This window comes from Barbus barbus, assembly GCF_936440315.1.
Source record: "Barbus barbus genome assembly, chromosome: 22".
NCBI classification, from domain to species: domain Eukaryota; kingdom Metazoa; phylum Chordata; class Actinopteri; order Cypriniformes; family Cyprinidae; genus Barbus; species Barbus barbus.
Window position 1 is genome coordinate 7254462 of NC_136750.1, and position 144179 is coordinate 7398640.

Below are 144179 nucleotides of genomic sequence, written 5' to 3' on the forward strand. Positions count from 1 at the left end.
CATGAACATGATGTTAGCTCAATGGAAAATCATTTTAATGTTCTTGATGTTCATGGTCACTATGTAAAAACAAAATCTTCTGTATTTGCACTAAACAAAATACTTATTCTGCAAATTACTGTTTGGGGTCTGCCTTGCCAGGTGCATGCTCTCAAATGTCCAGAGCAAGCCAATTGTGTCTCCATTTGCAAAGTTAATATTTCTGCAGTAAGGGCTTAGAGCAGATGTCAGATCTCGCCCTTTATATTTCTTTTCAAAGTTATTTCTCTGCTGTCTGTAAGAGCAGAAGAATAATGAATGAATGCAGGGAACATTACTGCAGCGTGCAGCTGCGGCTGATTGATTACGGAAGTGCAGAGCTCTGCGTACAATCACTAATGGCATTATAATGCCGCTTCCAGGAACAATAGAAGAGATGGAAAAATGTGACAATTATGCTGGATGAATGTGAAATATTTTTAGATATGCCGAACATTTGTAAAGCGGAAATTATATTAGCATTTTTTATCTGTTTCGACTTTTTGGTTGTACATTAAGTCTCATTTGTACAGGCCCATCATGTGCTTAATGCAGTTCTGATTTTGCAAATGGTTTAAAGGTCAACAGAAAAGACAAGCAACACACTGATTGCATCTTACTCTTACTTTTTTAAGTTCTGTTTCTGAAGTACAGTTTTCACTGTAAACCATTTTAGTTAAGGCTAGGGAATTATTGTACTCTGGATTTAATAGAAGTGACATTAAAATGGATTGCCTTTAGAACTTTCTCAACGTGAGAGAGAGCATTAAACCCGATTGACGTCAAACAGAACTGACTATAAACATCTAACCCACACTCTAAAAACTGCTGGGTTAAAAACAACCCAATTTGGGTTATTTGGCAACCCAGCGCTGGGTCAAAAAGGGACGAACCCAGCTCTGGGTTATTTTAACCCAGCAAGTTGGGTTATTATGTTTAACCCAGCATGCTGGGTTGCATTTTTATGGTTTAAAATTACTACATTGCTAGGCTAAAATGATCCCAAATTAAACCTACAAATCTTGTTCATTTTAAAATCACACAAAGAATGACTTTCAAAAGGTAAATATTTATTAAAAACAAGGGAAAACAGTCAAAAAGTAACATGCATGTAACAAGAAATGCAGAAAAGTATGGCATTAACAGCTACAGAGTTTATAAATGAAGCATTTAACATTTATTATATATAACTTCTGATCAAATTGGACTTTTTTGGTAAATTTTATATATTACATAAAAATATACAAAAACACTATTATACAATAATTGTACAATTAGTTAATAGTTAAGTCCTTTACAAACTATTCTGGTATAACATTACACAAATAAACCACAACATTAACACTGATATTATAACATTCAACAGATGCATGTGTGTGAAAGAATGTGAGCATGTGTATAAATGACAGAGTGTAAACTCCACTTCTACTAAACAACACATTTAACATTTTGTTTTTACAAATTATACACTTACAGTTTGTTTCATAGTCCATGAATACAGATCATGCATCACTGTCAATTTTCATGATCTCTTTAGCATAATTGATGTAGTCATGAAGAAGCCCCATCAGCACAGCATGTGAAATCTTTTACAACATCCAGGGCAGCGTCCTCCTTTAATACCACTGTTGCATCAGTTTGGGGGAAATGTCATTCTCCTCTTTGACCAGCATTCATCCCAGTCACCGCCTGTTCTCCATCAGTGGCCTAAAAAGAAAAAAACATTTGAAAAAAGAAAACATTTAATTAAACTATCCATTTTCAGATAGAAGTGCATCCACATCAGTAAGGATAGGTAAATAGTCTGTTTTATAATTTAATCTGCTTTGTGTGGATGTTTAATTTCTCTGTCTACCACAGCTCTCTAGAATGCTATAGTGGCAGCACTAGTGTGAAGGCATGAAATATTGTTTAAATAAATATATTGCATTCGGAAAGCTACTTATTTACTGAAACATTAAAACAGACATGACATTCACATACCTCACAATCTTCCATGTATGAGAGCTGCTCTTTAAAGGGTTAGTTCACCAAAAAATTAAAATGGTCATAATTTACTCTCCCCCATGTTGTTCCAGACCCATACAAACTCTGCTAATTTTTGGAACACAAATAAATATATTTAATATTCTCTTAAGCTTTGTCCTCCATTGCAAGTCTGGGAGACCAATATTGTCTTCTGAACAGACTTTCGCTATCATATCATTTAAGGTTTATTTATATATAAATATTGGAATGGATTACTTCAACAATAACTATTTATGAATCTTGAAAATACAGATTATCTAGACTCTCAATGGATTAACAAAAAATTATGAGAAAATTTAAAATATATTCATTTGTGTTGTAAAGACAGACAAAAGTCTTATAGGTTTGGAATGACATGAGGGCAAGTAAATTATTTTTTTTGTGTGAACTATTCCTTTAAGAAAGGAAGACCAAGAATGATGACTCTCCAAATCAGACATCTCCAAAGTTGGTTTGAGTTCTGCAATGAAAAACACAGACATCAATGTTTACATAAAATATGAACACGTAAACACACTGTTGTTGCATCCAAATGTGAAATAAACAGGCAGGAGACAACAGAAACATTTATTTTCTAAAAAATAACTTGCATCAATCTCAAAAGAATGATGCCTCTGGCTTTCAACATCTACAAAAAAACAAACAAACATTATTTTACTCTTAGTTTAAAAAAAACAAACAAAAAAAATGTTGATAACATAGGATTATGAAGTTTGCTTGCCTTATCTTTCCTTCTCTTCTGAAGAAGTTGAGAATATCGCGTCCTCACACGAGCAGGCCTCGGTGTCATTAACTCCTGGCGCGGGCATTAAGACACAAGCTCAACAAGTCTGAAATATTACATGAAAAACATTACTTTTAACAATTAAACCGCGTATTTTTCAATATAAGCTCTTTTCGGACTATTTCCGCCTTCCATGAAACCTCAAAATACTCCCGGACACAAACTATGAATTATGACTTTACATTTTTAATCTTTACTTACCATAACGTCTTTCACTCACTTCTCGCTTCTCGCTTCTTTCAGGCGGAGAAAATGGCGGCTTCTCGCGCTGGTGTCGTCCGACGTTAACGTGACGTGCGTGCTCTCTTTCACGTCCGCGTTCCCAACCCAGCGCCGCTGGGTTATGGTCAAGACCAATTTTCAACCCAAAACTGGGTTAAAACAACCCAACGTCCTACCCAGCGGCCTCAACCCAGCGTTTGGGTTGAAAAAACAACCCAGCGTTTTTTAGAGTGCACACTTTACACCATCCTGATAGATTTAATTTACAAGTTAGTTATTTAGCTGTTCATACAAAGTGGCATTCATTACTAGATTAATCAACCCCTAGAGCAACCTGATGAGTCCTGAACGAGCACACAGTAGTGGTAGTTTATGAATTTGTCCTTGTAGTGTTTTAATGATCCAGATTTTCTAGCCACTACTACATCACACTAAATTCCAGCGATAACTCTTTGCCCACATGTGTTTTCCAAACTGATTATTTTTACCTTTCTTTGTGGAATAGCATTAGCATGTGGAGAGTTGGATCGATCAAAGCAAGAAAGCTAGACAGTCAGGCCAATAGATGGGCAGGAGGAGAGACGCAGAAGGCAGGCAGAGAGACATGCAGTGTGTGTGATTCTGTATGACTGTGGGCAGTCTGCTCAGAGGGTTTATGGGAGTCTCTCTATATTGTCCGTCTCTTGCTTGGTTGGTTGTGTGATTCAGCAACTGTGGGAGAGAGAATAAAGCCTCCAGCACATCAAAGATGTCTCTCTGTCTTGCTCTCTCAGTCCGATCCTGTTATCTCTCTCTCTGGCAGATAAGTCAGATTGCCCTTCAGATTGGGTAATGAATCTACTTTATCAAAGCCCTTTATGGCCACTTGCCTCTTGCTAAATCTACTGCTATAGATAGAAAGATTTGGCTGCCACTACTCCAAACTCCATGCTTCTGTTTACAACATTTGTTAATTTTCCATTCTCATGTCCTTTTCAATCATACTGCACTGTATACTTAACACTAATAAGAGACTACCAGAATTTACCATGGTAATACCATGGTTTTTTCAGTGTTTACAATAGCTACAATTTGTGTGTAACAAGCGGGAATTCAAGGAGATTGCGTTTAACAACAAAGAGCAGAGTGAAACAACGTATCCAAAACAATATTACATTAAGACAAGACAAAGAAACTCTTGAAACTGAAGGCTTATAAAAGACATACAAACTAAGGCGCAAACAATATAATTAATAAACACAGGTGATGAGAATAAACGAAGACTGACTAATGAAAACAGGGACTACCAAATAAGGGCAAAACGGAACTAAACAGACACATACATTTAACATATTTCCCCGTTCCCAGAAGGTGCAGTTCACGCCGCAATAGTTCTACCGGGGAGGTGGGGACGGGTGCCCTGGAGGCCAGTGCAGGGCAGGAACAGGGAGGAGCTAAGGAAGGCCTCAAGGGTGGGTCAGGGAGTCCGGGCAGCCATAGCGGGTCAGGGGATTTGGGAGACCTTAGTGGATCCACCGTGGCCCAAGCCGGTCCTTAGCCAGAAAATAAATTTCTTGGGGAAATCTAATCTACAGAGCTGGCACTTGAGAGCACTCTGTAGAAGCGGGCACTGGAGGCTCGGGCCCTGCAGAAGCGGGCACTGGAGACGCGGGCCCTGGGGGAGCGGGCACCGGAGCAAGGACTGAGTGAGCCGCGGACAGCGGCGGGCTTGTGTTGGCTGCGGATGGTGGCCTTGATTTCCCCCACGGACGGCGGGCATGACTCCAGAGCCGCGGACGGCGTTACTGGGCTGAGGATGATGGTGGAGCTTCGGATTACTTGAGGAAGCGCGAGGGGAACGGAGGAAGCTAGCTCGTTGGTGCAGCAGGTGGAGGGCGCTGGCTTGTGGTGAGCTGGAGCTTCCGCAGGCTTCTGGATGGGAAGAGGATAAGGATCCTCCACATCAACAAAAAAACTGGGAATTAGTTAACTCAAGAACATAATTTATAAAATCCGCTATGGGTCTGCCGCAGTCGTCAGGAGTAAGAAAACAAAACAAACACTCCTCTTTTAGACCCATCCAGAAGGTAGCGTTAATCATAGAATCGCTCCAGCTCACCAGATGTAACACGCTCAGGAATTCTGCCACGTACTGCTCCAACGGCCGTCCCTCTTGCTGGAGGTTGAAAAGGAATTCCTCAGCTCAGTTCATCCTTCTTAGTGGTCCTGTCTTCTGTAATGGTATAATAAACACAGGTGATGAGAATAAACGAAGATTAACTAATTAAAACAGGAACTACCAAATAAGGGCAAAACGGAACTAAACAGACACATACATGTAGCATTGTGTACAATAGCAACTTTTTTACATAAATATAGTTTAAATTTGTTTGTTTGTTATCATATAATGTAAATGCCATGGTGCATGAATATAGCAATTGCTCATTAAATAAAATATTTTGACACTTAAAGTCAATGTGAATTCTCATTTGCTATATTACTTAAATGTAGGACAAAACTTGATATTATCCATCGTGAATTGCTTGGATTGTAACAAGTAGCAGTTAATTGTAAATACCAGAATGAATCCAGAATTAATTTCTGGCTGAGACAGAGGATGTTTAGGCAGTTTAGAAGGTAATTCAGATTCTGTTAAAGAAGTGCAAGCATAAATTCAAAGACTTGCCAAATTACAAAGAGATAGTCAATGGGAATGGGGTTACAGAATATTGACAGTCTTTTTATGAGATGGAGGAATTTGATGGGATGTTTGGGTTTGTGCGGATACTACGAAATTGCAGCGTTTTATAAAAGTTTTATAGACCCTTTGTTGTTTGTGTTGCTGTCCTACTCACCCCACTCCGAGCGGGATTCGAACCGAGGGAGGCGGGCACTCTAAAAAGGAGGCTAAAGGCCATGGCCTCTAGCGTCAGTCGCTAGAGCACCTCTTGAGATCAGGGGAGTGAGGTTTTACCTGCTCAGCATTTACCCGTTGGCTTCTGCTACACTAAACCTCACTCCCATGCGGGTCACGGCACCAATGTTCCGGTCCTACTCTCCCCGCTCCGAGCGTGATTCGAACTGCATTCTCCGGCATGGGAGGTGGGCGCTCTAACAAGGAGGCTAAAGGCCACAGACTCTAACGTCAGTCGCTAGAGCATCTCTTGAGATCAGGGGAGTGAGGTTTTACCTGAGCATTTACCCACTGGCCTCTGCTACATTTGCAACATGCTTTAATTTTGAAAACATTAGCACAGAAAAAGCCTACCCTGCCGTTTAAGCCTTACTTTTGTTGAGCTCTGAACTGCAGGCCTCCCCTGACTGCATGCACAGCTCCCCAAAAGGATGAGCCATCCTGTCACACTCACTCTAGTACTTGAAACGACAAGGGGAGACTGAGTAATTGTCCTCTAACCATCAGAAAGCAGTGGTGAGAGAAAATAGTTTCCTAGTGCAATCAAAATCCTGTGTAGAAGTGCTAAATGAGTTCATTTCTTTATGTATAAACTGATTATGTTGTGGGTCAATTTGGAGGACTCACGTGAAAGTTTGTTTTTAGTACACTTCACCACTTCAACACTACAAAAGAATCTAAGAATCATGTAAAACCCAGTAAACCTTAAAAAAAGATATATTAAAAACATGTATAAAACTAAATTTAAAACAGTATCTTAAATGTTTTCTAACTTCATTACACATTTAAAAAATGTTTAACCTTTTAAATTTTTTTATCATACATAGACCTTTACATACATTAAAAAAAGTTTAATTTCTGCTATTGTAGACTCATTTTATAAATGTAAACTATTTACATTTTAGATAAGCACAAACTGGGTGCTTAATCCAAATATAATTGGCTACATTTTCAAAATCAGATGATTATGTTTGCCCATCTGTGCAAGTGTATCTTTATGTATAAAGATATTGTTGTCCCTCAAAGCCTCAAAAAGCACCTAATGGAGTTTGAACTTCACATCATGTTTCTGCCACAAAAATGTTTTTACCTGTACAGACATTAGCCCCGTTTCCACCGCAGGAACTTTCCCCAGGAACTAGGGACTTTGGGCGGGTACTCGGTGTGTTTCCACCACAGGAACCAGATCGCGAGGTAGTACTTTTTCATAGGTTCGGAACTTTCGGGGGCACTGAGCATGCTGATTGGTTGAGTTGACCCATCATTGTATTTCAACCACCATATTTGCATTTTTTTTTTTGAATATTACTGTTATTCGGTCAAGTATTTCAGGCGAGAATGTAGTTGTTTAAATCTCAAATCTACTGTTTATTTATGTAGCAATTTATAATCAAAAGGGAATTGTATATAAATAATTACAATTAATTATGATTAATAACAATTATTTATATCGGCTGACAGTAATAACTGTAGCAGGAATAAATTGCCATCACCTAATCTGTTCGTCCAGCGAACATTCAGTGTATATTCATATCAACTCTAAGAAAGGATATTTTCTTGGCCACAGAAAATACTTTCCTAAGCATTAATACATCAGAGCATGTAGTAAGGATCAAAAATCGTAAATGGACATTAATTTGCAAGGCTGAATCAGAAACTCATGTAATTTGTGCAAAAGAGTTTTATTGACTAAACACTAACGCAAACTAGTCTAACAAACAAACAAGCAAACATACATACAATCACTCATACATGGGGAAAGGGCAAATGAGAGTTGATGGATGAAACCATCAGGAAAACCAGAGAATGAAGCTATGAAAAGAGTCAGTTAACCACCTGAATAAAACCATCAGCACTGTTTATAATGGGGTCTATAGCTTACACTAAACCTCTGTTTCGTTTAGTTAAATGTACGATACTTGCAATGCCTTTGGTCGTTGATTGAGTGTCCGGATGCAGTCCTGGATGAAAGTTCTGATGGTTGGAAGGTTTGGTGGTGTTGGAGTTATTCAAGATCTTCCGGGTTTGAAGGGTGATGAACTCCAAAAGATGTTATTCTGGCTCGGTGGTAATTGGGAGTTTCTTCCCAGGTAAAAAGAGAAAAAGAGCGAAGAAAGAGATCTGCTGATATACGAGGATCCTTTGTTGGATGGAAAGTCAAGGCTGCAAGGCCTGGCACAAAAACTTAAGGGTCCAGAAGAGTTCTAGCTCACATACTACTCATCTTCTTAGGATCTAACAGGACCACAAATTGCAGTGGGGTCACTGATGTGAGAGCTTTATCTGCTATAGAGGTCACACCTCTGGGGAGTCAAAGAGCCTATGGTGACTTGAACTTTTGGAGGGAAAATTTACGACTCTTTGTCTACATGCATGGTAATTTGTATATAAACTGGATTGGAAATCGATATACAAACTATTAAAGATTCTTAGAACACTTATATGTTGCATAGGTATCGACATATAATATACACTCTCAATTAGATCATCTGAAGACGAATTGATAGAGACCAGACATGATATACATGAGGTAATATTAACTAGTGTTCTATCATAAGCATGCATAAAACTGGATACAATACACAAAAACATATACAAGAACAGTAATAATATACACAATGACCTGAAGATATGTGTGTTCATTCAAAGAAAGGTTTTTCTATGAATTAATTAGAGAAGAGTCAATTTTTATGGCATAATGTCTCTTTCCTAAGGGTTAATGAAGTGAGTTGCTCTGCCTGCATTCCTTTGAGCAATAAAACAAGTGTTATCAGATGGGTTGCCATGGAACCAGAGGCCTGTTCTGCCTTTCTTAGGTGTTAGATGCATTTCGGGGGAAGGGTCCACAGACCCTCATAGTTGACCTTTTGTGTTAGGTGAGGGGGCATAAGAGATTATTTGTTAAATAGAGTAACGTATTATTTTTATATTGTTTTATTTGTAGTGTTTTTGATTATTATTTTTTTATTGTGTAAGTTTTTATCTGTTGTTGTAAAGTGCTTTGAGATCTTCATTTAAAGGCGCTATAGAAAATAAAGTTTATTATTATTATTATTAAATATAACAAATAGTTGTGTGTCTGATTGGTCCAAATGGTACATTTATAATGACAGCGCCTATTTGAAAATGTGCTTCGCCGATTTCGGAGACGTGAGCTCCACGCGATCACAGGGTGCTCAGTGTTTATGTATCCTGACGAGAGTAGCCTCACCTCGGCTAGTCCTTATGACATTTGCCACTGGCTCTGATGTCGCTGTAGGGGTTAAACATAAGATGTTATTTGTTTTGGGTAAATCTAACAGGTAATCTTTGGTCTTTATTCTATTATTCTTTTAATCTATTAATATGTTAAAGTGAAAATAAAAAAGGCAATATTGCTTGATATAATATTTAATTTCATTGTAATGTACGTTCCCTGAACTACATTTCTGTGGCTATTAATATATCTAAATGAAACCGAAAAGAGGCACAGGTGTTTTATATCATATTTCATCTTATTGTAAATACAGTGAGGAAAATTGCAGTAGCCAAGGTGAGCTGACTGATGTTATCAAGTACGCTGCTCTTTGCAGAATTACCAGACTTGCGTAGTCCTGTCCACGAGAGTTCACACTCCCCAGTCGAACTTGCTAAGTCCGAAATTTGCTTACATGGTATTGAGAAACGCACGCAGACCTACGTCACCAGACTATTTGCCTTATCTTCTCGGTACTTTGGACCGTGATGGAAATGCAGACAGCAACAGGTCTGGGGAAATAAAAGTTCCCACAGAACTTGTATTTTTCCAGGAAATTTTTCCAGGTAATTTCGGTGGAAAAGTGGCTATAGTTACTTGAGGTTGTGCATTTTAAGAACCAAAGTCACACACACTGGCATCTAAAATGGGGGCATGCCTATTAATGTGCACGACAGCCCACACCGCGATGACATAATTTATGCCATGTGCACCTTTGGACTGGTGCAGATGCGGCGAGTATAAACCAGGCTTAAGTAGCTTGCAGCATTGCATAACTAGATAATTTACTTCACCACCGTTAAAAAGTAAGTTCTATATGGTATGCATGTGTGAATTATGAATGCAGATGGGCATGTATTACATCGACCATGTTGGAATTGTCAGGTGACCTTAATCGCTTCACTGCCATAACTTCTCTCGTTTTGTCTCATGTTTCCATTGGGTGCACACTTCAGAATCTCGTGTAACCGCTGTAGTCTGCGTTGTGTTTTTTTTAGATGGCATAACCACACGGACATCAGGTGATGGTTCGACTCTTCTTTTACTCTCTGATAAGACAAAAGTATATATATACGGTGTGAATTCGCCCTTTTCCGTTTCTGTAACATGAATGTAAAGTGCAATGGCAATCAGCATGTGCTTCAAGTTCACATCGAACAGAAAAGTGATCAAACCCGGTGGAAATATGAAAATAATCAAATATACAGGTAAAATAATGACACAGATATGATCCAAATGACAAATTTAAGTACAAAAGTTATTCAAAAGAAAAAGATGTAATTAGATTAATTAGAGCTCATTAGGAACCCACCTCTCCCATGCAGAGACAATGCAGAAAGGGAAGAGGAGGTGCAAAGACAGGAAATTAGTTTCAACATTGCAGTCAGAAATTTAAAGGGGCAGGTGCACACACACAGACAGGCATATCAGGTACACATTTGAACATTGTGTAATTCTAAATACACATGAACGTAATACTTTCCGTACCTGTTACACTCGCACGCCTACTGTTTTTTGAATGCAAATTTGTTTTGTTAGTATTTTGAAAACTACTGTTTCATTTATTTCAAACTTTTTTTTTTTTTTTTACATAGTTTGCATCAAAAAACATTCTCTCTGTAACAGGGCGAACGAGACGTGAGACGTGCGGATCCATGTGCAAGCTTTTATTAATAAACATAGTCAAATAACAGGCAGGATTATCAAACAACAGCAAACAGGTATGACACGGGCAAGACACAAGAATATTCCTAGAACAAGCGTGGGTCTTTGATCAGCGAACGATATCCAACAGGGTGAGGCAGAGAGATAATCCAGGTAAACGAGCAGTGGTCCAAGAGAGGTGTAAACAGAGTCTGAACAGCAAGGCAAGGGGATAATCCAGGAAACACGGGCAAGAATCGAAACACTAGAAAACACACAAGGCAAGGCAAGACTAAGACAACAAAGAGGGTTCCATATCGCAGCTAAAACTAGGAGAGTTATAAATGCAGAACAATACTGGAACTAAACAGAAAAACACAGAATGGCTCAGTAAGGCAGGTAACACTAGGGGAGTGCTACACGCAGAACAATACTCAGCAGTCAGGGAGAGAAAGTCCAAGGCTTATAAAGAGTGTGTGATAGTGTGTGATCCTTTTCAGGTGTTAGCGTGATTAGGGGAATCAGCTGTGTGTGTCGTCAGTGCAATGGATGATGGGAAATGCAGTCCAGTGTGATGTGTGGTGTGAGAGTCAATATGATGGTGAGGCGACCTCTTTTGGCCTCTTTCGTGACACTCTCATTCCCTCCATCCTATTTTGCTGTCTTGATGTGAGGAATATTTCACATATGTTTCGTCATATGGAGTCTCTGATCTTTTGTTTGAAAGACAGTTTATATGTCGCTGAACTGAAATGTTAATGTCAGCGAAGGTTAGAGTATTATACAGTATATTGCAGTTCTTACAAAACAAATGACAAAAAAAAAATTCCTTTGTATTTACTCAGCAAAATCAATGTTTTTCTTACAATTGGCACTATGCAAGTGTTAGTTTTGGTTACTTTTTACTTTAGGGGTGAGAACACATTCATTTTTAAATACATTGACATAAATAAATGTTGCTTATTATCCACTACATCATTGATTATTTCAGCTGTATAAACGCAGGCAGCTCAATGCTGAACTATTAATTGTGACCAATGGGGAGTACTCAACCTCATGACTGACACCTGGGGGGAGGCGGGCCATATGGCCTCTGGGCACACGGTTGTGGCACATACCAGCAGAGCCATACAGAGCACAGCACTGGCATTGGCCGATGCCACAGAAGGGTTCTGAGGAGAAGTCTTCACACACATACACAGACATACACACACACACATGCACACACACACACACTGGCATATTTTTTCTGCTAATTAACCTGCTGTATTCTCTCATTAAAGCGTGCGCTCTAATGGAGGGAGGGTTGGGAGGTTTCATGACAACTGCTGTCCCTGCGAGAACAGATTTTTGAAACACTTCCTCATTCTGCACCCTCCCTCGATCCTCCTGTCACATTTCCCCCTACGCTACTCCATTTCTATCTTTCTCACACTCAGAAGTTGTCAAGTAATTAATTTTCTCCATATACCATATTAGCAAAGACCTGCAAATAAGCTTTAATTAAGGTTAAAAGGAAGTGACAGGAAATTATAGATGGTAAAATGTCTTAATCATATTGTGCCTTTTTTCATGAAAATTACAGTATAGTCAATTATCAGTAAAATTTCACAATTCTCAACATCAATTTGGATACCACAGTAAACCAAATATGATATGGAACACATACACATTCTATTTAAGAAGTGAGATTTTAATACAAGTAACGAATTTAATTAAATTAATGGAATGTTGCTTTCAAGTATCAGCAACAACATATCAGTAACAACTTTATCTATGGTTCCATCTTTAACATTTCGAAAATGTTTCTATTGCACAAATAGTTCTTTAGTGGAAAATGTTCTTTAGTTTATTAAGATGTTGTTCACACTGAGTATTTTTAAAGAACGTTTCACTGAAAGATTAGCGAACCCAATATGGTTCTTCTGTGGCTTCGCTGTGAAAACACCTTTTTGGAACCATTCTTTTTTAATGGTGTAAGTGCACGTCTGTTGCTTTAAATGCTCAAGCTCTTTAAATGTTTAAAATAAAAATGAAATAAAATCTGAAAGTCATTCCAAAAATATTGTTTCACTGCGGGATTATCATTATAATTATTATAATTGTGTGGACTTCCCTATTCTCATGGAATTAAGACAATTACTAATTTAAATTATTAAAGATAGTTTTCATTTTTAGTGTGAATAGATCTTAAATTTGTTAGGCTGCATTTATAACTATTAGCCTGTTGGCCAGACAGAGCTCTACTGAGTTGAGTAAGAACTGGTATTTTTCGACACCTCTTCTTCTGAAACAAGTAGTGCATGAAAGCTTGCAGGCCTCACAAAGACTAATTTGTGCTGTGAGAGGTCTGTCTGATTGGTGAGGTATTTCTGTCTTCATGGCCTGCAATATATATGCATGCGGATCTATATGCATGACTGGATTGCTCATTGCGCTCTAAACTGCCGTCAGGCTGTGAAGCTACCGGAAGTGTTTAAGCTGTCATCTAACTATTCCTTACTGGCAGAGAGCATCATTGACTGACAGCCAAAACACTGACCTAAAATCACCCAATTTGAAGCGAACTAGTCATACACGATTAGTTTTTAGGATATGTGTATGTAAATTAATTGTTACTTCAGATGTTGGTGGGTTTGTCAGCCAACTGATACGACACAAAATATATTTCTTTATGCACATAATTATGCAGGAAATATTAAACATGAACATATATATATATATATATAGTATTAGTATCAGAACTATTGCTCTATATTGTATTGAAATGCAAAGCTTACCATGCATCATCTTGGAAACAAAGCTTCATGTCTTTAAGATCGTACCATTTGTAGTCAGCGTGATTTCTCTGAAGTTATGATGTGCCACTTTCAATTTTGTGAAGCTCAATCTTGTTCTGCACATCAGAACTATATTCTTTGTTTTTACTCCTTATGATGAATGATTTAGGGAATTTGGCCTTTATGTTGTTTATATGTATAATGCTGTGTAACAGGAAGTCATGGATGGACAATTTCATTCTCCTAGTCACCCTTGTGTGCTAAAAAATGTATATATGAATGGCAATATACTTCAGTGATGTTTTACTTAAAAGAATTTCTAGGGGTGCCAATAATTTTGGCCAGCATGCACTGGATAAATAATTTCATGTTTTTCATTGAGATTTTCCCCCCAATTTCAGTTTTGCTTCAATTAAATTTTAGAATTTTTGTGAATTTTTTGACTGAAAGATAAAAAAAGATCAACAATGCAGATTTATTTTCACAGCCGCCTTTGCATATATTTACCAAGGGTGCCAATATTAGTGGAGGGCACTGTATTTCAGATACACACTTGATAGAAAGGTTGTCCAATGGCCTTGTTAGTAGCATTGTTTTTAGTAGCAAAAAAACTGAGGTGAATCACTCAGTGAGATCTGTTTTCACGAATGTTCAGAATTTTCCATTGGGTCACACACCCCCATATGTCTAATTCTTCACCAGGGGAGCCAGAGCGGTACAACAACACTTTTATTCATCTTTTTTAGAAGCACTTTCTGGTGGGAATGGCTCTATGTGGTTGTTGCTCATTTTGTTGTTCACCACACTGGGAGTTATGGATGAGGAAGCTCTCTCACAGCATATGCTAACGCCACTTTTCTTTCCATCGCAAGTCAGACACCTCAGAGACACACCAGCTTCGCTTTGCTTGGAGACGGTGCCGCTCTACGAGCTTCCTCTTTGTCTCAATGTTTCATCAAACAGACAAGGTTCTGTCAGCCGAGGTTTCCATATTTCTCACCCTTTCAGATGTTTCCTTGGCTCTGGCAGAGAAGCAGACAGATTGCGGGGAATGATTTGTGTTGAAAATGGATATGGTGAGGAGGAAGAGGAGGAGGGGAGCAGATGGTGACTATGAGGAAGAGTGATTCATGATAACGTGGGCCTGCAGTGGGGTCTTCTCCTGGCACTACCGGTGCCTGCAGCTCCTGCTGTCTCTGGGAACACTGGCAGGGTGGCTGGGGGCATCATCTATCATATATTTTCATCTTCTTTTAATTTTTTACAGTACCTCACACATCCCCGCATTCTCAAAGACTCCAGCCCTCGCCATGATCCATGCCCCCTCATTCATCAGCAGTTTCTCTGGCTGCTCCTGTGGGCTCTGACAGATCTCCATTAGAAGAGTGAGATCTGGCACTGAGCCGAACAGGCCCTACAGGCACTCTCTCTGTTCATGAAGTCCACGATCCCTCTGCACGGGGAGGGGAGGAAGTTTCTCAGTGTGCACTTTTCCCCTTCTCTTCTGCTTTCTTTCAGCCTTGTGTGTTTTTGTGCGCATTTCTTGATGAAGTTTATTTCCACACTGTGGTAACAGAGAGGTTAGCGTCACATCACTCTGATCCCTCCTCATGGCGGGCTCTGTTAAATGCTTAAAGGAATAGTTCACCCAAATATGAAAATTCTACCATGATTTAGTCACCTTCATGTTATTCCAAATGGTGTGTGAAATATTCAATGACTTTCAGAGAGGTCGACTTTTAAATCAGTTTCTGTCAGTAATTTCCAGGGCACAATCTGTTGAGGTTTGTATTACACAACCGTATTGTGTTTTGGCACCTCTAGTAGAGTGAGCTAAACGCCAGCTATCCTAAAACCTTTTTTAACAAAACACTTTTTAGTATATACATATGATAAACTACTATTCTACCACTACCATAGCTCCACGTTTGGGGTCAGTAATATACAGTATATGTATATATATATATATATATATATATATATATATATATATACATATATATATACATATATATATATATATATATATATATATATATATATATATGAAGAGTTTATTTGCAAAAACAGAATTCCGTTTTTGAACATTTTCAAAAATCATGTTTTTTTTATTATGTTATAATGTTTTTATTGTGTTTTATAGTGTTAGTTAGCTGGGGTTTTTTTTAACTTATTTTTTAACCCAGTCAAAATAACCCAACTGCAGTTTGATTGAGATTAATTGGAATGCACAAGGAAAAAACATGATTTCTGAGAATTGTTAAAAACGGAGTTAACTGTTTTTGCAAATGAACTCTTCACATGTGTATATATATATCAAAAGCAAAACAAGGAATAGGGAACCAGAATATGTATGTCAACAGCTGACAATGAAAACAGGGAAACCAGGGCTTAAATAGACAAAGGATAACAAGGAAACAAGAGACCTCTGGAGGGCAACCAATCAGAAAAGAACTCCAAAATGGCACAGAAAACTCAGAACACAAGAATACATAATGTAAAAGTCCAAACATCAGTCAAAACTGGGAACATGGAGCTCTACCCTTTAAAATGTGGTCTCCAGATGCTCCAAAAACAATAAAGAAGACAAAGGCAGACAAAGCGAGGGAGGGGGGGAGGGGGGGGGGGGGGGGTTATTGGAGGGCCAGGCCCATGAGGTGAGAGTAGGCCTGGCGATCGAGATGAAGCTGGCAGATCAGAAGGCCATGGCAGAGTCATGGAGCCGACAATGGAGGGACCTCTGGGTGCACCACACAGTACATTCAGTAAACTTTAGAATAGGGAACACTTATTCACTATTAACTATGGCTTTTCCCTCAATAAATTCCTAATTTGCTGCTTATTAATAGGAAGTAAGTTAGCTGTTAAGTTTATGCAGTGGGTAAGATTAGGGATGTAGAATAAGATCATGTAAAATAAGGCATTAATATGTGCTTAATTACTACTAATAAATGGCTAATATACTAGTAATATGCATGTTAATAAGCAACTAGTTAAGAGACCCTAAAATAAAGTGTTACCGTACATTCTGGACCATCTGTCTGGGGAGCGCAGTGACCACTGAACTTGGGAGCTCTGACTATCAGACCGGAGACCACTGGACTTGTGATCATCAGGCTAGGGAGCACTGAAACCACTGGGCTAGAGAATGTTGAGAGCACAGGTTTTGTGACCTATGGACTTGAGAGTGCTGAGACCATCAGATCTGGGACCACCCGAACAGGGAGAACTCGGAACTTTCTATTCATCAAAGAATTTTTTTTTTTTACACTTATTTCAATAAATAAATTTTAGTACAGCTTTGAAAATCATAATTAAGCCTTCATCTAACAGGCACCTGTAACAGTTTTATGCAGGTTGTTCCACTGAGTTTGCTGGCTGTTTTATTTATTCAGTGTTGAAGGGTGTTAAGACCCTCCACATCTGTGAGGGGTAGTTAATCAAGCCAGCAGAATTAGCGTTAGTGCCTCTATTTCAGCCCCCCACCTCATACACCTGTGCTGCCTACAGCAAGACAGCATCAGCCCAGAGAACAGAGATGCTGGGATAGAAACATAGACTGATTGTATTATACTCATAAAAGGGATTTGTGGGTTATTTTTAAATTATTTATTCATATATTATTTATGTTTTTTTTGTTTGTTTTTTTCAATGAAGGCTGCAAGGCTTAAATATCTGGAATACTGTTGGCAACAGTTGGGGTTGAAGTACAGCATTTGTCCAAACAAAACAACACATTGCATTACATTGCATCAACAAATTGAGAGACCATGCATGCGTCAGTTTTTAGTATCTTGATATTTATTGTGTTGATTTGATATTTAAAGATATGTTTTTAGATGATGACTTAAAGAACCCAAGAGCTTGGTTAGAACAGCAGTCCAAAAATCACACAGATATCTTGTCACAGGCAGGCCCACAAGGAATCTGTGGTTGCAGAAATGTTTGCATATTTTCTCAGAATTAGAACACGTCATTCAAGTTTTCTCACCTCTTGTGCATTTGATTGGTGAAGTCAACATGGGTTGTTGGTTGCAACCCATACTGTATTCTGACACAGTACTCCCACGTGGATAATATTCACTGAGAATAATAATAAAAAAGACAATATATTACTTTATTATGAAAAGTGAGAGTTACATATAGTACCTGATTGGAGGCGGATATAGTGCAAATTTTCCATATTTGGCCCTTGGTTAACATTATCCAATAGCCTGCATGGGTGATGTCAGCAAAATAAATAATAAAAAAATGTAAATCATTTCAGAGAAATGGTTATTGCATGTTAATGTTATGTTATGTTACAGATTCTGAGAACAAGCACTTTTCTTTGGACATAGAACAGGGAGTCAAAACAGATTTCCTGTTTTTATATAGTTTGATTCTGGTTATATCTTAAAATTTTGGGTATGCTTCAGTTAGAAAGATGAAAGAGATCCGCACTTATCGTTATTCAGCCCAAAATTCTTAGTTCATTTATTGCTCAGAGGTCACAAATATATTTGCAAACGAGTGCGGATCCCTTTCATCTTTGTATCATTGTATTTTTTGGACCTACCAAAAAATTTGCCTAGTAGGCAAATTTATGTTATTTGCCTACTGGATTTTTGGATGAGTATTTGGCGCTACAACCTTTTCTATTTGTGTATGTATGCTTCAGTTAAAATGTTATTTGCTAAAGCTGTTATTTGTTATGTATCTGCTAAAGCTGCAAACTGTTTTTGAACTATTGTTAAAAGAATAATCTTTTATTAGTCATTTGTTCAGGGATTCAAGCTACACTGGTCTCGTTTTTGCTTACCTGAAAAGAACATGCTCATGAGTGTAATATGTTCATAGATTGGGCTACACTGGTCATGCAGTATGTTTTTGATTAACTGTTAAAATCATTTGTTCGTGAATCAGACTTCACTGGGTCATGCAAAATTTTTGCGGTTGTGTGTTATCTTTTTGATTCACTAAAATGAAATGGCTCATAAGAGTAATTTGTTTGTGAATCAAGTGTCACGGCTTGTGCTGTATCTTTTTGATTAACTAAAAAGAAACAGCAAACTAAGTTATTTGTTCATTAATCAGACTACACTGATCACATAATACTGTATTTTTTTGTTCACTAAACACAATCAGCTCTTAAAGGGGTCATATGACATTGCTAAAAAGAATATTATTTTGTGTAATGAAATGTGTTTATGCGGTTTAAGGTTCAAAAAACACATTATTTTCCACATACTGTGCATTAATGTTACTCCTCTATGCTCCACCTTTCTGAAACGCGCCAATTTTTACAAAGCTCATCTGAGAAGTGAAGTGTGCTCTGATTGGCCAGCTATCCAGTGCATTGTGATTGGCTGAATACCTCAAGCGTGAGATGGAAATGTTACGCCCCTTACCATATTGTGATGCTGTGTCCTGGCGCGACGACACAAAAACAATAAAACTCATTATAATCGAGGCATTTGTTGCATCCACTGGGGACATAATTACTGATTATAATGAGTTATACTGTCTTTTTACGCGTCGCGTTACTTCATGCCACGTAAGCATAAGCATTACCACGTCTGCATTTGTGATCGGAGAAATGACAAACAACAACCACTGCTCAAAACTCGCGTTTGAATCATCAGTGGCAAATTCTTACTTACAGGCTGTGAGTCAGAAGCGCCAGACTGTCTATGCAAAGTTGGAATTGCCCAACTTTATAGAAACAGCCTTTGTGCATAGCTGGCAGGCTATTCCCAGGTTCAGGAAACAGTCCTCTGTAAAATATGCTGCAAACACTCTAATATTTGGCTTGAACTGTTCTGGGACAGTGTTGTAAATACAACTTAACCACTGATTTCTAGTTGTGTCCTCTTTTGGAAGCCCAAACAAAGTACTTTCACTTTCACAACGAAACACAGCGTCTCCACGACATGGCACCGGCGGCAAAAATAATAGTTCTGCCTTCTTTCTTTGCATATACATTCGGGCGGTGTTTTGCATATCTTCCCACTCCGTGACGTAGACATGTATACCCTTAAGTTTTATAAAGAATATCTCTTTGGTTTTGAGACTTAAGTCTTTGCAACTTCAGGGATCTTTTCTATGCACAAACAGCTTGTAACACTCCAAAGAGAAAGGAAAACTTGAAATCGCATCATATGACCCCTTTAAGATTAATTTGTTCATAATTTGAGCTACAGTGGTCAAAAAGTTTGTTTTTGATTCACTAAAAAATTAGTAATTTGTTTGTGAATCTGACTGGTTGCTGGTTTTGCATGCAGCCTGTGAGATGAACTCAAGACCATTACTTACTATTTATTCTTTATTATATATTTATAAATATTTTATTGCATCACATTAAATACAGAAAACTATGGAAGCCCGTTTCTGCTACTAAAAAACAATTAAAAAGGTAATTGCGACTTTTTTTTCTCAGAATTGCATGATATAAATTCTCAATCACAATTGTATGACAAAGTCGCAATTCTGAGAAATAAAGTCAGAACTGCGAGATATAAACTCTCAGAACATATCAGTCCCCCCCCCCCCCCCCCCCCTTAAAACTGTAAAAAAGTCCGAATTGCGAGAAAAAAAGGCAGAATTGCGAGTTTTTATCTCACAATTATGACTTTATAACTTAAAATTCTGTGAAAAAAAGTCACAATTGTGAGATAAAAAGTCACAAAAGCCTTCTTTTTCTTTCTTTTTTATTCAGTGGTGGAAACGGGCTTCCATAGGAAAACTCACATTAACAACAAATAAAAAAAAATATATATTATTACTGTTTAAAAAAAGACAGGATAAATTTTGATTTCATGTTGACTATAGATAGTTTAGTTAATTTAACCAATTACAGTGCAGTCATATCAGCTCCATTTAACACATTTACACCTTTAGCTATGTTTATATATATTCTGCAGAATTCAACAGATTAGGCTCCAAACGGCTGTGCATTACTTATTACATAAAGCTGTAGTAGTGAGCGAACTCTAACCCCACTCTGATAAACAACATGACAGTCAGCAAGCAGACAAAACCATTAGCTCACTCCCTTCCCTGGCCCGGACACAGGACGCTAATGGCTTATTACTGAAATAAATGTGGTTATTCCCTTTTCTATTAGTGCAGTGCGAGCATACCCCCTCTGACACACTAGATTAATGTATGTGTTAAAGCAGCACAATTAGATAAAGGCTCCGTCCTCCAGCCACCGCTACAGAGGCAGTCAGCTAATATCTGTGCAGTGTAGCGGCATGTTTTCCTCGTTTCCTGTAAAAAAGACATATCTGGTTCCTAAATAGATTTTACCCTGCCGCATGACTCTCCCAGAAAGCAATTACTGCAGGTTTGCGTCGACTGATTATCCATGAGTCACTTTGAGCATTTTACTGTACTATATTTAACCTGACTTTATTTTCCACTGGTCTTTACAAGCCCACAGTTTGGCCGAGGAGGGGGCAGGCAGTATGAATGGGCGCCCAATTACCTATTACTTACCTACTCTTAAAGTGACAGGAAAATTGCAGAGCCTGTCCATATGCTCTATTGTAGAATGAGAGGCCCGATCCAGATGCAGCCACTCAGGCACCCTCAGGATCTGTCAACCAAACACATCAGGCCAGCTCTTCTACGTGAATTTATCCTGTGGCGTTTTATTGAGGAATCATGTTTTGGGATGTAATTTCAACAAAAAGGTACCAACTTCCTTAATAATTAGATTACAGAAATCATGCATTCAAAATTATTTCTAGGACACATCATCCAAGCTGTTTGATTTAATTTGATTTATTCTGGCTGAGATTTGTTAAACAGATACATTCAATGTTTAAATATTTTTATCCATAATGTGCAGAGTCAACTATAAATAAGTGATTTATAGATTAATTCCTGTAAAAAAGACAAATGGAGTAAACACTGTAGCTCGGAACATAATTGTCTTTGTTTTTTTCAGTGTCTATCTGCAATTACATAGCAAAACTGGCTTGACCAGTAGACAAATAGACTTCGAAAAGGGATAACCTGTCTGTGCAGTTTGTAAAAAAACAACAACAAAAAAATGCTTCTGGTTACTTCAGTCATAGGACTCCAGTACACTGTGTGGCAGAATTCATTTACTGGATTAGAGTGTGAAGTGTTGGGTGGTACATAGAAAAGCAGTGGTGTCAACCAAAATTATTTGGTTGTTGTTTACCAAAATCAAGTGAAGCAATTTGAAAATGGTCAACAAGCATTAATGTTAGTCTTAATTTACTGCCACTGTATTGAATTCACACAATATCCTATAAATTATCTCTGTTTGTGCTCTATAGAAGAAAGAAAGTCATACAGATCAGACTGAGTAAATGACAGAATTTAAAGTTCCCTTTCTGTCATTCACTACAAGTTATGCCGTGACGACATTAGGGGTCTTGGGAGCCCGAATCCTCTCTGATTAAGAGAAAACACCAATGAAATTTGGCTAGTGGATTTTGCATGCTGAGCCACTCCCATGTGCATAGGGGTATAAATAGGCGACCGGTGCATTCACCCATCGGAGTTTTGCTTCGGAGCCGAGTGAATGAAGGAAACTTGACATTCACCCGGCAAATTATCTCATTTGCTGGAAGAGGAGGCTGTTCTGGGTGGCATTACGACACGTTCAGCAGCGTCCCTGTTAATTCAGCGATTCCCCTGGGTGTTTTATCTAAAAGAGCAGTTTCTGATCATGGTCGGTTCATGTCTTTTTAAGTCAAGTCAAGTCACCTTTATTTATATAGCGCGTTTAACAAAACAGATTGTGTCAAAGAAGTTTTACAGTATCAAATAGGAAAATAGTGTCAATAATGCACTCAATTTTCATTTAAAGGCATGAATTCAGCGATGTTATCGTCCAGCTCAGTTCAGTTTAAATAGTATCTGTGCAATCAAGTTGACAATATCACTGGAAATGAAGTATCCCCAACTCAGCAAGCCAGAGGCGACAATGGCAAGGATCCAAAACTCCATTGGTGACAGAATGGAGAAAAAACCTTGAGAGAAACCAGGATCAGTTAGGGGGGCAGTTCTTCTATGGCCAGACCAACCAGCAGTTTGTTCAATGCTGCAGATGAGTCCTCTGCACAAGTCAAATTGTGTAGAGGACTCATCTGCTTCACGTGGTCTTGTCCCGATGGCCATGTAGGTGACGAGGTCTTCACTGGGGAACTGTCTCTGGGGCACATCTAGTTGTCCTTGTCTCCGCTGACATTCAGGGCTGTAGAGGTCATCTCTAGGTGCTGATCCACCCTCTGGGCTGGATACGGACTGGATCCGGGTGACTGCAGTGACCATCTGATCTGGATACAGACAGTGACCTCAGAATAAGAAAGAAAAAGACTAATATTAATGTAGATGCCATTCGACTTACAATGTAACAAGTACATCGGGTGTTATGGGAAGTGTTCCCAGTTCGGGTAGACCTAATTAATGCAGCCTAACAATTCTTTAAAGGATTGAAATATTAGAAACGTATTAGTGTGCTATGTGTAAGCCTTTTTAAAGATACCGCTCTGGCCATGTCCTCTTTGGTATGATTGTTACCTGTCTTCTACTGACGGCCACGATCGTTGTCTTCAGTGTCTGGACATCCAGCCCATTGAGGATGCATTTGTGGATGGTTCATGTGCTCACTATGAGCGTATCACCATGACAGTGCTGCGATCGCGCCTCTCTCTCCTCAAAGTGAGTGGAGGGGCACCTTCTGTCACCACCCATCCCGGTTACCCTGCCACGAGCAGAGGACCGCCGGCTGGTGCTTTGGGTGTTCTGAGGGATACAGTGAGAGCTTCTCTGCCAGGTCTGTCCCTGCGGACCTCTCACTCCTCCCGCAGCGACTGTCCCGTGCGGCTTCCTGGTGATTCATCTGAGCAGTCTCGTGGCAGTTTCAGTGTTTCATTCAGCGCACCGTGGGAAGATCAGATGTCGATCACAGCATCGGGGGATGGGCTGTCATCTTCCGAGGATGAAGATTCGGCGGGGCTGTCCCCCTCAGGTGCTGTTGCCACTGCCGAATCGGACCCGGAACTGATGGCCATGCTTTTCAGGGCCGCCGTTAGTATCGGGCTGGAGGTGTGCACACTACCCTAGTCCCGAACTCTCACGGCTAGATGATTGATTCCACAGCGCGGGCCATGGCTCACGACCATGCCTCGGTTCCTTTCTTCCCGGAGGCGCACGAGGGGCTGACAAAGTCATGGACAGCCCCTTTTTCGGCCAGAGGCCACTTGTCTCCCTCCTCCATCCTCACCACCCTCGATGGCAGGGCAGCTAGGGGGTATGTGGACATTCCCCAGGTGGAGAGAGCGGTTGCGGTGCACTTGTGCCTGCAAAAACGCCACCACTTGGAGGAATTGTCCGTGCCTCCCCTCCAAAGCCTGTATGGCAGCTCTCGCTATTAAAGCCTACAGCATTGCGGGTCAAGCTGCTTCTGCCTTGCATGCCATGGTGATCCTGCAAGTCCAGCAACCAAGGCACTCAAAGACATGCATGAGGGTGGCACCAACCTGCGGTTGATGCAGGAGTGGTGTTCGGTGACCGACTTTGCTCTCCGGGTGATGAAGGTAACAGCACAGTCCCTCGGGAAAGCGATGTCCACACTTGTCCACACACAAGGGCGCTATCTATGGCTCAACCTGGCAGAGATGAGGGACGCCAACGGAGAATCCTTGGTTATGTTTTCTTTCTGTTCCGCCACTGGCTCAAGGGCATCTCTGGCCGGTCCCACTGGGGACACAGAGAGTCCTACCGTGATGAGCCAGAATGCGATGCCTTCTGGGCCATCCAGCACGACTTCCCACCACTGCACCACTGCAGGTATGTTGATTGTCCCTTTGGTGCCACTTGCACGGAGTTTGGGAGCGTGGCTACGTGATTCAGTTCGCCAGGCGACACCCCCAGGTTCAGCAACGTCCTCAAGACTTCGGTGGCAGTCTGAGACGCCCCTGTCCTGCGCAAGCAGAGAGATGTTCTAGTGGCGAAGGATGCAATCGAGCCTGTCCCTCCAACCGAGATGGAGTCTGGGTTTTGCAGCCCTTACTTTATTGTACCCAAAAAAGGCGATGGCTTTCAACCAATTCTGGATCTGTGAGTCATGAATTGGGCCCTTCAAAAACTCCTGTTCAAGATGCTAATGCAGAAGCGCATCATCAGGTGCATTACTGCCCCAGGATTAGTTTGCAGCGGTCGACCTGAAGGACGCTTACTTTCATGCCTCAATCCTCCCTCGACACAGGCTGTTCCTTCAGTTTACGTTCGAGGGTCGGGCATGGCAGTACAGGGTCCTCCCCTTTGGGGTGTCCCTGTCCCCGTGGGTCTTTACGAAGGTCGCAGTGGGTGTCCTTGCCCTGTTACAGGAAGTGGGCATCAGGATCCTCAACTATCTCAATGCTAATCATGGCCCAGTCGCGAGAGCATTTTTGCGATCTACCAGTTGGGGCCTCGGGCCAACTGGGAAAAGAGCAAGCTCTCCCCTGTGCAGAGAATCTCTTTTCTCGGTGTGGAGTTAGATTGTCGGAGGAGCAGTCTGATGCCAGGCCCAGCATCGGTGTTAGCTTGCCCGGGTCGCCAGTCAGTCCCTGCACTGGGCTAGGTGTCTATATGGCTTGATTCCCTGTGGGTGATCCCATATGTGTATTCTTCCATGGAAAGATTTCCCTTTCGGTGAACCCGGTAGGTCTGTCTTCCCTTTGACAGACCCATTCTGTCAGTTTTTCCATTCCTGCTCTCCATATATAGTACTACCCCAGGTTGGGTCAGTCCATGTCAGAGTCTCCACATGATACCTCCCTACGGGCAGGATGTGGTCTCCGTAGCTCCCTTCTCCGGAAGGCTCCCATCGCTACCGCCGTGCTGTAACAACAAAGAGAAAGGGCCTGAAGCGCCCTTTAACAGAGGTTGAAATCCCTTCTGTCAGAAAAGACTTCTGTGTTCAGGATAGTGGCATGTCTATCTCCAGCAGCAATGTACTTACCTCTGGTCTCTTCAGGCGCCAAGGTCAGCGTATTTATGCTGGGGCAGTGGAAAGTTTACGACCTTTGCATTCCATTTGTCTGACATGCTGTGGCTTGCCAACATTTGTAGCACTACAAGGTTGTGACATTGTTCAGGTTGTTGAGCTTTCCATAGACCCCTAGTGTTGTCACGACTTAACTCATAGTGAACGACAGAAAGGGAATGTGTCGGTTACGTACATAACGTCTCTGTTCCCTCCATCAGGGAACGAGGGTTATGTCCATATGCCACAACCTCGAACCATCGCTGGTTGCCAGGGACATGTTCTCCGCTCCTCAGCATAAAACCTGATGAGTGGATGCACCTGTCGCCTGCTTATACCCATATGCACGGGGACTGCATCAGCATGCAATATCCACTAGCAAAATTTAATTGCCGTATTCTCTTAATCAGAGAGGATTCGGGCGCCCAAGTAAGACCCCTAATGTCATCACAACATAAAGTCTCCATTCCCTCCATCAGGGAACAAGGCTTATGTAAGTAACTGATATGTTCTGGCTGAGCCCTAGTGAAAAATAAATATACTAAAATGTATTTGAAATACATTTATTTTATGCTAAGGACACTACATATACAGTATATTTACATATTTATGTACCTAATAAAAATACCTGCAATTTTAATTTTGGTATACTAAGTTGCAGGGCCCCCCCCCCCCCCCCCCCAATATTTGAAATTCTTGCACTGATCTGCTGCACTCCACTCTCTTTTTTAAGATAACAAAAAGGTTTAAAAGTTACATTTTCAGCCTGGCCTACACAGCGGGCTAACAGCGCTCATCAATGTCATAAAAACTGAGATGGCCAATCAAATCAAAGTAGGCGAGGTTTACGGTTCACAGGAGCAGAGAGAGCGCAAATCTTCAATTTACCGTTGAAAGAGATCAATGTAAGATGGAAGTTGCAAATCATTTAATTAACTATTTTATTATAGAAATGTTAAATGACCGACAGCTATATCCATTGATGCAAACTACTCAACTTTTCCCCCTCAAAATATGGCTATATTGAGCGAGAGAGAGAGAGAGAGAGATTAAAGTTGCATATGTGATAGTTATCTGAGTCTGTGCGTCTCTCTCTACAAACAATGAAGCTGTGAGTTTTACTTCAAAATCAGCGATTTTGCCCGCTTGTTTGTGAGCAATAGCAATTCAGGATTCAGTATTGCTATTTTATTAATGAAAGTCAGCGTTGACAGCAAGTTTCGGAATGTTTCTGTGCACATAGAGATCAGAGAATGATCTCTGATCTCTATGTGTCAATGAAAGCAGCACATTACAAATTCTAACTTCCGATTGGATGCTCTTCTGTTCCGGTCTCCATAGGAACCCATTCAAATAGTGCCCATCTGTCGGCAGCTTCGTCTCATCTACACACTCATTTAACTTTGAGGAGTGAGGCACTGACAAATGACGATCATTGCAATACTGTAAAGTGATGGCGCTATGAAGCCATGTGCTTTTTAAAAACATTTTAATAGGTTTAACATTATGCATAGCATCCTTCCAGTTAAGAGTCAGAAAAAACGTCTATAGAATGGTGATGATGTGGAATTAAACGGTTTAAATGCCCTCCTGCATATATATATATATGAAAAAATGCATTATGCACAAGTACTCCAAATTCAGTAAAAAAAAAAAGATTTTTATATCAGTAATTCTCGAGCAATATATAAGTAAATATGTTAATATAGACTTGAATTATACTTAGTATGAAATTAATATATTTTAAATATTTAATATATTATATATAATATATTTTTAAACTAGAGAACTACTGTAAGTTTGCAGTTTTTTACATTTTTTATTTTATTTTTTTATACAGCATCCATAAATGCACATGTGACATACAGTATTCACTCCCCAAAATGCATAATTGTTTGACTTTTGAAGGAAAGAAAATATGAAGAGTCTTCTGTTCATGTTTTATTCATTGAACATATGTTATAAAATTAGTTTCATAAAAAAAAAATAAAAAAATACTTTGTACGTCTGTTCCACAGTCTTCCTGTGAAGTGTGGGAGTTTTGATTGAGGAAGAATCAAACTTAGTTCTCCACATGTATTCACACCTCTTTCGGAAAACAGTACCTTACAACACACTGCATACCAATTAGTTCTCTCAACCTCTCTCTGATTCAGCTTTTTTCTAAAAATGAGGGTATGTTTGATTAGCTAGAAGGCAGACAGGGTTATTTGGGCGAAATATTGTTAGAATATTCTGGCTACTCATATTTCTAATTTTTAATTCTCTTTTATTTATTTATTTGTCTGCTAGATCCTGTGATTTATGGGTATATTTAACTTTTATTATAACTGCAGTCTAGGTTTTGCGATTGTGACAAATTAATCAAATTCAATGAAACTTAATGTATGAATGTATGAATGTATATTTATTTTGTCTACCATGACATCCATGACATTTAAAATGTTGGCTTTCCTCATTGTCCATCTATACATCTACTATACCTCAATATTTTTCTTCAGAAAAAAATAAATAAAATAAAATAAAAAATCTGATCCAGGGAAGTTTTGAAAATTTGGTTTATTTGACACAGAATGATCCAAATAGGTTTATTATATTAAAGTAGATGGTATTTGTACAGCTCAAGTGAATGACAAAAAAATTCCAGAACTAAGAGCTTATTAGTAAATATGGCAGATGATATCATTAATATCATAAGATAATATCATTGAAATTTTTGAAGTAATTTTAAAACACAAAATTAGACAAAAATCCCATAGATCCTGGTGGAACTGTGGGGCCTCATTTATAAAGCGTGCATACGCACAGATTAGATCTTAGAGTGTGCGCATGCTTAAATCTACGCCAACACTCTATTTGTAAAAACTTTTTCTGTATGTACGTTCGTTTTATGAATCACCCGTAAGCATATTTGAGAGATGATCATAAGATCAATTTTAGGATGGTTTCTGCGCAACATTTTATAAATGAAGCCCCAGATCAAACACTACCATTGGGTATTTGCAGTTAAGAGGCTGAATCCACAGATACCTTAAGAGGTTAGAGTGCAATACAGAATGCTCAATGGTATTGATCCTGTGTGTGACACATTTGCATATTCAGGTGGACGACATAATGCCCTGTTTGCATGTGCTAGAGGTTAGAGTGACAGCACCACAAGCATTAATCCAGGCCTGTTAGCACTGCCACCCTTAAGGATATCTCTATCAATTTCTCTCCATGTGACCTTGGGGATTTGGTTTCAAGGTCACAGCAGTATTGATCTGGGCTCAGGTCAGCTCAATGGGCAGGCAGAGCTGAGGTTAGCAGAGAGGTCTCTGATGAGGTGGATTAGTCCCTCATGCAGATCGATCAGACGCATGGTGGACACTTGCAGGAGAGACATTGTGTTTAGAACTAAAAATTAGCATAGCACAAGAGACATGTTCTCCTTCCTGTATAGTTTAACAGGGACATTGGATAAGGAATCAAATTATCATCTGTAAAAGCAATTTGTACCATTAAAATATCCTGCAGGTTTCATAGCTTAAAACATCCTCAGTATGAAAACAAACAATATAAATAAATACAAAATAATTGCATAAATACATACGTAAAAACATTATTTAGCCAAGCTCCAAAAATCTGGATATTGCTGGTTTTGTGACATCACACTGCAGGTTAAACTATATTGTTTGTTCATATTTTCACCAAGCAAAAATTAATCTTTGACACTGGCATAACACATTTTATTGACAATTAGACGCCACTACATGTGCATATTTACATAAAAGCATATTTAGCAAGAAAAAATTAAGGTGGGCTTGATTTTATCCATTGAGAATTAATTGGGTTGTGAAAGGTGGGAAGAGAGCCAGGTTTGGAGTGGAGGGATTGAAAAGCAAAAGACATTTGAAAATTCAGCCAAAAAGGAAAGTCAGAAGAGGAGCAAGTTAATACACTTTGATGAAAGATTATTATTTTTTTGTGCACAGTACAAACAGAAATGTATAGTTAGCAGTGGTGGAGGTAACTAATTACAACTACTCACATTACCGTAATTTTTGGGGTGTATTTGTACTTTTATGAGTATATTTTTAAGACTGTAATTTTACTTAAGTACAAATGAAGCTAAGTAATTTACTTTGTTATTTTTAAAATCACAATTTGTTACCGAGTACGCCTGCAATTTGAATTAATATTTCAACTACTGACCGGCATTTCAGTAGCCAATAAAAATATTTCATCTTTACGGACCAATGAAAAGCCTGGTATTTGAACCGAAAAACAAAGTTCCCGCTGCCGCAGATTTACATGAGCTGACCATGATCGTACATTGAAGAAGAAGTTATTGACTGAGGGTTTGGGATGGAGATTCAAGACAGCAACGATGAATCTAAAGAATGCAGAAATGACGAAGAAATGATGCGGAGGATGAGTGTCCATGGCCACACCTGGAGGAGCTGTTCACCTATAGAGGGAGGAAAGGTGACACCTTTCGGCTTACAAGACTTCAGCCTCTAATCTAAAAAAACATATTATGGTAAGAAGACTTAGAACTCTGTTTGTGTGATGTTTTATTTATTTATTAATATGTTTAGGTGTGTCAACTACCCCCTCATCAACGATGTGCATGTCACCTGCTAAATCTTGTGGCAACAAAAAATGCTGCCCTTGCGGAAGGCATGAATGAGACCTACAAAAGGCTTTTCCGTTCAAACTTTGCAAAATGCCAGGGCATTTGAAACAAAACTGGGCGATCTCATTTGGCTAGTGAAGTGGTAGAGGACAAGTGTGAGCTTCAGATCATTCGCCCTGTTGCAACATGGTGGAATTCAACCTGTCTCGCCACTGAAAGGATAATGCGCATCATTGACGAAAAGGGGGAAGATGCCATCAGGATTGTATGTAATGAAATCAAGGTGAAAATGTGAGTAATATTTAATACCACCAATATAACCAAATTCTGATGACAAAAGGCCTCCACACCAAAAGCTCTGGTGAGAAAGTGTCCTAAGTAAAGAACTGTGATGTCAAATGTCTCTTCAGATTTCATTCAGTCTGTCTGAAAGCAGAATAAAGCGCTGCTCTTCAGCCTTTGCTGAAGGGAGAGATATTAAGAGATTTCACTTTCTAAACACTGAGAACAGAAAGCCATTGAGCAGACATCCGGGTGGGATTCTTGTCCATCACAATATTACCACAGAAACCGCAGATCTACCTGTTTGTGTGTAATGTCTTTAAGCATGCATTTATTGCCTGATGTTTGTCTGATAGAGCACCAGCAATATCAAGGTAATGGGTTACAGTTTCCAGGGAACACATACAGTATACTGGGGAAAAAAGACGGGGGAAAACAGTTTTGGGTTGACTTTTACAAATAAGTTACATTAAGCTTAGTTTAATATAAAAACTGCCTCTGCATTTTTGCATTTTACCACTTCATAACAATGTAAAATGGGCATAATTTATTGCATTCAAAATGCTTACCATTATTATATACCATTAGAAATCTCAAACAGGTGTTAGTATAGGCACTACTTTAAACTACCACTACTACTACTACAAAAAAGTAAAGTGATTTAGAGAAAGACAGGAAAAAATAGGAGAGAGATCATTAAAACAGGCAGTACTCGTACTCGATGTGTCTGAGCTGTTGGAACATTCTTGACATTAAAATGTGATGAGAGATAAACCAGCATAACAGAAATATCAGACTTCAACTCACCGCCCTGCAGATGTGTAAATTAATGCCAAAGCCTCAGAGACAAAGTGAGAGTGAGAAAGAGTTATACAAGTTAGTTTCAGTTTGACCCCTGTACATGAGCCTGTGTAACTCTAAAAAGTAAATGAGCAAGTATCAAGTCTGTAAGACAGAATGTAGGTAAAGCTGCAGAATCCTAAAAAAAATCTAGATTTATGAAATATCTGTTGTGGTACTAACTTTCTTTCTGCATATTGTCTGCTTTACACTGTGTTAGTGATAACAGGTTACATATGCCAGTACAGAATAATTTTAGAAAATATTTAATATTATATAACTATAAAAAGTTGTTGAAACATTTCCACATTGTTTGCAAACTGTCTACACACACAAACATGATTTACTGTACAAACTGTATATTATATCCCATAACCGGTCTACCCCTTTCCCTAAACACAACCCTCAAAGAAAACTTTATGCATTTTTACATTTGCCTTGTGCTTGAAGTGGAAAAAAAGAAGTGCCATTACCCCCCCACCCCTATTTATTTATATTAAGTAAATAAGTACTTTTTAATAATTCACAATGTATGTATAGTGCCACAATCAATCAATCAATAATTAAATAAAAGTTTTCAATACAAATTAGCACAGCTCAAGCTGCGATACCAAACAGGACCGCAGGGAGACGCCAAAGACCACTAAATCGCCTGTCTTTAATATACGGATCCATTCAGAATCACTAAATCTCTGGCCACCGCATAATCAGCGTTCATTATAAAACTCTTACTTTTAAGCCAAATACACACTGAAAAGAATAATTTTACTGGCATCTGGACGCAAGTCACTATTCTCTCCGTAATCGCTGATGAAATCGGCCGTGTTTTCTCTGCATTAGCATTGTTTTGAGCTTACTGTTTGAATTCGTTCACTGGATGCTTGGACTTTCCAGGAGTTTATGGTTTAAAATGATGTGATTGCAAAAGCCTGCTTCTTTTCATTTTAAGATATGATTTTCGTTATAAAGTACTGATTCAAATTAGTAATCAATAATTAATTATTATTCTACTACTCCGTGCGCCTCCCCTGACATGCTCTCGCGCACCACACAATAAAGTAGACCGACTCTGCTTGCGTTCATTCACGTGATTGGTCGAGATGAGAGGTGATCCCGCCTGGGTAGTGTGATTTACATAGTTTCTATATAATTTTTAATCATATATGGGATCATATAGCCTAATCACCCAGACCCTGACAATTTTACTATGAGTACCGGCAACATGTCAGAAGTGCCAGTACACACAAAAAAGTGCAGGTACTCTAAAGGCTAAAATATAGAAGTGCCAGTACTGCGTACCGGTGCGTACCGGCCCACTTCAAGCACTGGGTATAACCAAAGCTGGATTTGTTCTAGACACTACAACGTTACACCATGGTGCCTTGGAAGTCTGTCTGAAATCAGTTTCCTTATGAGGCACTTACATATAAAAACTCTATGAAGTCATTGAGTGACTGGGTAACAAGGCACCAAGACAGCTACCTTAGCTTTCAGCCTTTGTATTTGAAAAGATTATTGTGATGGGAATAATTGCTCACAGCTGCACTGACGTCTACATGCTCACATAGAGCTTTAGTGTTCAGAGACTATGTTCATGTAGCAGCAGAGTACAGCTGTTAGTCCTCTTTCCAAAGTTCCAATCACTAAAAGTGTTTACATGCATGCACTTTAAAATTTCCATGTCAGTTGGACTAAAGGGATAATTTGTCTTTAAATCACCACGTAAAAGCATTATTCTTGAGAAATTTAGCATTCTATCGGTTGCACATCAGTGGATCATTTGCTGTGAATGGGTGCCTTTAGAAGGTGAACTCTTACAGTTGATCTGTGCTAATTTATCTCCTGATTCAGACAAGATGAGCTTTTCTCTGAAGAAAGCAATATTATGGATTAGATTAGTCAGATGCAATGGTTTGAAGTTAAAACGTCTTAATACATTTGTTTTTACAAACAGGCAGATTGTAATTGATGGACTTGAGTTGTGTGGATTATATGTAGATTGTTGTGATGTTTTGCTGTTTGGACTCTCATTCGTACGGCACCCATTCACTGCAGAGTATACACTGGTGATCAAGTGGCATAATGCTAAATTTATCCAAATGTTCTGATGAAGAAACAAACTCATCTGCATCTTGGGTGGCCTGAGGGTGAGTACATTTTCAGCACATTTTCATTTTTGGGTGAACTGTGGCTTTAAGTCTATTCCTCACACATATCTGTCTTATATCTTTATCAGACTTGCATAGCTTACAAGTTATATAGACCACTGTTATGATACTTTTAGGACACACGTTTTTTAAAATTTGAGTGTTCCAGTCCCCATGCGCTTGATTGCATGGAAAAGAACATCCAGCACAGTTTTAAAAATTTCTCCTTTTGTGCTCCATAGTAAAAATACAGAAATTACATGTGAATTTGACATAAGTATGACATCATTGTTTTGTGGCACCTATCTGAGACGATGAAAGCGGCAGAAGGGTATAGAAATGACTGAGCAGGACCGACATAGTAGAGTATTCCAGCAGAGAGACACGTCTCTGCTCATTTGGCCAGTGATATACTCAAACAAAGCACAAAACCAATGCCCTTCGTATCAATGGAGGAGATGACAGACAACAGACTTTGGACAGAGAGAAATATCATAGTGTGAATGATAAGAGAGTTTCAGTGAACGCATACACACACACACACACACAGATCACAGGTCACATTTTCTGTCTTTGTGTTAATGTCTCCTCTCTATGTCGGTTAGAGTTGTAGCTGTGAAATTCTTCTGACAGTTCTTCTTATTCAATCAATACTTGATTGTAAATTTAACTGTAGTTTAACTTCATCGTGCCCAAGAAAGGCGGTGGCCTTCGACCAATCCTGGATCTTCGAGTCTTGAATCGGGCCCTGCACAAGCTCCTGTTCAAGATGTTGACGCAGAAGCGCATTATCAAGTACATCCAGTCCCGGGATTGGTTTGCAGCGATCGACCTGAAGGATGCTTACTTTCATGTCTCGATCCTTCTCGACACAGACCGTTCCTACGGTTCGCGTTCGAGAGGTGGGCATGGCAGTACAGGGTCCTCCCCTTCGGGCTCTCCCTGTCCCCCAGTGTCTTCACGAAGGTTGCGGAGGGCGCCCTTGCCCCGTTACCGGAAGTGGGCATCAGGATCCTCAACTATCTCGACGACTGGCTCATCCTGGCCTGGTCGCGAGAACAGTTGTGTGGTCACAGGGACCTGGTGCTCCGGCACCTCAGCCAGTTGGAGCTTCGGGTCAACTGGGAAAAGAGCAAGCTCTCCCCTGTGCAGAGATTCTCATAGCAGTGATATGAAAAGCCATGTTTCTGAATGACAGTACCTAGCGATGCCATATAGACAGAAAAGATAAGTGGTCCAAGAACTGAGCCCCGAGGCACCCCAGTAGTTAGATATTGTGGCTTGGACAGCTCTCCAAGATAGCTTGAAGGACCTATCTAATAGGTAACACTCAAACCACTGGAGTGTGGTTCCTGAGATACCCTTTGCCAATAGGGTTGACAGGAAGATTTGGTGGTTAACCGTGTCAAAACATTGGACAGATCCAGCAAGATAAATATTGAAGATTTGGAATCAGCTCTTGCCAGTCTTAGGGCTTCAACAACTGAGATCAAGGCAATCTCAGTTGAATGTCAACTTCTGAAGCCAGACTGGTTGATGTCGAGGAGGTTGTTCTGTGTGAGAAAGTCAGAGACTTGGTTGAACACAACTCGTTCAAGTGTTTTTGCAATGAAATGAAGAAGGGATACCAGTCTGTTGTTATATTAAAGATATGGGTTCAATGTGGGTTTCTTAAGTAGAGGGGTTATACGAGCCTGTCTAAATGTTGAGGGAAAAACACCAGTCTGAAGGGATGTATTAATGATATGAGTGAGTGCAGATACAACTGCAGGAGAAATGGCTTGAAGGAGATGAGATGGAATAGGATCAAGCCGACAAGTAGTAGGATGATTAGAAAGGATGAGTTTGGAGACTTCTGCCTCAGAGAGTGAAGAGAAGAATGTGAATGAGTATGTTTGCTGGTAAGATGTGCTTGACAGATTGTGGTGTGGAAAACTGCGCACTGATGGTTTTAATTTTATTATTGAAGAACGTGGCGAAGTCGTCAGGTGTTAGAGTTGATGAAGGAGGGGGAGGAGGAGGACAAAGGAGGAAGGAAAATGTTTTAAAGAGCATGCGAGAGTTAGACGAATTGTTAATTTTGTTATGATAGTATGTCCTTTTAGCAGTGGAGACATTAGCAGAGAAGGAAGAGAGGAGTGACTGAAACACATTAAGGTAAATAGGATGTTTTGAATTGCGCTACACCATTTCAGCAGCCCTGAGTTTAGAGCGATGTTCGCAGAGAACATCAGACAGCCAAGGGGCAGAAGGGGTGGTACGGGCTGGGCTGGAAGACAAGGGGCAGACAGTGTCTAAACAAGATGTAAGAATGGAGCAGAAGTATCAGTAGCACTGTTAGCATCAAGAGATGCTAATTGTTCAGAGGGAGGAAGCAAAGATGAAACCATAGCAGATAGTCGGGAGGGTGAGAGTCAACGTAGGTTACATCGAAAGATGACATGTGGAGGGTCATGTGTTGTGTCAGGAACCATGATGAGGTTAAGAGTGAGGCGAAAGTGATCTGAGGTGTGCAGCGGAGTAACCAGCACATGATCAGAGGAGCAGTGTCGTGTGTAAATAAGGTCCAGTTGGTTGCCTGATTTGTGGGTAGCTGTAGTTAACACTCTCTTGAGATCAAAAGAGGCAAGCAGCGTGTGGAAGTCTGCAGCTTGAGGTTTATCTAGGTGGATGTGGATGTATATTACTTAAGTACTCTTTTCAAAAGTGCTTTTTCACAAGGTTATTTATTAAAATATGCTGTAAACACTTTCTGCTATAAGACAGATTACATTTATACATTTGAACACAACTGAACCGTTTACATGTTCTGTACCCATTAATGATGCTTATTCACTATTCAGAACTTGGCAGTACTTCTACTGAGTTGATTTAATTCTAAACACCAGAAGAACAGATGATAAAAGTGAATTGGCAGGAATTATGGAAGTCTGTTTCCACCTCAGACTAAAATAAAAGGTGATTGTGGTTTTAAATCTCCCAAACGTGACATATTTCTCAATGTGACTTTATATAGCTTTATTTCACATAATTGTGCCTTTATATCTTTCAGTTGCAATTTTATTTCTCACAGTGTGGCTTTATTTCTTATTTTAAACTTCAAACTTAAATCTCACAGTTACCTTTTTCACTTTGTACTTTGAGGTGAAAATGGGTTTTCAAAGTTCTTAGCTGCATGTAGCACTTGAAAACCTTAACAACTTGAGTGGCATACTTCACTGCAGATTGTTGTTGTTGTGTGTGTGTGTGTGTGTGTGTGTGAGTGTGTGTGTGTGTGTGTGTGTGAATCTGTTTTATGTAATTTAAGCTTTGCAAAGAGGCTGTTTGAAAGGATGGGGCCATTATAGACTATATTGGACTTGACAGTATAGCTGCTGCTTGTTGTTCACGTTCAGATGTGAAGAGGCACATTAAAGGCACAGCAAAAGAGGAAAAAAATACCAATATTATACATGGAATTCAAGAAAAATATAATTTGGCCTCTTTAACTGTCTTTATGTCATTGGTCTCTCGTTTGCTGGCTAGACACTGCATTTATTCTCTCCACTCTTAGTATGACTCTGTCATAGCTGTAAATTACAGATTTGTATGATGGTCATTATGTTTATTTCAGCTACATTAACAGTGTGTTACATTGCTAACACAGCATGCTAGTATGAGCAGTCATTACCAGCTGAACATATGGCTGCTAATATGATTAATCTTTGCTTGAAATGAAATTTAATTTCTACATATTTCTGAGATTAAAATCGAGAGAAACATATGCATTTATTTAAAAGTGGTGCCATCTGGACATGCCATGCAACCCGCTCCACTTGTTCCTGTTACTATTTTAATATAATATCGACATTTTTAAATGGTCTCAAATTCTTGCAATCTGTTTCTATAATGTCTGGACTTGTTGCAGTATAAAACATTTTTGAGAAAAAAAACAACAAACATGCCTGTTTATAATAAATACATGCTTACCTTAATAAAAAAAGTAAAAAAAAAAGTTATATATTTAAAATACATTTATTTCATACTAAGTATAGTTCAAATCTATTAACATATACATATTGCTCAAGACTTACTGATATTATATATATATATATATATATATATATATATATATAATGTGACGAGTCGGCTGCCTCACCCCTGTCCATCATCACCACCCCGTCCATATTCGCCGCCCTTCACCAGGCTCCCGACAGGAGTGGGTGTGTGAGAGAGGAGGGGCGCTGAAACAGCCAGGGCTAGCGGCGTGTGATGAGGCGCACCTGACGTGAATAGAGCCTCATCACCGCCGCCGTTAAATGCCGAACGCGCCTCTCCTCGAGAGACCGGTCTCTTCCCGTGCATGCACGCTGGTGTCCTCGTGGGTCCAGGAAGGGAGCGTCGAGGAGGACTGCCGCACCCGTTAGGCGTCTGACGGGCTAGGATGCCGAGCCGCCGAGTCCCCCAGAAATGCCGGGATCCCGAAGATGGACGAAGCCGCGCCAGAGACGCCGCCGCCACTCGCTCCCGGCCCCGAGAGGGGAGCGCGTGCGGCCACCGGACTCCACCCCTTCCCTGGACCCTTCCCTCCTGTACACTGCCCTCCTGCACAGCCCCGCAGCACGACGAGGACACCAGATCCCCGTTTATTTTGGACACTTTTCCCCCTTTGGACACTTTAGTTTAATATTTTGTTTAATAAAAATAAAAACTTTGTTTGGATTACTACTTGCACAATGCACATTTCTTAATATTAATAATATTATTCTTAATATACATGGAAATGACATACTGTGAGCCTCAAACACCATTGTTTCATCCTTCTTATGTTAATCTCATGAATAAAAAAGACCACTGAAAAAAAGGCGAATCAGAACATAACACCAACTGTTACGTAACAGTCGGGATCACTAATAGCTACGCCCCCAACATTTGCATATACTGTACATGCCCATGTTCTAGGCCAGCTGCCAGCAGAACCATCAGAAGTTCTGCAGGTATTGTGAAGAAACAAGCGAGGACAACAGCAAAACGGCAGATCATGGAAATAAATGTTATGTTCCAGGCTGTGCTGGGGTTGTGAAGTGCAGGGATGGGTTGGTGTCTGTATTCAGAAAGGCACGGAAAGCAAATAACGCGTTCTAATAAAATAACGCGAGCCACGAAAGGGACATGGTTAGCTCGTTGCTAGCTGTTGCCTGTTACAGTACATACAATTTCACTTACCACATAAACAGAGTAAGGAGAGATGACTGAGGATGATGGTGAATGATTTACAGATCCTGAGCACCACTGACAAGCATCTGATCTTGTAAAATGTGTGGTAAGTACTGCCGCTCCATAGTATAAACAGAGTACATGTGATTTTGAATCTCGAAAGTGAAAGTAAAACGAGATCGTGCAATTTCAATTCTCTGGAGAATTTTTGCCTTTACCTAAGTCACATACCTTCTATGTAGATATCAAAGAACAATTTAAAATTGTTTAATTAGATTTCTACTTTCAATATATTTTATTTCTCACAAACGAGCTTTTTGCTTCACAATATGTTAATTCATGGATTGGAGTCATGAGGATTACTTATGGCCTATTGTGATGTTTGTATCAGCTGTTTGGACTCTCATTCTGACGGCACCCATTCACTGCAGAATATCCATTGGTGAGTATGTTATGTAATGCTAAATTTCTCTAAATCTGTCCCAATGAAGAAACAAACTTATCTACCTCTATCTTGAATGGCCATTTATGTAATGTCTGAGCACAAAACGCATAACTCAAGGTGTCTGATTGTGTTTTACAGTGAGAAGATAACTGCTAATCCCTGCTGCGGGGGGTGGGTGGTCTCCTTCAGGTCCATTTCCCTTGGCTGTTCTTTAATACCTCTTTGCTGTTCATCAAAAACATTCAGGAATCCACAACCTGCTTGGAGTTACCAATCTTAAAATACAGTACACCAGGGTACAGACCCAAAGTCCCTCACAACGAGCTAAAAACATCCCTCCATCCTGTAAAATCAATTTTCAGGTGTTGCATCGTCATGGTAACTTCTCTTAGTGACATTTGCCTCTCACTTTCTCTATTTTCTAATCCCCTAAACTCATTGAAAATACTTATATTCTTTACATATTGAATGCTGAATGCCTAATGAAACACTCTTTGTAAATGTGAAAAATATTAGGACTATTATATTTAAACAAATTATGATATAAGTAAAATTATATTTTAATCTACTTTAGCCAGTGAAACACTCTGGATTGTCAGTCGGTTACAAAGCAAATAATAATTAAAAAAAAAAGTTGAAAGATAGTTAATGAAATCTAAAATTCATCCACCAAACCTCTGACCATCTTCACAAAAATACAAGCTCAATTTCTGTATTTCGCACAGTTTGCATTTAAAAATCATACTTGCAAATCACAAAAACATGCAAAACAAAACATGTCCCAAACAGGGTGCTCATTTACATATTAGACCACATCCATAGCTTGAGCGTGAAGGAAGGCGGTCAGAGACTTCAGCTCATTATCTAAGCCACTTCATTACCCATGAAAATCCAAATATTTAGATATGGGAACAGGTAAGTCACATCTGAACCACCTTAATTATTGTAATGTAATACTACTATTGATATGGTGACAACAAAACCGACAATAGATAGTTTACATTAATGCAAACCGTGGAAACACTGAGACAACACTTATTTGCATTGGGCTTTGGATTGCATTCTGAATATTGACAGCAAATTGACTGAATTTGTGATTCACTGGTTTTTGATTAGATTCAAAACCACTTTATGTTATTTTTAAAGGATGTCTGAAGGAATAAAGAACTATGCTACGAATATGTCCACAAACACTATAGTATTGATTATGATCAATATGTATAATTTATTCTATGCTGCTACATTTGCTCTGAGTCTGCAGATTTAGTTTTATTTAATGGTTTTTGTGTCAGAGATTCGCACAGGCTCCAGCAGAACACAATCATTTCATTTTTACAGACGATTTCAGATTTACTGTTTGAAAAACCGGGGGTCGTTATTGGTCACTGTGCTATTATGAATGTCCCTTGGTTGTTTTCATCAAGAACAATGCGATGTTCCACTGGGCCTGCAACTTATTAATGAACCACATGCAATTTATATGTGATATTATACGTGGTGACAGATCTCTTTTATTTGTATTGTATTCATTCTCTATTTTTAGTGAACAGAGCCTATTTTCTGTGGCGTATTGTATTATGCTAGATGTGCAACTGCAGTGTTTCGAAGAAGGAAATAAGATTTTTTGTCTGGCCATTACAGTATATTTGCAACCTCATTTGTTTTTGAATATCATCATTGTAACAATGTTGAACAGCAACTGATGAGCTGGAAGGAATTGTAATAATTTAAGCAAAAAAACATAGGCCTTCACTAGATCTGAGGAAGGATTTTGTGTCACATTTTAAAATAGATTTAATATTTGCTTTCTGAATAGATGATCTTTTGGGTTTTGTCCTTAATGTGCATGCACTCTTAAAAAAAAAATATCCAAAAGAGATTGAGTTTCCTAAAGAACTTCTTAGTAAACATTTCTTAAACCTTTTTTTTTTTCTTAGCCTGAAACATTTTAATATTCCAAAGAACCCTTGGTCACACTTTATTTTAAAGTCCAAGTCTTGCAATTAACAAACCATTAACTATGACCTTTGCCTCAATAACTCCAAATTTGCTGCTTATTAATAGTTAGTAAGGTCATATGTGCTTTATAGGTACTAATACACAGCCAATATGGTAATAATATACATGCTAATAAGCAACTAGTTAATAGTGAGAATTGGTCCCTATACTAAAGTGTTACTGAACCTTTTTTATCTACTATAAAGAAGAGTTTATGTTAGTATCACGATGTGTTAGACATACAGTGTGTGACTGTAATGAACAGTTGGCTATCTGTGTGATTTTGTTGTGTTATCAGATTTCAGACTTCTCTGTGGGATCGATTCTGAGCCACGTAGTTTAGGAGCGCCGTGAACGGGACACGTAGAAGATGCTATCAGCGTAAAGAGGATCTCTGACAGGGTCTTTAATCAAGGTGCAGGGAAAAAAAACTACAAAAAAAACAGTCAACCATGATTCCCTCATATACAGACCCTTGACCCTTGCATTACATTGCTGTCTTGCTGTACATGCCAAATGCAACTGCATCTGTTTTATTGGCTAAATTGGATTCTCTGAGGGTAATGAAGACAAAAGTGGTTGTCATCGGCTTGAACTGCTAACTAATCAATATTCTATGTGTGTGCTTGGGGCGGTGGTAAATTAAATTAGTTTTTGTTGTTGTTGCTTTTAGACATTGAAGTAGTTGATTAATTTCATAAATGAGTAAGAATGTGGGTATATGGACACTATTAAATAGCAGGAGTTAATAGAAGAAACCAATGTGTCTTGTTAGAGAGAAACAGCTCTAATATAAATAGAAGGGCTAGTGGAGTCAGCCGTAGCATGCAGTTGTGCAGTGTCCTATCTAATATGTCCATGCTGGCAGGGTCTGCGACCCATCTGTTTTAATGAAAAGCACACACGTATGGACACACACACACACACACACACACACACACACACACACACACACATACACACACTTTTGTAAACGCCAAAGGTCAGATGAGTTTCTAGTGTGAAATATTTGCTCTCCACTGTGAGAAAATAGGGCTAATATTTGTCTGTCAGTTTTCACCTGTCAACTCTGAGTGTGAACACAGCCGTAGCCCTGAATAAATATTTGCTGTTAATTGAAAACATGACCATAGATGTAAAAACTGGATGTAATAAATCCCATTTATTACACTTAAATAATAAATATTTGTAAAAAAACAAAAAAAACAAAACCAATATATATATATATATATATATATATATATATATAATTTTTTATTAATTTTTTTAATATATATAATTTTCTTTTAATATATATTTTTTCATAACAATTTGTGTCATAAAACTGCAGTGACACAAATTGTTATGAAAAAAAAAAAAAAAAAAAAATATATATATATATATATATATATATATATAATCTTTTTTTTTTTTTTTTTCATAACAATTATATATATATATATAATGGCTGGTGCATATTAACAAAAAACTAATTATGCATTTGTTTATTTATTTGGGGGGAAAAAAGTCATCAAGAATCAGTGAATCTATGGTCCTTTTTGCTTTATGCATTTTATGTTCTATGCAGAATCAATAAGTAGGATAGATCACCCGGATGGATGGATACCCATAAAGGAAAAAGTAAATGTCTTTGTTGATTATATTCACATATAAACACATTTTCATATCATCAGTTGTTCACTGATAAGTTTGCAAAAAAAAAAAAAAAGAGAGAGAAAACTAACACTTAACGAAACATAAGTATATCACTTTAGGAAATGTATAGCTTGATAGTTGTCTAAATATGTACTGCTTCTACTGCCTGAAGAGTCACTAGAATGGTTCAAGGAAAAAGTAAAATGATTGATATAGCATGTGCAGAAGACTTTTTCTGAAAATACTGTTAAATGGTGGCTTAAAGGCAGTACAGAGTTACTATTAAGAGTTCCACAGGTACAAATGGTAGCAAACGCTGAACTGGAAGGGCCATTATCGGTTCATGAATTGTACTCGGGAGTACAAGGCATGGCTAATGGTCTTGCCCCAGGAATTGATGGGATCCCTATGGACTTTTATGAATCATTTTGAAGTGCAATAGGGGCAAACCTGCTGGCAGTACCCAATGAAAGCCTTGCTGATGGGCAGCTACCATTGAACTGCAGGATGGCTGTTTTTACAGTACTGCCAAAAAGGGAGCTGCAGACCTGTTGCTGTGCTCTGTGTTAATGTCCTCTCCAAAGCTAAAAAGAGGCACATCTTGGCTCCAAGAATATGATGCTTGTGTACCCCAGACAAAGGCTACAATATGTAGGTCGGTGCAAGACAGAATTTCTATTCCTTTAGTGTGCCTTCACATTACAGAACTTCATCAAGACCACGTCAGCATGCAGATGAGTTAACGTTAAAGAACAAGATGACAGTAACAAAGTAAATGAAGATTTTCATCAGTGAGAGTAAATCGGGGTGAAGAAAAGCTTTGGGTTACTGATAAATGCATTTAAAATTAAGGTTGTTTAAATTGGGAAAGCAGTGTGGGTACATTTAAGTAATAATTTTACTGGTAAAACTAACTGAGAAGGAATATTAGAGATGGATGGCAGGGTTGTATAGTGACTTGTTTGTCTTTCTGAGAAAGACCATTATAAACAGCTTGGTTGCTTCAGCCCTGTGGTGCCTATTGGCAGTACTAGAACCTCCTGTGGATATTTCAAGGAAAGTAAAAACAGTGATTGTTGATTTTGGAGGTGATCAGCCATATTGGGTAGCACTATACTAGGTTATAGGGTAACATCTGAATTTAGGTTTTACATTTTCTCTATTCTAATTCTATTCTTAAGAAAAAAAAAAAAACACTAGCTTTTCTAATCTTTTTTTATTCTATGGTAACACTTTAGAATAGGGAACACTTATTCACTATTAACTACGACTTTTGCCACAAAAATTCCTAATTTGCTACTTAATAATAGTTAGTAAGATAGTTGTTAAGTTTAGGTATTGGGTAGCATTAGGGATGTAGAATAAGGTCATGTAGACTTGTTATAGCACTTGCATATCATTGCTCTTTTTTTTATTTTGATTGCTTCCATTGACCTCATTTGTAAGTCGCTTTGCCTAAAAGTGTATGCTAAAATTAATTATTATTATCACACTGACCGCTCTTCCAGATTAGTTTTCCGCTTGTTGGATTATTGTCATGCAGATGTTTGGTGTCCGTCGGGGTAAGCACATTATCCAGGGGGAATTAGATTGATGAATAGAATTTTCTCATTCAAATTAGAGCAGACAAACAGGCATGAGCTGTGTGTCTGCTCTGATAACATGCAGGATTTGAGCCAGAGATGAGCAGCCTCACCTGAGCTCACAGACAGGAAACATGGCTAATCTTTCTATTAGCTCATCTCAACACTATAGCCAAAGGTTCATTTAGCCCATTACATTCAGACTAACTGCAAACACATGGGCTGTCTTGTCTTTGGTCCAGCACACAGTCTGAATTGGGAGAAAAACCCTGCTGAACAGATCAGGTTAGACCACTTTGATCTTCCAGTCTGGTTTATGTTGGTTAGTGCTGGTTTAGTGCATTTCTAGCTAATTTATCATTAGCAACACTGACCAGTAAATGCATCAGGTTAAAATGGGGGAAGTCGTGGCCTAATGGTCAGAGAGTTGGACTTGTAATCCAAAGGTTGCGGGTTCGAGTCTCGGGCCGGCAGGGATTGTAGGTGGGGGGAGTGAATGTCCAGCGCTCTCTCCACCCTCAATACCACGACTGAGGTGCCCTTGAGCAAGGCACCGAACCCCCAACTGCTCCCCGGGCGCCGCAGCATAAATGGCTGCCCACTGCTCCGGGTGTGTGTTCACGGTGTGTGTGTGTTCACTGCTGTGTGTGTGCACGTTGGATGGGTTAAATGCAGAGCACGAATTCCGAGTATAGGTCACCATACTTGGCTGAATGTCACTTCACTTCACTAAATGACTGATCAAGGAAGTCTTGCTGGTTAAGATAGTTGGTTAAGATAGACACTTGGTTGGAACTCCATGCAAACATGATTGATTTTTAATTTTCATTTAACACAGTTAATGATTCTCTGTCCTGGAAATGATCATTACAGTAAATTTAATTTTGATGAAAAATGTGGGGAAAATATTTATAATGCAATCGTTTTGAAACTGTGGAGGTTTTCATTAATTAATCTGTTGTATTCTACATTCGCCTCAGAATAAGAATGAAACAGACTAATATTAGCGTAGATGCCACTGAGAACAATAAAGCACATTATAATTGTAGTAAAAACTCGAAACATTTACACATATTACCTGGAATGAAAACAATAAAGTCCTAGTCTCGAAAGTACACAGTATGTGGTTGAAGTGGAGCGGTCTGGTCATGTGCCAGTGTTTGGTACCTTGGAAGAACTGACTGGGTTGCATCTGAAATCTTGCAACAATGACAAAGCACCAATGAAACCTTTGGCCACAACCTGATGGAGAAAGAAAATTACATTTTAAGTAAAAAAATAAATAAATGAAATGATGCCTTTTAAATCATTTAAAATGTATCAATATCAGTTAATTAAATTTGTGATGAAACAGAAGTTGCAATCTTTTTTTATTTTTTGACACAAATCCATTCCACGATCCATTGCACAACACGGAGCATTGATGTTGACTGGATTTGTAATAGAACATGTACATTTAATTTTATAGTGCTAAGTTACCTCAAATAGCATAAAAATAATATCAAATTAGAACGGTCCTGCCTGTTATTGATAAATACCAGTGGTGACGTTTTACAAATTGATAAATTTTTCATTTATCAATGAAACATTTCTTTTTTTCCCTGTGCAGGAACTCGTGTGCACGATCTAGTGCTTTACTACCTAGGGAACAAACTGAGACGCTTTGAACGTCCTTTATTTAACATAAAATGATCATTTAAACACTTTTTTTGGAGATTTGTAAGATTTAATTAATAAACAAATAATAATAATAATTCCCACAAAAATATGAATTACATTTAAATTCTCATCACTGATTTATTTGCACTCAATCTTGTGCATTCAGCTAATATATTACACAGCCAATGGCTCTATCAAAACAGAAAGAATAATGAATAAACTTTTTTTTGGGGGGGGGGCAACTTTGCTACCTCAATATGCTTTCTCAGTTTTGATAGTGAACTCTTGAAGCCAGACATTTACCCGGTGAAAGTCACAACTGACGTAGAAATGTGTGTGCTTGATGTGTGAAAACAATGATCATTGGTTCTCACGTCAAGCATGCACATTTGAACATGTTTACCATATTTATTGTGGTAAAAATATAATGTACTTTTTAAGAAAAAATTAAATTGTAAGGAGAAAAAGTTTTTTCTCCAGAAATGTAATCAAGTAAAAGTACAAGTAACCAGTTTAAATTGTACTTGAATAAAGTACAAATCCCCCAAAATAATACTTAAGTAAAGTAATCAAGAAAAATTACTGAAGTATTTTACACCTCTGAGTTTAGTCAACTTTTAGCATTCTGAATGTTGACTGGATTTGAAAATAACAATTAGTTTAATGTTTTTTAAATCTATTTGTGCAGACTTAATATAATATGTCTTCTCAACTAAGCACAAGCAATAAACTGAGTTCAACTTAAACAGTTTTGCCCTTCCAACATTTTGTTAATTGGATTTTTTACAGTGTAGGATGATAAAGTTTGACACTTTTTGCATATTATTGTCAACTAAAATGTGTTGTATTTATGTATGTATATGCATGTATGATTTTTTGTTGTTGTTGTTGTTGTTGTTGTTTTTTTGTATAGACCTTTTTATTTTAGTCAGGGAAAAAACAAATTAATTAAAATGAAAGAAAACAAATGACATGAAATATTGATTAAATTTATAAATTCATACATTTATAAATAATTTAATGTCTGGGTAAAGTTTAGTCTGTTTGACACATTTTGCATATTGTCATTTAAATTATTATTATTATTATAAAAACTTGAAAAACAAACAAACAAATAAATAAATAATACATAGAATTTAAATGAAATATGGCATGAAATATTGATTAAATGTAAAGGATATTTAGTAAAAAGACAGAAAACTAAATGTCATCCTAAATAACTTTATTTTCTGATATAATCAGTTAACACCCAAAATCCATCCAGCAATTATTTAATATGTATTTTAATAATAAATAATTAAAAAATAAATAAACAAATATACTGTATCTGCACAAGCTAAAGACAAAATACATTTACTGGAGAAGCAAAGTAAGATTTATATAAAGTATATATGTATGGACCTATAAGTTTAATTATTCATTTCTCTGATCCCATTTGGCATTCTGTTTAGATTTAGATAAGCATTTTCAACCTCATTATTTGATTTTATTTATTCTTACAAAATTGCCATTGGGGTAAAAAATGTATTCTCTGAAAACAATTCTTATGTAATATCTTATGCAATGTTGCTCCTCAAGTAAATTGAAGTTGTTTTGAATATGTTTAGATGCTTTTACTGGGAATAAATGAGGCTATCAGCAGGGGAAATTCATTTTTAATGAATTTCCCCTTCTCACATCAGCTCAGCTCCTTCTGAAATATAGAGGAATCAGAAATCGGTCTGGCTGCATGACTGACCACTGTGTGATACAATCCATCTCACTCTTATTTAACACTCTGCTTTATTTAATAAACTGGATTGCTGGACTGTGTCCATCTCTAATAAGCTTTTATAATCCACATACACACAGAGAGAGTGACTGAATATCCACAGGATGTGATATCTCATGACCCCATATGGAGATGTATACAATGGACTGTATTAGGGTAAATGACAAACCCATTAAACCGAGCAGGTTTTAGGGAAGGATTCATGGAGTGAGGTGAAGCTTGAGATTGCTGTCATTTGTGGAAATGAATCGACATGGTCCTCCCAAAGTATGGCACCTTTTGCCTCTTATTCTTAATGAGTATCTTTGTCTTCTTTTCCAGTACTGTATACCTCTCTCTCAATCGCTCTCTCTCTCAGTGGCTGTTGTTGCAGGTTGTCACTGTGAGCTTTGGCGTACTAACAAGTGATTCTGGTCATTAACATTAGTTTTCCAACCTAGGCATGCTGGGTTGCATCTACCAATTATTATTTTTATTTTAATTTTTTTGCAAGACTCTAAAACATACCTATACAATTCACTGCAGTTTCTAACTGAAATTACCACTAGTGGCAGTAAAACACCAATAAATTGTATTACCTTCACACAAATTCTGACTGCAAGGTCAGATTATCAATTAATAAAGACTCATTTTAACACAGTTACTTGCACAACACTATGTGTTTTACCATATTGTAATATTGGTAAAGTAATGAATTTTGATGTTTGGGTTACAAAATCAGCTCCATATGGCATATATATATATATATATATATATATACACAGTGCCCTCCAAAAGTATTGGAACAGTAAAGACAAAATTGCTCTGTTGGCTGTGGAGTCAAGACATTTACAAATATGATTAAAAGATGAATATGAGACAAAACTACAGAATGTCACATTTTATTATTGGGTGATTTAACACATAGATGTTTTACCAGCTAAGAAGTTCAGCACTTTTAGAGTTTCATCCCTCATCTTCTGATGTGAGCATAAGTATTGGGACAGTTGCCTCACAGGTCTTTCTAAGTGATCAGCTGTGTCCTGTTGCATTAATTCTTCAGATATTAAAAGCAGGGAATGTGTCGTATCAGTTATATCCATTACTTCTGTATTCTGAATCTTGCATTCGATGAAGACACACACAAACCAGGATGAAGATGAGGGAGCTGACTTTGAGAGAAAAGCAAACAATTTGGATGCTAAAAGAAAAGAGGAAGTCAGTTAGAGCTCTAGCAAAAACAAAGGGCATGGAGAAATCAAGAGTTTGGAAACCACCAGCAACCAACAACGACCTGATCGGCTGAGAAAACAACAGTAGTTGATGACAGACAAATCATAAAAGCTGTGAAAATGAACCCTAAAAGACATGTCTGTAAAATCACCAACAACTTCCAGAAAGCTGGGGTGATACTCTGACAATTTACTGTCCTCAGGATACTTTGACACAGAATTACAGATGCTACACAGCAAGATGCAAACCTCTGTCCAGCACCAAAAATAGAAAGGCAAGATTAGAGTTTGAAAAAAGCACAAAGGTGAGCCAGAAGAGTTTTGGAACTGTGTTTATGGACCGATGAGACAAATATGAACCTTTATCTAAGGGCATGGGCATGCATGACTGCCTCTGGAACAGGCCCTCTCAACTTTACTGATGACTTAATGTATGATGACAGTAGCAGAATGAATTTGGAAGGGTACAAAACCATCTTGCCTACGAATATTCAAGCAAATGCCACCAGATTAATTGAGAAGTGCTTCATATTGCATCAGGACAATGACCCAAAACACCCTGCCAGTTCAGTCAATGAATTTATAAGGGCAAAAAAATGGAAAGTCTTAGATTGCTCAAATCAATCTCCAGATTTACATCCGATTGAACATGAATTTCACCAGCTGGAGAGGAGAGTAAAGGCAGAAACTCCCCAAAACAAGCAACAATTGGAATTGGCTGCATTAAAGGCTGGGAAAAGTCTTTCAAAGCATGAGACCAAGAGTCTGGTGATGTCTATGGGTCACAGACTCACTGCTGTGATTGTGGGCAAGGGCTCTGCAACTAAATAATAGCTTTTAATCTTTTATATCTGCCTTATGTTCAACCGCCCCAATACTTATGCTCACATCAATAAGTGGGATGAACTCTAAAAGTGCTGTTCTTTTTATTTGGTAAAACATGTATGTGTTGAAATGGCTAATAATAAAATGTGACATTCTGTAGTTTTGTCTCATATTCATCTTTTAATCATATTTGCAAATGTCTCCACAACAAGTAAACTTGCTCTGTAGCTCACCTGGTAGAGCTTTGCACTTGGAGTTCAATGCATGATGCAGAGTGCTTGAGTTGAGTATGAGTCACGATAGAAGAACACAAAGACTTACGGATGCAAGCTAAAATAGCATGGTTGTTTTATTTAATGTGCGCTTTTGTTAACGCTATCTGCTAGGTTTAGGGTAACAAGCATTAAGTTATTTTAAAACATAATATAACATTAACCTTTAAGTCCCACTGAATAGATATTTAATTTCCAAACTGCCACGATACATACAGCACCCATTCTAATAAAACGTTGCCAGATTCACATTCAAGTGTTTTGGATAAAACTCCATGCTTTTAGCACCACTCACTCGATATTTAACTTTGTAAATGTCGCAAAATGTGCAAGAATCAATGTAATATGATTTTACAGAGATGTCACCTCGTTTTTCATACAAATCATTATTATTAATTAATTTTTATTTTTTTATGGAAATAGCATTGCACAACATAAGAAATTATACACTTGTTTGCTACATTTTCCTCTTAGATCATATTGAAATTGGCTGATGTACCGTACGCAGACATACTTTTCATTCCATCCAACTGTTGTTTTGCATTTCTTCTTCACTTGTGTTTTTTTTTTTTTTTTGGAAATTCTGTACAGAAGAAATATACTAGCGCCCCCTACCATATAACAATGAAAACACGAATTCTCGGAGCACAAGTAAAGCTCAAATATATTTAGACTTTTTCTAAGTATAAGTCAAGTATGCTTAAATGTCATTTTAAGTATATTTCTGAAACGTACATAAAGCCCATTTCTGAGAAGTACATAAAAAGTAGACAAAATATACTTTCCTATTGTTAGTTTAAAAGAAGTATACTAATAGAACACTTGAATAAACTTCTTTTTCGTAAGGGATAGCAACATGCTAACACTCAGTGCCCCTAGTCTGGTACAAAAATGTTCAAGGGTGGTAACATTTAAATGAATTTCTGTGAGATTTCAATTAAATTGCCAGAAGTTCTTGTTGAGTTATTCAGAGAGAGCGATGAGAGTGACATGATCTCTAGCCATGTACATTATTTTTACTTTATCATGAAAGTTAACACAAAATGAAGCTAATTAGAGAACTGATGAGGGCAGAGAAAAAGGCCTTGCCCCGGGAGAGGGAATTCTCTCTCTCTCTCTCTAATTCACAGATAGATGCCACGTTCCACCCCTTTCAAATTAAAAACCTTCAAAAACTTAATAGCTATGCCTTGAGCAGTCATCCAGTCAGAGAGATAGCCGAGTGCATTAGGGCAGGCTAATTATTTTACTGTCACACTGGCCTTGTATTACTAATGAGAGAGGGGGTGGGGTTCACAATCCAGCTCTGTGTGTAGCAGAGTTAATGTGACCCATGCATGATGTTAAGTATGGATCAGAGAAGGTTTTTTTTTTTTTTTTGAAATTTGAATAGTGTGCATATTTGTGACAGCAGCACAGCAGGAGGGACAGTGAGTCATCTAGCCCTGTTGTTAAACATACACTCATTATTCTTGTTATTGACACTTTTAGCCTTATTTTATACTTACTTTTAGCCTTTATAATAACTACCTGATGTAACATTTTTTTTTTCTGAACATTTTATTCACAAATTATTCTGAACATATATGTATGTATTACAATGAAGCTAGGGTTATTATAGTTAACATATATACCTTTTTATCTATTAACCTTTAACATATGTTAACATTTATTTAGTTTAACTTGGTATTTTAAAATACATATTTTTTTCTGTTCCCAAATGGGATGCATAAAAAAAAATGTGATAGCTGAAAAGAAATAAAAGAAATACAGTTATTTTGATTGAAACTATTTGCATTTAGAAACTGAAGTCGGATTTTTTGTTCACAGTCTGTGTTTGGTTCAGTCTTATGCAGCTGCACATGCTTACGCCCTTGCCTGCCAAACATCCCCCTTCTGACAAATCACCCACCAACTTGTACTTTACATGCATGTTGGTGTTCTTCAGCAAAATCAATATGGATTTAATGAGTTTCATAATCAGAAATAGAACAGAGAAAGAGAGAGAGAGAAATGGGCTAGATGACACTTGCATTGTGAGAGTGAAGAATTAGGGGATCTGAATGCCCACCCCTGCATGCGAGCACACACACACACACGCACACACACACACACACACAAATGGCAAACAGGGCTGTGTCGTGCTTGATTGATTCTGTCACCTTGCATTGTTTTTCTGTAGGACACTTGCATTTACAAATCCCTACAGGAATGAATGTGGAATTGTGGGATAGATAGATGAGCAGATGTCATAGACAGAGGGAAGAATGTGTGCTCTCCTTCTCTCTGTTTATCATATTCTGAGCCTGATGAATGATGATAAAACAATAAATATACTGTTAATTCTGAAATTAAGATAATAAATAAAACTTACTTAAAATGAAGACAAAAGTATTTATATGTCTAACGGTTTTCAAATATTAATGGGACATGTTCATAGTCAGTATGAGGAATCAGGCGCAATTCTAGTATGTTACTTGGATCTGAACAGTGACAGTATTTTTTCTTGCCTTAAATGTTAGAGGTCACAATTTTGAATGCTGTTCAAATGACAATTTTTTTTTTAATATATAAATAACTAAAAATAGCATCTGTTTGTAGATGTGGTGCCACATTTAGCTGCATTTTATTGTGTGATTTCACAGGAACACATAGAAATGGAGCGGGTATCTCTGACAGCTATGTGCCTACTATGACCACTCATTGCCTCGCCCTTGTAGTATTTTTTTTTATTTTTTTATTATGGTACTAGTTGAATATGACTCTTGAAATTTACTAAAAGGAGGCAAACAAACAAAAGACTATCACAGCTCTTCCTATAAAATACTATTTATTTGTCTTCACAAAACTAGCCATGTATTGTTTGTTGCATGATAAAATGGTGCTGGTGTTGTTTTAGTATCATTGAAATACTATTATAGTTTTTAGTAATATTTTATCAGTATATTGATAAATACAGTGCCGTGAAAAGGGTTTTGCCCATTTCCTGTTTTTTTTTTTTTTTTGCATATTTGTCAGACTTGAAAGATTCAGATCATCAAACAAATTTTTATATTACACAAAGATAATGCAAGTAAATACAAAATGCAGTTTTTAAATTATGATTTCATTTATTAAGGGGAAAAAGCTGTCCAAACCTACCTGGCCCTACGTGAAAAATGAATTGCCCCTCCTGTTAAATCGTGAAAGAACTGATTAACCACATTATTTTATAAAGTTGATTTAAATTTCACTAGCCACACCCTGGTCTGATTACTGCCAGATCTGTTGAATGCTTAAAGAGAAACACATCATGCTGTGATCTTAAGTAATTCAAGAACAGATGAGAAACAAAATAGTTGACATGTATCAATCTGGAAAGGATTATAAAGCCATTTCTAAGACTTTTGGACTCGAACCACGGTCAGAGCTATTATCCACAAATGGAGAAAACATGGAACAGTGGTGAACCTTCCCAGGAGTGGCCGGCCTACCAAAATTACTCCCAAGAGCACAACGACGACTCATCCAGGAAGTCATAAAAGAACCCAGAACAACATCCAAAGAACTGCAAGCCTCACTTGCCTCAATTAAGGTCAGTGTTCATGATTCAACAATAAGAAAGACTGGGAAAAAACAGCATCCATGGGAGAGTTCCAAGGCAAAAGCCATTGCTGACCAAAAAGAACACAAAGGCTCATCTCACATTTGCCAAAAAATATATTGATAATCCCCAAGACTTTTGGGTAAATGTGGACTGATGCGACAAAAGTTTAACTTTTTGGAAGGCGTGTGTCCCGTTACATCTGGTGTAAAACCAACACAGGATTTCATAAAAAGAACATCATACCTGTAGTATCCGTGATACGATACTTGAAAAGAAAACAAGACAAGGTATATACGTGAACGCACTTCAGCTTTTTTACTTAACAGAGTTCCCCATGAAAACATGCATGAGAAAACAATCTTGCATGAGTGAACAACAGACATACATAACAAAACAACGATGTCTGACCTGCTAACGATACACATTTCCTCCTCCCTCAAGAAGAGAAGTAGATAAATATAGCACACATTTCCAATGAAGGTTTTTTTTTTTTTTCTCTGAACTTCAGCAAAATACATCAATGTACTGCTAATATGGCATCTGCCATAACCAAGACCCTAAACAGTTTCTATCAGTCTCTGTGGTGGTTTATGTACACGTGTGGGATAGCGTCTTTCCTCACAGGGCACCCACTCATTGTCTGCTGAAACAATGCTGGTTTCAGAATGGGGTGTAGATGATGATGATACAGGTGGGTGAGGACAAGGACTCTGGTCATCTATGCTTGGAGGAGATGATGATGGTAGCTCTACTTGAGAGACAGAAGAAACAGCATGCCGAATTGAGAGCTCTTCTGCTCTTGTCAGTTCACTTTTCCTTAGCTGGTCAACATGTTGCCGCCATAGTGTACCACCAGACAGCTCAACCTGGTAAGTCAATGGTCCAGTTTGCTCCTTAACTGCAGCCATGACCCACTTGCAGTCTCCCCTGTAGCTTCTTGCGAGCACAGACTCTCCAACTGCAATGGTCCGCGTGGCTCTGGCAGTATTCCTCAGGCTTTGTTTCATTTGCCTGTCCTTCCCAGTTTGTTTGAGATTTGGCACTATCAGATCCAACCTAGAACGAAGTGGACGTCCCATGAACAACATAGCTGGAGTTTGATTTGTAGTTGCATGAGTGGCATTTCTGTATGTTAACAGAAAATTGGACAGCTTTTGCTGGAGTGTCAGTTTCTCATGTGCCATAGCTTGAAGTCCTCGCTTAAGGCTTTGTACAAACCGCTCTGCTTGTCCGTTAGCTGCTGGGTGCCATGGGGCAGACGTGACATGTCTGATGCCATTTCTGCGAAAGGAATGTCTGGAATTCAGTGGCAGTAAATTGTGGCCCATTGTCACTTACTAACTGATGAGGAACTCCAGTTCTGGCGAACAGGTCCCTCAGTACCTTGATGGTACGTGCAGAAGTGGTGTACTCATTATGAAAACCTCAGGCCATTTGGAACAGGCGTCGACTACCACAAGGAATGTCGATCCCATGAATGGTCCTGCAAAATCGACATGTACTCGCTCCCAAGGAGATGCTGGCCATTCCCATGGGTGAAGTGGCGCATGCTCTGGCTCATTATGTGTCATTTGGACCATTGACTTACCAGTGTCAGCCGCTCTATCTCTTGATCCATCCCCGGCCACAACACATAACTCCTGGTGAGCGCCTTCATCTTCACCACTCTTAGATGTCCTTTATGCAGCTCATCCAAGACACTAGATCTTAGTCTGGTGGGTATGATGGTTCGCAACCCCCACATCACATACCCAGCATTTAGAGAGAGGTCAAGACGTTTTGCATAGTATGCGGGCAGCAGCGATTTGTGATGGGTTGTCCAGCCTTTAAGTGTTGCCAAATACACTTGTGACAGAGTCTTATCACGTTTGGTTTCCATTTTCACCATATCCGCTGTGACAGGCAGGCCTTCGGTTTGGCTGATGGAGAACATATCCAGAACTCCTTCCTCTCCATATTCGTCTTTTGCCATTTCTGATGACAAACGAGACAGTCCATCTGCATTTGCATGACATGCAGTGCGTTTGTACGCAATCTTGTAATGGTGTCCCCCCAAAAACAATGCCCAACGTTGCATACGAGCAGCTGCTGTGGCAGGGATTCCTTTCTGTGGGCTGAAAATAGAAGTAAGCGGCTGGTGATCTGTAACCAGGGTAAATTCCCTGCCGAAGAGAGAGTGGTTGAATCTGTTGACACCCCACACTAAACTCAAGGCAAAAGCAATGGGCCTCTCGCTACCATCTTCCATTGCATGTGACATCACTGCCCCAATCCCGTAAGGAGAAGCATCACACGCCAGCTTCACCGGGAGGGATGAATTATAATGTGTCAGGACCATGTCGGATGTTACCAGCCTCTTTGTTTCCTGAAAGGCACGGTCACACTCCTGATTCCATTTCCACTTTCTGCCTGACTGGAGCAATGCATTGAGGGGATGAAGGACAGTTGCCAGGTTGTGTAAAAACCTGTTGTAATAGTTCATAAACCCTAAAAAGGATCTGAGCTGGGAGACATGTTGTGGCTTTGGTGCGTTCAGCACTGCCTGCGTTTTGTCTTGACACTTGTGCAACCCTGGGCATCAACAATGTGGCCACAATATGTGACACTGGGCTTGAAAAATGAACATTTAACCCGCCTGGCTCTGAGTGCAAATTCCTCCAGTCGTTTAAGGGCAGCTTTCAGGTTTTTTAGATGCTCGTCATCTGTTGCACCCGTTGCTATTATGTCATCAAGATAGCACTGTGTTCCAGGCACCCCTTGAAGAACTTGATCCATTGCATGTTGCCAGAGAGCTGGGGCTGAAGCTACTCCAAATACCAGCCTGTTGTAACGATAAAGACCCTTAATCAGGTTGATGGTCAGGTAGGGTTTAGAATCATCTTCCATTTCCATCTGGAGGTAGGCATCCGCCAAGTCCACCTTTAAAAAACACTGTCCAACTGACAAATTGGCGAAAATGTCCTCAATTCGAGGTAGAGGGTACTGTTCTGCTTGTAGATTAATAGAGACCTTGAAGTCCCCACATAATCTCACTGTGCCATTTTGTTTTTACTACAGTGACTACATGTCGCCCATGTGTCGCCCACCTTGGACAACACACCATTTTCCTCTAGCCGATCCAGCTCATTTGCGACCATTGATCGGATGGCGTATGGAACTGGACGTGCTTTGTGAAACCATGGAGTTGCACCATCTTTGAGCACAATTTTTTCTTTGATGTATTTAAGGGTGCCAATACCGCTCTGAAATACAGGGGCAGCATCTCTCTAGATCCGTTCCAGTTTTTCCTTGGTAGTCTGTGCAACAACATGCAGTGACTTGAGGTTTTTGATCTCGGTCCAGCCCATCTGAAACATTCTTAACCACTCACGACCCCACAACGGTGCACCTCCATTAGGTATTATATACAAGTTGAGGATTTTCTTCTGACCGTTATATTCTACTGTCACGGGCAGCACATCACGTGGTCTCACTTTTTCTCCAGTATATGTTTTAAGAACAATGGAAGATGGTTGAGCTTCTCCTTGTTGAAAAGGACCTTATAATCACTCTCAGACATAACTGAAACTGCCGAACCTGTGTCCAATTCCATTTTTACCACGTGATCATTTAGCTTTGGCATGATCCACATGGCCTGTTTGTCTTTTTCACCCAGACTGAACAGTTCCAGACTGGCCAATGCATCCTCACTGTCGCTGTCTGATGCCTCATCAATTTTATGCATGTTTCTCTTGTCAGTGTGATATCGCTTGTCCTTCTCAGCCCCTTTTGTTTGGGCACTGCGACAAACTCTTTGAATATGCCCTGTTTTGTGACATTGTCTGCATTCTACATTTTTAAATCTGCACTGGGAGGGGAGATGGGAGAGGTTTCCACAATGAAAACAAGGGGTCTGTTTTGTTCTGTTTACTGTTGACAGTTTATTTACATTTCCAGTCTTTACATGACTTTGTAACTCAAGAGCATCTTTGACTGCAGTTTCCATTGCAATGGCAATTTCTACTGCTCGTTTAAACGTCAGATCCGGCTCCGTCAACAGTCACTTTTGAATTCCTTCATGATGAATTCCACATACTAAACGATCGCGTAGCGCGTCGTTTAACACTTCCCCAAATTGGCAATGCTCCGTTAACTTCTTTAATTCAGCCACATAAGTGGAAATTCTCTCTCCCTCGTACTGATTTCGTTTATAGAATCTGAAAAGTTCAGCAATCAATAATGGTTTGGGTGACAAATGCTCTTGCATTACTTGAACAAGTTCTGCAAATGTCTTCTGTGCAGGTTTGTGTGGGGCAGTCAGGCTACGCAAAAGACTGTATGCTTTTCCGCCCATGACTTACCATAATTGATGGAACCATGAATTCTGCACTCTATCAGAAAATCCTGAAGGAGAATGTCCGGTCTTCAGTTTGTGATCTCAAGCTCAAGCACACTTGGGTTATGCAGCAGGGCAATGATCCCAAACACACTAGCAAGTCCACCTCTGAATGGCTCAAGAAAAACAAAGTTAAGGTTTTGGTGTGGCCAAATCAAAGTCCGTACTTAAATCTGATTGAGATGATGTGACATGACCTTAAGCAGTCCATTCATGCTTGAAAACCCTCCAGTGTGGCTGAATTAAAACAATTCTGCAAAGAAGAGTGGGCCAAAATTCCTCCACAGTGATGTGAAAGACTCATTGCCAGTTATCGCAAATGTTTGATTGCAGTTGTTGCTGCAAAGGGTGGCACAACCAGTTCTTAGATTTAGCAGGCAATCACTTTGTCACGTTGTGCAAGGCAGGCTTGGACAGCTCCCTTATTAAATGAAATCATTATTTCAAAACTGAATTTTGTATGTACTCAGGTTATCTTTGTGTAATATAAAAATTAGTTTGATCTGAATAATTCAAGTGTGACAAATATGCAAAAATAAAAAAAAAACAGGAAGAGGGCAAAAACTTTTTCACACCACTGTACATGCCAATACATGTCAGTAACAAATGTCAAATCAGCAACAATAGTAACATAATTGATGCTTCTTTCCAGCCATCTATTGTCTCATCTGGGGCAGGTTTGCAGTGGTAGCAGGATAAGTAGGCCCACTCATACTTCCCTCTCCCTAGCCAATATCTTCAGCTCCTTCTGGGGGATCCAAAGGCATCCCAAAGGCTTCCACAGATTCAAAGCCTCATCTCCCGAGTCACTGCACAAAGGAACAAAATATATCCACTCCAATAAATCAGTGCAAATAATTTTAACAAAGTTAAAATAGTTTTCAGTTTACACATCTGTTAGGCTACATTTACACTAGTGTGTGTTCGTTTTAAAACGCATAGCTCAGACAGAATCATCATTTCTATTAATTTATTCTAGGCTGTTAAAGACTTCAAGAAATTTAAAATCTTTATCCACTTTCATAAGTGGGTGTTTTATTTTCTTTCACCATATGGTTAATTATTAAATTCTGTGTTGTAGTATGTCTAATTATTTGAATGCAGAGAGATGGTAGTATACGTTGTGTCAAAATGGTTGATTTATTACCCTCATAAAAATTCCACCCCCCTCCCATAACTGGACACCTGTTTTGTACACCCCTAGCCCCCACCGTCTCTAAGCGGCGTTTTATTGACCTTATGGTGAACTTAAGAATTTATGACAATGTGTGTGTGTGTGTATGTGTGTGTGTGGGGCCAATGTTATGTGGTTTAAACTTTAAATGGTGAATTTGTGTTAAATGGGGTAAAGGGATGTTTTTATTAAAGTGTTTTCACATACATATCAAGAAAAAAAACATCAAACATGTACGTAAAACGTACAAAGACTGTTTATTTCCCTACAAGTGTAGACTTAAAACAGGAAAAACGTAGAAAATAAAACAAAAAAGCATTAGATACACTATCTTAAAACTAGTTGTTTGACAAAGTTAAATAGAAGAAGTGAGCGCGTTCGTTTAAACCTATTTTGCGGTTTTAAAAAGTTGTGACTTTAAAACAGATACAAAGTTAAATAATATAGATTCGTTTTTATCTTACGATGGTACGTGTGTTTTTCCCTTACAAGTGGACACTAGTCTTGTTAAAACAGTTTTAGGAAAAACTAAAACAAATAAAAAGCATTAGATACGCTATTTCCTATCATTAGAATTTAAAACTAGGTCCTTTGACAAAGTTAAATAAATAGAAGAGTTGCGAGCGCGTTCGTTTATCTATAACAAAAAAGAATCGGATGCGTTAGTTAAAACAATAAGATATTTATCAAAAAACTATGTCTTGCTTTTTTTTTAAAGTTTGACTTTATAACAGACATAAAGTTAAATAATATAGAGACGAGTTCTCTTACCGTGAAGTGAAATAAAAAATATCAGACCGTTAAAACACCAGCATAAGATAGCTGTAAAATCTTCTCACATTACAATTGAAAACCTAGCATTTGTCCCAACTTAGAAAAGTTAAACAAATGTCTATCTTACGGCGATCGTTAAAACACCAGCATAAGATACTTGTCGAAGTCTATCTTGCGGTCTACCATTAGCTGCACTGACAGAAAGTTAAACAAAAAGAAAAAGCCCTGATCATCTTACGTTGAAACATCCGTCCTCAGTGCTGTCAAAACTCAGAATGAGCTCGCGGGCCGCTGTCAGGACACACCCACAGCACCGCCCTCTAACGCTGTAAGGAGAGACCGGTCTGAAGATTTGCATGTTAAAGAAATTAAAGTAATGTTTTAACATTAGAACAAAGTTATTTTATAAATATTTTACATTTCTCAATTAATGAAACCGTTCACCATTCATCATAAACCTTTTCACTTTTGAAATTAGGTTAATCTATACAAGTTTTCTTTTAAACATTCACCTCTAGGACACAGGAAAGTGTTGTTTTATTTTATTTTATTTGTTATTCATACTTAACACCTTTTATTTATTTACTCTTTGATATTGTCAATCTTAAAACTTCTAGTGTGCTATGTCGGTTAAAATACACATGTGTGAGGACAAACTGAAATGTATACAGAGTAATAAAATCAGCACACCTCTCTGATTTTCTTGCCGTAAGACTTGTTATCAGTTGAAACAGACGTACAACCTCTAAACATTTACATCAACACACAATATGCAAAATATCACCGCTCATGCACCACAATGAAACGAGAGAAGTTTGAAGATGGCGCGCAGAATCCTTGACGCTGTGCTATATCAGTTGCACGCGCAAATATCAGAATGAAAAGTGGTAAGAGAGGATTACACTGTGATTTTCTCACCGTAACACTTGCGTGTGTTATCTATCAATTGAAACAGAAGTGCGTAATTAAACCTCTAAAGTTTTACAACATGCACCTGCGAGCGCGCAGGGTCTGATGCGAACTTTGCCTAAAGTTCACTGATCAAAGCATCTCTATGGCATCTATTTTATGACGTGCACCTGCGTGTGTGAACTCTGTCGAAGGTTTAGGAAAAAGTTCACAGACCGGTCAAAGGAAGTGTGACCTATTGAACCTTTTCATGACACACATCTGGTGAAGTTAGGTATAATTGAGAATTGAGTATTTATAATGTATTTATAATCTATTCGAATGTGACTTTAAACTAACGTTTAGGATGTGATGAGATAGTCAAAGAAGGCGATAACCACAAACTTAAATAAATACAGGTCCCCAAAGATGATGGTTTTAATAAAATGCTGTAGGAAAACATTCTTTAATTTACTTCATTTTACCTAGTTTTATTTCTTTTTTCACTCATATATTTTTCATCCGTCAACACAAACACACACACACCTACACATAAACATCCACATAAACAACCATACAGTTAAATATTTAAACTTTTATGATGTCTCATACAAACCTTTTATAAATAAAAAACTTTTAGAATCACACTGGGTATCTTTACAAGGTGATGAAAAGCAGCATGATTAAACAATGATATAACTTTTGTTTTAAAAAATACGTTTTTAGATCTTCCAAACCTAAAACCACAATGTTCTAAAGCAAGGATTAGAAGCAGTCAAACGATCCTCTGAGTAAAGCAAGACACTTACAGAGATTTTTCTTTAGGAATTGGACCTAAATTAGATAGATAAAGAAAAAACACGCACACACACACACACAAATCTGAGTATGCTAAATTTTAAATACGACCAAAATCATATATATTGTTTTTACTTGTTGTTGTCATTTAAGAAATGTTTTCATTTTAATCTACACTGTAGATAGTATGTGTACTGTAAAAGAACAAATATACATTTCACTTAAAACTTCAGTAAAATAATTACACCGGCAGTTTTAAACATGATTAAAAAGTTTTAAACACTTTGTGTGTCACTAAAGTAAGTCATGATGTCAATTGTCTTTAAATTAAACTTTAGTTTTATTCTTCAATTTCTTTAAAATAGCCTGATGATAATACATCCCAAGTGGTTTTCTCACGAGTAGATAACTCTTTGGATGTCTTTGTGACAAACACATAATTTTTTACTTCAGAAAAGTTTTCGAAACGTATGACTGAACTTTTACTCATTTGACAGACCTACGTTTCAAATTATTTACCCGAGGCGTTTAACAGCCAGAGGGGTTACATGTTATTTTCTAACGTTCGTGGGAACCTTTATTGGTGTAAATTTCTCACCTAGAACACAAAACTTGTAAATCTTTTGGATTGTGTATGTTTTAGGTGAAGACAGCTCTTTGCGAAAGACAGCTCTTTAAGTCTTGCTGTTTTAACCTTAAACCTATTACACCTGAAGCAAATCAAACTATTGCACTGAAAGCTGCACATTCATTCAAGTTTGAACATGTTAAAATCTCTGCACTCTTGTAAAGACACATAAAACACACACACACACACACACACATACACTAAAACAAAACCCTATACAGTTAAACATTTAGACTATTATGATGTGTACTATTTATGTTTTCATCTCTACAAGATGAGGAAAGCAGCATGATTAAACAATGATATAACTTTTGTTTTAACAAATAAGTTTAGATCTTTCAAACCTAAAACCACGATGCTCTAGAGCAAGGATTAGAAGCGGTCAAATGATCCTCTGATTAACGCAAGACTCTTACAGAGGTTTTTCTTTAGGAATTTGACCTATATTAGACTGAAAATTACTTACGGTTGTCTGCAACAAAAGTATAAGGTCCCACAAATGCTTCTCAGAATCTTTACAACAGATTAGACTTTCTTTCTCACCTTAAAAACGGTATTATTAACCGCAGAGTTTAAATGTAGCATTTGTTCACAGTATAATGTTCTATTAAAATAAAAACAACTGGTCTATATAGGTTTATCTGACTAAGATTTGATCAAATAACTGATATAAGAAACATGCAAATATTTGATAAGTCCATCTTATCACACCACAACCTGACGTGTCTGATGGTTTATGATGGTATCTTCCTGATACAGATGTGTTAAGTGTGTGTAAAATAGTTTAAAAAGTCATATTTTTAGCTTTCACGTAGGATTTGTATCCACGCTCAAGTGGTTTTGTGTAACATAATCCTGAGACAAATGAAAACAGAATGCGTGAAAGGGGTTTCTCTTTAAGATATTTGTAATGACAGACTAAAAGCTTTATAAAACAATCGTGCGTATGCATTTCTCTCGTACATGTATACAGTAACCGATGAATACACAAAACAGTATTAATACATAACCTCATAAATTCAGCGTGATTCTATCATATCAATCAATAATAAAATATTTAATTTATATACCGTATCAGACTTTCTCTTCAAAACACAAACTTTCTTAAGACTTTTTTAAATGTGTTGAACAATCGGTTTTGGGGGAAAACAGTATAGTGTTGTGTTTCTAAGTTAGGATGCTTGTAGTTAATCCCGTCTTTATCTAAAATATTTTTGTATTCAAACTGTCTCACGCACACACACACATGTTGGTTTTAATGTTTTCTGGGGACTCTCCATAAGCGTAATGGTTTTTATACTGAACAAACTGTGTGCGCTATTGCCCTACACCAACCCTACACCTAAACTTAGCCCTCACAGGAGACTTTGTCCATTTTTAGATTTTCAAAAGAACACCATTTAGTATGTTTTTTTTTTTTTAAGCCTTTTGAATTACGGGGACATAGGCAGTGTCCTCATAAACCACCTTCATATTGTAATACCTCTGTCATACCCACGTCATTATACAAATTTGTGTCCTCATAAACCACATAAACATGTACACAGGCACACTCAGCCGCAAATTGCCAACAATATTCTTAACTTTGTTTTATCATTCAGCTGTAGCTAAAACCTATAACGGAGTTATACTATAGATGCTGAAAGAGCTCATTAACCTGTTTAACTCTAAAAATGTTAACAATGTCGCTCACGACTAGTTTAACAAACAAGGGTACGCTCATAAAACAAGTCTGGAAGCGATTTGAACCATTCTAACAACAAGTACAACCGCTGCAGAAAATAGCCCCGCAGTAAACTCTGGATGTGATAACGACCGTCTTATCAGATGTTCAACATATTATTACAAGGCCTTGCTTATAGTTTATGATGAAGGTAGAAAAATATAAGAACACAACCAAATCCTAACACTATTTCACGAAATAACGCAACAACGGGTGCTCCGTTTCAACATATACACGTCAAATCTGTTTTACCCTAAGTATATCGTATTCTTCTTATATATATCTATATATATATATATATAGATATATATATATATTTGTTTAGGCTAAATAGCTACGTTTTAACAATTCTTTTTGTTTTTACAAAGATGTTATATTGAACGCGTGTAACTAATACCTCCTTCAAACATTGCGGCCTTTCAGGTCAGCGAACCACAATACCCAGCATACACCTCAGACTACAAACGCGGCCGTCGGGGATCCATAACCCAAAATGCTTGTGCGTGACAGCGCTCTAAACCGTAGGACTTCTGATTATACGGGCGCACAGATATAAAAAGACACGCATTTCCACACTTTTTGTGAAGTACACGCACCTTTCCGTGTTGTGATGATGTAAACCCTTTTTGTGGTCTCTGTTAGCGACGTGAAGTCCAATACATTTCTGCGAAACGATTCTTTCCCACAGTTCGGTTCAGTGATTCGGTTCAAATAACCAATTCTTTGTCTCATTAAGTCGTCTCGCTGTAATCAAAACGGGTGTGAAAGGTGGGATAACATATTAACGTGATGTTTTGGTACGTGTCTTACACAACTGTGCGTTACTTAACGTTTTTATTAAGTTTTAATATAAAAGGTAATAGTCTGTTAACAATTTTGATGCTTTTATTATGAAATCGTACAAAGAACCACTAAAGTACGCACTGTTTGTTAACACGGAATAGTCAAAATAATAACCTACTACGAGGTTTATTTACAGCATGCCGAATGTAATACAGTTAAACAGAAACATTACAACATTTCAAACTTGTTAAACAACAGCTTCAATACATTCCTCTTATGAAAACGATTAAAATCGAATGCTGTCAAACAGAATGTTGTCTGCAAGTTCCCGACGTGTAAATTACCAACAAGTTCTCAATATTCTCAATATGAAAATATGTTCAAAACGCATAAACATCCATCACGCATATAGTTTGTGCGTCGATTTAACACGTTCTGTACATACGATCAAAAACACGACCGACAGACAGACAAAACCTCAACGATAGCTGAGATGGATCAGGAGGGAGGACAAAATTATTATTCTTCGTCACAATAACATACCGGGTCCGAGAAATTTGATACCCTTACTACAGATTTTCGCGACATTCTTTATTCTAGTTGTTATTTTCCTCTTATTCAATCATAAACCTGCAAGAGTTAAATTAATTGATAACATTTGAACAAATTCTCTAAGTGAAAAAATGAAATCCTGTGTTTTACGTTCAGATTTGTCTGATCGTTTTGCGATATTGCATCATTCTGTAATTCGGGTTAACAGGGTTAAATTCTCAAAAGAAATACAACAACGATTAAACGACAGTCCTTCTACATGACACCGCTTAAGACTAAACAACACTAAAGGACTTCTTTCTGGTCTGTCTACGATGCGTGCGTTCACAAGACAACCCGTGCACGAAAAACGGGGGTTTGTGTCTTTCTGTTAGCTACATACGACTATTTCACTTCAAACTTTTCTAACTATTACGCTTGAAGCTACGCGTTTCACAGTACATACGCAGATACGTGTTTCTTTTTCGCATGTCTCTAAACAATAGTTAGGTAAATGACTTACATACAGCTGATACGTCATTTTAAGTAAAAGGTGGGACGATTTATTTCTTTTTTATTTTGACCACACCAATGCTTTGATACCCACGTTTTCGACGTCTGTCTTTTAAGCCTGACCCCAGAAAACAGATGTCTCAAAATTTAGTTCTTCTTTTTATGAAAACCTGCGGTAAACAGTTTTTGTCCTCATCTGCAGTATACCGATGCGTTTTAACACGACATAAATCCCAATAGTTAGTTAGCAAACACGACTGTTTATTACTGAGATAAGTCACATCAGAGCTGCATTCTAGTTTATATTCAACATTTTTCATCTACCTACATGTTTAACGGCGCTACTGTTCTAGGTCTCCTCACGCCGTTGTGAGATATAAACCGCAAAGTTTTTTCATAGCGTTAAGCTTTGAAACCATAACAATTTTTACGTTTCCATGACTTTGCGCGCTCTTTCTGCTTGAATTTGTTTACCGCAGTTTCACCATCCTTATCTTATTTTCCCCCGCCTAATTGTATTTGTTAGGCCTTACGCTTGCTAGTTTTGTGCTGTTCATATAATTCGATATTTCTGCTATTTTTTATTCAATAAATATACCCTCTTCATTCACAATATTGTATCAGGTATAAGATACAAGATCCTTTCTTATTACATTGATAACAAACAAACAAAAAACTTATCTTAGCCGAGGCCAATGTTTAGGAATTCCTGGCGACAACCCCCACCCTGTACACCAGCCAACAGGTTGAGGGCGGTTCCGAAATCTAAAACCGACGATGACTGGTCTGACAAACTCAGTTACGGCGTTGCTACCAGGTTTGAAAGTGCAGACGGCGGAGCTAGGTCAATCAAAACGTTATATACATGGATCGACAGAATCAGCTTCAAGAATCCAATTCATCTGAGCCTGACGCCCCCCGCAATGTTTCTACTGATAACGCTTCGGCGGATCTGAACCATAAACCGGAAACTGAAAGCGAAATTCCACAGGACCGTCGCGGATTAAAACGGTCAATCAAGATTTTAGGAAACGGCGACAACGCTCTATATCGGTTAGGGGACAAAACGTATCTCTTGGAAAGAATCGAATTCTGAAAAATCGTCTGACGCTGTGCAAAAGCTAATGGATCGTGACCGGAGTTCTGGAGATGTTGCGGATGTGCGACTGGAGTGCGACTACGGTACTGGAAAAACGTGTCTTGTAAAAGACGTCATAGACCCCGCTGTTAAACCGCATTACCGAGGACAGATGATCAAACTGATGCAAACGGCCATCGACCATGCTTGCGATCCGAATCGCGATTGTGCGGGGGATACAGAGCGTGTAAAAAATCTCAAGAACGAAATGGACGTTGTAAGAAGCCTGAAAAATAACCCATGGCCTGATTTGAGTAGCATGTTTCTCACCAGCAAAGAGTCTGTCTTTTTAATAACCAGAAAAATTCTGGATGTAACGTCTGAATGTGAGGATGAAATGGACATTAACGAGGTTCTCTGTCTGTGTACGTGTATAACAGATTTATGCACGTCGTTGGTTGCAAAAAATTGTGATTCTATAACGTGTGAAATTGTTGAATCGCTGGTTGATTTTATATTTGAGCAAAACATGTTTGTCTGCAGAGATTTTCTTTTCTGGCTAGACCACCGGTATAATGTCGTTACTACCGCTTGTTTGTAAATGTGATCATTTTCGTCACTACTTCAATGTATGATCGGATACTCAACGATATATTGTTGAAATAAAAGGTTGTCTCAACTCCTTGTTCTGTTCTCTGACTTCATAAAAATGTCTTTATTTAAAACATTTAAAGGTAACTATTTAAGCGGTACAGATACTAAGTTTTTTGTTTGTTTGTTATCAATGTAATAAGAAAGGATCTTGTATCTTATACCTGATACAATATTGTGAATGAAGAGGGTATATTTATTGAATAAAAAATAGCAGAAATATCGAATTATATGAACAGCACAAAACTAGCAAGCGTAAGGCCTAACAAATACAATTAGGCGGGGGAAAATAAGATAAGGATGGTGAAACTGCGGTAAACAAATTCAAGCAGAAAGAGCGCGCAAAGTCATGGAAACGTAAAAATTGTTATGGTTTCAAAGCTTAACGCTATGAAAAAACTTTGCGGTTTATATCTCACAACGGCGTGAGGAGACCTAGAACAGTAGCGCCGTTAAACATGTAGGTAGATGAAAAATGTTGAATATAAACTAGAATGCAGCTCTGATGTGACTTATCTCAGTAATAAACAGTCGTGTTTGCTAACTAACTATTGGGATTTATGTCGTGTTAAAACGCATCGGTATACTGCAGATGAGGACAAAAACTGTTTACCGCAGGTTTTCATAAAAAGAAGAACTAAATTTTGAGACATCTGTTTTCTGGGGTCAGGCTTAAAAGACAGACGTCGAAAACGTGGGTATCAAAGCATTGGTGTGGTCAAAATAAAAAAGAAATAAATCGTCCCACCTTTTAATTAAAATGACGTATCAGCTGTATGTAAGTCATTTACCTAACTATTGTTTAGAGACATGCGAAAAAGAAACACGTATCTGCGTATGTACTGTGAAACGCGTAGCTTCAAGCGTAATAGTTAGAAAAGTTTGAAGTGAAATAGTCGTATGTAGCTAACAGAAAGACACAAACCCCCGTTTTTCGTGCACGGGTTGTCTTGTGAACGCACGCATCGTAGACAGACCAGAAAGAAGTCCTTTAGTGTTGTTTAGTCTTAAGCGGTGTCATGTAGAAGGACTGTCGTTTAATCGTTGTTGTATTTCTTTTGAGAATTTAACCCTGTTAACCCGAATTACAGAATGATGCAATATCGCAAAACGATCAGACAAATCTGAACGTAAAACACAGGATTTCATTTTTTCACTTAGAGAATTTGTTCAAATGTTATCAATTAATTTAACTCTTGCAGGTTTATGATTGAATAAGAGGAAAATAACAACTAGAATAAAGAATGTCGCGAAAATCTGTAGTAAGGGTATCAAATTTCTCGGACCCGGTATGTTATTGTGACGAAGAATAATAATTTTGTCCTCCCTCCTGATCCATCTCAGCTATCGTTGAGGTTTTGTCTGTCTGTCGGTCGTGTTTTTGATCGTATGTACAGAACGTGTTAAATCGACGCACAAACTATATGCGTGATGGATGTTTATGCGTTTTGAACATATTTTCATATTGAGAATATTGAGAACTTGTTGGTAATTTACACGTCGGGAACTTGCAGACAACATTCTGTTTGACAGCATTCGATTTTAATCGTTTTCATAAGAGGAATGTATTGAAGCTGTTGTTTAACAAGTTTGAAATGTTGTAATGTTTCTGTTTAACTGTATTACATTCGGCATGCTGTAAATAAACCTCGTAGTAGGTTATTATTTTGACTATTCCGTGTTAACAAACAGTGCGTACTTTAGTGGTTCTTTGTACGATTTCATAATAAAAGCATCAAAATTGTTAACAGACTATTACCTTTTATATTAAAACTTAATAAAAACGTTAAGTAACGCACAGTTGTGTAAGACACGTACCAAAACATCACGTTAATATGTTATCCCACCTTTCACACCCGTTTTGATTACAGCGAGACGACTTAATGAGACAAAGAATTGGTTATTTGAACCGAATCACTGAACCGAACTGTGGGAAAGAATCGTTTCGCAGAAATGTATTGGACTTCACGTCGCTAACAGAGACCACAAAAAGGGTTTACATCATCACAACACGGAAAGGTGCGTGTACTTCACAAAAAGTGTGGAAATGCGTGTCTTTTTATATCTGTGCGCCCGTATAATCAGAAGTCCTACGGTTTAGAGCGCTGTCACGCACAAGCATTTTGGGTTATGGATCCCCGACGGCCGCGTTTGTAGTCTGAGGTGTATGCTGGGTATTGTGGTTCGCTGACCTGAAAGGCCGCAATGTTTGAAGGAGGTATTAGTTACACGCGTTCAATATAACATCTTTGTAAAAACAAAAAGAATTGTTAAAACGTAGCTATTTAGCCTAAACAAATATATATATATATCTATATATATATATATATAGATATATATAAGAAGAATACGATATACTTAGGGTAAAACAGATTTGACGTGTATATGTTGAAACGGAGCACCCGTTGTTGCGTTATTTCGTGAAATAGTGTTAGGATTTGGTTGTGTTCTTATATTTTTCTACCTTCATCATAAACTATAAGCAAGGCCTTGTAATAATATGTTGAACATCTGATAAGACGGTCGTTATCACATCCAGAGTTTACTGCGGGGCTATTTTCTGCAGCGGTTGTACTTGTTGTTAGAATGGTTCAAATCGCTTCCAGACTTGTTTTATGAGCGTACCCTTGTTTGTTAAACTAGTCGTGAGCGACATTGTTAACATTTTTAGAGTTAAACAGGTTAATGAGCTCTTTCAGCATCTATAGTATAACTCCGTTATAGGTTTTAGCTACAGCTGAATGATAAAACAAAGTTAAGAATATTGTTGGCAATTTGCGGCTGAGTGTGCCTGTGTACATGTTTATGTGGTTTATGAGGACACAAATTTGTATAATGACGTGGGTATGACAGAGGTATTACAATATGAAGGTGGTTTATGAGGACACTGCCTATGTCCCCGTAATTCAAAAGGCTTAAAAAAAAAAAAACATACTAAATGGTGTTCTTTTGAAAATCTAAAAATGGACAAAGTCTCCTGTGAGGGCTAAGTTTAGGTGTAGGGTTGGTGTAGGGCAATAGCGCACACAGTTTGTTCAGTATAAAAACCATTACGCTTATGGAGAGTCCCCAGAAAACATTAAAACCAACATGTGTGTGTGTGCGTGAGACAGTTTGAATACAAAAATATTTTAGATAAAGACGGGATTAACTACAAGCATCCTAACTTAGAAACACAACACTATACTGTTTTCCCCCAAAACCGATTGTTCAACACATTTAAAAAAGTCTTAAGAAAGTTTGTGTTTTGAAGAGAAAGTCTGATACGGTATATAAATTAAATATTTTATTATTGATTGATATGATAGAATCACGCTGAATTTATGAGGTTATGTATTAATACTGTTTTGTGTATTCATCGGTTACTGTATACATGTACGAGAGAAATGCATACGCACGATTGTTTTATAAAGCTTTTAGTCTGTCATTACAAATATCTTAAAGAGAAACCCCTTTCACGCATTCTGTTTTCATTTGTCTCAGGATTATGTTACACAAAACCACTTGAGCGTGGATACAAATCCTACGTGAAAGCTAAAAATATGACTTTTTAAACTATTTTACACACACTTAACACATCTGTATCAGGAAGATACCATCATAAACCATCAGACACGTCAGGTTGTGGTGTGATAAGATGGACTTATCAAATATTTGCATGTTTCTTATATCAGTTATTTGATCAAATCTTAGTCAGATAAACCTATATAGACCAGTTGTTTTTATTTTAATAGAACATTATACTGTGAACAAATGCTACATTTAAACTCTGCGGTTAATAATACCGTTTTTAAGGTGAGAAAGAAAGTCTAATCTGTTGTAAAGATTCTGAGAAGCATTTGTGGGACCTTATACTTTTGTTGCAGACAACCGTAAGTAATTTTCAGTCTAATATAGGTCAAATTCCTAAAGAAAAACCTCTGTAAGAGTCTTGCGTTAATCAGAGGATCATTTGACCGCTTCTAATCCTTGCTCTAGAGCATCGTGGTTTTAGGTTTGAAAGATCTAAACTTATTTGTTAAAACAAAAGTTATATCATTGTTTAATCATGCTGCTTTCCTCATCTTGTAGAGATGAAAACATAAATAGTACACATCATAATAGTCTAAATGTTTAACTGTATAGGGTTTTGTTTTAGTGTATGTGTGTGTGTGTGTGTGTGTGTTTTATGTGTCTTTACAAGAGTGCAGAGATTTTAACATGTTCAAACTTGAATGAATGTGCAGCTTTCAGTGCAATAGTTTGATTTGCTTCAGGTGTAATAGGTTTAAGGTTAAAACAGCAAGACTTAAAGAGCTGTCTTTCGCAAAGAGCTGTCTTCACCTAAAACATACACAATCCAAAAGATTTACAAGTTTTGTGTTCTAGGTGAGAAATTTACACCAATAAAGGTTCCCACGAACGTTAGAAAATAACATGTAACCCCTCTGGCTGTTAAACGCCTCGGGTAAATAATTTGAAACGTAGGTCTGTCAAATGAGTAAAAGTTCAGTCATACGTTTCGAAAACTTTTCTGAAGTAAAAAATTATGTGTTTGTCACAAAGACATCCAAAGAGTTATCTACTCGTGAGAAAACCACTTGGGATGTATTATCATCAGGCTATTTTAAAGAAATTGAAGAATAAAACTAAAGTTTAATTTAAAGACAATTGACATCATGACTTACTTTAGTGACACACAAAGTGTTTAAAACTTTTTAATCATGTTTAAAACTGCCGGTGTAATTATTTTACTGAAGTTTTAAGTGAAATGTATATTTGTTCTTTTACAGTACACATACTATCTACAGTGTAGATTAAAATGAAAACATTTCTTAAATGACAACAACAAGTAAAAACAATATATATGATTTTGGTCGTATTTAAAATTTAGCATACTCAGATTTGTGTGTGTGTGTGTGCGTGTTTTTTCTTTATCTATCTAATTTAGGTCCAATTCCTAAAGAAAAATCTCTGTAAGTGTCTTGCTTTACTCAGAGGATCGTTTGACTGCTTCTAATCCTTGCTTTAGAACATTGTGGTTTTAGGTTTGGAAGATCTAAAAACGTATTTTTTAAAACAAAAGTTATATCATTGTTTAATCATGCTGCTTTTCATCACCTTGTAAAGATACCCAGTGTGATTCTAAAAGTTTTTTATTTATAAAAGGTTTGTATGAGACATCATAAAAGTTTAAATATTTAACTGTATGGTTGTTTATGTGGATGTTTATGTGTAGGTGTGTGTGTGTTTGTGTTGACGGATGAAAAATATATGAGTGAAAAAAGAAATAAAACTAGGTAAAATGAAGTAAATTAAAGAATGTTTTCCTACAGCATTTTATTAAAACCATCATCTTTGGGGACCTGTATTTATTTAAGTTTGTGGTTATCGCCTTCTTTGACTATCTCATCACATCCTAAACGTTAGTTTAAAGTCACATTCGAATAGATTATAAATACATTATAAATACTCAATTCTCAATTATACCTAACTTCACCAGATGTGTGTCATGAAAAGGTTCAATAGGTCACACTTCCTTTGACCGGTCTGTGAACTTTTTCCTAAACCTTCGACAGAGTTCACACACGCAGGTGCACGTCATAAAATAGATGCCATAGAGATGCTTTGATCAGTGAACTTTAGGCAAAGTTCGCATCAGACCCTGCGCGCTCGCAGGTGCATGTTGTAAAACTTTAGAGGTTTAATTACGCACTTCTGTTTCAATTGATAGATAACACACGCAAGTGTTACGGTGAGAAAATCACAGTGTAATCCTCTCTTACCACTTTTCATTCTGATATTTGCGCGTGCAACTGATATAGCACAGCGTCAAGGATTCTGCGCGCCATCTTCAAACTTCTCTCGTTTCATTGTGGTGCATGAGCGGTGATATTTTGCATATTGTGTGTTGATGTAAATGTTTAGAGGTTGTACGTCTGTTTCAACTGATAACAAGTCTTACGGCAAGAAAATCAGAGAGGTGTGCTGATTTTATTACTCTGTATACATTTCAGTTTGTCCTCACACATGTGTATTTTAACCGACATAGCACACTAGAAGTTTTAAGATTGACAATATCAAAGAGTAAATAAATAAAAGGTGTTAAGTATGAATAACAAATAAAATAAAATAAAACAACACTTTCCTGTGTCCTAGAGGTGAATGTTTAAAAGAAAACTTGTATAGATTAACCTAATTTCAAAAGTGAAAAGGTTTATGATGAATGGTGAACGGTTTCATTAATTGAGAAATGTAAAATATTTATAAAATAACTTTGTTCTAATGTTAAAACATTACTTTAATTTCTTTAACATGCAAATCTTCAGACCGGTCTCTCCTTACAGCGTTAGAGGGCGGTGCTGTGGGTGTGTCCTGACAGCGGCCCGCGAGCTCATTCTGAGTTTTGACAGCACTGAGGACGGATGTTTCAACGTAAGATGATCAGGGCTTTTTCTTTTTGTTTAACTTTCTGTCAGTGCAGCTAATGGTAGACCGCAAGATAGACTTCGACAAGTATCTTATGCTGGTGTTTTAACGATCGCCGTAAGATAGACATTTGTTTAACTTTTCTAAGTTGGGACAAATGCTAGGTTTTCAATTGTAATGTGAGAAGATTTTACAGCTATCTTATGCTGGTGTTTTAACGGTCTGATATTTTTTATTTCACTTCACGGTAAGAGAACTCGTCTCTATATTATTTAACTTTATGTCTGTTATAAAGTCAAACTTTAAAAAAAAAGCAAGACATAGTTTTTTGATAAATATCTTATTGTTTTAACTAACGCATCCGATTCTTTTTTGTTATAGATAAACGAACGCGCTCGCAACTCTTCTATTTATTTAACTTTGTCAAAGGACCTAGTTTTAAATTCTAATGATAGGAAATAGCGTATCTAATGCTTTTTATTTGTTTTAGTTTTTCCTAAAACTGTTTTAACAAGACTAGTGTCCACTTGTAAGGGAAAAACACACGTACCATCGTAAGATAAAAACGAATCTATATTATTTAACTTTGTATCTGTTTTAAAGTCACAACTTTTTAAAACCGCAAAATAGGTTTAAACGAACGCGCTCACTTCTTCTATTTAACTTTGTCAAACAACTAGTTTTAAGATAGTGTATCTAATGCTTTTTTGTTTTATTTTCTACGTTTTTCCTGTTTTAAGTCTACACTTGTAGGGAAATAAACAGTCTTTGTACGTTTTACGTACATGTTTGATGTTTTTTTTCTTGATATGTATGTGAAAACACTTTAATAAAAACATCCCTTTACCCCATTTAACACAAATTCACCATTTAAAGTTTAAACCACATAACATTGGCCCCACACACACACATACACACACACACACATTGTCATAAATTCTTAAGTTCACCATAAGGTCAATAAAACGCCGCTTAGAGACGGTGGGGGCTAGGGGTGTACAAAACAGGTGTCCAGTTATGGGAGGGGGGTGGAATTTTTATGAGGGTAATAAATCAACCATTTTGACACAACGTATACTACCATCTCTCTGAATGCATAAACAACAACAGTTTATTCAAAATTATTCTTAAAATAGCCTTATGAAATGTTTTCTTTTTCCTCAGAAATTCTGTGTTCTGTATCTGGATATCAAATGAAGGCATAAAACATTCATTTAATTTATCTTTAAAATATTGAAAATCAAACTTTATTTATTTTGGCAAACAAAGGGGGTTTACTATTAAAATTAAAACATGGAAGAAATGTTGTGTGATCATTACTTAAAAAATAAAGTTTTAATAATTTTAATAGTAGCCTAGTATTAGCAGTGCTGTCTGCTGAACAATATTAATATATTTCTGCCACAGTGTCTTCCAAGTTAAACCAAACTTCTATTTTGACGGGTTGCTGTGAATATCTTTACAGTTCTGTGTTTATACCATATGACACTTGTTTTACTCAAATCAAACGTAAAATGCTCATGAAGTGACTCTCAGAGCAGTTCTGGGGATGTTGTTCATGTTTTTATATCCTCATTTAGTGAGACGCAGACACTGAAATCACAGTGAACGTCACACGCGCTTCAGTCTGTTTAGTAAACTAAACCCCGTGATATAGAGAGCAGACTGCTCCGAATGCTTTCTAATCGCTCTCACGGATGTCAAACATCTGCGCCGCGTTGCTTCTAGTCGAACACCTAGTGCTGCAGGCTTATTGGCTCACTGGCGTTGATGAGATTAAACCCTCACGTATCGAAATTTGGAACCGAACGACAAGACGTTTTTCGATACTCGATGGTATCGAGGCAATTCGGTCGGTGCCCAAAAAGTATCGAACTCGATACCCAGCCCTATCTGCTACTCAGGTGGTATTTTTGATGTAAAAAAAAATATATATAGAAATGATCATTCTTTCTAAATGTGATGTAACGTTATACTGTGACTAAACAGCAACAGACTCGACTGAGTAATAGGGTATGTGTCCTTATTCTTTTGTGAAATAACAGTTCATACGCTTTAATTCTGTGTGACTAATTTTCAATCCTGATAAATTAATTAATTATGATCAATGTATCACTTATTATTGTAAAACATCTGTTTTTGGATTGAAATCTTTAACAAAACATGCAAAGAAATGGCCGCTTTTATCATGTTTGTTTTGTGATCACGCTATAGTTCCAGTGACGTTATATCTTATTAGTTTTCTGATAACTTCTCTTTGTTGGTGAAATGATGGGGTACATGATGTTGTTCCAGAGAGGCAGCGGGTTTTAGTGAAGCGCTGCAGATCTTCTGGCCCGACAGTGGAAACGCATTGTGATTTTGGGCTCGGTGCTACAGGTCCGAGGCTATTAGCCCCACCCGGCCCGTTTAAAGCACTGGCTCGCACTGGCCCGTTTTTAGCTTTGTTCTATGCATGCATGCTCTAAAATTAAAAACAAATAAATAAATAATATCTGCCTCTATCATAAAGTAATTCAGGCAGGACTTTCATACAGCTTCCATTTTGAGCAATATAATTTCTTTCATTGAGTTTCCTATGAGCCATTAGTGTCCTGCTCCCTATTTTGTCTCTAGCTAGGCTAAGGAAGACCTTAAAAAAATAGTCAAACACAGCTTGGTGTCAGTGAGGACATGGATCTGTGTTGTGGGTTATATTGTAGCTCTGAATATTTTGCCAATAGCTCCACATATTGTTTTCTGATTTGTCTCGCTTCATTCTCTTTGTTTGCATGCAATTTTTATTGCAATGGAAATTTGCATAATTCAGAAACGGTTGTAAATTAACATTCATTGTATACACACTGAATTCAAAAGAGTGAAAAGACTGTCATTTTACAATGGTTTGAACAAAACAGGTTTAAACTGGAAACCCTAATTTTTTATTAGTTTGTGTAAAAGCAAATATCCCTCTCCACAGAAAAGGATAAAATAAAATATATTTTTTTAAATTCTAGTTTTCATTTGACACCAGAGTGCAGAACACATACTGACTTGGCTTTACTGACTGCAGAAATTGCAGATTTTTTGAAATAATGCATATTTTAAAAAGACATCACAATAAAAGGTCTTTCAAAGTTGTTGTTTTTCTTCATTTATTTCTGTTTGAAATAGAGTGATGTGATTGGTATTTGTGATGGGTTATATTTTAGGAACTGCAATCTCAAAATATCATGTGAAGTGCCCATAGTAGAGTCCTACTGTATGTGGATCATTCGAGGTAAAATTCACAAAAATGTATTGCCCTTTCATGTTATATTCCAGTTGTTAAAGCAGTCGAACAATTACATATATACAGTGGGTACGGAAAGTATTCAGACCCCCTTAAATTTTTCACTCTTTGTTATATTGCAGCCATTTGCTAAAATCATTTAAGTTAATTTTTTTCCCTCATTAATGTACACACAGCACCCCATATTGACAGAAAAACACAGAATTGTTGACATTTTTGCAGATTTATTAAAAAAGAAAAACTGAAATATCACATGGTCCTAAGTATTCAGACCCTTTGCTCAGTATTTAGTAGAAGCACCCTTTTGATCTAATACAGCCATGAGTCTTTTTGGGAAAGATGCAACAAGTTTTTCACACCTGGATTTGGGGATCCTCTGCCATTCCTCCTTGCAGATCCTCTCCAGTTCTGTCAGGTTGGATGGTAAACGTTGGTGGACAGCCATTTTTAGGTCTCTCCAGAGATGCTCAATTGGGTTTAAGTCAGGGCTCTGGCTGGGCCATTCAAGAACAGTCACGGAGTTCTTGTGAAGCCACTCCTTCGTTATTTTAGCTGTGTGCTTAGGGTCATTGTCTTGTTGGAAGGTAAACCTTCGGCCCAGTCTGAGGTCCTGAGCACTCTGGAGAAGGTTTTCATCCAGAATATCCCTGTACTTGGCCGCATTCATCTTACCCTCGATTGCAACCAGTCGTCCTGTCCCTGCAGCTGAAAAACACCCCCACAGCATGATGCTGCCACCACCATGCTTCACTGTTGGGACTGTATTGGACAGGTGATGAGCAGTGCCTGGTTTTCTCCACACATACCGCTTAGAATTAAGGCCAAAAAGTTCTATCTTGGTCTCATCAAACCAGAGAATCTTCAGGTGTTTTTTTTAGCAAACTCCATGCGGGCTTTCATGTGTCTTGCACTGAGGAGAGGCTTCCGTCGGGCCACTCTGCCATAAAGCCCCGACTGGTAGAGGGCTGCAGTGATGGTTGACTTTCTACAACTTTCTCCCATCTCCCAACTGCATCTCTGGAGGTCAGCCACAGTGATCTTTGGGTTCTTCTTTACCTCTCTCACCAAGGCTCTTCTCCCCCGATAGCTCAGTTTGGCCAGACGGCCATCTCTAAGAAGGATTCTGGTCGTCCCAATTTTTTTGTAACCTTGGCCAGATCTGTGCCTTGCCACAATTCTGTCTCTGAGCTCTTCAGGCAGTTCTTTTGACCTCATGATTCTCATTTGCTCTGACATGCACTGCGAGCTGTAAGGTCTTATATAGACAGGTGTGTGGCTTTCCTAATCAAGTCCAATCAGTATAATCAAACACAGCTGGACTCAAATGAAGGTGTAGAACCATCTCAAGGATGATCCGAAGAAATGGACAGCATCTGAGTTAAATATATGAGTGTCACAGCAAAGGGTCTGAATACTTAGGACCATGTGATATTTCAGTTTTTCTTTTTTAATAAATCTGCAAAAATGTCAACAATTCTGTGTTTTTCTGTCAATATGGGGTGCTGTGTGTACATTAATGAGGAAAAAAATGAACAAATGATTTTAGCAAATGGCTGCAATATAACAAAGAGTGAAAAATTTAAGGGGGTCTGAATACTTTCCATACCCCCTGTATATGTAATTGTTCAACTGCTTTAACAACAGCTGCTCTAATTTTGACAGACATTTTGACTGTCAAAATTAGAGCATTAACGCAGGTGATTATGTTTTTCAGTTTAACGCGTAAAAATTATTTAATGCCGTTAACGCCTAGGGTTGGCCACCCCACTCATAATTGCTAATTCTGTCAATTTTTTCTTGACAAGTGTTAGAGATTGCACTTTCGGCATAATAAGACCACGGCGACAGGAAATTCCAGTGGAGGTGAATTTATTGTACAGATAGTGTAGATCCCACAGCAAAAAAAACTGTATTTACAAGTCTCTTTGTTGGACCATAGCCACAACAACAGTTGCGTAGGTTGATTAAACTTCTTAAGCACAAGCTTCTATTCCTTGCTCGCTCCAAGCAAACCAACCTAACCCTCAACCATGACGAGTGACGAGACACATGTACAACCATTTGATAGTCTAGGCCACACCCCGGGATGTACCAATCTACAGCTAAGTTTACTTCCTTACATATGCACTTCTGATCACATTAAAACAGCATCTATTCAAGTATACATTTCACAAATCACAATATAAAAATACAACCTATGGATGAACAAATTTAAACCTTGTTTTATAAGTACACTGGACCCAACATGTTGTGCGCATAGCCACTACACATAATGAACAAAATACACTTCGTACCCTCACATATCTTAAACACATAATACACAATACATTCAAACACTCACAGGCATTATACAGGTCCGTGTATACATGATATCAGTGCCGGCAAACAGACTGTGTTAATGCGTGCAGTGTATGTGTGTGTGCCAGATATGGTGTACGTGCATACAGTTCATTCATGATCACAGGGTTGCTCCGTGACATTTCCTCCCCCTTCCCTTTGACACCTCCTGTGGTGTCCTAGAGAGTAAATCAGCCCCACAGTTCTCAGGACCAGTCCGATATAACACCTCAAAGTTAAAGGGTTGTATAGTTAAAAACCAGCATGTAATACGGGCATTAGTGTCCTTCATGCGGCCCAACCAAACTAAGGCCCGATGATCAGTCTCCAGGGTGAACATTCTACCCAACAGGTAGTATCTAAAAGAGTCCAAAGCCCATTTCACAGCTAAACATTGATTCTCTACTGCTGAGTACCTGGTCTCTCTTGGAAGAAGTTTCCTGCTAATATGGGCAATGGGCTGCAACTCACCAGATTGTCCTTGCAGAAGTACATCTCCCAGACCGCACTCTGAAGCATCAGTCTATACTGTAAATGGCTGATCAAAGTTTGGACTCTGCAAAACAGGTTCTTTGCACAACACATCTTTCAAATTCTTGAAAGCACTCTCACACTCTGCAGTCCAATCTATCTTATTGGGTTTATCCTTCTTTGTAATGTTAGTAAGAGCTACGGCTCTTGCAGAGAAGTGAGGGATATATATGCATATATGTGTGTGTGTTTTAGATGATTTAGTTGTCCAGCCAAGGATTTTCTTTTATTTGCTAATATTCCTGAATATTTTATTATTTATATAAAATTTTAAAGGTCTGAGGTATATGTAATTAGTAAATGTATTTAGTTTTACCCCTATATTAATTATTAAAAGACGTGAATTTGATTTTGGACTCCAGAAGAGCATGTTTTGATTTATAATTAGAGAATAATTATTAAAGAAACATGTTCAGGGTATCATAATAGCCAGGTCACAGTGTTTCTCTGTCTAAAACATAGGTTCAGCCCCTGATTTTGTTAGTCTAGTCACACATCTGGAATCAGCTTTGTGAATCAAAATACATTTTCAGTATTTAGTCTGTGTGATGATACTTTACAATGTCCTGTTGTTTTCTCTGGTGACCATCAACCTGAAGACTAAGACACACACCCTCACACCTCTTAGTTCTTAGTTTTAGCTGTAAGGGCCTTATTGAAATTTATAATACGAGTTAAAACCAGATTTTCTGATTTGCATTCACCAAACATTTTCATTGTAACCACGATGTGTGACAGAGTTCATTATGCTTTCACACATAGTAAAATATATAGATTCATCGTTCTCAAGAGGCTGTTAAAAAAACTGTCTCTATTAAAACAATATATTACACTGACCTTTTCCATAACAGAACATTCACCATTAACTTATGAGATATTTCATATAGGTCAGAATGTAAAAGTTTTTAAAAGTCATCTAAATATTTCAAAGCCAAGATCATGGGGGTCGGTACGAAACGTCGGATGTTTGTAAATGTCTGTACTTGTGGCATTTTTCAAAACACACACACACACACACACACACACACACGGATCAGTTGAGGCCAATGATTCTTGTAAATTAGGACAACAAAAAGAGAATGCCAAACCTCTTAGGGAATATTTGCACACATAAACAAACCAATTTCATAGATTTTCATATACTCTGGAGAAATAAATGTCTGACTGTCATCAAACACAATTAGATAATTGCATTACCAGCTCACCAGATCAAATCAATCATGCTCAGAGACCGAGACAGAAAAACAAAGAAGGAAAGACAAAGACAAGTGGTCTCTTCCCAAATTCTAGTGAGCTGCCTCGCTGTCTATGGTCCACATAGGCAGTTACCATCTAAGGCACCATGCTAACCAAAATGGAACCTAATTAGTGACTGATTTGAAACACTAGCCAATAACTCCATTAACGCTCACTTACCAAAACAACACTCCTATAGACACTCTACAAACGCAACTGATTCCAACAATGTTGCTAAGCTAACCACAACATACTCCAATTAGCGCAAACACATGGAGCACACAAATAATTTGTTTTGTTCCAAAATATTGTCCTACCATGTAAAATATCTGTCCTTTTCTAAGGCAAAAGTATCAATCACAGAAAAGGCAATCTAATTTCACTGCAATAAACACAATAATACTAAATATTTGACATGACTGACAAAAATGAAAGAAATGTTATATGGGTAGTTGACAAATAATAATGTCCTATGGTGTGAAAGCAAAAATGCAGAGAAAAAAAACTTAACATACAAATAACATGAGAAAAATGCATCTTCATTCTTAGAGTTACAAATAGCATGAGAGAGATTTATCTTCAATGTTAGAGGTTTTTATTTTTTTTTGCTGCCATACCATAGGACACATTGATACGTCAACTACCCATATATTCTTATATTCCATTAATAGCACTCTGTAAAGACCGTCAAAGGTTTGGAGGGAGAGATCACATTTGTTGGCTGCATGCATCATTGACATTGCCTCATTTCAGAAAAGTAACCATTACTTTCCAGAATAAGAAAGAAATTACAGTAATTAACACCTCACAAGAAATGAGACGCAGCTTATTTACAATGTCTAAACAAAATAATAATAAAAAAAAAAAAAAAATGACTACTCAAAATTTGGTACTGTGATAACACTGATCTCATATGTTGTGCATCTTTGTTTTTATTTGTTTCTAAGTTACAAATCTCTGCCCACACAGAGGTTACTGCCAAACCAAGAAGACTGCTATTAGTCAGTGCTGCAAATTTGTGTCAAAGTTCACCAAACTTTAACCTAATGTGAATTTTATAAAGGGACATTTCTTCCCCAGAAGCCCATTAGTCTAAATTCTTAATTACATCAAATCATATTTAAATTAATATATTTCATATGTGAACCAAATATTAAGAATTAAACTAAAATGAACTTGTTTATGAGGCAGCATATTCTGGTTGACTACTTTTTTGAAAAAGTAGTCTGCATTTATGTTCTAAACTTGCCTATGTTGGCTAAAATGCAGTCTAGGTGGGTAACTCAAGGGTTGGGAAGAGACCAAAGGTGTGTGAGGCTGGAAATGTCAGCCCCAGTGAGTCATAGAAGGAAACAGGAAATATGGATAATGTGAACAGAGGAGAAATAGAGAGACAAACAGAGCGGTAATGAGTATGTCAGAGATGAGGTCGAGCTGGAATCGATACAGAACATTTCATATTCTCACCATTTGGAGTGCACAGTGTGTGTGCAGGTGGACGTCCCCTCTTGACCTTAAAGTAATGCTATTCCGTCCCACTAAATGTCATCTTACTGATGGGGGTCAGTTGGGTATTACGAGCAAAGGACAGAGTGTGTGTGCCTGTCTCTTTGCGGAGTGAACGATCCATTATGGTTGATTATTCAGAATGTATCTGCTGGCAAACAGGAAGTTGGAGTCCGCCCATAACCCAGCAGTATTACACTCCTCCACACAGCTCAATCAAATACAGTCCCCAGGGAGCATAGGGATGCAATGCATGTGTGAGTGTGTTCTGGGTGCCAGCATTCGCATTGTCTTGTTTTCCATTTGACGCCAACAGTCATAAAAGGTAAACTGGGAATTATTTAATTTATTTTCAGCCTCAGACTTACAAGAATAACAGCAAACATGTCCATTCATCAGATTATCATTAGATGCATATAATAGATAAGGTCTAAAATCTAGAATGACATGAATAAAAAAGAAGGCCAATTATTGGAAATCAATTGCTTTTCTCTCTCTTCTGGAGAAGAGCATGATGGGTAATGCATTAATGGATTATAACTGTCGGATAGAAATGATGACGTCAGCCAAGCTGTCATTCATTGAAGCTGGCAAATGGGATTTCTCTAAACACAGACGTCAGTGCTGAATATCATCTCCTATTTTGGGTTTCTTCAGCTCAGTGATTTGAAATGCCAGAACTGACATTAATTTTTGATTAATGTGTAAAAATATTAACGACCAGAGTAATGATTGCTTACGTTAATTTTCTCTGTTATGTATTAATTAAGAGCTGTGTGCAAGCTGCCCTATGACTATGAATAAGAGTGAGATTAAGGAGAAGCAGGAAACAAATTGTGAAATGTCCACACATATAGGCATATCTGAAAATTAGATTTTTTGACAAAAGTTGATTACAAAATGTAATTCAAGAATATTTGCATTAGCATTTTTTTGTGGCTGCTTTGCAGCAGGATGTTGGTGTAATCACCAAATAAAGACTACTCAGATATTTTCAATACATATGTACATTTCCTAATCAAAATTTTCCAAGGAAGGAGTTCCGCTTTTGATTAAATAAATAAAAATTGAAATGTTGGTCCTCCATGTTGGTTATACTATATGGACTATGTTGGTTATACCACACTGACAATCAAAGTCAATGTGTCATTTTAGCCCTAGTCTCAGCCTCAGACACGGAACGCTGGCTAAACGTCTGATGCATATGGCAAACAAAAGTGGAAACACTTCAGGTGGGTCGAAGTCGTCGTCGGATTGATTAGATTATGCAGGATTTCTGGAAGCCATGTGTGATGCGTTCTTTAATGCTCCGCCTAGAAACAAAGATGCCGTGGCACCAAACCCCCTCACGAAAGAAGAAAGCCGCCGTGTTTACAACTGTGACGACAAAAGCTTATCAGGATCAAATAAATGCTAGATTTTCAAAAGTATGTGAAATATTGAAAGTTCGAGGCATATAATCTTTAAAATACATCCAAGAGTTTTACACACCAGTCTGTTATTATGGTGACATTTCCACGCCCTGAAATGTGACGCTGAGCAAAACAAACCGTGATTGGTTGTTTGACATGTCGGTCAAATGGCCTCATGGGCGGGCCTTGGCCAATAAAACCTGCCATAGATTCCAGACCTTCAACCGTCAGTCTGAAGGTCTGGCTATGTGAGCCTATTTTAGCCCTAAATCAATCAATCAATATTTAACTGATATTGTCACAGAAGAGAAGCATTTTGAAATCCATGTTTGTTCCAAGTGTGAGCGATTTTGTGTCTCAGTTGACCACCTGTGATCAGATCGCCCAAGACAGATGTTAAAACCAGGTGTAAACATGACCACTGTGAAAAACCAGCCAGGAATGTTTCATCAGCACAGACTCAGAAATATCAGTCCAGCTACCTGCTGTTGCTATCCTTAACAAAATACACTCACAAAAACAAAATGATTTCTGAGCCCCTCGTTCCTTGTTCTTAAACTACTTATGATTCACAGAGAAAACCACAGAGAATTCACAGATACTGAAATATTCTTTAGCAGATCATACACAGATATCTCTGATTCCTGTTTTAGTTTCATTCGCTCTGTGGAGTTTTTTTTTTTTTTTTTGGCTTCTGTTGTTTGTTGCTTAAGTGTCTTCAATTTATTCAAAGACTACAGCTTAATTTCCCATGGACATCGATTTCAAAACCCTGCCATGGAAAGACCTATCGATTCACTGTGTTGCTTCATGGCTTCACCACTCTCCCTAGAGCCAAGCTCTCAACTTCAGTGTGTGGGAAAACCACTGTGTGAGCATGTGTGAGAGCTCTTCCAGTTTATAGATACAAAATGCTAATTTCTCCTTCCATATAGAGGGGGGAATACTAATAGATTCAGAAATGGTGGAAAATTCATGTTAGGCAGGAGAGTGCACATGATCAGGGGAACCGGTAAAATAACCCTAAAGCAAGACACAATTCTGGGAATTTTTGATCTCATTTTATTTTTGGAAAACTTTTGGAGAGGAACTTTTAATGAAACATTTCACCCAAAAATGAAAGATTTACTCACCCTCATGTAGAGCCATACCTGTGAGAATTTCTCTCTGCTCTGGAACCCCAAAGGAGATGTGGGGAGTATTTTGAGTGGCTTTTTTCCATATATTGAAAGCATGTAGTGACTACAGATAGTCAAGCTCCAAAACACACGAAAGCACTGAAAATCCTTATAAAAGTACTCTATATAACTCATGGTCTATGGTTATGAAATACATAAGAACCAGGACTGACATATGTACAGGGCTATTGGGATAAATGCCTCAGCGGTCTCATACTGTCAGGGGCCCCCAAAGCCTTCTAAAGGAAACTGACCCCTTGGAGTTTTCAGCAAAAGCTGACTACTAGAACCACCAGGCCTCTCAGCAAATACAGTACAAACTCACCACAACTACGACTACTAGGACTCCTAAATTCCACAGTACAAGGGGAACATGCTGGCCCCACAGGAACCACTGTGCATGCATTTCAACTTGACCACTAGGACCCCTGGACCCCTCTGTGCATAGTTTAAGCTAACCACAAGGACTCTTGATCTCTTTTAGCACAAATAGAGGCAGCACACCATCAGGCTCCTCGGAGCATACGGTGCAGACTAGACCCACTTGGCTCCTCTATGCATATAGTTCAACCTGATCACTAGGGCCCCTGGACCCTTCATTGCATATACTGTAGTTCAAGCTGACCACTGGGATCTCTGGAGCACAAAATAGAGCAAGCACACCAGTAGATTCCTGAGTACATCTAATACATCTGGGGCCCCTTTGTGCATGCAGTTCAAGCTGACCACTAGGGTCCAGGGCACTTCTGCACATTCAGCATAAGCTGAGGACTCAATCTCTGCAGCACAAACAGAGCAAGCTCACCATTAGGCCCCTTAGGCTTCTCAGTACATACAGGATAGACTAACCACTTGGGGTCCTGTGCCCCTCTGTGCATATAGTTCAAGCTGATCACGAGGACCCCAGGGCCCTTCTGGACATTCAGAACAAGCTGACCACAAGGAGTCTTGGTCTTGGCAGCACAATCAGAGCAAGCTTACCACTAGGCCCTTAGGCCCCACTGTGCATACAGTTAAAGCTGACCACCAAGTCCCCAAGCTCCTTGGAACATACAGCAGGAGCAGACCCATAAGTGCATAAATTTTAAGGTCAATAGGTTCTCCAGCTACTTTTTTGTAGTAGTTCAATTTTAGCCTTCCGAAATACTTTGGTGATATAAACATCAAACCTGGACGCATCGCATCTTGACATGACAAGTTTGAATTGCCAATTGATTTTTGGGTGAATTATTCCTTTAAGAAGTAGTACATTTGCAGTATAAGAGAGCTCTGCTGTCTGTGTCTGAGTGTGTGATCATTATCTAATTACCCTGTGCCAGCCTGACAAGCTCTCAGGTGAATTTGTCTGTCTGGTGGAAAACCTCAAGGAGCAGAATGCTCAGGTCTGTGGGGGTTCATGCCTCCCTGGGGCAGATATTTGTTTTGTGGGAGGTCAGTAATGCCACAGCGTCAGTTCAATTCAGAGACAAAGACTGGTCAGCTTTATAAGACAAGTATACTCGCTTTATCACACGTGTGATGTTCAGACATCTGACCTGCTTCTAGAAGAGGCCTATTAAACTCTCCTGTGATAACAAGCTCTTAGCTTTCTTTCTCTCCCTTGCTGTCTCGCTGGTGTGGTACAGACTCTGACCTTCTTCTGCTGCTAATTACCCTCTCCAAACATAAAGCCACCTGTGACAAGCAGAAGGAAACCAAAGCTGTCATTCAACAACAAGTACCATTAAACACTCCAACTTCTCTATACACTTTAAGAAGTCTTCTTTCTTTCTTTCTTAGCAAATGCTGCAATATATATATTCTGAAAAATAAAATACTATACTAAATATTATATAGAGCCATCTCATCTTACATAGTTTTTCCTTCTAATTTATCTTCATTAAAATTTGTATATACTGTATTTTTCTTAATACTTAATTTTGATTAAGAACATATTTTATTCAACATTAATTTTCATGCCACTCTGGTTTATACTAGACATTACTGGTTTGATTCTGGTATATAGAGGAATATATAGCCAAGTCTAGATGGTAATCATAATTCTGCAGAACTTTCAAAAGTTCAGGAACAAACGTAGCTGGCCAACCAGTATGGTCAACAGATGAAAAATGTTGCTGGTTAACCAAGTGTTGCAATTTGAGTAGATTTTCTTAAAAAATGTCTGCCATGTGAATTCAAATGGTTAAGTAGGACAAGACAATGTTCCGGAGACATATCATGGTGACCATCTATGTGAGTCATTCTGAAATTGCCTGCTATTTTGTTTCTATGATGATTTTTCTTTTATGCAGCTCTCATTGTACATGTGAACACCCATTCATGCTCAAACTGGTCTCACTGTCAATACTTTTTTCTCTTTTAAAAACTGGTCATCAGGTAGTTTGTCATGGCAGAATGTTGAACAAATCTTTTTTTTTTTATTGACCAAAGGGGTTTTGCTTTCTAATAATCTCTCTCTTTCAGTCTCATTCTTGTCCTGTGTTTCATTCAGTCCTGCTGGGGACAGATTTTCCGGGTTACTGAATACAGTAGTGCGTGAGCATATTGTTCTGGTAACCCTGGGCGACTGTCGCGGAGAGAAATGTCATAGTACTGTAACACAGTCCTCCTGTCAGTGTATACACAGCCAATATCACAGAGTGCTGACAGAGCTATATCAGGCTCAATATACACTGAATAGAATTATAAACGCAACACTTTTGTTTTTGCCCCCATTTTTCATGAGCTGAACTCAAAGATCTAAGACTTTTTCTATGTACACAAAAGGCCTATTTCTCTCAAATATTGTTCACAAATCTGTCTAAATCTGTGTTTGTGAGCACTTCTCCTTTGCCGAGATAATCCATCCACATCACAGGTGTGGCATATCAAGATGCTGATTAGACAGCATGATTATTGCACAGGTGTGCCTTAGGCTGGCCACAATAAAAGGCCACTCTAAAATGTGGAGTTTTATCACGCAGCACAATGCCACAGATGTCGCAAGTTTTGAGGAAGCGTGCAATTGGCATGCTGACTGCAGGAATGTCCACCAGAGCTGTTGCCCGTGAATTGAATGTTCATTTCTCTACCATAAGCCATCTCCAAAGGCGTTTCAGAGAATTTGGCAGTACATCCAACCGGCCTCACAACCGCAGACCACATGTAACCACACCAGCCCAGGATCTCCACATCAAGCATCTTCACCTACAAGATCGTCTGAGACCAGCCTTCCCTGAGACGGTTTCTGACAGTTTGTGCAGAAATTCTTTGGTTGTGCAAACCGATTGTTGCAGCAGCTGTCCGGGTGGCTGGTCTCAGGCAGCTGAAAATATCACTGTAGACGTTGAGGTATGATAAACTGAGCCATGAGTTGCAATCGTTATGAGCATACTATGATCACATGAACAATCTATCAATCAGGGATCTATCTATCTATATAAGAATAAGAATGTCTATCTGACTTTCCGACTCCCTACCTACCCACAAGCAGTCCGTTTGACCTGTGTGTCTCTTGCATACTCAGTGTGATTCACATCTCCATAGTGCTGAATTATAAAACCTCACCTAAGGCACTTGTCTGTTTATGTTTCTACAAAGTATTCATTGTTAAATTGATGTGTTTCTCCTCTGCACAGCTCTAAGCTGTTATTTATCTGACGGTGATCTGTTCACATTTATACTGCTCAGATCTAGCAGGCACTGCATAAAAGTCCAGACAGAAAAATTGAATTTTTAGATCAGATGCTCAGGAGTTCTATGATAATTAGTGACTTCTGTGTGGGCTTAAGGATAATGATAATTTTATGATGCTAATACATCAGTGATACAGCACTGTGACGGTTACCACAGTAAAAAGTTATTAATTAAACATATGCCTCATTAGCATTTTTGAGGGCAATTTACAACGTGAAATGATAGATGAATAAACAGAACGCACAAACATTCACGCCCAGATGTGTTTAAATCATCTGAAGTTGGTTGAGCAGTCTGCTCATCTTCATTAGCACTCTTGGGAGTTTGTACTTGTTTCCTCATGCTTGATTAGTTTGAGGGATGGGCTGCAAACTAAATATCATACTGTCCGTTATAGGATAAGATTAGTGTGTCCTTAATCACAGTGCATTAAAAATAGTCTGTTGCTGGTCTGCTATTTCTATTGGAGTTTTGATTTATGCAAACTACACGCTTATTAATACTAATATGACCCACAACCCCTTGCACCACAGAAGATGAGGTGTTTCTCTTTTGAATTCAGAAGTAGCATGTGCACTCAGTATTGTTTTCTTCAATAAAACCATTTTACAAATAGGTTATTGTAAATTGAAAAGACTGAATTATGGAAGCCAGATTAGACCAAAATAGAAAATGTAGTGTGGCTTTTTATCTCACAATTGCAAGTGTATATTTCACAATTTGAAATTTCTTCTCAGAAATGAGAGTTTACATATTGCAATAATTTTATCTCACAATTCAGAGTTTACATCTAGCAATTCTGTTTTTTGTTTCCGTCATGGAATAAAAAGTTTAAAAAATCTTCTGACTTTATTTCTCACTATTGAAAATGTATAACTCATAATTCTGACTTTTCAGAATTGAGAATTTATATCTTGTTATTGCAAAAAAAGTCTGAATTGTGAGAATTAAACTCAGAATTGCATGAAAAAGTCAGCTTTGCAAGGTAAAAAATCAATTGCGTTTATTCACAAGGTTCCATAGTGAATAATATGTTATGGTTTATTAATATACTGAAATGTTATCTTAATGATTAATAATATAATATAATTTCATTTACATACATATTTAGCAGACGCTTTTATCCAAAGCGACTTACATTGCATTCAAGTTACAGTTTTTACATTTTATCAGCTCTTGCTTTCCCTGGGAATCGAACCCATGATCTTGGCGTTGCTAGCGCCATGCTCTACAATATGAGCTATAGGAAAGCTATATAATATAATATAGAAAAAAAATGAAGCTTACGTTCTACTGAGATTTTAGTGGTAATACATCATTATTGCCATTATTGTCCATTATTGTCATATAACCTTGTCACTGTGCATGTGGTATCTTATTATCTTGGAAATAAAAATGTAATTTATGAATTTATTTAGTTTTGTGCAAAAAAAAAAAAATCTTGACAGTCAAGAAGGAGAGGTTTAAATTTGTAGCTGACAGTTCTTCCAGTTAATCCATCACACTGGAAACTGAAGGTCAAGTCAAGTGCATTACGTGCTATAGCACTATATGCAGTATGCTTTGTAATATACTGCACAATGTGAGCAAACAGAATTGGTCTGAGGGAATTGTATGCTTACTTAAACAACAACAACAACAAAAAACACAGTACCTACAATATACAAACTGCATACCACAAAAATAGCTGTATTTAGTATGCCATTCTAAACATACCTGTAGTCTTGTGGTTTTTATTTTATTTTATTTTTTTTATAAATTAGGTGACTGATCATTCATCATAGGTATGCAGGTCTGTTTATGTGTGAGTGTGAGTTTGAGTGTGAAAAGGAATGTGAGATTAGGTGAGGTGAGACGTATGTGTGTGTGAGAGAGAGTGAGAGAATCCAGCGTGAGGATGTAAATGGTGTGTGGAGCAGTTATCTGGGACACAGAGAGCTCTAGATGATCTCCGAGTGCCACTCAGCACATTAAACACCGCGGTAAGCATCTGCTCTCCTGTCTGCACTCTCGCTCTCGTCTCCAGATGAGCTCGGAGTCAGGTTTGAGCTCTTCACCTTCAGATGTTTCCGATACACAAAGCCGCAGGGCTGACTGATATAAAGCTTAATTCGGTGCTCACAGGACTCCGCCACCAGCCTGGAAAATGTGCCCTGAATTATTTAGTTGTCCTTTAATGTCTTTGTGACCCACACAGATCTCTTCTTCTCTCATTCTCTCCCTTTTTTTTCCTCACACAGTGTTTTTTTTTTTCTCTCCAGAGGGTGACCCCAGCCTGGACAGGCATGAGCGTCTGTGTGTGTGATTGGATGGATTTTTGTTGAGGTGTGCATGGTGATAAATTTATCTCAGCCGTGCAGGCCTATGAATGACACTGGCTCACTGGATTAAATAAATCCACATTTATGAACTTCATATGAAATAATTTCACTAAAGCCCCATTTTTTTTCATATTTTCCTCTGTAGATATGTATGACAGGAGTAAAATATGAGTGTGTCTGGGTCCTTTCTTTGAGGAGACAGTGTCTGAAGAAAAAAAAAAACACAATAATGCTAAAGAAATATTAGAAAATATGATAATGAAAATCTGATAAAAATATGAAAATTTCACCCTCAAAAAACACAGTGACACCGGCAAATAAAGGTTCAGTGTTTTTTTGTTTTTTGCCTTTGTTGATTTCATTGCATTTGCTTTGACCACTTTTCCACCAAAGTGGTGGAAAACGAAATCTAAGAATCTCTTTCAGATTTAATCCTCATTTAAAATGTTCTGTTTGTTAATTGAAGTCTAAAAGTCTTATTATCTAAAACACTATTAATGACTATAACTATAAAGTTGTAATAGTCATTCTAATATAATGAAGATAATGACACATAGGAAAGATTTTGTTGGAATCACTTTCAGAATTGTTTTTGTCTAGCTGATAAAGGCACTGTTTTAATTATTTAAGTGCGAATCAAATTTGCCTTTTTAAATATCAAATGGCACATACTGAACATTTCCATTACACTAAAAAATCCAAACGCAGAAAGAGGAATTCGCCTGATTTCAGAAGACCACTCTGTGAACAGCTGTGTATCAGGATGTCTCTCTATGGGGGTGTGGGCCGCAGACAGGGCTGAGGAAATGAGAACACTACCTGGGCCAGATCTCACCTGTGTCCAGGCCTGACACCTCTCCACAGGACTCTCTGCCTTTCCTCCCACATTCTGTCCATCCTGCTCTGCCGCGAGCCACACACACATACACATCTTTGCTCTCTGCTCTTGAGTGCATGGTCAGCATTTTATTATTTGGCAGTTAGATGTGATCAAGATCATCATGTCCTTCTGCTGCTATAGTGTGTGTGTGTGTGTGTGTGTGCCAGTGTGAACTGAAGCCTGTTTTATATGTCCTCAGTATATTAACATTGTGAGCTCCATTTCATTTAACACTTATTGAAGCGTGTATGTATAATATGTTCTAAAAGCTAATCACTGTGCCTTTTAATGCATATTTTAATGTCTAATATATTTTATTATTACACAGCACTCTGGAATATATGACGGTGATTAGTGAATCATGACATTCTATGTTCAAATATAATTGTATAATGGCAGCTAAACTGTAAAATTGACTGTTGTCACCATTGGTTGTGTAAGTTTAATGTCTCTCGCATCACTTAGCACTTTCTTTTTAAGCACAAATCAATATAACATGTCCTTTTACTCAGTTATGTGTTTTATATAGTTAAAAAATGGCAATGAAAGTCAGTATTGTGTGAAAGTTATTGGATTATTTACTGCAGTTGACAGAGTTAGAATGAGATTTTATGTTAACAAATATTTTTAAATCTTGTCAATACTTTAGAAACTTTGTATTTTAACATTTATTCAAGTGAAATTGCTCACCCATTAGGCTAAACCATTGAAGTAAAAAAAAAAAAAGTTTTTACTGACAAATAGAGTTTAACTTTTAATATTAATTTAATGATACACAGAATCACTTGTAAGAAATAATTATTTTCAAATTTGTTTTTGTGAAAATGACTGAACTGCTCTTGTGTGCTGAAAAAATAAACATTGACTTTTACAGAAAAAGGCAGACAGAGAAAGAAAATTAAAGTCAGTATATTTTTCAGTCAGATATTGTGTGTATGCTTTAAATGATTGCCTGCTGACACGTCAATCAGTAATTAACTCCACATGTTGTGTGGTTTGAAGAGGGCATGGGTCATTGTAGTGACAGCAGTAGCAGCTGGGGGCAGTGACAGCTCTTCATGGCAAGGGATTATGGGAAATGGGGTTCACAAGTGAGGTCAGTGATTGATGGCTAAATTCAGGTCCCGTAGGACAGCTGGACAGTTGCTACTGAATACTGGCGGTGTCTCGGCTCCAGGCAAGGACAGAAGGGTAGATAGAAATGAATTACACACAGATCTCTTTCACACTGTCTCTCTCTCTCTCTGTCGCTCACCTTCTGCTTTCCCCTGGCAACAGACACATTTAATGACACTCATAGTATCAAGCATACATTTGTGTTTATTAGCATAGATGTTTTTAGTTTTACTTTACAGTGATTTTCAATCCAGCTGCAGCCCAAGTCAAACCCACCTATATAGTAAACTGTCTTTGTGAATGAGACACTCATTCACTCACTCTATTCATTCAAAAACTTGGATTCATATAATAAGGACACACTGCTGTGTGTTGCTCTGAGATGCACAACAGTTCTGCTGAAGCTTTTTTAGGAACTATTTTCGTTTGCAAAACTGAGTAAAATAGTCCAAAATGTAACACAATATTGACTTCTATATTACATTTGTGTTTATGTATCTTTCTGTTTTTGTTTATTGAGATGTCTGTTGATTATGTTCATGCATCTTGATGTTGTTTACGCATGTTTTTACTCTTCTTCTTGGTATCAGCAAGAATATTATGAATATTTAAGCAGCTTAGCGTGTTGTGATGGGTAATTATGCATTGAATCTCACTAATTAGAGACGTCTGTCTTCACCTAATGAAGGATAACCTGCCACACATGAGAGATTAAGTAAGTTTAAAGGCAATGCACATCTTCATTTATGAGTGATTGAAATGCTAATTTGTTGGCATCATCTTGACCTGCTGCATGAGAAGCATACAATTATTGGACAAAAAAATGATTTTGCACAGATGTGCAAAGGTTTCTCTCATTGTTTGAGCTTTTAGGATGAGGCTTCAAACATACTTTGCAAACATATTAACAAATAGAAATGTGTTGCTTTGTGAAGTAAAAATGTCAAAGTGCAATTCTTCATCCAACGCAGCATTTTCAGGGCTGCCACAAGTGGGCTATAGCGGGTATTAGAATAGACTTTATTTTCTCAGTTTTCACATTCAGGTGAGTGTTTCCCAAAAACATTATTAGCCAACTACGGATACGGATTAGTTCCATCGTTACAAATATAGTTAAATCATTAAGTGTTTACTGAAACCAAAGTTTAAATGAACATTCACAAACAGCATCACAAACTTACATGGTTGGAACTAGAGCTGTCAACTTGTGGTCAGAAGCATATTTTCTTGTTAGTAAGACGTGGACTATAATCTTGCTGTTGGGCACAATAAGCAAGCTAACATGCAGTACGATCTACGCTCACCGGGCACTTTATTAGATACACCTGTTCAATTGCTTGGTAACACAAATTGCTAATCAGCCAATCACATGGCAGCAACTCAATGCATTAAGGAATCTAGATGTGGTGAAGACGACTTGCTGAAGTTCAAACCGAGCATCAGAATGGGGAAGAAAGGGGATTTCATTGACTTTGAACGTGGAATGGTTGTTGGTGCCAGACGGGCTGGTCTGAGTATTTCAAAAACTGCTGGTCTACTGGGATTTTCACACACAACCATCTCTAGGGTTTACAGAGAATGGTCCGAAAAATAGAAAATATCTAGTGAGCTGCAGTTGTGTGGACGAAAATGCCTTGTTGATGTCAGAGGTCAGAGCAGAATGGGCAGACTGGTTAGAGATGATAGAAAGGCAACAGTAACTCAAATAACCACTCGTTACAACCAAGGTATGCAGAATACCATCTCTGAATGCACACCACATGTCGAACCCTGAAGCAGATGGGCTACAGCAGCAGAAGACCACACCGGGTGCCGCTCCTGTCAGCTAAGAACAGAAAACGGAGGCTACAATTCGCACAGGCTCACCAAAATTGGACAATAGAAGATTAGAAAAACGTTGCCTGGTCTGATGAGTCCCGATTTCTGCTGCGACATTCAGAGGGTAGCGTCAGAATTTGGCATATAGAACTTGAAAGCATGGATCCATCCTGCCTTGTCTCAATGGTTTAGGTTGTTGGTGGTGTAATGGTGTGGGAGATATTTTCTTGGCACACTTTGGGCCCCTTAGTACCAATTGAGCATTGTTTAAACGCCACAGCCTACCTGAGTATTATTGCTGACCATGTCCATCCCTTTATGACTACAGTGTACCCATCTTCTGATGGCTACTTCCAGCAGGATAATGCACCATGTCACAAAGCTCAAATCATCTCAGACTGGTTTCTTGAACATGACAATGAGTTCACTTTACTCAAATGACCTCCACAGTCACCAGAACTCAATCCAATAGAGCACCTTTGGGATGTGGTGGAACGGGAGATTCGCATCATGGATGTGCAGCTGACAAATCTGCAGCAACTGCATGATGGTATCATGTTAATATGGACCAAAATCTCTGAGGAATGTCTCCAACACCTTGTTGAATCTATGCCACGAAGAATTAAGGCAGTTCTGAAGGCAAAAGGGGGTCCTACCTGGTACAAGCAAGGTATACTTAATAAAAGTGGCCAGTGAGTATATATCTTCAATTCAAATTAAATATGTTCATTTCAACATATATATATATATATATATATTAGCATGTCCTCAATATGCGCCATTTTTGAAGAGTGAGCATGTGCATAAATGCTGAAACCCAGAAATATGATGTAAGAAGGAACCTGTTATGAATCAAATATCTAAAAAAAACTCAATTACAAGGAACAAAAAAAAAAATAATGAAGTAGCCATCAGATGCCATGTTCTTGGCAGTTAAGCAGTGAGTTCGTCATTGTATGAGAAACACACTCCAGAGTGCATTTCCCAAAAGGATTGTTAGCTAACTATGGTTGTTAGTTCCATTGAACTCTACTGGTAATGATGGAACATGTGACAATAGTGTCTTTTGGGAAATGCTTTCTTAGGTAATTAAAAAAACAGACATTTACATAGTAGTAACTCTATCACTCTCAAGTATTGAGGATTGTTGCTGCCTAGTAGTGCCAAAATGCATGTTAAGCATGCACAATTCCAGACTCTCAAAGTGCTGGCCATGCATTTGCATCCGTGTGCTTGCATAAAGTACTTTTCTGGCCTAAGTGATTGTAAACCGTGGCGGTCTCATTATACCATGCTTACAAAAGTCACTGAACCTGTGGTCTATTAATCTGAAGCAATCTGTAGGTAGTTAAATGCAAAAACAAAAAAATAATTTTCTATGACATGAACTCTGGAAAAAGCAGAGAGGATAAATGGATAAAGGAATAGATGCATTTACATTACATTAAGAGCTTTTAGCAGATGCTCTTATACAAACAATAGTGCTTTATTTATCTATTTTGCATGTGTTGTTTTATTGACTTACCTTTGATCAAAACCACAGTATGTTGATAGTTTTGACTGAATAAAATATTAAGATACAGATTTGCTTGTGGAGCTATAAGTAGCAAGTACACAAGACCTTTATGAGGTCACATAAATTCACATATCACAATTTGAAATCACATATTTAAAGGGGTCATCGGATGCAAAATTCACTTTACAAGTTGTTTGAACATAAATGTGTGTTGGAAGTCTGTATACACATCCATCCTATAATGATAAAAATCCACCCAGTGTTTTTTGAATCCCTATTTTAAAATCCCCTTTCTCAAATCAGGCTGTTCTGAGATTCCTTTCAGAATGATGTAGTTCTGTACAGGCCGCTCCCACGATAGTTGATTGACAAGACCATCTTATCTTAGACCCGCCCAGAGTGAGCTGTCATCAGTCCACCATTGTGTCGTCTCCGGTGCAGGGAAGACAAGAATGTTTCCAATTAAGTGATTGAGGTGTTTTGTTGTTGGATACAGTTATGAATATAGCAGTCGTCATTTACTCCTGACATCTGAGCCGCTGAAGATGCAGAGGATTAATGTTACTTTCGTTTTGAAGGGAATGCGCCGATCCCAATCTGCCTAAATGCGTTTATATTCACGCAAATCATTCGTGATCCAGCTTCATCTACAAAAGAAGTGAGTATAAAGGTTTTTATGAATCTTTGCAAATCGCCTCACCTAATAATGTGCTAGTTTGAAAGTTTAGAGGCTGAAGTTTACAGTCTGCTCGTCACTCCATGGAAGAGAGGGGCGGGGCGAGCAGTGCTCATTAGCATTTAAAGCAACATGTACTTAAAAACAGCTCGGTGAAAACAGAGCTGATTTTGAAAGTGGAAAAAAAATAGATAAATTATGTTATAGACTTTTCATTAAGACCCTAAAGAATCCTGTCAACTTGTGGAAAATGGGCATCTGATGACCCTTTTAAGCTAAGGTTTTTTTTTTGTTGTTTTTTTTGGTTCATGAAATATGAATCACTGTCATCTGAGATCTCAGTATGGAGATAAAGGTTAGGATTGTGTGTTTTTTTTCAGTAATATTACAGCACACCATGAGTCTGTTGTTTGCTTTTGACATCTGATAGAGTATTTGGACCCAGAAGTGGTGACATGTGACTTAACAAGTGGATAGGCTTATTAACACACAAAAGCAAATAAAGAAGTCTGGTCCTTCTTTAAATTTTATGACAGCATTTTAAATAGACTCTGTAAAAAATTATACCATTACTGCTGCATAAACAGAATGTTAAAATATTAATATTAACAGCTATTAGTGGAGGGTTAATCGATCCTGTACTTCTGTCTGTCTGTATTTCTCTCTTCCACTGGTGAGAGTTTCTTCGCTTCTAGAGGTGTTATTTCTCACTACATGAGGACAATGTCTGATAACCCCACACACACAGAGAGCAATTTTAAGAATAGCTGATATTTGAACAATGACTAAAAGCTTTTTTTTTTAGTTTTTAACTTTACAGTCCTTGATTAATGATTATTCAGTCAGAACTATTTGACCAACTAATTTACTATAGTAATTAACTATTACTATGAACCAGAGCCTTTGCTTGAATTTTCAGGGGCCGGGATGAAACTGATTGGCAAAATTAGTTTGATATACCAGAGGATTGTTTTTTGTTTTGTTTCTGAATCTCATTGTCTGATGCTGCCTTCACATGGTATCGAAAAATTCCTTCTTCCCTATTTTGAAGTTGTTATGAGTTTGTCACATTCAAATGCTTTGTTGTTGGAAACAATAGAAATCACGGAGGATATGCCTGGTTCATTATTGCCTATTTCTTGGGGAAATCTTATTAAAGCCAAAATGCATTGAAGAGTTTTAGTCAATATCCAATGTTATAATATTGTATAAAATGTAGCATTCCATTCTTTGACGACCATAGAAATATTATCTGTGTTATTGTATACATTTACTGAGCTTGTCAACTTAAGCTTATGGAATTTCAGTCAAATAAATACTGATTTTGCTGTGCTTCTAGCATGAAAGAAAAGGATAGCTACCTCAATCACAGGTCAGGTTTGCCATTGCACAGAATTCAAAATAATTACAATGATCTACATGTGATACGATGTTACTGCATGTGTATACATATATTAAACGTATTTATTCATGTATAGGAACACATATGTAGGAATACATAATATAGTGTATTTCTAAAATTGTTTAATTATTTACATTACCCTTTTTTCTCTCTCGTAAGGGTGGTCTTTGCTCTAACAGAATTTGGTAAAAGGTGAACATGACTTCAAGTAGGACATGTTGGTTATGTTAAATATATTGATAATTCATTATAAACGATTATTATTATTATATTCTCATGTTGTCAGCCTAGAAACATGCTAACATCAAACTTATTAGAGACAATTGTGAGTCAAGTCTCCTGTGGGCTTCACATGAGGAGCGCTATTTGTATTATGCACCCAGTTTCTGCATGCAGAGCACTTCAAATCAGTTGCTTTTTAGTTTTTTCAGGTAGTACACAGCAAGGCACTAGGTTTACAACTCACTAGGTTTTGGAACAGTGCCATATTTAGCTCTGTGCCACAATCAGATGCATTCGCAAGGGAAATGGCAATAACTGAAATGAAGCAAGGACAGTCTCATGAGATACACTTTAGTTCCTTTAGTTATAAAGTAAAGTATGTGACCATTATAAGCCATAAGCTGCTGACATCCCAACTGGTTCCACCAAAATTGCAGCCCGAATCTTGCCTATTGCCACAAATACAAGTATGACTGCAGTCTTCCATGTTAGAGCTACACATTAATGCAAGAAACCCAATCAGCTCTAGACAATAATGTGCCACCAGCTGCTCCTCTTTTGGCATAACGGATTGGATATGGGAAAACGATCCAATAGTATTTTGGTAATTTGTCAATTAGCAGACACTGTTTGTTCTAATTACATGGATGGTCCCTCTAGAGCAGCCTGGGGTTAAGTGTCCTACTCAAGGACACGGTGATGATATGGTTTCTTGGTATCTCAGTTCCGGTTCATTGGTTCAAACCAATGGGGTCTATAATGCCCATAGAAAGCTGTCCATTAGTGTTCCCATGCATTTCAAAAGCAATTGCTCAGCTGGTTCAGAACTCACGGGAAGTACACAACCTGCATGTTGCCATCTTTTCTCATGAGTGCTCAGTTCTGCTGCCAGGTTGTTCTGAGCCATAAATGCCACGTGACTAATTAGTCACTGGAAAATTAAGTCATGCCAACACTGATTGGCTGATGGCACCACAAAAATCAGTCAGTTTAGAGCAGACCGCATCATCCAGGTCACATATATTTCCAGGCCTTAATGCGTCGGCAAAGCAACTGCCATTGAAATTGTTGGGAATGCTAACGGATCGCTATTTTCAGCCATATTAAACTGCCTTGGTTTTAACCTTTATCTTTTGGGCATGTCAGGTCATGGGTGAAAAAAAAAAAGCCATTCATACTTGTAAAATTCAGATTATCTGTAAAATCAATAAGCAATCCAGCTCACTTTAGGTTGCATTCAATATTTTTATTCTATCTAAACCATTAAAAAGCAACAATGATGGAAGGAAGATATGAAGTTGCTTTGCAGGGAAAAAAGTGACTAGTTTCCTCATTTTTGTTCTGAAATCGATTTTAGATGTGGGCTGTACCTAAAGCCATCAGTTATGAAATTTTGCCACGAGACAGATCTAAATGTTTATGTTTGTGATGCTTTTAAACATAAAGAAATGCAACCCACACAATGATTAAATCTAACACCAGGCCCTCAGGTGAGAATAATTAAAGGCAATTCAGTCAAGCATGACTGAATGTTTGCCAGGGGAGGTTTCATTCAAAGGGCACAAAAACAACAGCTCAAAACAAGACAGGGAAAAAAGGGAAATCTGTATTATAATAAAGTTAATGTACCGTTTCAGTCCATCTGAATAATGTCTATAAATGAAACATCAAACTTCGATGTATTTCTTTCAACCCCATTCTCATCCATAAAATATAATATCAGTCAAATATTTAGTTGCATACATATACAGTACATTCACATTTAATTCACAATGCTTATATTTAGTAATTACTCTGAAAATCTTTAAAAAATGTAGATGACAAATATTGAATTTAACAGTACCGTAGTCTTAACCTCAAATAATGCGTAAACGGATGCACTTCAGTTTACTTACTATTCTAAAGGCTTTCAGCAATACAGTAATGCATCTCAAATGCATCTTTCCATAATGCATTTAGATCCTTTTTTTCCAAACCACCAAGCTTTGTCGGTGAGTTGAAATTGCATTTGGGTTCAAATACATTATGCTGAAAATGGTTTTGTGGGTTAGACCCTGTTCCCAGCATTCACTGGGACATGAATTATTAATTTGATTGCACTATTTGGTCATTCTTGCATTGTGATGTCAGAATGTGTTTGTTCCTCTACTTGGTTAACCATTAGTTGACTGTTTATAGACTTACACTTCATTTTGATGGTCTCCTTTACACATTTTGTTAATAAAAGTAACACTGCAAATACATTTGCATTTGCATTTACATTTAGTCATTTGGCAGACACTTTTATCCAAAGCTACTTACAATTGGGGAATACAAGAAGCGATTCATCTTTAAGAGGCAATCAGACAGAGGAAGTGCTCGTAACACCAAGTCTCAGTCATTGTTCAAATAAGTAAAAGCTAGCAAGGGAAGGAGAGAAAGATGGAGGGAAAGATTAAGGTTTTTTTTTTTTTTTAAGTTTAGGATGAAGTCAAGCAGTGCCGAAAGAGATGAGTTTACAGTTGTTGCTTTAAGATTGACAGGGATCCAGCATTCCGGATAGGGGTGGGAAGATTATTCCACCAGCCAGGAATGGTGAACGAGAATGTTCTGGAGAGTGATTTTGAGCCTCTCTGTGATGGTACCACAAGGCGTCGCTCACTAGCAGATCTCAGACTTCTGGAGGGGATGTAGATTCGTAATAGTGAGTGGAAGTAGGAGGGTGCTGAGCCTGTGGTAGTTCTGTACGCAAGCATCAGTGTCTTGAACTGGATGCGAGCTGCCACTGGTAGCCAGTGCAAGGAGATGAAGAGAGGTGTAACATGGGCTCGTTGAAGACCAGTCGTGCCGCTGCATTCTGAATCATTTGTAGAGGTTTGATTGTGTTTGATGGCAGTCCAGCCAGAAGAGCATTGCAGTAGTCCAGCCTGGAAACGACAAGGGCCTGGACAAGAGGTTGTGCAGCATGCTCTGTCAGAAAGGGCCTGATCTTCCTGATGTTGTGTAGTGCAAACCTGCAGGATCGAGCAGTCTTTGCAATGTGCTCTTTGAAGGTCAGCTGGTCATCAAAGATTACTCCAAGATTTCTGACCGAAGTTGATGGGGCAATCATTGATGAGCGTAACTGAATCGTGAAGTCATGCTGTAGAGTCGGAGTGGCAGGTAAGACAAGAAGCTCCGTCTTTGCCAGGTTGAGCTGTAGGTGATGTTCTTTCATACATGCCGAAACGTCTGCCAAGCAGCCTGAGATCCGTGCAGCTACCGTTGGGTCATCTGGTTGAAAAGAGAGATAGAGCTGTGTGTCATCGGCGTAGCAGTGATAGGAGGAGCCATGTGCATGTATGATGGGGACGAGTGATGTAGGGTATGTGGAGAAGAGGAGGGGTCCAAGAACCGATCCCTGAGGAACTCCAGTGACCAGTTGATGTGGTTTGGATACCTCCCCTCCCCAGGCCACCCTGAAAGACCTACCGGTGAGGTAGGATTCAAACCAGCGAAGTGGAATCCCAGTGATGCCCAGTGATGAGAGGGTAGACAGGAGGATCTGATGATTGACAGTGTCAAAAGTAGCAGAAAGATCCAGCAGAATGAGGACTGATGATTTGGAATCAGCCTTTGCAATTCGCAGGGCTTCAGTGACTGAGAGTAGCGCAGTCTCTGTTGAATGGCCACTCCTGAAGCCTGACTGTTTAGCATCCAGTTTGTTGTACTGTGAAAGAAACAGCGAGAGCTGGTTGAAGACAACTCGTTCGAGTGTTTTCGCTACGAATGGAGGAAGAGAGACAGGTCTGTAGTTTTCTAATAGATAAGTATTTAATGTAGGTTTTTTGAGCAGTGGGGTTACCCGAGCCTGCTTGAATGCTGTGGGGAAGATGCCTGTGAGGAAAGATGTGTTGATAATGTGTGTGAGTGCCGGTAAGAGTGTGGGAGAGATTGTTTGGAGAAGGTGTGAGGGGATTGGGTCGAGAGGACATGTTGTAGGATGGCTGGATAGGAGAAGTTTGGATACTTCTGCCTCGGTGAGGGGACAGAAGGAGAAGATGGGAGTTAGAGCAGTGGATGTGGTTGAATGGAGGTCCTGTGTGTGTGAAGTTGAGAACTGGTTACTGATTGTTCTAGTTTTGTCTGTGAAAAAAGTGGCAAAGTTGTCAGCAGTTATGTGGTGGGAGGTGGAGGAGGGGGACAGAGGAGAGAATTAAATGTTCTGAAGAGATTATGCATGTCTGGAGCGCTGTTGATCTTGTTGTGGAAATGTGAGGATTTGGCAATGCGGACTTCAGTAGAGAAAGATGAAAGCAAAGACTGATACCTAGTCAGGTCCGACGGATCGTTTGATTGTATTTTTTGCCATTTTCTCTCTGCCACTCTGAGTTTGGTCCGATGCTCACGAAGAACATCGGATAACCAGGGGTTAGAAGGGGCAGCCCGTGCTGGCCTGGAGGGGAGAGGACAGATGTCATCTAGACAAGAGGTTAAGGTAGAGCATAAAGTGTCAGTAGCTGCATTCACATCCAGAGATGAGAAATGGGTAGGTGAGGGAAGAGAGGAGGATACTACAGAGGAAAGAAGGGAGGGGGAAAGGGAGCATAGGTTACGTCTGAAAGTAACCGGTAAGGGAGATGGTGGCACCCGGGTAGCAAAATGTAAAATAAATGTAATGAAGAAATGGTCAGAGATATGTAGTGGTTGTACCAGAATGTTATCTGTAGTACAATTGCGTGTGTAAATTAAATCAAGTTGGTTGCCTGATTTGTGCGTGCTAGTAGTGGTAAGGCGTTTGAGATCAAATGAAGCTAGGAGTGAATGGAAGTCTGTAGTATAAGGCCTGTCTAGGTGAATGTTGAAATCGCCGAAGACTAAGAGTGGAGTGCCATCCTCCATGAAAGAGGACAGCAGCCCATCCAGCTCCTGTAGGAAGGTGGCTAGAATTTTGCCAGGGGGATGGTAGATTACAACAATCTGGAGTTTTATAGGAGCTGTTACAGTAATGGCATGAGATTCAAATGAGTTGTGATTGCCTAGGGGAGAGTGGGTTGAGTATTTCCAATTGTTTGAAATGAGCAGACCAGTGCCCCCACCCCGGCCAACTTGCCTTGGGGTGTGAGAGAAAGAGAAATAGTGAGAGAGAGCAGCTGGGGTTGCTGAGTTTTCTGGACGAATCCAGGTCTCAGTCAAGCCCAAGATGCTGAGTGTGGATTGTAAGGAAAAAGCAGAAATGAAGTCAGCTTTGTTGACAGCTGACTGGCAATTCAAGAGACCCACAGAGAAAGAAAGAGGTGCAGTGGAGGATGTAGAGATAGGGTGCAGGTTAGCCGGGTTACGTAGTCTTCTGCGTGTATTTTTAGAGTGAGGTTGAGAGAGAACCGGAATGGTTTGGAAACACATGATAGAGGTGGAAGGATAGAGGATAGGAAAGGAGAGTGTGTGAGGGAAGATAGAAATGATACTAGGAAACTAGAGTGAAAACAGCTGTGGCCGGCTTCTGATCAGCCCAGCCAATAAGGTTAAAGGACTGCTAATAGCTCAAGACAAAACTAACACTTCGCACAATCCCACAGGCTCGTTCTTACTGAGGCGCAAATTATTCTAATTACCAGTAAGTGCAGTCAAACATAAAAACCTCAACGAAAATGCAGAGTAGAAATAGGTAGGAAACGAACTATTCCTTCCTAGCAGCAAATAAATAATTTAAACAACAGAACTGCGACCAAGTATTCCAACACTTACGCAAGCTGGCGTCCGTCTCTTCTGGTGATTAATCGGCTTTCCCGAAATACATGTCAGCTCACTAGAATATCAGTAGACCGTCATGTTATGGTTAGTATAATAAGTTGCCATGTACTTGCAATGTTACTTAGTCAATAGAATGCTTGTTGAAGGACCATCAAAATAAAGTATTAGTAGATATTAATTAGTATTAGTAGATAGCAGACAGTCTACCAATATTCTGATGGGAGATCGTTGACATAGTTGCTGAGTTACTAATAGACAACAGATTGTATAAAGGGGACCATCAAAATAAAGTGCTACCATTTACAGTCGAGTATTTTGTGTCATGAGTGTGTCACATAACATAGGAACAAGGAGAACGCAGGAGGCATGAAATAACTTAAACGTGTTTGTTGACGAAACACAGGGATAATTCAACATCAAGGCTTGAACATAAATCAAAGAAACACAGGGAATATAACAAGTAGACCCAACAAAACAGAACTGAACAGACAGGAACTTAAGTACACAGAATGATTAACAAATACAGGTGCAGGGGATATATCAATAAAACTAAACGAGGAATAATCAATTAACTAATCGGTTTCCGGTTGAGCGAACGCTGGCGTGTTTGACTGCCGCTGCTCACCGGTACATGCTTTGAGTTCTCTTGATCTCTGGAGTTTGTTTGTTTTTTCGAATTTTAATTTGTCTCATTTGGCTTTGGTTTTATTTTTGTTCCAACGCAACGATTTACAAACTGACCTGGATAATCTCTTCAGACATGCTGTATTACCTGCCAAATGTGAGCTTTCGCCACCACGCAACGGGTGTTCTTCCGTCTTTCGTTCAAGATGTTCATCCGTCTTCTGTGAGTAAGCTAACACTTTCTTTCGGAGTGTCGTTGTCGGTCGAATGCTAGTTTTGGCGGAGGTGGTCTTAGAAAGGGCTGCCTTTCCATGTGCTTGCGCTGTGAAGTGGCTTAGTTGTTCGGTGTGCTGGCTAACACTTTTTTTTTTTTAAAATCTGGCTGAGTATACGTGGCTGTAGGATATTTCTCCTTCTGATGTTCGTCGTGGACTTTTTATCTGCTTTTACTGATTTTTGCGCGCTGTTCCAGGATTCGTCCCTGGACTTTCATCATCTAAACTCTAAAACCCGGTCAAAACTGCCCGTCGGAATCTACAATCAATGTGCTGCACTTGGAATTGCTCGTCGGCCTCGTTATATACATCGGGGCTCCCGTCGCCAACAGTGTCCAAAGACTGGCTGCGTCCGAAACCGCATACTCTCTTGAGCAGGTACTTGTTTTGAATAAGTATGTAATTTTCAAGGGTAAAAAAGTACATCATTTCCCTGAATCCGCCATATTAGCTTTGTCACGTGACTAATGACATCATCACAAGTGCAAAGATTTAAAGAGGCCAAGCTAGATTTGAATAAATACCTTCATCAATTACATGACTTACTTGCTGATTTGATCGCCGCGTTTTCATTTACTATGCCTTTCCAAACCTCAGCACAGAGGCGTCATCGGGCTGCTGGTCAAAGAGCACGCCTTTGGAGACGTTTGTTGATTTTTATATTCAGAAAATGTAAGTAAAACGTAGCATTCCTGCACCCCCTTACACACGTGCACAATAATATACTTATTTGTAATAGATTATATTTAAAATTATAATAAGACAGACAGATATGTCAAATCATGGCAATTTATTGAATTCACAATATTCAACTATAGGCAATTTGAGTAAATTAATAGGTTTATTTTTTTTTTCAAGAAAAGATGAATAAAGGTTACTTTTGTTTTTATGAATAAAAAAAGAAAAAAAGAATAAACAAAAACATTCCAATGAAATGTATTGTTCTAACAAACTATGTACAATACAACAGATGGTGACCCCCACATCATCTTACTGCCACCTGAACAGAACTGTGCCAATCCTGTAGCTGTATTTTGATGAGGCAGTTGACCTCCGTAATGACCTCCGTCTTTCTTGCCAGTCCATCTTGTCTCTCACTGCTGCAATTAGGCTGGATTCCGACCATGGGTGGGAAAGGGACATTGAGGTGCTGCTGTTCCTCTTCTGGCTTGGTCATGCGGCATCCTTCAGGGTGGTGTCTAGGACCTTCGATATCCCCAAGTCCTCTGTGCATGTTATTGTGCACAGAGTGAGCAATGCAATCATCGGGATTTTGAGGACGGTGATTGCTTTCCCAACCGGTGATGACCTGGTGGTGGTAGGAGAAGGTTTTGCCCAGCTGGCAGGGTCACCAGCTTTCAGCTCAGCAGTTGGTGCAATTGACGGCTGTCACATCCGTCTTAAACCTCCAGCAACTACCGCACAGTGTAGTCTGAACAGGAAGCTGTTTCACTCCATTCAGCTACAGGCCATCACTGACCACTGTGGGAAATTTATTGACATCTTTGTGGGATATCCTGGCTCCGTGCATGATGCCAGGGTGCTGAGGAACAGCCCTGTCTATACTGGCGGCCTTTATCCACTTGCAGGCAAGTGCATCCTCGGGGATGGTGGCTACCCTTGCCTGAGTGCACCCATCTGCCTCATCACCCCATACAGGGAGCCTGTACAGAACCCTTTACAGGCTCGCTTTAACAGCAAGCACTCCCGTGCCCAGAACATCGTCGAGAGAGCTTTCGGGATGATGAAAACACGCTGGCACTCTGTTTTCTTTAAGGCCATGGAAGTGAGCCCTTCCTTCGTGCCTGAGGTAATTGCATGCTGCGCTGTGCTCCGCAATATTGCTCTTCAAAATGGGGACATCGTTGAGCCAGAGGTTGGGGAGAATAATGATGATGTCCCCCCTGAAGCCCGCAACCCCGAAACAAGATCAGAAGAATATGTGCGGGACAATCTGGCTGCTGCTGTATCTGCTCCAGACATTTGTGTTCCTGCTCTCCATGACCATGACTACCTGTGAAACTTTTAACAGGTTAATACTTTTATCCAAAACGTGGCGTTATGTTATTTTATTATAGCTTTGTTGTAGTTTGGGATTGTATCATTTCTGAGCCAGGGGCCTTTATTAACCCCCTGGAGCCGTATGAATTACTTTTATGGCACCATTCTTTTAAGGAACCAGTACTTTTAAGGTACCATTCACTCCCATTATAAAGCTTGTAAGAGCCAGGATATTATAACTCTGATTGTGGTAGGCTGGAAAAAAAGAGTCATATACACTTAGGATGGCTTGAGTGTGAGTAAATTATGGGATTATTTTTTTGGGGGGTGAACTATTCCTTTAACATTTCAAGCGTGAAAACGGTTTGGAATCCATTGTGAACACATGATGAAAGCAGGCATTTGTAACTGTTGTTCCAGGTTGTGTATGACAGTGTTAAACCAGTGGCTCTCAAATAGCAGCTGGAAAACATCAGCATTGCGACTTAGAAAGCTGAAGGACCTAATTCAGGAGATGGAGGAGAGGGAGGCTGAGAGAGAGCAAAAAGCAACAGAGAGCCTGCACCTCTCCTAATCAAACACACCTGAAAAATTGAATCAAGTTATTTTAGGATTACTTCTAAATTACAGACAGGTGTGTTTGATCACAATTGAAACTTAGGACCTGACATAGGTGTCCCTGAGCTGTTTACATTCTATATACATTTAGTAGTGAGATAATTGAAGAAAAAAAAAGAAGCTATGTTTGTGTTTGAAGTCTTACAACAATCATGACAGACAATGATCAGTTAAATGAATTTATATCAACCTTTCAAGGAAATATCAGAAAATATGTGAAATGACTATAATTTACATTGAATACTTACAAATAAATTGTTGTTTGATCGGAAATATTTATATTTATTTATTCAAATTATATGTTGACTATAAAAAATATGTATAAATACATTATACACTAAAAAAGAAAAAAAAAGTGGTTTGTAGTATGGATGCTTGTTGTTTACAGAAATGTAAATGTGTGACTGATTTGAGGATGGTTTCCATAAAAAATTATTATAAAGAAACTTTATTTTTTGGCAATAAGATCAAGAAGGGCAATATATCGTTAATATATTTCCCTGGTCTCCCTCTCTCTCCTTTCATCTCTCTCAACAGCTTCTCGATGCCTTCTTTCTTCTGTGTCTCTGGCTTCTCATACCCATCTGTGCTCTCATCTTGTCTTTCTCTTTCTCTTTGTTCCTCCTTCTCTTCCATTTCCCGCCATCGTCTCTCCTCCCTCTCTTGCAGCCTCCCTCTCTTCCATCTCCCGGATTAGGTCCTCCAAATTTTTCCTTTTGTTTTTTTAGCTCGCTCTGGACTAGCTGAAGATGAGGAGGCCACAGCAACATCCGGGCCAGATGACGCAATAAGGGCAGGTGGAGTGATGGAGGGTCTGCCCCCAATTGCCTCATCCATGGCAACATACCACTTCCAGGATGCTGCTGTGGGTTCCCCATCCTCAGTGCTCACCCCTGTCTGCGGACATTTCAGATCCTACAGAAATGTTCAGAATACAAAGTCACTCATTTTAATTACACAATTTAAATACTCATTAAATGTTCCATTAGTAGTAACAAAATCATTATATGTTATATTTCTGTTTAAGGTTTTCCCATCTTTTTTTTTTACAGATGTGGCCACTACTTTGCCTTGCAGACCCTGCTCCACCACAAAAGCTCTGCAACAAGTGATCAGAAATCAAAAATCAAATACTGCTGTAATAACTCTCTGGTTAAAATGACAACATAACAACAAATGTTTTTTTTTTTATTATTATTATTATTATAATTTTCTATATTATACTTACTCAAAGCCTTTGATTGCAGCATTCCTCTTTCCAGTGAAGAGGGCTTCATTAGCCACTCTCCACTGGATAAGGCTGCTAGTGTGTTCATCAGTCCCTGTAACATCCAAAGAAGATTTAATGTTAGATCTATCATTGTCTATGTAATAAAAAAAACAAAGCTAAAAAAAATTATAATTATAATAATATTATATATATATATACAAAATGTTGATGTGTATATTTTTTTGATATCTTATTCGTTATCTTGTTCATCCAACACAAGTGATCATTAATTTGTTAATGTGTATAATCGTAGACAAATAAAATCTAAAATTTCTCTTCAGTTGTGTAAATCTGTTTATTTAAATTGAGCATTTGTGTGTGTAATGCAAAGTGCTGACAAAAGCTTAGGCCAAATCGATGACAGTATAGCACACATACAGATGTATTTTTTAAGAGTTTCATCTGCCGTACTGTCTGTAAAATGTCCTCTGTCGAATATTAAACACACATTTAGGAAATGTTTATGTTGCAAAGAGTGCATTCGCATTTTTTTTTAACAAACGTTTATCAGATGTTTGTACACAGTTAAAGCAATGCTTTCAAGAAATCGATGTTTAACAAATCTTGAGAAGTATGTGTGCTTAATGAAGCACGACTGGTACTTTAGCTATATGAAAATTAAATGAAACGTTTTACAACAACTTAATGTATGTAATAAATCAATATTTAATACAATGTCTTAAAACCTTGTCAGTTGTGAAATTGAAACACAAATAACAGCATTGTTGTACTTACACTTGAAAACAGCTCTGTCCTCTCCCATGTTCGGAAATGACGATTCCTTCACATTGCCTCATGGGAAATGAAAGTGTTCATCGGATGCACACTTCAGAATCTGGGCGGGAGCAGTAGGCCATCCGGGGATTTCTTGCCTACTGTTTTATAAATACATACTACTCGGACATACTACTCTTTTCACACACTGTTTTCTCCTACTAATTAGTAGGCAAGCAGGCATATTTGGACGCAATATCAGTATACGCACGTCCGAATCTCGCGAGAATTAGCACATTACCCAGGTATTTCTCGCTATTTTATGAATACTGAGGATTCGGACATAATATTTGTTCGCCTACTGCTTTTCCCCTACTATATAGTAGAGAAATGTGCGGTTTCGGATGCAGCCCCAGTCTACAATTTCAGCTTTTGGATGTATTATACCTGTCGTTTGGTCTTCCTTTCCCCGGCTACATACAAAAACATGTTATGAGGATGGGAACGTAAACTTTACAAACCTCCATCGTCTGGAATATGTTTCATCGGGTGATCTATCAGGCATTACCACATCCTCAATGATAATTCAACCTCCAGTCAAAATGGCTCTAGTCAATGCTAGGTCACTGTCAAATAAAACTTTTATTTTAAATGATTTTTTTACTTCTCATGCCTTGGATTTTTTTATTTGTGACTGAAACATGGTTAAAGAATTGTGACATTTCATCTCTTGGTGAGCTATCCCCCTCTGACTGTTCTTTTTACAGCACTCCTAGACCAAGTGGACATGGTGGTGGCTTAGCCACTGTTTATAGAAACTCATTCAAATGTAGACTTCTGCCTGTTGATGCCTCTTTCAGTTTTGACTCCTAAAAATGGATCTAAATGGCCCTCTACTTTGTGTCCTGGTGTATAGACCTCCTAAAGTCAGTACGACATTTATTCATGAGTTTTCTGAATTTCTGTCTAATCAAGTGTCTCGTTGTGACAGGTTGTTGGTCTTAGGGGACTTCAACATTCACGTTTGCTGTCCATCCAAACCTATGGTTAAAAACTTCAAGAGCCTTATGGACTCACTCAATTTTGTATAGTCGGTCTCCAGTCCTACACATAACGGAGGCCATGCATTGGATCTTGTTTTGACCTGTGGTTTCTCTGTACATATCTGTGAAATATTTGATGCTGGCATTTCTGATCATTACCCTGTGGTGTTTGAACCTTTCATTTCATATGATCAGCCCATCCTCTCTCGGCCTGTATGTTACTCTCGTGCTTTTCATGCTAATACTGCTCTTATTCCAAGTTTCTTTCAAATTCTAATGCCCCTCTGTCATCTTGTATGAATCCTGAACAATTGGTTGAAATGTTCAACTCTGCCTGTTGTACTGCTTTGAATACAGTTGCTCCACTTAAGCGTAAAAAGTGTAAGGTCAGTTCTAGTCCTCACTCCTGGTTAAATGCATCCACTCGCACTCAGACAAGAGTGCAGGAGGGCTGAGCGCAGGTGGAAAAAGGATGTGCTCCAGGTCTCCTACCAAATCTTGAAAAACTGCTGTGTTTATCAAAAGTGTTTATCAAAATTCCGTTAAGGAGGCAAAATCCAAATATTTCTCAAACTTGATCGCAAAAAAATGCCAAATAGGCCCAAAGTTCTCTTCAAAACCATAAATTCTATTCTTAGTCCAATTGTTTGCTCAGTTCCTGATGTCAATATTGAGACGTGCACCCAATTTTCAGAATTTTTTGTTCAGAAAGTACAAGATATTAGATCACACTTCTCTCCTTTTGACTTAAATCACTCTCGTCTGGTTCATTCATCTAGTAGCTTTACAAATTTTCAGCCAGTGTCTTTTTTCTCAATTACTCAAAATAATTTATCAGATGAAATTTACATTTTGTCACTCTGATGTATTGCCTGGTGGTCTGTTTAGAGAGGTTTTAGACACAATCAGCCCCACTCTCTTAGCTATCATACACAGCTCTTTAATAAATTGAGTATTTCCGGAAAGTTTTAAACATGCTATGGTACAGCCCCTATTGAAAAGCATTCATCTTGTCCCCACTGTGCATAACAATTATCGCCCTATCTCTAAACTCTCATTCATTTCAAAGGTTTTGGAAAAAGTTGCACTCACACAGTTTACTTTGTACCTGGATACTTTTAATATTTTAGACCTGTTTCAATCTGGTTTTAGAGCACTGCATAGCATTGAGTCGGCTATCCTGATACTTTTAGATTTAAGTGCCGCATTTGATACTGTTGACCACGATATACTTCTGAAACGACTTGAGTATGTTGTTGGGGTTCAGGGCCTAGCTTTATAGTGGTTCGCCTCATACTTAAATAATGTATGTCAATTAATTCTGTAAATATCAGGTCATTTACTTCACCGCCTGCACCTATCCATTGTGGTGTTCCACAGGGTTCCATTCTTGGCCTTCTTTTGTTTTCCCTTGACATGCTCCCCTTGGGCTCAATACTCCAGAAACATAACATAAATTATCATTGTTACGCTGATGACCTCCAACTATATCTTCCAATCAAACCAGGAAATGACTTTTCATTAGATCATCTTTTTTATGCCTTAATGAAGTCAAGACCTGGATAACAAAAAACTCTTTACAATTTAATGAAAATAAAACTGAAGTGCTTCTACTAGGCCCTGCTGCTACTAACAACTCCATTAAAACACAATTAGGTTGTCTAAGTAATAACCTACACAATCAGAAAAAGAATCTTGGAGTCCATTTTGATCCTCTTCTCCAATTTGATAAGCATGTAAATGCAGTTGCAAAGAGTAGCTTTTTTCATCTCAGATCAGTGGCTAAGGTGAAACACTTTCTTTCTAGTAAAGACCTTGAAATAGTAACTCATGCACTAATTTCTTCTCGTTTGGATTACTGTAACTCTCTGTACATTGTCCTACCTCAATCTACACTGTCTCGATTACAGATGGTTCAAAATGCAGCAGTCAAATTCTTAACAGGAACTAAGAAAAGGGGTCATATATCCCCTGTCCTTGCCTCATTGCACTGGCTCCCTATACAAATTAGTCGACTTTAAGATCCTTATTTTTGCATACAAGGCATTGCATAATTATATTTGTGGATTATATTTGTGATCTCATTAAGCCACATACAGCCTCTAGGTCTTTAAGATCTAGTGATCAGTTACTTTTATCTGTCCCCCGTTCACGTTGTAAAACAAAAGGTGATCGAGCTTTCACAGTAGTGGCCTTTGAACATCAGAGCTTCTCCAACATTGGTTGCTTTTAAATCTATCTTAAATCCTTATTTTTACTCTTTAGCATTTGAGTGATGTGGTGTATGTATTTTGAATAGTTTATTTGGAGTTATTGTAATTTAAATTACATTTGAATTGTTTTTGATACTTGTTTTATTTTCTGTTGTCTCCCCTTCCTTTCTCTTTTAAATGTAGTTATTTTATTGTAAAGCACTTTGGATCAACTACAGTTGTGTTAAACTTGTGCTCTATAAATACAATTTTTTAAAAACCTTTGAAGAACCCCAACGGACAAGACAAGGCTGGTAAAAATTGTTCCTGTGGACAATACTTCAGGGGACATAACTTGACTCTGGTCAGGGGCTGGAGCCTGCACTGGACTCTTGGTCAGGGTCTGGAGCCTGCACTGGACTCTGGAGCTGAAGTGAGCAGCAGCCGGCAGGCTTGACTTCAGAACGGCTGGCAGGCTTGAGAGAGCCACAGCCGGTGGGCTTGAGCGAGCGGCGGCCCGCAAACTTGACTTTGGAGCGGCCGGCGAACTAGACTGATGTGTGGCCAGCGGGCTTGGGTTAGCCGCAAACGGCGGGTTGGACAGATGAACAGCCAGCAGACTTGACTGAGGATCGACCGGCAGGCTTGAGTGAGCCGCGGCCGGTCGGCTTGACTTATTTGCAGCCAGCGAACTTGACTGAGGATCGACCGGCAGGCTTGAGTGAGCCACGGCCAGCGGGCTTGACTTCGTAGCGGCCGGCGAACTTGACAAAACGGGGAGAATGGGCACCGCTTACTGTTTAGGTCGGGTCTTCGGTCACGTAACGTTGGAGCAAGGAGAACGCAGGAAGCATTAAATGACTTAAACTGTCTTTAATGATGAAACACAGGGATAATCCAACGTGAAGGCTTGAACATAAATCAAAGAAACACAGGGAATGTTACGAGTAGATCAGACAAAACAGAACTGAACAGACAGGAACTTAAGTACAAAGGGTAATTAACAAACACAGGTGCAGCGGATAAATCAATTAAACTAAACGAGGAATAATTAATTGACTAAACAAGAAATGGAAAAATACCATATAAAGAAAAACAAGAAGATCTATGGCAAAACAAGACAAAAACTTGACAGAGTGTGTTTCTCAAATGGAACGCTGTATCCTGAGAAGGCTGCATTTCTCGGATGCCATGTCATCAAATGTCGCTGAAGGCCATCTCAATCGGAAGGATCCTTGGAAGACAGCTTTCGTTTCACGTCCTTCATTCAGCTGAATTTGAAGGATGCATGGGATGTATCCTCCGCGACCTTCAATCACCCACAATCCTTTGTACCCATTCCATTTCATGAAAATAAAATGAAAAACAAGTCAGTACTAAGCTTGTCTGAATTTATTATGAAATATAAGAAAAAATTATGTTTTCGGACATGAAAGGATAGATGTTATCTTTTGTTTTGGTGTAAATTACATACTAAACGCAAAACTGCCAATAATTTAAGCCACGGGGAGAATGTAGATGGCAGTGATTGTATTTCATTAATAGAAAGCCAAATAATATAAAGAATTGTAATACAAAGTTTACTCTTCAGGAATTCGAGCTGCGTCATGAGACGCTTTGGGGAACGCCTACAGCGTAACCGGCTCTGAATACCAATGAAATCTGTCCAATGGATGGGAGGGACGTCATGGGCGAGGTGACGCAATGACCAGCTGGTATAAAAGCATGTACGGTGAAACCGGTGTCAGCTTTCTGTCATTCAGCAAGCGCTCTGTGTTTCTGTCAGTCTTATTTACTGTTGTCTGTCTTTAGCTAAGGCTAAGAAGAGCCAGTTTAAGGCTTGGAATATGGGCCGCTCCTCGAGTTCAGAAGCCCGCCTCGCGGTTACTTCCCCTCGGGCAGCGGCGTCGGCGTTTCTCGTGTCTTCCTCCTAGGAGGTTGACATGGGAAGCGTCGAGCATGTTGCACCCACTCTGTCACCCCAATATGAGGAGCTTGTGGAGTGGCTTGTCGATCTGCAGAGAGGGTTTGCAAGGGGTACGCGGCAGCAGGTCGGGCTGGCTTATGTCTGCACGCCATGGTGGTGTTGCGGGCATGCCAGGCTGACCTGCTCAAGGAGTTGGATGAGGGCGGGGGTTTCTCCCTCGCCGCTCTCTAGCTCACAGGGCTGCTGGGCGAGAGCAGCCCCTGCCGCGTGCTGGCTCCTCGTATAGGCAAGCTCGCCCCTGCTGGAGTGGGTTTAGGTGGTAAGAAGGGTGCGCGGTCAAGGACCCCCCAGCCAAGCAAGCGAAGAGGTCTTCGGCCAAGAAGCCCTGATGTGAGTGGGATCAGGGCTTATGAGAGTAGCCTCGCTGGGGTAGAGCACGATTCACCACAGTCTACGGTGCTCGTCTTCCCCCAGTGCCCTCAGGAGATCGTTCTGCCAACCCTGCCACCTATGGTGCTTCAGGGCGCAGCGGTCTCCAGCGAGCGTACATCTCAGTCTCTTCCGCACGGTACCACAGCGGAGCTGAGATGCTCGCCACCCCTTTGGGGGTCTCTAGAGCAGCTAGTTTGGTCGTTCCCTGCCGGTGCGCCGCTTCCGCTGCGGTTACACCAGAGACCAGTCTTGAGAGATAGTAGACTATTTTGCAGACTACTGCCAAATGTGTCTCGATGGGTCCTGCGCACTGTAGAGAGAGGCTACAGAATGCAGTTTGATTCTCATCCGCCTCAATTCAACGAGGTGAATTCCACGTTAGTGGGCCCCGAGCAGGCTCTGGTAATGGAACAAGAGGTAGATACTCTCTTAAGGAAGGAAGCCATCAAGGTGGGTCCTCCTTACGAAGAGAGTCCGGGTTCTACAGCCGGTACTTCATAGTTCCAAGGAGGATGGAGGATTGCGTCCCTTTTTAGATCTGCATCATTTGCATTATTTGAACCGCTCAGTCTGCTAGACTGAAGTTCAAGATGCTCAGGTAAGTATCTCAGCCTTAGACATGTGGAGACTACCTTGGTTCTTGTCCCTGGGCCTGGTGTTGGGAGCTCCGTGTCGCCGCGTACGCTAGCGATGGACGCATCCTTCACCGGTCGGGGAGCGGTCATGAGTGGCCACCCTGCCCATGGTCTGTGGAGGGGTCATCATCTCGCTTGGTCAACGAGATGCTGGATGTGTTTCAGGCTCTGAAATACTTTCTCCCAGACCAAAGAGGTTGCCATGTGTTAGTTCGCACCGACAACACATTGGTGGTCTCTTATAGCAACCACCAAGGAGGTCTGCGGTTCACGCCCCCTGTACAGGCTGGCGCACCAGATCCCTGCTTGGGCTATGAGGCTGAGCACTCCTGGTTGGTCGAGCTGGCATTGCTCCCCTCAACTTGAGGGTCACCTTGAGCATGCCGCTCCCTTCTGAGCGTCTGAGTTCCCTCTCATGCTGAGAGTTAAGTGCTCCGCTCTCCAGAGCTCTGCCTTGGTAGAGCTAGGATTGCTCCCCTCACTTTAGAGGGTCGCCTATGAGCATGCTACTTCCTCCCGGCTCTCCGGTTGGTCGAGCTGGCATTGTTCCCCTCAACTTAGAGGGTCACCTTGAGCATGCCACTCCCTTCTGAGCGTCTGGGTTAGCATGTGGGAGCAGAAACCCTGTCGAGGCAGGGGCTGTTATCCGGGAACACCGAGGTGGTGAAGCAGATCTGGAGAGTGTTTGGCCAGGCTCAGGTAGATCTCTTCACCACTCAGACAGCACAATGTCCCCTCTGGTACTCTCCAGAGGGGCTGGATGCCATGGTACAGACGTGGCCGAGGCTTCGTCTGTACGCCTTTCCCCGGATTGCTCTGCTCCCCGTAGTTCTGGAGAGAGTGCGCCGGGACGGACTACGGCTGCTATTAGTAGCCCCGTTCTGGCAGGGCCGAGTATGGTCCTCGGACTTTATTTCCCTCCTCGACGGCTTTCCTTGGGAGATTCCAGTCAGGAGGCACCCTTGTGCACCCCCGCCCGGACTTGTGGAAGTTGTGGGTGTGTCCCCTGAGGGGGCACGGCTCATAGCTTCCGGTCTCTCAACCGAGGTTGTGGAGACCATTCTCCAAACCAGAGCTCCCTCTACGAGGAGACTGTACGCCCTGAAGTGGAGACTCTTCACTTCATGGTGCGGAGATCGCCAGCTCGACCCAGTTAACTGCCCGGTTGGTACAGTGCTGGAGTTCCTGCAGGCTCGACTCTCCGCAGGGTTAGCCAACTCCACCTTGAAGGTCTATGTGGCGGCAATCTCGGCTTACCATACCCCTCTTGGTGGACTGACAGTCGGCAGACAATCCCTAGTTACACGTTTCCTCCGTGGTGCACTGAGGCAGTCGGTTCGTGGATGCCACTCAGATGGCCTATGAGTCTTCTGACCTCCCCTCGCCATGGGAGTCAGAACTCATTCCATGAGGAGTGTAGCGGCCTCCAAGGCCTTTATCGCAGGTGTCCCTATCCAGGACATCTGCAACGCTGCGGGATGGTCTACGCCCCTGACCTTGTCAGGTTTTATGGCCTAGACATATGAGCCACTCATCCATTGGACAGATTTCATTGGTATTCAGAGCCGGTTACGCTGTAGGCGTTCCCCAAAGAGTCTCCTGACGCAGTGTCTCGTTCCTTCGAGGAACTGGGGTTACATACGTAACCTAAGACGATTTTTCCAAAACGAAGTTTTATTAGTGTTTTTGTGTTGTGACAGTGAGGGCGGGAACATATGTGACATAGCCACGTGCACTTACTAAGGCATCTCATTCTAGCGTTTAATGGCGAGGAGGAGTCTAGCCTACAAGACCGAAGGACTGAACTAGGAAGGATGCAGCCTTGGTAGGATGCAGCCTTCCATTAGAGGAACACCCAGAGTGTTTATTAACAGCAAATCTTGTACATAAAGGGACCAATTTGCATTGCATTTCTGGGAGAAAAGTATCATTACTTTGACATATTTTGCCACGCCTATCTATTGTTGTGATATAATCTTTTTCGGATAAACATTAAATGTACCGATACAGTAAATGGCACATGGAAACTCACCCTGTCTAAGTGGGTGGTTCTTGGCCAGAACCGCAGGGACCCCGGCAAGGGATAGAAGTATCGCTTTTTATTTTAGTTTTTTCATTTATATGTTTATTATTGAAATGTTGTTATGTGCATGTGTCAATTTTATTTAATTTCTTTATTTTCTTAAATATGTGGGTATATAGTATTTATAGAGTTGTAACTTTTAGTTTTAGTTACTTTTTCTTATTTGTAAGTCGCTTTGGACAAAAGCGTCTGCTAAATGACAAAAGTTTGTAAAGTAAGTAACAAGCTGCAATGATTCCATTTGCTTGATTGTATATTGCACAGATAATGCTGAGGTATCATCTCCACAGATAGAGGTCGGATAGCACAGTGTACATGTTCTAGTTAAAAGGTTTTTACATGGAACTTGTAATTTACGTCTTTGAGTACAAATGGAACACACTGTAAGGACCAGACTTTATTCTGTCAAAGGTCTTGCAGGTAAAGCGATTCTAGTTTTGCATTTTAAATTTATTTTTAAAATGGTCATAATATTGCTGCATTTGTCCACAAAAATATCAATCACATCAGACTATTTTTAAGCTTAATGCATCTGCTGCTTGCTGATTCTTGAACACAGCTAATGGGAAACGAGACTTGCACTGATTGTCATGACAATGACACAGAACCAAAGCCATCAACTTTGGCAGATGAGGCGTGCATATTTTAATATGTTTAAGCATCATTGCATTTGACAAGGCCACCTTAATTTAGCAGTATTAAGAGGCTTTAAATAAACCTGCTAGATGAACTGTAAATCATCATCATTATCAGCAGCCTGACTTGTGTCCCACTCCACATGGCCATCTGCAGGTGGGATGTCCCAAACAGACAAAGAGCTCACTTATGTACTCTGAAAAAAATATATATTTAATTTATTCTAGTTTTTCAACCACTTCCCTTTGGTTTTGGATTTAGTTATTTATTTTTAAATTTGTTACATATGATTTTTTTTTTATATATATATATATACATGATTTAATAACTAAAGTGAGTTTTATGTCAGGCTGATGTTGGTTTAATGTCAGGATGATAAATAAATTCCGGCCAGGCGCTTTCAGATGGAACATTTCCCCTGTACCGATCAGGGAATGTCAATGTCTGTAAGATTCTGTGTCCTCCAGCTGGATTTGACACCACACTTCCCTAGCAAAGAAATGCAGGAGGATAATGGTGTAAAAGGAAGAGCCACGTTGACGGGTGGTTCAAATGTTTTTTCTGTTTGCATCTGCATTGAATTGGCTCTTGACTCCTCTCAAAAGCAGATTTGTTAGGGTCACCTTAGAAAACCTCACTAAAACCCAGGAGGAGCATTTCCCAACGTTTCCAAGTGTTTTTGCTCCTGCGTATTATTTTTAGCTCATTTAACTGGAATAGGATGATAGCATAGCCTAAAAAGAGAGGATTCATGCTCTGCTGAGCTAAGTTTCATTAAAAGAATAAATCAATAACACTTTATTTTCCGTTAAATCTGGGTAGAGAGATGGGCAGAAGAAGGTTTGATGTGACTCCATACAACTATTTAAATGAATATGATCAATTTATATTGTTGTATAAATATGGCAAACATTGGTCCAACGTTTTGGCTCAGTATATTAGTGCAAAACCCATCATCTTATTTAATAACCAGCCACAAGATAGTTTAACCAGGCGCAAAATAGCATTACATTGTGAGCATTTCAAGTCATTGTCATTCTCTTCAGTGCAAACAAGCTGCCTTTGTATGTAAATTAGACAGACATATTGTGCCCTATTTACAAAACTTGCTTAGTGCAATTAACATAACAGAAAAGGATAGTCATTGAAAAGGGTTGTTTGTGTACATGGCGGCAGTAATTCATCAAATGATTAAGTGATGGAGAATAGTGTTAGAACTAGGCATGCACTGTAGTTCAGTGCACTTTTGCTGTTTTAACGAACTGATTCAATTGTCTGGATGACAGAGGTGGAGTGATGCTGTAAAGTACATCAGACATTGGTAGTCTGCCGCGTCCTCCACAACAGGAATTAAAAATGCTATTAGCCATCAATTCAACTGAAAGTGTCATCAGAAAATTTAGCTCACTGAAATGACCCTGTGATGTAAATTCTTCCAAATATTATATCATTGCTACTTGCACGTTTTGTAACACTTTCAAAGTGAAGTATCCAGTAAGTGACATTAAAAGTGCGTGCTTAGTTGGATCTGAAACAGATTAATGTAAATCTCTCAACTCTTCAATAAATTGATTATTGTACATATTGCAGCAGTTCAAAAATGTGAGTGGTGCTCAGTTTATTGTGTATGAAAATAACATACTACCTACACAAAATGCTACATTAACCTGTTAACAAAAAGCAAATGTAAGATAAAAATAAATTTGATGGAACAGCCATACTATATTAGCTCGCTTATACGAGTCTATTTTATACATTACAAAAGACATACATATGGACCTTATTATTGTATATGATGCAAATATCAATCTGTATTAATTCATAAATCATGCACTATATAGGTTACAACGTTGCATTGTGAAAGGAATCACATGAAAATAAATATTTATTAATTGATAATCTGCTCTTGTATTCATAAATAGTGTGAAAAGTAATAAAAGTTGAAAATGGCAAAATATGTTTAAATAAGTTTTTGGAATTTGCTTTGGGAGGGGGCGCTCTAACGTCTGTGGCCATGAAATCATTTGAAAGACTGGTTTTGGCTTATCTGAAGGCCTCCTCCGGACTCTTACTGGATCCCCTGCAGTTTTCATACAGAGCAAACAGGTCTGTGGATGATGCAATCAACATGGCACTGCACTTCATCCTGCAGCATCTGGACAGACCAGGGACTTATGTGAGGATCCTGTTTGTAGTCTTCAGCTCCACTTTTAACACAATCATCCCGGACACCCTTCAGAATAAACTGACACAGCTCTCCGTCCCCACCTCCGTCTGTCAGTGGATCAGCTTCCTGACAGACAGGCAGCAGCTAGTGAGGCTGGGAAAATTCTCATCCAACACCTGCATCATCAGCACTGGAGCTCCTCAGGGCTGCGTTCTCTCTCCACTGCTCTTTTCCCTCTACACGAATGACTGCACATCTAAAGACCCTTCTGTCAAGCTCCTGAAGTTTGCAGATGTCACCACACTGATCAGCCTCATCCAGGACGGTGACGAGCCTGCTTACAGACAGGAGGTTAAGGAGCTGGCAGTCTGGTGCAGTCTTTACAACCTGGAGTTTAACTCACTCAAAACTGTGGAGATGATCGTGGACTTCAGGAGAAACCCCCCTGCTCTCCCCTCACTCACCATCATGAACAGCACTGTGACTGCAGTGGAGTCATTCAGATTCCTGGGCACCACAATTTCTCAGGACTTGAAGTGGGACAATCACATTGAGTCCATTGTGAAAAAGGCCCAACAGAGGTTGTACTTCCTTCGCCAGCTGAGGAAGTTCAACCTGCCACAGGAGCTGCTGAAACAGTTCTACTCTGCCACAGATGCTACAGAGCTCTGAGCACCAGAACGATCAGACACAGAAACATTTTCTTCCCTCAAGCAATCATCTCATGAACACTTGACATTAAACGTGGAGCACACACCGCTATTATACATTATTTATTCACCACACATACTTATTTTTTCCATTTCAAATTTGCACATATCAGACCTGTACACACACAATTGTCTATATTATATATTGTGTTTTTGCTATTTTGTGTCCTGTCCTGTTGCTGTCTTTCTGTTGCACTGTGGAGCTTCTGTCACTATAACAAATTCCTCGTATGTGTAAACATACCTGGCCAATAAAGCTCATTCTGATTCTTATTCTCATTCTGATTCTGATTCTGACCATGTTCACTTATGGCTTCCTTTTTGCAGGATAGAGCTTTAGTTGGCATCTGCAGATGGTACGGCGGATTGTGTTTATGGAGAGTGGTTTCTGGAAGTATGCCTGGGCCCATTCAGTAATGTCAATGACAGAATTATGCCGATGAGTGTTGCAGTGTCGTCTGAGGCCTGAAGACCACGGGCATCCAACAAAGTTCCTCGGCCTTGTCCCTTACGCGCAGAGATTTCTCAATTTTTTTCTGAATCTTTTGATGATGTTATGCACTGTAGATGATGAGATTTGCAAAGCCTTTGCAATTTGACGTTTAGGAACATTGTTTTTAAAGTATTCCACAAACTTTTTACGCACTCTTTCACAGATCGGAGAGCCTCTGCCCATCTTTACTTCTGAGAGACTCTGCCTCTCTAAGACATCCCTTTTATAGCTAATCATGTTGTAGACCCGATGTCAATTAACTTAATTAGATGCTAGATGTTCTCTCAGATTAATCTTTTCAAAATATCTTGCTTTTTTCAGCCCCTATGCCAACTTTTTTGAGACCTGTAGCAGGCATCAAATTCGAAATGAGCTCAGTTTAAACGTGTTATATTCTCTATGTTCTATTGTGAATAAAATATTGGCTCATGTGATTTGAAAGTCTTGTAGTTTTCATTTTATTCAAATTTAAAGAATGTCCCAACATTTCTGGAATTCGGGTTGTAGGTAGAGGCCCTTCCTTCCTTCCTTCCTTCCTTCCTTCCAGGCCTAGGCAGTTTAAACAGTCTAAATAGTCCATGTACTCTCTCAATTGATAGATCATAAAAGCTGCATTCAAAATAGTTATAAAAGCAATCAAAAAGTTTTTGGTTTTGATGGAATTTTTTGTAAAGTGTGTTTATAATGAATATAGTATTATTTGTTGCACTGAATTTATTTTATTCTAATTTTAATGGAAAAAAGTCAAAGTCGTTTTTTAAATACTGTATTACAGCAATAATTTTTTGGAGAAGGAGAATTTGGGGAAGATATTTCCTAAAGACATGCATCTCTGTCTGACTGTCAGTCAAATATTATTAAACTAAATAAAGCATCTCCATGTGGCACCGGTTAAAAGCCATTATCAAAGTATAAACATGATCACATAATTATTCACATGGATAATTACATGAATATTAAACTGTTATGATAATATGGTTATGATTAGCCAATCCCCAGTCCTCATTTGACAGTAGAGATATTCTGCTGGCTGTTTATAGCGAAAGGACTGTGTCCCGCTGTGTGATCAGGTAAGGAGATCACTCAGGCGGATCCCACATCTGACACACACAAGAATTAGATACTTTGTGTTATGTTTTGATGACTGATAATGACAGTTATGCCCTTGCAGCATGTTTCTCGTGAGGGTTTTCCTTTGTCCTTGAACAGTTTTTAACATTATCTTTCTTTCTTTTCTGCCTGAAATCTAAAAGTAAAATTTCATTTTGCAAACTTTACATGATATTTGTCTACAGATTCATTCTGTGCTTATGTATTCAGTTAGTCATCAGTATCATAAACGTAATAATGCACATATGGGTGATTAAACACTGATAGCAGCTAACAAGTTAGACTGGTGATAGGATGTGTCTGTGTGACATTTGCTCTTCTCCAGTTTAACTACAGTATATTTACAGTATGAGAGAGAAACTGATGCTAGCAACACAAAATCTTTTTACTTTTAAACTCTTTTTATATATATATATATATGAATGTGACGTGACATACGGCAAGTATAAACACAGAACACACACCCGGGGAGCATGTGGGGGTTCAGTGCCTTGCTCAAGTGCACCTCAGTCGTGGTATCGAGGGTGGAGAGAGCGCTGTACATTCACTCCCCCCACCTACAATTACCTGAGACTCGAACTCACAACCTTTGGATTACGAGTCCGACTGTCTAACCATTAGGCCACAACTTCCCCAATATATATATATATGTTCCTAATAAACTTTTATTTATATATATATATATATATATATAATAAACTTAAAGTTGTATATAGTTATATATATACCATAGATGCCATTTTGCCTGGGAAAAAAAAAAACAGATGTAAAACAATTTTAGGAAAATAAGAAATACACTGAATGAGCAGTGAAGGTTATGCTCTGGAGATTAGAGTAATTTACAGGCAGAGACAGCAGAGAGAGTGTAAAGGAACAATGTTTTATGTCTCTGTGGAATAACATAAGGGAACCGACTCTTCAAACTGAAAACTAGAAGAGGACATAGAATCTAACAGTGACCTTTTCCTATAAGAATCAAGCAACTAATGCTATACTGTTCTCAGGGTACATTTCAAATAATAAAAATACTGAAGGACAAACGATGTGTTGAAGTTATGTGCTATACAAGCCACAAAATGCAACTACATAAATGAATAAAACAGATACAGATGGACACATCATCTAATTACAATACCCTTAAGACATTAGATCTCCTAGCAATGTAAAGTGCTAAATCAACGATGAACTGACGTGAACTGAAAAATTTACTGTTTACTATTGTCATACAACTATGCTAAGTAAGTGCAAATCAATATAATGGAATAAAAATTGTAAACCTGTTCAGTATTATGTAAACAAATGTGTGCAGTGTACTGAAGAATGTGTGTCCTGTCATCCCTGTTACTCTGGTCAGTCATGTGACTGTGACGTCAATCCTGTTACTGTCATTAATTTCATAAAAAATTATATTTGATACAGCCTTCCAAGTTTTTCTAATGTAACTTTAACTATATTTTATTTTATGCAAAGTTCTTTTTTAATTTCTCTCTTGTAATTTTTTTTTTTTTTCTCAATTGGCATGTGGTTACACTCCAAAATTAGGATGTTCTTGGTCATCTGAATGACAAATATATAAACAATCTCAGTGAAAATAGGGACTAAAATGCTACTCATATATGTGAAAACTATAACATAGTTCTAATTAAACTATAGTATTTAGTAACGCTTGTGTCTGTAACAGGGTTGACAAAAATGCCAAAACATGAGTTAGAAAAAGAGGCAGAAAATAATAAATGACAGAGATGGGACAATACAATTTCTTGTAATTTAAGGTGTCTTCATTTCATGGGTAATTTTGATTAAACTTATTTTTTTTATTAATTTTTTTTCCAAGTTGAAAAGGCACTGTTCCATGGAATGACCCAATGGCCAAAAAGCAAAAAAAAAATTGTTCTGTCTTGTAAAGTCATGATTTTTTTCATGCGTAAAAAGCAATAAACAAATCATAAAATATTGTATTGTCTGTGTAGTCAGAATATGACATGCAGTTCCCCGAACGCAAAAATGTTCTATATGTATTCTATTAATGGATAGTAGTATCAATCATTAATAAAATATCCACAGCAAAAAAAAAAAAAAAAATATACAATAATGATAATATTTCAAACCTAACATGTAATGAGTTCCTGTTTTTTATATACTTTAGGTAGGCTCGTTATCTTATGTAATTGTTGTGTAAATACATGCATGCCACCTTTGAGCAGCATTAAACAGTATTGTTTAAATAAATATTAATTCCATGGCAGATGCAGCTTGTTCTACCTTTGCGATATAAATACGTTGATGCTGATAACATTATATTGGTTACAGTCTAGTATTTTGTGATATTTGTGTTAAGTGATTAGTTAAATGTAAGATATGGCATAATAGACAATGCAGATACGTTTCATGATAACAATTGTCCTTGCAAAGGTAAAGAATGTCTATATAAATCGATTCCAGAGGGCAAATATATCCCCTTAATAAAAAAGGTCATTTCTGATAATGAGAGAGAGAGAAACCAACTCCATACACTGCTATTTGGCTCAGCTGGGACTCCATTCAGGGGCCTTCTTGCTGTGAAGCAATAGTGCTACCCAATGAACCACTGGGGCAAGATACTGCAGGACAAACAGAACCTGTCCAGCATTATTGGAGTGCACAGAGCTCAGGTGGTGATTCAGAAATGTGGTAAAGAGCTATCATCTCACATACACAATGACAGCAGCACTTTTCCTATTTATTTATTATTGTGTGCAGAGCTGCAGGCCATAGTGCTTTAACCAACATCTATTCCTCCCATTAAGTCATATTGTATCGCTCGCTCACATTAATCTCTGCCTCGGAGATGGAACTATAAAGAGATAGGGAAAGTATTCTTTATCTTTTCCACAGCAGAGTAAAGTCTGACAGCTTTCCTCTCTCACTATAAAATTTCGCATTATAGGATTTTTTATTTTATTTTTTTCACTCTGGTGAGTTGAGTTCAGTCCCACTTCTGGCAAAGGTAGAGCATGACTGGCATCCCTCCGGCCTCCAGATGGCAACACACACATGCCAGATACCCCTGTTCCCTGACATGCAGAAACAGGGGCTGGCATCCTGTATGTGCCCTGTGCCAGGTATGCCATGCTCTCCCTTTCTGTCTGTTTTCCTCTCTTTTCACGTTACCATGGTAATCATGGCCGGTTCAGGAGGCTTGAAGCGCCATCAAAGTCTGATGCCCGGCGCATTGAGTTGTTCTAATGGAGGACAGATAATTTGCATATGTTGTTCATCTCGCTGGAGTCTTCAGCCAGAACTTGATCTCTGCAGGAGAGCTGGAGCAGACAGACGCACAGTGCCATGTCAACATTAATTTAGCAGGTGTTTAAAGACAACATAGAATCAAAACGGATCTGATTTAGTTTAATAAAGGAGAGTTTAGGGTTAAAAACTGTGGAAGTCTATGCGACAAGGTTCTGGAACAGGGTAGGGTTGCACCAGCCGTTTGTAAGTTCATATCTAAATTGAAACAAAAAGTCCAAACTAGAAGCTTAGTAACTGCTAGCTAGTTTTTAAACTAACTCTGTACTTAATTTGATTGCAACATATGACCTTAAGGCAGGACGTAGCTAGTATGTCATAAGTTTTCCATAAAGTGTTGCATAGTCACATAAAATTATGTTCACCCTCAATGATCCAATATTGCCTTCAAATTCAAGAGCAGAAGTTTGCTTTATTTTCGTAAAGCTTCTTAAAATAGCAATTTAGGGTCTGTTCATTGCAATCGTATGGATTCTGAACATTTGGATAAAATTGATTCCTTGTGTGAATATATGTTGAGTTTTGGGGTTATTTAATGGTTCTATTGTCAGTCACACAGTCAGTATGTCAATATTGTACCTTTGCATGCTGTCAATATATCAATATTGTAATATCTCAGTGTCTGTGCAAACGTAAGTAAATGTTGGTAGAACCAAACTAAGTAAAATACATATGAATACTCAAGAGATCACACTGCATATTCATATAATGTTCTCTCTCTTAAAATATAAATGAGTGTAAACTTTAACACTATCATGTGTCTAAAGAATTGAAATTTGTCAGTAAAACAGGATGTTCCTCAGGTAAAACAATTAAATCAATCTGCTGTATTATTCCAAACATTCTCGCTCTCTGCCTCATATCTCTGCATCGTAACACTAGCATTCATAATCCAATCCAAATGCAGAAGATGAAATCAAGTCCTGCCCTATGTTATACTCTGTTGAATATAGTGTCATTAAAAAAAAAAAATCTATAACATTTTGGAATTTAAGCATGTTGTATATGATTTATTATTTTAAAGACATAATACTGTTTTGTACATTTTAGTGTTATAGTACTGTCAAACTAAAGGCCAAAGTATTCTTTGTTTTTTACCCGTATGTGAGGGTCTGCGTACAGTGTGCTTACAGTGCGCAAATTTCGTCACCATAAAAGAATGTGCACTCTGTATGCACACCATCCAATTTTTGTAACCTTGCATACTACATGTATGTACGCGCAGGACGCATATACGCATTGACTTGCACTAATCAGTTGTTCCTCAAGGTAGCAACACTGACCCGGGCCGTTGTTTCACAGTAGAAAATGAAACTAAAGAGACAGAACAACAAAATACTGCAGCGAACACTGAAACAACAACAGATGCCTGCACTGACAAGTGCTTGTGTTAGAGGGTTATAAGATAGCTGCAACTTTAGATTACAAGAGTACAAAGACATTTTTGTCAGACATAACTTCTGGAGAAAAATAGTGCAGACACTAGACAAAAATGTCAAGTGCCTGCATTCATGTACACCTCAAATGGACCATACTTTGGACCTTAAGCATTCAGTTCCAAACTGTAGCTAATTCTGCTTGTGCTACAATCATGATAATGTCACAGAGACCTGGGCGTTGGATAGCAACCACCCAGAACACCCTAGCAACTGCATAGCAGCATGCTAATAACTGCTCAGAGTCTGAACATTGTAGCAATCACAAAGCAGCATCCTACCACCACTCTAGTTCATGTTCTTGCTGTTTCAAAACAAATATTAGGTAGGAAAACAACTACCAAAAAGACCTTACCGACATAATTTGCCTCAGTACTACTCAGTTCAAAAATCACAAACTTGCACACTCACTCACACAGTTGCACACAAATACATACACACTTTCAGCAGGCATGAAAAAGTTTCATCACCTATTCTTGTGGTCTTAGCATGAGCCACAGTCAAGTATTATAGGACTACTCAGCCTCTCAGAATGGAGCGAATGAGAGAGGTTGGAAGAGAAAGGGTGCTGCTGAGGTAACCCAGCTACCAAGCCAGGCATCCCTGATCCTGAAGCTTTTAAAGCTGAAGATGTGAATTATGCATGCAGTGTAGACCCAATGCATGCTGACTGGCCTCATTCCCGCTTTTCTATTTTATAATGGACGCTGCAGGGCAAACTGACCTCCTTCACATCAAAACTACATGAAAGTCTGCTTATACAGGCCAAACGTTCACAGCTCCAGATTTAATCTAATATTACATTATGTTTCATAGACTACTATTTGAATATCTTCAATTGAAAATATTTGAAAGACATTAAAGTGGTAAATGAGATCAAATGATGGTTCAGTTCCTTTAAAATTTATATTTGTAATTGACCAAGCCCCATCTTAAAAATGCAATTGATCAATCCCAACTTAAGGTAGCAACTGTTGCTATGTCTGTCATATTGTTAGACAAGCTTTTTCTCTTTTCAAATCTATTCTATAACATTCTATGTGTTTGGATAGTTTAAACAGAATATTAATTATTCTAAATATCTGTTTGTCTAAAAAAAAAAAACAGTCGATTTTCGAAACCTACAACAGTTCCACAAAGAGGATACACGATTTTGTTTTTCTCGTTTCCAAACTACAAAATAAATCTTTAGAGGTGAATGTTTAATTATGTCGCCCTTAATTCCCAAATTAAATTCCCCACCTGCATTTGCAGAGTAAATTAACGTTAATAATTTAACATTCATTCATTCACATATTGATTTAGGTATTAGCAAAGGTGTTAATAACAAAATAAAACTAAACGAGCTCACAGTACTACAGTAAGTGTTGCAGAATATTAGGAATGGTTCTGATGCCTATTGATATCTTTCTAAAAGCTGTGATCAAATGAGACTTCTTGTTCTTTTGACTGTAATTAAGCATTCACACATTACTTCCACACGAGATTCATACCATGTGAATTATTAAAGACAGGTCAGGTTTATTTCAATAACACATTTCATTCAGTTAAAAATATCTAGAGTTATTGATTCATTTTTCAGCTTCTTAACCGTGAACAGCAATATTAGAAGTAGGGATGGGTACCGAAACTCGGTATTAAATCGGTCTCGGGGCTAAATTATGAAAGACCGGAGTATCGATAAGCTCTGACGTTATCGGTACTTCTGTCGGTATTGGAGAAATTAAGAAAACACACATACATTTATTGTTGCTCTCTCTCTCTCTCTCATATATGTATATATATATATATATATATATATATATATATATATATATATATGTCGCCAGCTGTTTTTATGTGCAATAATATTCAAACATTTTTCTATGATGCATTTTTGCTATGCGCAATTCAGAAGCCAGATCGCGCTCACGCGGAGGAGCTTCAGCACACGCAACATGAAAGTCCTGTTTAATTATGATAGAAGAGAGAACCAACTATTCAAACATCTGCTCACACTTTAGGCCTGTGGCTGTTATATTAAGCTAAGTATTTTTTTTTTTTTTCGATTTTGGCTTCCAAGGATTATAGCCGCATTTCTTCTAGCACAACTCCCTTCCCTTCATAGCGGCGCGGATTCGTTCCTCCGAACCAAAACTTAACATCTGAATCAGCTCAATCAGTGATTGTTATAAAACAATTATAAAAGAGTCTTCACTTTTGTTTTAAGTGGACGAGAACAGTTGGGAGAAAATCCGATGCGTGTCAGTATATTGTCTTAAAGTGTCAGACTGGAGCTTGAGCCATCAATGTTAATCAAAGAACAAAATGCAAAGAGAAAATCACCCACAGCCCTTAATCTGAACAACGTTATAGCTTTAATAAACATAAATCTATCAGTACATGAAAACTTTGCAGTGCTCATTTACATCTGATTACTTTTAGATTTATTTTGTAGTTATTACTTACCTGAACATTAATATTAGTAGACCTTCATGGAAAAATGAAAGCACTGTTTATTTCATTTCGTTTGTTTTATTGTATTTGTCAGTTTGTTTTACTTTGTTTCTTTGTTCATATTCTTACAGTATCTTATCTTATGTATATAAAACACTAAAAATACCTGCACACTGGTGCATTTACAAATTGATGAAGTGCAGGCATTTTTAGTGTTTTATATACATAAGATACGATACTGTAAGAATATGAACAAAGAAACAAAGTAAAACAAAAAGTACCGATAAGAATACCGTTAAAGTACCAGATCGATAAGCAGTATCGATAAGAGTAGTACCGTTAAAACCTTAACGATACCCATGCCTAATTAGAAGTAATCAGGGAGGAAAAATCAGCTCATGACATTTTCTGCTAATTCATTCATATGATATTATGTGTGTTCTATTGTCTAATTTTTGTTATTAGCATCGCCAAACACCACTATACTACAGAGGCAAAAGTTAACAAGCATGAGGTTTTTTCTTTGACATTTAGTGGAACACTTGCATTTCGATATGGTGAAAGATAGTGATCATGGTGACACATTATTGAAACAATTTTTGTAGAAAACTATCTCCATCCCCTATACAGCATTCACAAAAACAATTTATTTCCTAATGTGCAAAACTTTTTAAACCAAACTATTGAATGCACCGTCACTGTAAATATTAAAACAAGATTTATGATATTGTTTTGAACTGAATAGTGGAGTTGCTGATTTCTACCTTAAAATATATTGATATTTATAAATTTTAGTATCCAATATCTACTAAAATTACTAGCTTTAATCTTTTGAAATATATATTTAATTCAATACTGTAAAGCATTCAGTATTGTCTGTCACTTTTGATATAGTATATTATATTCAATGTCATTTGTCTCTTTAGTCAAGTTAATAGGAATATTTACCCTCAATGATTTTTAATAAATAGTTTTTTTTCATTTCTTGTGTGATGGATTTTTGCTGAGTTGAGCCCAGTTAATGATTGGAGACGTTAGCTTTGCCAAGTTCATTATTCTTTACTTTGGAACTGCTGTTCAGATAATGCAGAGCGTTGCCTTTTCATAATTCTATCATCTGTCTACACTGCTTGCTTGTAGAGCTTTTTTTTATAAAGACACAATAAACATAGCTAATATTCAGAATGCTAACGTTCCATTCTGAACACAGCATTAGCTTGACATTAAACAATATCTTGATGATGTGATGTCAAATCAATCAGATCACAGACAGGCAAGAGACTGAGCTCTCACTCACTGGTGTTTTACACAGCACTACTACTCATCCTCACAGCACAGCAAGACAAACACAAAGACTCCATGAATTCATATGAATAAATGCAGCTTTCTTTCAAGTCATTTCATTTTTAATAACTGCAATTTGATGAAAAAAATGACTTTGTAAACATTAAAAAGTATGTTCTGACTTATAGCATGATGTTTGACTTACAACATTAGTTACATCCCTTACGACCCTGACAAAAACACATTTTGATTTAACAGGGTCTTCAAGAAAAACATTCTTTCTTTATTTCTATTTTTCTTGCTTTCTTTTTTTCCTCTGGTGTATATGGTGATAACAGCAGCTGTCAATCATGAAACACACAGCAAGCTCATTTCCTGTTGGCTCTGTGTGTGTGTGTGTGCGTGTGTGCGTGCATGCGTGTGTGTGTGTTAGTGTGAGTTAAGCTCAAAGATAGTCATGCCTTCCTGGACAGAGCAATCTTCAGCTCTCTGTTTGTTTTCAGCTCCGAGTATGTTTGTGTTTCTTTTATCAGTTTATGAGCATTTCATTTTACTTTGATTCCACACATTTGTTTTTTTCCACGTGTGTGGGTTTATATGCATAAATGTGTGAATTAACATTGACACATATATGCATTCATTTGTATGCAAAAGCATGTGTGTGTTTGTGTGTTTTTGAAGAGAGAATCCTGCAGCATCGGTGTCTTAGCAGGTGGATAAATCTGTCATCTGATGATTCATTCAGAACAATAAGACATTCAGATCAGAAGCATAAGCCTGAGTGAAGCACATGGCAGCATTAGACTGGTACAGAGAGAACCAAATCGTTTTATCAACAGGATTATTGAACAGACCTGAGAGGAAAAAAAAGCTGTAAAGCAAAAATGTGGTAATTTAATTGCCGTCTGAATCCACATCTCTGAGTTTACGAAAAACAATTAATTCAAAATTCAGTGTCTGAACCCTTTTTGAGCACTCCTGAACACCGTAACATTGTACTTCGGTGTGATTTGCATACATATTTATTTCTGAAATGCTGGAAAGTATTTAAAAGAACAATACTTCATAACTGCTCCATCACAGCGAGTGGGAGCAGAAAAAGAAGAAAAGCACTTCAACCTTCGAAATGGGTCTTTATTATGGTAACATTAGGTATGCAATACAATTTTAAAATGTGTATTCTAAACATGTATATAATTATACGCCATATATATAAGTATAGCATGTCTATTTTCCTATTTTTAAACAGGAGATTTAAATAATCAAATAATAAATAGGATTATGTATTATAAAATATACTTGGAACAATAAGAATACATTTTACATAATAATAAGTATTTTTAAATACATTTTACACAATAATAAGAATAAATTTGTAAATAAAATTCATTTTATTTACAGCAGACAATCATGTGACTGGTCACGTGAGCAGCATGTTTCCGGGTGCGCAGGATCGTAGAACTTGCTCCTCCACTGTGAATAAATCGCCATCCGAATCCATGAGTTTTATCACTGAGGTGATATGTAAATTCATTTTACAGAAGTCCATATAAGAAACAATTACCGTCCGAATTGGGCTATAGTTTGTAAGTCCCTCTTTTGTAATTTTGTTTCATTGGGTCCCTTAATTAGTTCCCCAGGTGTTTCTGCTTTTCGTTGTCTTCCCTGTGTGTTTGTGTGTATGTGTAAATGTAAAAGGAATTTGTTGTAGTGACAGAAGCTCCACAGTGCAACAGAAAGACAGTAACAGGACAGGACACAGGTAATAAAAACAAAATAACAAGAAATAGCCAATAACCAATGTACAAAGCAGCAAAAAAAAAAAAAACATATACACAATATATAATATATAATATAGGCGACTATATATGTACAGGTCAAGTATGTGCAAATTAGAAATGAGAAAAATTAAAATAAAATAAGTGAGTGTGGTGAATGGATAATAAATTAGTTGCGTGTTCCACGTTTAGTGTTCAGTGTTCATGAGATGTATTGACTGAGGGAAGAAACTCTTCCTGTGTCTGGTCGTTCTGGTGCTCAGAGCTCTGTAGCGTCGACCAGACGGTAACAGTTCAAAGAGGTTGTGTGCTGGATGTGAGGGGTCCAGAGTGATTTTGCCAGCCCTTTTGCTCACTCTGGATAAGTACAGTTCTTGGAGAGTGGGGAGGGTTGTACCAATGATTCGCTCATCAGTCTGGACTACTCTCCGTAGTCTTCTGAGGTCAGATTTGGTAGCTGAGCTGAACCAGACAGTTATTGAGGTGCAGAGGATGGATTCAATGATGGTGGAGTAGAACTGTTTCAGTAAGTCCTGTGGCAGGTTGAACTTCCTCAGCTGGTGAAGGAAGTACAACCTCTGCTGGGCCTTCCTGACAATGGAGTCAATGTGAATATCCCACTTCAGGTCCTGAGAGATGGTGGTGCCCAGGAATCTGAATGAGACTGCAGTCACGGTGCTGTTCATGATGGTGAGTGGGGGAAGAGCAGGGGGGTTTCTCCTGAAGTCCACAATCATCTCCACAGTTTTGAGCGTGTTAAGCTCCAGGTTGTTGCCAGCTCCTTAACCTCCTGTCTGTAAGCAGACTCGTCACCGTCCTGGATGAGGCCAATCAGTGTGGTGTCATCTGCAAACTTCAGGAGCTTGACAGAGGGGTCTTTAGATGTGCAGTCGTTGGTGTAGAGGGAGAAGAGCAGTGGGGAGAGAACGTAGCCCTGAGGAGCTCCAGTGCTGATGGTTCGAGTGCTGGATGTGAATTTGCCAAGCTTTACTAACTGCTGTCTGTCTGTCAGGAAGCTGTTGATCCACTGGCAGACGGAGGTGGGGACGGAGAGCTGAGTTAGTTTATCTTGAAGGGTTTCCGTGATGATGGTGTTAAAAGCAGAGCTGAAGTCCACAAACAGGATCCTCACATAAGTCCCTGGTCTGTCCAGATGCTGCAGGATGAAGTGCAGTCCCATGTTGACTGCATCATTCACAGACCTGTTTGCTCTGTAGGCAAACTGCAGGGGGTCCAGTAAGGGTCCAGTGATGTCCTTCAGATAAGCCAAAAACAGTCTTTCAAATGATTTCATGGCTACAGACGTTAGGGCCACAGGTCTGTAGTCATTAAGTCCAGTAATTTGGGGTTTCTTTGGGACGGGGATGATGGTGGAGTGTTTGAAGCATGAGGGGACTTCACACAGCTCCAGTGATCTATTGAAGATCTGTGTAAAGATGGGGGCCAGCTGATCAGCACAGATTTTTAGGCAGGCTGGTGACACACCATCTGGACCAGGTGCTTTCCTTCTTTTGTTCTTCCTGAAGACCTGGCACACATCATCTTCGCTGATTTGAATTGTAGGTGTGGGGGAGGTGTGAATGGTTGTGTGGAGGGGTGTTCTGGGCGGGTGTGGGGTGATCATTCAAAACGACAAAATAACTCGTTTAAGTCGTCTGCCAGGTGTTGATTCTCCAGAGTGCTGGGGGGGGGGTGTTTTGTAGCTGGTGATGTCCTTCAATCCTAACCACACTGAAGCAGGATCACTGGAAGAGAATTTGTTCCTGAGCTTGTCAGAATAATTCCTCTTTGCCACTCTGATCTCCTTTTCCAGTGTGTATTTGGCCTGTTTGTACAAGACTTTATCCCCCTTTCTGTGAGCATCTTCTTTGGCCTGACGGAGATGTCTGAGTTTGGCAGTGAACCATGGTTTGTCATTGTTGTAGAATAGATGAGTCCTGGTAGGAATGCACATGTCCTCACAGAAACTGATATAAGATGTTACAGTCTCTGTGAGCTCGTCCAGATCATTTGCCGCAGCTTCAAAAACAGTCCAATCAGTCAGGTCGAAACAGGCTTGTAAATCCCGCTCTGTTTCGTTAGTCCATCTTTTAACAGATCTTAATACAGGCTTTGCAGACTTAAGTTTCTGCCTGTAGGATGGAATAAGATGAACCAAACAGTGATCAGAGAGTCCTAAAGCTGCTCGTGGAACCAAGTGATATGCGTCCTTTATTGTTGTATAACAGTGATCCAATATATTACTGTCTCTGGTGGGACATGTGATGTGCTGTCTGTATTTATAGGGCTGTCTGTATGCATAGGGACTAATTCTCATTATTGCTTTATTAGCTTGCCTATTATTGGCATATGCACATTCTGCATGACCATATTCTCCATCCCTAATCCTAGCCAATAGGCCTACATATAGCCTACTTCACAACTATTAATAAGCAGTAGGCTATTTAGGAGTTTATAGCGAGAATTTGACCTTAAAATAAAGTGTGACTACAACTACATATTCAGACATATTACTCTTTTAGCATACTACTCCTTTTCTCATAATATATAGTAGGGAATTAGGCATATTCAGACAAAGCACATGATTTGCACTTTTGTTCCATCATATGACTTAAGAAGCCTAGACATATAGTGTAAATATATAGTCATATGGACCATTTGTGAGTTTTCTCCACTTCTTGTTTTAAGTTTATACAACAAAAAGTTGAGAAATGCCCTAAAAAAATAAGTTGATAAAACTCAAAAATATGCTGAAGCTGGTTGCCTTAAAATTTTAAGTTGGCCCAGCTTTTTTTTTTTTTTTTTTTACAGTGTAGAACTGAACACAAGACTTTCTCTTCTGCCCCCTAGCACACACAGGGACTACTGCAACTCTGTGTGTTTAACAGTAACAGTAAAAACAACATTCAAAGCCATATGTGAGTGACACATTTCCCCTTCCTGCTCCATTTCCTCTCATATGCATATGTGAGATGCGCAGACAGGCTGAGCCTGCTGGCCTGTCAGAGAGCGTTCCTCCTGGGAACGCTTTTCTCTGTCACATGTCGCTGGGTTCTCCACCTGTGTGCCGGTATGGTGGACCTCCTCCGAGACTTTGTGCTTCCCAAATCCATGTGTAGACCTGCCGGCAGAAACGCATACACCAGGATGAGGTCACGCCGAGGTCTGAGCGCACACATGCAGAAGAAAGCCTGACATTTCTAGAAGAAAGGATAGATGGGGTAGTAATGGAAGTAAAAGCAGGTCAGTTTGGTACGTAAGGATGAAGGATGCAGGAAAATGCGAAAGCTGAGAAGGGGATACATTTTTCATTTCCCATAATGCGTTGTTGACAGCAGCCAGAGTCCGTTAGAGACCGGTTATCACTTATGGGACTAATTGGGGTTAGAGCCCAGTCAAACTGAGCTCTGTCCTCCGACAATATCACATACTCACAAAGAGAGTGCTTTTAAAGTGAACTTGAATCATTCTGATTCCATTTTTCTTCTGTGATATGATGTATTTCAGAAACATTCAAAAAGACATAAATGTAGGGCAGGACAAGATTTTATTCATTGGGAGTTGACTGGATTGTGAAAAGAGAGTGTTTAATATGGTACCATAATTCAATTTAATTCAAGTTTTCACAATACATATTGTTTCACAGCAGTGGTTGTGTGGCTAGTAAACATGTATTTGGTTAAGCAGAAATAATGAACAATGATTACAGCTTGTGATTTTAATGATTACAATATAACGATAATATTTGATAGCTCGGTATGTCAATCCAAAATTGGCATAATCTGAAGTCTTCGCATCTGAAGTGCATTTAAGATACCTGGAAATGTCATTTAATTGACAAAGCTGAATTTTCATTCTCACTCTGATTTCATGCTCAAGAAACATTTTCTTATTACTATTATCAACAGTGTTCGAACTGTACAGTGGACTTTGTTTTGTTTTGTTTTTTATAACAGGGGGGTGGGGGGGGGTACATCACAAGAGTATACACTACTTGCTTTATGCAGGCACTATATAGGATAAATCACTATACAGGATTTACCCTATTATACTCTATCGACACAAATTGTTTATAGACTATTTGTTGGTGGCTGTTTGTTTTTTCATCTATCAAAGCATCAGGCTGTCTTTGAGTTCACATGAACACATAATTGCGAATAGCCTTACACAGTTAGGTTTATATTTTTTCTACGAATATTTGAGTTAACATGTACTAAACATGAGTGGAATTTGCACCGCAGCACCCCCACACCTTGATGCTCATGACAAGAATAGCATATATAGTTATCTTTATTGAAGTGAATTAGGTTTAAATCACGTCATGCATGAATGAATGGTATTTTTGCAATTTTACACATAATAATCCACGATGATCACATTACACAAAACTGAAATTGCATGTCAAAATAGCACATATTTTTTCATCAATATTTTTTGAGAACCCCAAAAATTTCACAAATCACGTTTTCAGGGGAGCCAATGTCTTATTAAGGGGAGCCAAGCTCCCCCTTGCTCCCCCATAGTTCACACCCTGATTATCAATGTTAATTACCAATAATAATAATAATAATAATAATACTTTTATTCATCAAGGCTACATTAAATTGACCAAAAGTAAAAGTATAGAAATGAGTTATGTTACAAAAGATATTTAAAATAGATGATGTTCTTTTGAACGTTCTAATTATCTGTAACGAATCCGGTCCATCAACTTCCGTCCGATTGCCACCAGATGTCGCCCTTCCATTATATTGACTTTCAAACCACACAGATTGTTACACATCACCCTGAACTGCCTTTTTGTGAACTATCTGTTGGTTTAAATTCTGCAGTCAAATCTGATTATCAACTGTCTGCCTGTCCAGTTTCAGTCAGTGAACCTGTTGTTGAACTGTCTGCCTGTTCAATTGTTGCCAGGGAAACTATCGATTAACTTTTTGTGTTCCCTGCCTCGGTCCTTGAGGCCGTGTATGCTCTGTCTGTCTCTAGTGTCTCAGTTTCCCCTAGGTCCCAGTCTCTTCCATGTGTCTCCACGGGCAGGTGCGGGTTAACAAGTTTATACAATTCTTCATTTCCAATTGAAGAGAATGAGTAGAATTGTTCCTCAGGGAATCTATAGTGTACTATCTGATGCGATACTGTGGCTGACAGCTGCATGGTTACAATTGTATCTCTAATAGTTTCGATCTTGGAAGTAAAGTAGTTCATGAAGTCATTACTACTGTGCTGCTGGGTAATGTCTGTACCTGCTGATGTTATATTTTTTGTTACTTTAACCACTGTATTGTATAAATACTTGGGGCTGTATTTGTTTTCTACTAAAAGAGACGTAAAGTAAGCAGATCTAGCCGTTTTTAATGCTTTACTGTAGGAGAGAGTATTTTCCCGCCAAGCAATACGAAATACCTCTAATTTTGTTTTCCTCCAGCTGCGCTCCATTTTCCGTGCTGCTCTCTTTAGGGCCCGAGTGTGCTCATTATACCACGGTGTTGGACTCTTTTCCTTAATCTTCCTTAAGCATAAAGGAGCAACCGTATCTAAGGTGCTAGAAAAGAGAGAGTCCATAGTTTCCGTTACATCATCAAGTTGTTCTTGTCACGTATCCTGTGGGTGTGCCCTGGTTGGCCACCAGATGTCACTGTCTTGTCTGAGCACATGGGTTTGGGTTGTGATTGTTCCATGTGTTCCCTGGTTGATTGTTTGACCCCGCCCTCCTTGTTATTCCCTAATTGTCTCAGCATGTACACCTGGTTCCCCCTCGTTTGTCTCCTTTAAATGATCCTGGTGTTTGCAGTCCTGTTCGGCCACGTTGTCATATGTTCTTGGTGCAGTAAGTCATGTCTGTTTTCTAGTCCTCGTTTTTGCATTGCTCTGTCAGTCTGTTTTTCCCCTAGGGGTAATTTATGTTTCTGTTTTGTTTGTTTTTATAATTAAAACCACCATTTCCCTGCACTTGAGTTCTCGCTTCATTCTCTGCACGTATCATGACAGTTCTGAGCTATTGGATATGCTGAGGAACTGAGATAAGTCAGGAAGATTATTTATAATAGCAGTCTTTTGTGGTAGAAGTGATGGTTCTACCATATTTGTTGTAAGGAGTAGGCTTTACCGATATAGCCATATAGAAAATACATGAAAATAGATAATGATCTGAGATATCATCACTCAGCTGCAAAATTTCAGCTCCACTGACATCAATTCCATATGACATTATTAAATCTAGAGTATGATTTCAACAATGAGTAGGTCCTGACATGTGTTGTTTAACATCAATAGAGTTTAGAATGTCTATAAATGCTGATCCCAACTAATCTTTTTCATTATCAACATGGACATTAAAATCACCAGTAATTAGGACTTTATCTGCATCCAGCACTAACTCAGATAGAAAAACAGCAAATTCTTTAATAAAGTGTGTATGGTGCCCTGGTGGCCTGTATACAGTAGCCAGTACAAACATCACAGGGGATTTATCATTAACACTTGTTTCTTTGGATAACATTATATAAAGCACCATTACTTCGAACGAATTACACTTGAAACCCGACCTCTGAGAAATACTGAAAATATTGCTATAAATTGTAGCAACACCTCCCCCTTTACCTTTTGGACGCGGTTTGTAACTGTAATCTTGGGGGGTAGACTCGTCTAAAGTAATGTAATCATCTGGTTTTAGCCAGGTTTCTGTCAAACAAAGCACATCTAGTTTATGGTCAGTGATCATATAATTTACAAAAAGTGCTTTTGTATAAAGGGATCTAATATTCAATAAGCCAAGCTTTATCGTTTGTTTATCTGTATTATATCTATTTTTTATTTGTTGAACATCAATTAAATTATTACTCTTTGGTTTGGATGTTTTCTGTATTTTCTAGTTCAGGGAACAGACACAGTCTCTATAGTGTGATATCTAGGTGAAGGAGTCTCTATGCGGTGAGAATTAACTGACTTCTGTGACATGAGGCAGCTAGCAGACGGTCGGTTTAGCCAGTCTGTCTGCTTCCTGACCTGGGCCCCAGTTAGTCAAGTACAAACTCTAAGACTATGTGCCATATTTCTAGAGAGAAGAGCGCCACCACCCCAGGAGGGATGAAGACCATCTCTTTTCAACATGTCAGGTCTGCCCCAAAAACTCGTCCAATTGTCTATAAAACCTATGTTATTCTGTGGGCACCACTTAGACATCCAGCCATTGAGTGACGACAGCCTGCTATGAATCTCATCACCCCGGTTAGCAGGGAGGGGACCAGAGCATATTACAGAGTCTGACATCGTACTTGCAAGTTCACAGACCTCTTTAACATTATTTTTAGTGATCTCCGACTGGCGAAGTGGAACATTGTTAGCGCCGACGTAAATAACAATCTTACTGAATTTACATTTAGCATTATCTTTAGGTCACGTCCCAAAACCATTCAAGCTGGCGGTTATTAAGCCTCTTATTAAGAAACCACAACTAGATTCTAATGAACTGGCAAATTACAGACCCATTTCAAATCTTCCGTTTATGTCTAAAATTTTAGAAAAAGTGGTGTCTGCTCAATTGTGCTCCTTCTTGCACAAAATGATCTCTATGAAGAATTTCAGTCAGATTTCAGGGCTCACCATAGCATAGAAACTGCACTTGTTAAAATTAAAAATGACTTGCTTCTTGATTCAGACCAAGGCTGCATCTCATTGCTAGTATTACTTGATCTTAGTGCTGCGTTCGACACTATAGACCATGACATACTCATAGATCGATTACAAAACTACCGGTATACTGGTATTCAAGGGCAGGCTTTAAGATGATTTAGATCCTACATGTCCAATCGCTAACACTTTGTTCATTTAAATGGGGAGTCATCTCAATTATCACCAGTAAAGTATGGAGTACCACAAGGATCTGTCCTAGGTCCTCTGCTATTTTCAATATACATGTTGCCCCTTGGTAATATTATTAGAAAATACGGGATTAGTTTTCATTGTTATGCTGATGATACTCAACTATATATCTCAACAAGACCAGATGAAACTTCTAAACTATCTAAGCTAATAGATTGTGTAAAAAATATAAAAGATTGGATGACCAATAATTTCCTCCTATTAAATTCAGATAAGACAGAGATATTACTTATTGGACCAAAAAACAGTACACAAAATCTCTTGAATTACAATTTGCAACTAGACGGATGTACTGTTATGTCCTCTAAAGTAAAAAATCTGGGTGTTATATTAGACAGCAACTTGTCCCAAAACAGCATTCTTCCATCTTAGAAACATTGCCAAGCTTCGAAACATGCTACCTGTTTCTGATGCAGAAAAGCTAGTTCATGCATTCATGACCTCTAGAATGGACTATTGTAATGCACTGCTAGGTGGTTGTCCTGCATCTTCAATAAACAAGCTACAGATAGTCCAAAATGCAGCGGCTAGAGTTCTTACCAGGTCAAGAAAATATGATCATATTACCCCAATTTTACAGTCTCTGCACTGGCTACCTATTAAGTTCTGTATCATTTACAAAATAGTATTACTTGCCTATAAGGCCCTAAATGGTTTAGCTCCTGCGTACCTAACTTGTCTTCTACCACGCTACAATCCAACCCGCTCCCAAAGGTCGCAAAACTCTGGACTTTTGGTAGTACCTAGGATGGCAAAGTCCACTAAAGGAGGTAGAGCTTTTTCACATTTGGCTCCCAAACTCTGGAATAGCCTTCCTGAAAACTCAGATAAACTTTCTCTTTTTAAATCTAGATTAAAGACACATCTCTTTAGCCAAGCATTCACACATTGCATCTTATAATCTTGTACTGCAGTTATAGCTAATCAAATGTACATTATTATTATTCTTTAGCTTGGGTTGAACAAATCATTTTTGCTTTGATGGAACAGCTAATTATGTATATATTTGTTTCTCTGTTTCTGCCACGGGATGTTAATGTAAGAAGCTTCAGTCTGGATCCAACCCTTAAATGATCTGAGATGACCGAACACCTGAGAAAAGATGATGCCAACCTCTCAGAGGACCTTAGAGGATGCCAAAGCTCAGACAAGATACAGAATTATCAAATTTTACCATAAGTTATATATTAAGGTTCTGCAATATATAAATATATTGTGGAAACTTAATTTCCTGTAGAGATGCTTTGCAACGATTTGTATCATAAAAAGCGCTATACAAATAAACTTGCACCTGAACTTGAACTTGATTAGCCAGCACTTTTAAATTTGCCAAGATGTCAGGCGCTCTGGCTCCCGGTAAGAATTGGACTATGGTGGCTGGTGTCTCTATTTTCACGTTCCGTTTAATAGAATCGCCAATAACTAGAGCACTTTCATCAGGTTTCTCAGTGGGTGCGTCACTAGGGAGAACCTGTTTGATGTTTTGATCGGAACGGAAGAGTGGTGTTTTGACACGCGACTAGGCCGCCTTGCAGTCACCCAGTTGCCCTGCTGCATGGGCTCTAATACCGGAACCGAACAATGTACAGGACTCCCTGAGCTAGTCGCATCCAAAGCAGTATCTACAGCCCTCACATTCTTACTGTCCTCAACTAAAGTTTGGTTGCGTGTCTCTAATTCTGAAATCTTCTCTGTCAGCCTAACTATTTCCCTGCATTATCACTTGTGAATCCCTCATCACCGACAGAGAGAGATAAACTGTACATGTGGCACACAGTGCAAACAACAATAGCAGGAGAAGAAGCCATTACTCACAGTGATTGAAGAATGATTCACTTACCCCTGTTGTTTGATGAACTCGCGAAAAACAGAGCGAGAGAGAAATGAAACAGAGCGAGGAAAAAAGAAAACAATAATAGTCACAAATGGAACCGCAAGTGACAAGCTAACCGGCTAACGAATGCTGACGCGCTGCACTCGCGCTTTTAAAAAGCGAACGATTAGTTAGATTCGTTTGATAGATAATACCAGAAATATGGTGGGAATTAAGTTATATATTATCACTTTAAACAACAGAGAGTGAAAGTAAGATAGAAAAGCGTAGCTACACAGACCTACAATCACAAACCTCAGGAACAGACAGAAGCAATCAATCGAGGAAGAAATGGGCTAAAACTCGATTATATACTCCATCCTGGTTCCCTGCTCTGCCGGTCCTGCCTCAGTCTCAAGGTCCTACACCTCCACATTAACCTGTTTCCAGCAAGGATGCATAAAATTTATTTAATAGCAATATTAAATCTTTCTTGAGCACCAAATCAGCATATTAGAAGGATTTCTGAAAGATTA